General features: G+C 40.4%; 3 protein-coding genes across 8 annotated transcripts; 1 reads left to right on the forward strand and 2 right to left on the reverse strand.

Annotated features, from left to right (window-relative positions):
- The first annotated feature begins 46,779 nt into the window (after positions 1-46,779).
- CDKN3 (cyclin dependent kinase inhibitor 3) lies at positions 46,780-80,275 on the forward strand. 5 transcript variants are annotated; one of them, XM_077909343.1, is made up of 8 exons: positions 46,780-46,937; positions 49,065-49,147; positions 51,107-51,162; positions 51,681-51,725; positions 54,123-54,345; positions 57,923-57,954; positions 60,276-60,376; positions 76,127-80,275. In XM_077909343.1, the coding sequence occupies exons 1-8, from the start codon at positions 46,929-46,931 to the stop codon at positions 76,250-76,252; spliced, it is 675 nt and encodes a 224-aa protein (XP_077765469.1). In that variant the 5' UTR covers positions 46,780-46,928; the 3' UTR covers positions 76,253-80,275. The 5 variants fall into 5 exon arrangements, with proteins under 5 accessions (XP_077765469.1, XP_077765472.1, XP_077765468.1 ...); XM_077909342.1 differs by having other exon boundaries at positions 46,781-46,937; positions 60,273-60,376; XM_077909345.1 differs by lacking the exon at positions 76,127-80,275 and adding an exon at positions 62,190-62,419 and having other exon boundaries at positions 46,781-46,937.
- On the reverse strand, positions 63,473-81,171 carry CNIH1 (cornichon family member 1). 2 transcript variants are annotated; one of them, XM_077909340.1, is made up of 7 exons: positions 80,954-81,171; positions 75,696-75,764; positions 75,406-75,453; positions 71,162-71,274; positions 69,987-70,130; positions 67,721-67,773; positions 63,473-63,747 (listed from the first exon to the last, which is right to left on the reverse strand). In XM_077909340.1, exons 1-6 carry the CDS (start codon positions 81,032-81,034, stop codon positions 67,746-67,748), a joined length of 483 nt encoding a protein of 160 aa, XP_077765466.1. In that variant the 5' UTR covers positions 81,035-81,171; the 3' UTR covers positions 63,473-63,747; positions 67,721-67,745. The 2 variants fall into 2 exon arrangements, with proteins under 2 accessions (XP_077765466.1, XP_077765467.1); XM_077909341.1 differs by lacking the exons at positions 63,473-63,747; positions 75,406-75,453 and having other exon boundaries at positions 66,864-67,773; positions 80,954-81,164.
- A 14,670-nt stretch (positions 81,172-95,841) lies between these two features.
- GMFB (glia maturation factor beta) lies at positions 95,842-110,230 on the reverse strand. Its single transcript, XM_077909347.1, has 7 exons — positions 110,072-110,230; positions 105,156-105,252; positions 103,718-103,767; positions 103,041-103,090; positions 102,469-102,551; positions 101,391-101,464; positions 95,842-99,558 (listed from the first exon to the last, which is right to left on the reverse strand). Exons 1-7 carry the CDS (start codon positions 110,072-110,074, stop codon positions 99,487-99,489), a joined length of 429 nt encoding a protein of 142 aa, XP_077765473.1. The 5' UTR covers positions 110,075-110,230; the 3' UTR covers positions 95,842-99,486.
- Between the last annotated feature and the right edge of the window lie 4,202 nt (positions 110,231-114,432).

Consider the following 114,432-nt stretch of genomic DNA (forward strand, 5'->3'; position numbering starts at 1 on the left):
CCAATGAACTGAGTCCCGATTGCCCAAGGTGGCGACCAGCTCGATGATGCACCTTACCTTGGCTTCCCTCTTTCCCTGTCACTATTCCCAACCCTCCCAACTCTCTCTCTCTCTCTCTCTCTCTCTCTCTCTCTCTCTCTCTCTCTCTCTCTCCCCTATTCCCTTGAGATACTTCCTGAAATAAACTACCTCCACACAAGCCCTTCTCTCTGACTTTGCTTTATGGAGAGAACTCTAGCTAAGGTAGTGAGAACTTCGTATTGCTCCAAAACAGAAGAAAACCTCAGAAAGCAAGAAAAAAAAAACCAATGGGGAGAACATCTCCTACTTATGCCTATTCAAAACTCATCCCCTCACCCCAGCCTCAGTGACCTGGCCAGCAAACCCCAAGATCTTCAAACTTTCCCCAGCCCTATACAAATGTGTCGAGGCAGAACCACACTGCAATACCAGCTACAGGGTATCTGAGTTTTAGATGACCTGATATTTTTCATTTGTCCTACATCTGCTCTCTTTCATTGGGGGTCAGGGGATGAATAAACCAAGAGTGGACACCCTAGAAATATGATGGCAAAGTTCTTTCATCCCCCCAAAAAACTTCAGGAAATGAACAAAGCTGGATTTCTACAATTTATCTTCTCCTGTTTCATTTGCCTGATGCATAAGGAATCATTTCCTCACACTTCAAGATGATTTTAACTATCTATCCAGCCTGTTTCCAGAAAATTTTCCCAGTACAAATATTCTTATTTTTTAAAAATGCTTTGCTCAGGGCACCTGGGTGGCTTAGGGATTGAACATCTACCTTTGACTCAGGTCATGATCCCGGGTCTTGGGATCAAGTCCCACAACTAGCTCCCCAAAGACAGCCTGCTTCTCCCTCTGCCTAGGTCTCTGCCTCTCTCTGTGTCTCTCATGAATAAATAAATAAAATCTTTTTTTAAAAAAATGCTTTGCTCTTCCAGGAAATCAAGAAATGAATGTTCCAGTAGTCTTTTGAGTATGAAAGGAGATATATTGGTTTCCTATATCAGTAGTCCAGGGTGTGGGGAGGGGAGAGAACAGGTGATGGAAATAGGTGAACCTGAAGAGTGAAGAAGTTGAGAGAGAAAGCTGGAGGATGCAGTCCAGGAGTAAGCCCTAAAGACAAAGCTTCAGCACTCCAGAAGGTCTATGCCTGGAGATGTCAAATGGAATAACTTTAAGCGAGCCACATCCCATTTCTTTAAGCAGGTAAGGTTCTTTTCAGTTCATTCATCTGTAAAATGAGAAAAAATTCCACTTATCTGACACAAAGATCAATAGCAGAAGACTTCACATATGTGACTATTCTGGGGATCACAAAAGAAAAGGCTAGAACGTGTCTGATTCAATGAGCTAGCGGTGGGATGTCACCAACCTGATACCTAGCTTCAAGTTAAAATATGCCACGTGTTAGGTCGCCTTCCAAATAAACAAACCCCTTAGAGAGAGGTATGTACAGAGTTCTAATTCCTGATAGTGTTGGAAGGTCGTTTTCCATTCCTTATTGTCTGCCTTAACTTTATAAGTCAGCCCCCAGGCATGCACGCAATTCCCCCCTCTCCCTGCCTTTGTTATTTTATCCAGCAATAAAGCCCCATGCCCAGGGCCACACATGGGGCCAAGATGAACATCACAGGCCCAAACCTTGTGGAAAATAGTCTTTCAGCAGCAGCATCTGGCTTCTTGGCCTGTTCCCCCAGCTGCTGTGCTGACAGCTCCGAAGTTGCTTTTTACTTTGTCATATGGTTCGGCTGCTAATGGGCTGTCTCTTCTTGCTTGTCCTCCTCTGGGTCATTTTTCCTTTCAAACTCATGACGAGTTCCAAGAAAATTGCACACCACGACTCCTCCGCAGGAAAGCCCCCATCCCTTGTTGCCGTGGCATTCAGAAGGCTGGGCATCCCAAGTGGGAGTAAGCAATCCCAATGCTCGAAGGGGAAACATCTCATTATGCTGCCTGGTACATTTATTCTACAAGAAGTAGGCTTATGAAGGGGCAATTAGGTGACTTGACAGGCACAGGTGGTAGACTAATATAAAATGTTATTTGTCTTTGTGTTTACACAGGACCGATCACCATAGTACCCAGGGCTTAAACAAGCACATAGTTTTGACACAATAAGCCACAACTAACTTCTCATAATTGACAATCCTGTTGGATTCCAAGTATTTTCTCCTCTTGGTGCCAATCTGAATACCCAAATGTGAAATTAAGCACCTGCAAGTGGTTTCTCGGGCTCCCAGGGCTCACATCGACAGTCTGTGGAGTCTCTGCATGTGCAGTAACAGATCAGACAAGGGCTGGATGTCCAAACAGGAGCCTGCTTTCCTGAAGCCCTATGAGAAGAGACCAGCATGCGATTTGCTTCACATTCTACCCTTCTAGAGATACTACAAGGTCCTAATGAGCCCATGATGACTCACAAAATGATCAGATGTCAGCCAAACGTGCACCTGACTTTAATGAGTCCACAACCAGGGCTGCCACATACTGTTGAGCAGGCTGAGGACTGCTCAACTCCAGAGAATGCCATTCATACAGGCTGCTGTTGTTAGAGCCCTGATGTTGTACCACACAAGGTCCCTGCATTCAGCAAAGAGATGACTAGGGAATATAGGACAAGGACAAATAATCACAAAATTAAATTGCCAAAATGTAAGTGGCAGAGGCTATAAGAATATTTTTAGAATATATATAAAACACCAATCCTTGAAATAAGTATAAATGAATTTCAAAGGTGATTGGAGAGAGTTGACTTAATCCTAAAAGATGGAACAGTTTTTGGCAGAGTAAAAGAATGAAGAGAAGAAGAAGAAGAAAGACAGTGTGACATAAAAGCAGCAAGTGAAACCTGAGACAAAATATGGATTGGGCACTTGGGTGGCTCAGTTGGTTAAAGCGTCTGACTCTTGATTTCAGCTTAGGTCGTGATCTCAGGGTCATGATCTCAGGATCCTGATCTCAGTGTCACTGACTTCAGGCTCTGCCCTCAGCAGGGTGTCTGCTCAGGATTCTCTCTCTCCTCCCTAAGCTCCTCCCCCTTGCACTCACTCACTCTCTCTCTCTCTTAAATAGATAGATAGATAGATAGATAGATAGATAGATAGATAGATAAAACATGGTTGAGGTTGGAGTTACTTCTTGAGAGGAATTTGGGGGAGCATCTAAAGTATTGGTTATGTGACTAGAACCAGCAGGTCACCTCCAGCAGGGTGAGAGGGGAGTCTCAGGGAAGAAGTGGCCACTGGAACAACAATTTGAGGTGTCACATCAGCAGGTTGAGGTGACAGAGAGCACAATGCAGGCAACAGTAGCACATAAATAAGGGCACAGAGGTAAGGCATCAGGAAGAGTTGGCCTGGGATAAAAGGGTGTGAGGGGCAACAACAGATGTGAAGATAACTTCATGAGATTTAACACTGGAAAGGTGGCCTGAAGACTATCATCAAAAGTCTCAAATGATTAACTAAGGAGGTTGAACATTCTCTTGAGTCCACAGGAAGTAACCCACTGCCATTATTCATATATTAACTTTTGAGCAGAGAATAATATAATCAGAGCTGAGCTTTAGAAGAAGCTTTATCTGGCAGCAGCCTTCTTGTTAACTGGAGATGGCAGAGACTAGCAGGGTAGGACAAATTAGGAGGTGACAAGCAACAGGAATGGAGTGTGGGTCGGGCACCAACAAAACCTGGCAATCATTTGGATGTGGCAAGCAAGAAGTGGGAAGGGAGAAGAACAAGCCGAGGTTCTAAGGGAGGCCTAAGAGGAGAGAAGCAGGGATGCTCACTGGAACAGACAAAAGAGTCATGAACTTTACTTTCACACATTAAATTTGAAGTGCCGGTGGAATATCCAGCTGGAGACACTCAGTTGGAAGGTGAAAGTGTGCTGGCACCTGCGTGAAACGTTGGACTGGAAAGGATGAGTTTTGGGGTCCTGCAAGCCTAGAGTCAAGCCCTGACTCGGCCTCTAGGATGTCCTACTTACATGATTTGGGGTCAATTAGTAACCCCTCTAGGTCTCAATTACCTCATCTGTAAAATGGGGATAACAACAGTGTTACTATCCCCAGCATCCTTCTGAAGATTATCAAAGAGTACACGCTAGCATGGCGCCTATAACACAGTAAGCCTTCAATAAATACAGCTGACCGTGACCAGCACAGAGGGTTGGAGCACTGACCTCCCCATACAGTTGACAATCCATGTATAACTTTTGACTCCCCAAGAACTTAACTACCAATAGCCTACTGTTGACTGGAAGCCTTACCGATAACAAAGACAGTTATGAAACACATTCTGTGTGTACTATGTGTTAGGCACCGTATTCTCACAATAAAGCAAACCAGAGAAAAGGAATCCTATTAAGAAAGTCATAAGGAGGGCAGCCCCGGTGGCACAGTGGTTTAGTGCCACCTGCAGCCTGGGGTGTGATCCTGGAGACCGGGGATCGAGTCCCACATCAGGCTCCCTGCGTGGAGCCTGCTTCTCCCTCTGCCTGTGTCTCTGCCTCTCTCTCTGTGTGTCTCTATGAATAAATAAATAAAATCTTAAAAAAAAGAAAAGAAAGTCATAAGGAAGAGAAAAATACATGTACAGTGCTGTATTGTTAAAAATTCTCATATGATTGGACCTGTGTAGTTCAAACGTGTGTTGTTCAAGGGTCAACTGTACTGTCAGTGGAGCCATTCCCCTCATTATAGTGATCAACTCTGTTCTTAACATTGCACCACAACTGTCCTCCTGCCCCTTGCCTTTTGGGCTCCCTGCATGGGTTTGACATGGAGCCTTCCTGCCTCACTCTGTCCCCTGGGGCCTGGGCCACCCGGGTTCCTGTCTGATCCACCTGACAAATGAGCCCCTAACTCTTCCCTCCAACATGTTCAAGCTTAGATAAATGCTTCGTCCCCCAAACTCGCCTTCCATCACAGACCCTCACCCTGAATTCACAATCCGCTGCTGCCCTGGTGGGATGATTTGTTTTCTAATCTGGGGTCAACATGAGGGGAAATGGGCCCATGCCTCAGCCAGAAGGGTTTGACTCCAAGTCTTAAACAATATATTTCCTTACTATAAAAGTTGTAAAACATTGGGGTAATGTTACCATTTACTACCCCCTCCTTGGTGCTCCCATAGCGCACTGTCCATCTCTTTGTGACAGAATTTATCAGACTGGGTTATAGTTAGTTGTGTGACTGCCTCCCCTGCTGGGCCACGGGCTCCTCCACGGCAGGGACCAAACCTTATTCATCTTGTTTCCCCAGGCCTACCATAGGTGTTCAATAAATATGGAAAGAGAGTTAGCAACAGCGTACATCTGTATAGGTCCTTATGTTTTGCAAAGGTCACTGAGGGAGATGCTGGAATCTGGCTCTAGAATGCTAAGCTATAATTTTTCTCTTGTTCAATGCACCTTGAGTAAGTGTAGCCATCAAAATGAGAAGGAATAACAGGACCACATGCCAGTTTTAAAAAGCAGCAGTTCTCAGGATTTCAGATCTTACTAACCAGTTTTTAAAATAAACTTTTAATTGGAGGCAGAAACGTGGTATCCCCAACTACTTATTTTGCCAAGTAGGTGCATTAAAGAATAACAATCATTACCAACTGCCACTCTGTTCATTTCACAAAAGGAAGATTTTAAGCACTCCTTCCTCAAAAAAACAAAAACAAAAAAACAAAAAACCAAACCAAAGTTGCATAAACTAAGCCTAGAATAAATGAAAACCTTTTAAATTGATAAAATTAGTTTTATGAAACCCTAATGCAACAGCTTGTCTTTCCTGTATTTCACTGAAGACAGCGGACCAGTTCCGGTGCCCCAACTCATGTTGGGCAACCACGTTCCAGAGACTACAGAGTTCCTGGGTTACTGAACTTGCTGCAGTAGAATTTTTTATTGTGGTCAAGTATCTGTAACATAAAATGTACCACTTTAACCACGCTTAAATGCACAGTTCAGTAGCATTGAGTACATTCACATTGTTGCACAACTGTCACCACCACCCAACTTCTAGGAACTGTTTTTCATCTTCCCAAACTGAAACTCCAAACCTCCTAAATAATAAGCTCCCCATTCCCCTCCCCTCCCAGCCCCTGGCAACCATCATCCTGCTTTGTGTATCTATGAATTTGACTACTCTTGGTACTTCTCACAGCAGAATCATATCATAGCTATCTTCTTGTCACTAGCTGATTTCACTGAGTATGTCTTCAATTGTCCATGCTGTAGCATGTGTCCAAATTTCCTTCTTTTAATTTTTTTCATTTTTAAAAAAGATTTTTATTTATTCATCCATGAGAGACACAGAGAGAGAGGCAGTGACATAGGCAGAGAGCAAAGCAGGCTCCCTGAAGGGAGCCTAATGTGGGACTCGATCCCAGGACCACGGGATCACAACCTGAGCCTAAGGCAGACGCTCAACTGCTGAGCCCCCCAGGTGCCCCCAAATTTCCTTCTTTTTAAAGGCTGAATAATATTGTTGTATGTGTAGATTACATTTTGTCTATTCATTTATCTCTTGGACATGTGGGATGTTGCCATCTATCGATTATCACACTGTATTAGAATTTTTAATTTAGGGATGCCTGGGTGGTTCAGTGTTTGAGCGTCTGCCTTTGGCCCAGTGTGTGATCCCAGAATTCCAGGATTGAGTTCCACATCGGTCTCCTTGGGTAGGGTCTGCTTCTCCCTCTGCCTATGTCTCTGCCTCTCTCTCTCTGTGTCTCTCATGAATAAAAAAATAAAATCTTTAAAAAAAAAAGAATTTTTAAGGTTTTTGGTTTTTTTTTTCCACATGATAACCATGGTTAGTTACATAAGCAAATTCAGAATCATCTTGCCGGTGCCTCACAAGCGAATCCTTCCCTGAGATGACCAAGCCTGCTCCTGCCTCTCCACAGTATGTGATCCACACAGGACACTCTGATAGTATCTCACATTTTAAAACACTGAGGAGAACTTGAGCCATCACAAGGCACATAGTAATATAGACACAGAGTGCTCAAAAGGACCTTGGTTATAATAGTCTGTATTCCATTTATAATGTGCGTTAATGCATTGGTGGCCCCTGTCGTCGTATAGAATTATCTGCACCAGTTTGTTACCTGCATATATTAGCAAATAACCCCAAAAGAATATTTCTAGTCCCACTTCCAACAGTCTTTGAACCAGACACTCATTTGATGCAGATTTCAATGCATTGTGATGCTAATCTCACTTTGTAGTGCAGAAGTTATGTTCACACAATTAGCTAATGCCTCATTCTAATTGGCATTTGAAAAATTTGTTTCCAGCCAATCGTAGATTAATATGAGGTCTGACCTTCCTAAGCTTACAAATTATGCCTTGAAGTTACTAATTTTTTTTCCTACGATTCACTTGCATGTACAAAAAATCTGAGCACTAGCATCGCCGAAGTTACAAATACAAATTAACCACAGGACTGGATCTCAAGTTTGTGCTTCTACCATGAACAAGGGATTTGGACTGAGCAAAACGACACCATCCACTCTATTTGATTGATGTGGTTATTTTGAACAGTATTTGTTTTGTAGGCATCGGGAATATATGTCCAACTTGATGCACATATAGAATACAATAATAAAAAGGATGTAAGTCAACACCAGGAATGCACGAAGACATTGTTGTCCCTTTAAAGAGGTCTGTACATTTCCCAAGTTTGAGAGGCAGGAGACTCAAGCTCTATTCCTGGAATGCTCCCCTTCATGTAAGAAGCAGTGGGGCAGGTCAAACCAATTAAGTGTTCCTAAAAACAGAGCTCACCAAATACCATGGCTGCAGAATAACACCACCAAGAGCCAGCCAGCAGCTCAGAGTGGGGCACGGAGAGGAATGACCCCGGGGGACACCAAGTTAAAAGCTCGTATTTCACTTCCCTCACTTAGCACTTTCCTTTCAAGCTGCGACCTCTATCGAAGCCATTGAGAACAACATCTCTTCACTCCTCCCAGGAGGGAGCACTCTCTCCTCCAGCTTCTGGGCCAGATTGCAGCCAAATGATCCGTCAGGCACTCCCAGGGGACAGGCAGACATTTGCCCTGCGATCTATAATACAATTTGACCTTCTTTATGTTGAAGTAAACACACCACCTGTCACCTCCGAAAACTCAGCCCTGGAGTCAACCACATCTGGAATCAGCCTATAAACGTAGTCCTGAGATTAATGTTGAACAAGAAAAAAGGCTAAGGTAGCCTGCCACTGGTTTGCACTTACTGACAATTCCCACTCAGCAGCAATACTCGGCTTCCACATGTGGACACCTGAACGCCTCCCCGTCAGCAGCACTACGCTCAGAGTCTCCAAAAACAAGCTTCGGGACACCTTGAAATGCATTTTAGCCTTGTCCAAATCCCCAGCAGGTGGTTTTTCGCTTCCGTGCCCTCAGTGGGCAGAATCAGAAGTGACAAAGCGAGTCCCAAACATTCAGCCGGGCAGGGTGATGGGGCTGGCTCGCACGACTGCCTCAGGCACATCTGGGGACTCTCCAAGTTTCACCTCTCGTCATTATGGGGCCATAAGCCGGAATCCTAGAAACTCATAAACGCGCAGGACATGTTCAGCGTTGTCATCTACCCCACAAAGATGACCCTTCCAAGAAACTGAAAGGAGAAAAAGAGGCATGAAAACATCCCATCCTGGAGCTAACTGAAGTCCACCTACATTTGATGAAGGGCTAAGTAATGCCATAGAAAGTTCCCATGTCACCAAAAGTGATCTCCCCTCCAATGAGCCTTGCATGTCTTGAGCCCATGACTGGATCATCCGTAACCCCAGTGAGACCTCTAACAGGTTGGCATTGACCCGGGGCGCCCCGCTGAGAATGAGGAAGACTCCCTCACAGCAAATGGGATGGGTCTCCTTGCACACCTCTGCACACCTCTGCACACCTGGGTAGGCTCCAGAGCCACACAAGCCGGGTGCTTGGAACAGTGTCTCTTACTCACAGCTCCCGCGGTGTATGCCAGGATTTAGCGGCACAATGTGATCGTATCACAAACATCCTGGCCCTCCTCACTTTACCCCTGAAACCAATTTTGGTGACTGACGCTGCTTTCTTTGCAGCCTTATCAGCCTCTTCTCCCCTTCCGATTGTGGATCTGATCTCCAGCCCAGCATTCCTGTGTTTAGACTGTCTGGCTAAGGGCATTTCCCCTCCCTGCTTAACAAACAGGTTTCCGCAGCCTTCGGATTTGTTTTCTGTTTGTTTCCAACACAAGGCTGACTGCACCGCTTTCTGGGAAGTTCCTAGTTGTTTCAGGGAGTTCCTCATTTTTTCAGGGAGCTCGGCTTCCCGTTTTTTTGGTGTTTTTTTGTTTTGTTTTGTTTTGGTTTTTTGTTTTTTTTCTTTGAGGTGAGTGCCCTGAAGTTAGTAGGAGATCAGCTGAATCATAAAAACAATTCTGCCTCCCCTGAGAAACTGGCTTTCAAAGAAAATCATATTGTTTGCCTGCATATTTGATAAGAATGGACAGGAAAGAAAGCAGAAGTCCTCCAAATCTTCTTCAAACTGGTTTTCCCGTTCTTGCTGCAGCTTCAATCCACCAGAAGTAATGCCATTTGGTCTTCTGTTCGATGGCTCTTGCGAATGTACACTTCTCACTAACGACTCTTAGAACTTCACTCTTACCTCAGTACCTGTAACTGAATATGAGATAGTCATCAACAGTCCTTTTATTCTTTCCCTTTGGGCTTTACTCTTACACATGGAATTGAAATACATGAACACATATTCCTACACACCTCCCCAAGCCAGCTTTGCTTTATCATCTGCCTCCAAGAAGTGGAACACTGTATCCCATAAACAGGGCTGGTAAGGGCGTATCTGAGCCAACCTTTTCTTTGGCTGCCTTTCAAAAAGTTGTTTAAAACAAGATATGTTCTTGAACTGGGAAAAGGAATTACACATGATAACCTTGGAAAGCAGCGACTTGCTTTGCCCAACAAATATTATTGCCCAACACCATGACTTAGCAGGGACCGTTGTCTTCAATTACAGGCCAGAGTCATGCCACCAAAACAACTAAATCGAGATGAAATTAATTTCAATGGGACATGCCCTATTGAAATGTTATTCTGAATATGACTATAAAGTTGATATAATTAAATGCTTACCAGATACGGGATCATCATGAAAAAGATAAACCCCCAGAAAGTAACAAGTGAGTCCATTACTGGTCCTTAACCTCACCAACTGAATTCTAACAGGAGCACCTGCTCTGGGAATCACCTTTCTGGTCTTAATGAGTGAATTGTCCCAAGACATTCACACCGTTCCTCCCTCCTCAGAACAATGACCACATTTGTAAGAGGGTGGTAGCCAGTGCAATTGCAACATGTCTTTTTTACTAGGCAGAGCTAACCAGAACCATTAGCTGCTGATGCCAGAACAACCAAATTTACCTAACTAAACCAACCCAGACAGATCCTACCCGATTTCCCTCAACAAGCGGATGAAACATACTTTTCTTTCACAACTTGTTAAAACAGACACGTAAGCAAACCCACATTCAAGCCAGTGGGCAAAAATACAGTCCAGACCTCAATGGAGTGGATCCACAGATACACTGTCCAATAAAAAGCAACAACATGACCCAAAGAACTCATACTTCTTTTGTTTACTTTGCAGTTTGCTCCTTCAGTGAGAAGAAAGCCTGTGAAGAATTTTCAAACTGAGGTTTTTTTCAAGCTAACTGCAAGGCTGCCAAGTGCTGTTATTGCAGAATTCTTCTGCAGTGTGGTGTCAGTATTACCGTGGAATCTAGAAGGGATGGACTCTGTTAACTGCCCCCTCAAGTACTCCCACCATCACCAGATGTTAAGATAATGATCAGCACGTCTTGTTCTCCAAGACATGAGCCCCACCAAAATCAGCAAGGGGTTTATCCCTGTTTCAAACGTGTTCAAAGAGCATGATCAGGAGATGCCTGGGTGGCTCAGTGGTTGAGCGCCTGCCTTCGGCTCAGGTGGTGATCCCGGGGTCCTGGGATCGAATCCCATATCAGGCTCCCCGCAGGGAACCTGCTTCTACCTCTGCCTATGTCTCTGCCTCTCTCTGTGTGTCTCTCATGAATAAATAAAATCTTTAAAAAAAAAAAAAGAGTATAATTAGAAGGGGGTCCCTGATTTCCAGGGCCATTATAGACTTGTGCTTCCTCACGGTAAGAAGTAACTGTGGTCCAAGTCTATGGCAAAAACTTAACTCCAAGGAATCTCCTTGCAGAAAGTGACCTCCCCAGTACAGTTGCTTCATGCCCCACACCCCAGGTGCTTGCGGCATCTTTTCGGATTCAGCCAGCACCATGGACTCACCCTCTAACTGAAGCAAAACTCTTTGATTGCCTTGCGCCCAAGTTCCCACCCTCCCCTACAATGTGGACCAACAGTAACCTCTCCCAACTTTCAGGAATAAAACAAGAACTGCAGGCTGCCCTTTCTGTGATAGTCATTATTTCAGGAAAAAGGATTCCTCTCTTACTTTCATGTTTGTAACCCATCAAACTGAAAATGCAGAATATACTTGGGATTAGTAAATTCCCCCAACATCTTTGTGGATCCACAGTATAATTGTTCCATGTAACTGTTTGTTTATACAGAAGAGTAGTTACTTGCTCCGTGACATCCAGTGAATCTGTGGTGGGAGGAGGGGGAGATCTTAAAACACCTGTACCATTCTCTTCTGTCTTCCTTTCAAAGTGTGGAATACCCAGTGAATGGAATGAGCAAACACTTATTCCAGTGTTAGTCCTCTCCCCTATGAGTCTTCTTTAAATTTTATTATAAAGAAAGAAATTCCTGAAGCACGACTGGTACACAGTTAGAATCAAATCTCAACTCCAAAGCTGAAAATCCAATAGCCAAAAATTAAATTAATCATTTTTATTTTTTTTTAAAGACCAGGAAAATTGTTCTTCCCCTCCCCTTAACAAATTCAGTACCCAACGCTTCCCTATAAATAGTTGTCAATAAACACAACTGCTGCAAATGTATTCAGTAAATGTTAAGGTCAAAGGCCTTCACTGTTTATTGCCTTGTAAACTCAAAGACAAGTGAATTTATTGCTTGAATGAGTTTCAGGGTATTGGCCTTCATAAAAGTTCTGAATCCCAGGTACAAAATGCTCCATCAACTCACACCAAAGCTATTCTGCACAGAACTTAGAGACCGCCCACCATTGGATTCATAATTCAAACACGTCTTGGAAAGTGTATTGTTTGCCATGTTGCATAGATCCCCATGGATTAGTGCTGAACCGTGCCTGTCATTATTACAAGAACTTGCTTCAACCAAACTATAAATTGCTGCTGCTTCTAAAACAATATCACATATTAGCCTGCTACTGTAAACTCTCCAAAATAGAATAAGAAAAATGTCAAGAATGGAAGAGTTTCAAATTTTTCTCTGATCTTCACATAAGGAGGATATCTATAATGTCTTTGATATAAAATTTGCTAAAGTTAAAAGAAAAAGACAACATTCATATCAGATCATGCAGGAGTGTATTGACTACTTCAGATAATTAAATTTTTATAGAACTCAAAACCTAATTTTCCTAATTGTTCCATCATTTGGCAGCTATATATATATATATACATATGCCTAGTAGAAGTAGCAATAGGACAATTCTTAACTATTGTTGCTTTTAGAAATCCCCATAAGAGTTATGAGAGAAGTTCACATTTATTGTTTTAAAACTGAATAATTATTTGTACATTTCACTGGCCTGTGTTAATATTTTTCTTATGATATAGATATTTCACTGTTAAACTTATTTGTATAAATAAATCTAGACTCTGGGCTCCAGGACCATTGGGCCTTATCATCTTGAGTGGAGGACCAAAGCAATGTACTATATAAAGGCTATGGTGTTAATACCATAAATGCAATATTCATCACAAAATTTAAAAGAAAATATCAAACTCAAGGCATTGATGGTAAAGTAAAATTATCCTAGACTTCTGATACTCTTTCTACCATGATGGCTGTAGTCTCCAAGGAGTGTCACTGAAATCATATCTCGTATAAACCTGAATTAAAATAATGTTAAATATCTTCCAACTGTCAAAATGTAGAGTATTTTTAAATGTCACACATGCACTAATCTCACTACAAAATTCAGGTCTGGGCTTAATGTTGAATTATGTCATTTTTTTGACATTACCCAGGAAGGGTTGAATTCTTAATCTATTTTCTCTCATGTGAAATACTGGATTATATCACTTTTGTCCTTAATAAATTCCTTTTATCGTAACAAATATTAAACCACTCTCCAATGTTCTCCAAAGCATGTTCATAGTCAGGAGTTCCTTCTCTGTATAAGATCATATTAGCATAATTAGAAGATACTAAGGTAACATTCTTTTTATCAAATTAGCTATATGACACTTAAATATATGATGATGACTTACAAATTATCCTATGCAAAAAAGAAATGTATTCTTTTAGAAATACTTACTAAATATCTACCCTGGGAATATCTGTTACTGAAATGATTCAGACAGGAGCTCAGCTCTCAAGGAATTGAGAGACCACCAGGGTGGGGACTCTGGTGTGTAAACACATGATTACATGGCAACAAAGAGATACTTAAATAACTGGAGAGTTTAGAGGTGGGAAGGCAAAACAGGAAGTGATAACTCAGCCTCTACATCCTTTTTTTAAAAGTCCTTAACCTCATCTCCCCATGAAATAGCCATAGAATGAATTGAAATTCAAATTATTTTCATGCATAAAAACTCTCACCTAGAACAGTATAAAAATCGTATATATGTCTACAATATCTGTTTACAAGTCTGGAGTCACCATACAAACTAAAATGGATCATCTTTTAGGAGAATATATCTCCAAGAAAGTAGCATAAAAATTCTACTACTCCTGTTACTCTTAAAAATATTATATATGTCGGGAATTTATTCCAGAGATATGAAAATGCTCACACAAAATTCACATACAAATGTTCAAAGATGCTTTATTCATAATAATCCAAAACTGGAAACAGCAAAGATATCCTTCAACAAGTAAACAGTTAAACAAATCGTGGTTCATCAATACCATGGAATACAAATAACTTGGATGAATCTCCAGGGAATTACACCGAGAGAGAGAGAGAGAGAGAGAGAGAGAGAGAGAGAGCAGCTATAAAAGGTTACACACTGTATGATACCATGTATATAACATTTTTGAAATGACAGAATTTTAGAAATGGAGAATAGATTAGTGGTTGCCAGGGGTTAGGGAATTGGGGGGGAAGGGGGTAGTGATGGAATTATTCGTGTCTTGATTGTGGCGGTAGGTATACAAATCTATGTAAGTAATAAAACTGTATGGAACTAAACCGTGTACACACACACACACACACACACACACTTGTACAAGCAAAACTTAGAGATCTGAACAAGATCAGTGGATCGTATCAATATCAATGTCCCGGTTGTGATCTATACTAGGGTTTTACAAAATGTTACCCCTGGGGGAAGCTGGGCTAAATGTACACTGGGTCTCTCTGTTATTTCTTTCAACTGCATGTGAATCAACAATCATCTTGGTATAAAAATTTAAATTTTAAATTATAAGTTATATATTTGTGATTTATTATTTAACGGTTTGGGCGCAATGTGAGAAACTCCCCTATCATATAACGTTAACATAAAAGGAAGAGCACCAACTATGATCTCTCTAGTCTCCTCAAAAACACATCTTGCACGGAGCTAGATTATTCAAGAATACAATGATGCTACCTAGTGATACTTATAGACTGTGTCTGCATTACCACTGGTAAATCTGACCTGGATTTTTCTAAGCAGGCTCTAGGGGACTGTTCCTCATTGATGAATTTTGCTGGAGGGCAGTGAGGAAGGTGAATTTAATTTTCAATCCATTTTGATAGTCATTATAATAAAAGTATCCTCATTAACTAATTTACTGCCTAGTAGATTCTAGCTTTCAATCTTCAAAATGACACTAAACCTAAGATACTGCAGAACATAAAGTGACCAATTGAACTAAAGTGCCCTGCATCTAGAAATATATTAATTATCTGATGCTGAAAACATGGGAAGGATTAGAGGGATTTGGAGGCAGTTTGCTAAAACCTTCCTTTGCACCTGGTCTATGAGAGGACCAAGCTTCTCATCACATTCAGACACTAGTAAAACACTCTTCTCTCTTTCGATTTCTCTCTCATTCTTTCTCTCTCTCTCTCTCTCTCAATCTCTGTCTTTCTCGTCCCCTCAGGCTTTTCGGGATCTAAGGCACTTTTGATAAAGATTGTCCGTACGATCAAGGCATTGATTATACCTGTGTCTTTCAGCACAGGTAGGAATGTATTTCAGATAAGACAATTCCGCTTTTGAAAAGTGATCCATAGTCTTTCAAGTAAAAAACGTTTCTACAGAAACACTCTTCAGAATAAAGCCTCCTAAGAAGCAGAAACGCTTTTAATGGATAGAGGCCCTTATTCACCTTAAGTCCATGAAAAATCATGCTGTGCTGACCATTTATTGACATAACCAAAAAGAGGTATGTTTCTCTATGAACCAAGGGAGGAAAAATAGGACAAAAAACATCGTGGATAAAAGGCTCCAATTCCAGCCTTACTATCATGGCTTGTAAGATGAAGGAGCCTTTGTTTATATGCAGTATGGATGGGGAAGGCAAAAGCACAGTTTAGAACCAGAAGGTGCTTAAGTGGTTCTGGGACTTAATCTTGACTTACTTCCTAAGCATCAAAATGGAAATCTTGATTCCTCCTTTAACAAGTTTACCAGACTGTCCAGAGAATCCAGGGAGAAAACATATACCAATGTTTTACATTTTTAAAGCACTGAACAAAGATAAGGGATCTTTATTAATAGTCTAAAAAGGAGATGTCTACAGTTAAAAAGTCAACAGAATATTCCCTAAAGTCCTGAAGAGTGCTTCTAAACCAAAAAAAAAATACAGCAAGACTATTTAACTGTTGAACCAATTCCCTTTGAGAACTCATGGGTTGACCTAGAATTTTACAAGGTACATTAAGTGACAGAAAAAAAATTATCTAGGATAATCATGAAATAATTTGCTCTAATGAAAGTTAATAATAGTCAAAGCGAGATTTCCAAAAGGTTATCTGTGTAAGTCATTGATTAGGTTGCTTTTATCTGATGGTATGGAAATTCCACCATCTGCTTTTTTCCTTTAATGAAGCTGTGATACTGCAAGGGCTGATGATCCCCTTGTACATTTGAAAAAAGTGAAGACCAAAGGGAATCAAGTCTCATCACTTTAATCCATACAGGCTGACTTCGCATAATCAATGCCAACATACCCAATACAAGGGAACATCCAACAGGGATGGTATATTTATGGGCAGCCCAGGATCTTGGCCAGATTCAGAAAAGAAGCAGAGAGAAAAGCACTTCTTTGGGCTCATTTGGATTCTTTGCAAAATCAGGCCAAGTCTTCAGATCCACCCATTGGTTTGGCTGAACACAGTGACTAGGCAACACTGCCTTCCAGTGGCAACAATAGGTTTTAAAAATCAAAAACCACAGAGTGTACGTAAGTATTTTGACTAGGTAGTACCTGTGTGCCCTTAGGCTCAAGGAAACACCAAAAGGTTATTTTCAAAGCCTTGGTGTAGGCACTAATTAAAATTCCACTATTAGTAATACTCTTTCTTAGTACTTGTTGAAAAAATTCAAAGCACCTATCTCCCTTTTGTGGATGGGAATCCCACTCAATTATGTTGTTCAAATACTGTCACAGAAAGCTCTGAACTGACTTGAGTGTGGCAATCCTGTATCCCATCATCAAAAGTGCACTCAGTAGCCAATGATGCCAAACATAGCAAAATCAAACTAATATTTTGCAAAGTGGTTGTTCAAAGCTGCTTATGAACTTAGGAAAATTCCAATTTTTCCCTGATTAAAACCGATCCATCCGTTCTTTCTTACATTTCTCTTAAGTTCTCCAAAACACAAAGGCAGCCTGGGTGGCTCAGTGGTTTAGCACTGCCTTCAGCCCAGGGTGTGATCCTGGAGACCCGGGATCAAGTCCCATGTCAGGCTCCCTGCATGGAGCCTACTTCTCCCTCTGCCTATGTCTCTGCCTCTCTCTCTGTGTCTCTCATGAATAAATAAAATCTTTAAAAAATAAAAAGTTCTCCAAAACATCTAACATAGAATTAATGATACTCCTATCTTTGAGAAATAATTATTGCATTACACTTTTTAAGCCCACGCTAACTAGGAAACACCATTCTCACTTTGTCTTAGCCCAAAAATACCTTCTCTAATCATCCTCCATTCTGAGTCCACCATTCCCACTGGCTTGTCTGAAATCCCTTGGTGTGTTGATGAGATTTATCCTCTTTATTTTTATCTCTGGCTTAATTGTCACCTTCCCTGTCTGTCTCATGGTGGAGCTTCCATCTCTTGGAATCCACATCTCTAGTGCCAGCATTCTTTCTTCCTGAGCTGCTGTTGCCCCGTAAACATCTTGAGAATTTATGTGTCTAAGATCCTGAGCAATTACACCAAGAGAAACCAGGGCATTTCCCAAAAGGCCTGCCTGGTTGGGGGCAATTATAATAGTGATGCCAGCACTGTAAAGGCCTCATAGATTTGAAAGCACTTCTTGAAAGTTTTCTCACTGATAATATCTCAACATCCTTGAGAGCTGAGCAGCCTAACATCATACCAACTAGAGGGAGCAACCAAGACAAACAGAAGTTTCCTAAATGTCTCAGATGGGGGATTGGTCAAAGGCAGCAAATTATTCTGTGGCATACTATGCAACCATTAAAAACATGATTTGGACAAATATTTACTGAGATTGAAAGATGGCAATAACATACCACTAAGGAGACAAAAAAGCAGGTTACCAATTTAATATACATGTTTTAGTAAGTGTGTGTGTGTGTGTGTGTGCGCGCACACACACACACACACACTCACGCATACAAAGGCACCATCAATCTAAAGCTACCCCACACACACACACTTCCTGTGAGCCATCCCTAACATCAGCTGCTCTCAAATATAAAAATCTAAGTAAAATCATTTCTTGGATTTTTTAAAGACTTTTTAGACAAGTTCTCTGGTACTATGTTGGTAAATGTTTAACAATTTGTTCTCCAGGGGGAAAGATCTGATTTCTAGCAATTGCGATTGTCAATTTCCATGGTGTAAGCACTCTCAACATGATCAGCTTAGAACTACCAACTTGATGCCCCTAAATATGGTATTGGATAGAGATGCTTACAATAGGCTCAACAACTCTCACAAACCCACACAAACCAGCTCCAACACCCACCGCGCAACCCCTACCTGCAAACATACTGTAATCTGTAGACCACTCATACAGAGAATAAACAATAAAATGCATGTTTTAGGTGGCTTTTATTTTTCTTCTTGTTGATCTTTATTTTCTACTTTTTTAAAGATGCTATTATTTATTTATTTATTCATGAGACACACAGAGAAAGGCAGAGGGAGAAGCAGACTCCACGCAGGGATCCTGATGTGGGACTCAATCCCGGGACCCCAGGATCATGCCCTGAGCTGAAGGCATGCACTTATCTACTGAGCCACCCAGGCATCCCCTAATTTTTCTTTTTTTTTTTAAGATCGTATTTACTTATTCATGAGAGGCACAGAGAGAGAGGCAGAGGCAGAGGGAGAAACAGGCTCCCTGCGAGGAGCCCAATGCAGGATTCGATCCCAGCACCCTGGGATCACAACCTGAGCCAAAGGCAGATGCTCAACCACTGAGCCACCCAAGTGCCCTATTTTCTACTTTTTTTTTTAAAGATTTTATTTATTTATTCATGACAGACAGAGAAATCTGAGAGAGAGGCAGAGATACCAGCAGAGGGAGAGGGAGAGAAGCAGGCTCCATGCAGGGTGCCCTACATGGGACTCGATCCCTGGTTTCCAGAATCACACCCCGGGCCGAAGGCAGTGCCAAATTGCTGGGCCACCGTGGCTGCCCAATTTTCTACTTTTTCAACAAAAATTGACCATGTGGTTCCTATGTTGTTTCTTACTTATTTATTTTTAAAAAGAAATTATGTTTCTTTCATTGTCTTGAAGTGGAGAAGACCTTTGTAACCATAAACATATTTGATAAATTTAACAACATAAAAACAACAGCTTTTGCATGGCAAAAGACTTTCATTAGCAAAGTTTAAATACAAATTACAAACTGGTAAGAAAAAATGTGCAGTTCGTTTCTCAGAAACATCATCTACCCTAAAATATATAATTTCCCAACTGACAACCTGATAGGAAAATAAGTAACAATTTGGAAAGTTCAAAAAGAAAAGAAGACATGGCTCCTAGATAGCTTCCCCCACACACACACTCACCTACTCATAATAAGAGAAAGGCAACTTAAAATTTAACATGGTCCCAAGATCAAGCCCTGCATAGGGTTCCCTGTGCAGCAAGATGTCTGCTTATCCCTCTCCCTCTTCCCCTGCTTATGTTGTCTCTCTCTCTCAAATAAATAAAATCTTTTAAAAAGAGAGAGAAAGACAACTTATGATTTAGTACAGAGACACCAGGTATTTAACCAACCAGCTTGATCAAGTTTCAAAACATTTGAATGTGCATTGCAAGTGAGGATATGGCAGGAGTTTAAACTGGTACAAATTCTATAAGTATTGTAATCTAAATAATGACTCCACAAAGATGTCCACATGGTAACCCAGAACCTGTGACCATGTCATCTTACCCAACAAAAGGGACTTTGTCGATGTGATTAAAATTGTGGATCTTGAAATGAGGAGATTATCCTGAATTATCCAGGTGGGCCCAATACAGTCACAAGAATTATTATACAAGAGAAGCAGGAGAGTCAGAGTCAGAGAAGATGTGATGATGGAAGCAAGGATCAGAGAAAAAGATTGGAAGATGCTACCCTTCTGGCCTTAAAGACGGAGGAGAGGGGCCGCAAGCCGAGGAATGCAGGCAGCCTTTGGAAGCCAGAAAAAACAAGGAGGTGGATTATGCCATAGTACCTCCAGAAGGGACACAGCCCTGCCAGCACCTTGATCTTAAGACTTCTGACCTCTGGAACTACAGGATAATAATTTTGTGTTGTTTTAAGCCACCACATTTCTGGTAATTTGTTACAGCAGCAATAGGAAACTAGTAGAGCAATTTGGCAAATTAAAAATGCATGTACTCTTTGGCCCAATAACTCCACATCTAGAAATTTAGGCAAAGATATATTCACATACATGCAAAATGATGTATGTCTCAATTGTTGTTTCTCACGGCAAACATTTGGAACCCGTGTAAATATCATCAGAAAGAAGCTGATTAAAAAAAAAAAAAAGAAGAAGCTGATTAAATAATGTATCTACATAATGTATTATTATGCATAAAAAATAATAAGAGAGCTCTCTATATCATGATATGACTAGATCTCAAAGAGCTAGTAAAGGAAAAAAAGATGCTTTTAGTATGTTAAGTACAGTGGGTATAGTATGCTAACAATTATATAGAAATGACAAGGAGGGAAAATATGTGCTTATTTGCATATATATGCATAAATATGTCTGGAAAAATAAATTAATTAATAGTAGCTGCTGCCTACGGAGAAAGGCACTGGATGGCTGGACAATGGAAGGGAAAGGGAGACTTCTTACTATATACCCTATATATTTTGTTGAAATCAATACATGTAATATAAATAGAATACCTATTTAAGTATTCAAACAAAAACGGAAAGATTATAAATTAAACAGGAAAAATATTATGTAGCTTGACCAGGGTCACCAACCAAGTCAGTAAAGATGCCGTTACCACCAGTAGGTCTCTGCAGAACCTTCATTATTTCTGAGGTAGACAAGACCATGTCATTCTAGAACCATGGCATTCCATGTGACCTAAGGAGCAAGATGAGAGACTGATTTCTGAATTCAGGTAGAATATGAAGAGAAGTCTTCAGTGATCTAGAACAGAGCTAAGTTTACATTGTCTCCAAGTTAAGATTTAGATTTACTTTAAGTCATAGGTGAGGATTCTTTAGAAGTCCTTGCAGAAAACCTGGTCCAGTCTCAGAAACCCTAAAAGTAGGGTTGCCAAATTTAACAAATCAAACTACCTGAGAACACCCAGCTAAAACTTGAATTTTGGATAAACAATGAATAATTAAAAATTAAGAAGGTTTTTAAAATACGTTTTAATTTTTAATTATTTGCTGATATTCAAATTTAACTAGATGTCCCATGTTACTTCAAAATCCTCCTCTAAGGAACTCCCTTAGAGGCCACGTGGCAGTCACGGGCTAGTAGGTGAGGACAGATGGGCCCATGCAGATGTGGATATGGCCACCATCACTCTCCCTTTCATAGACACTGAACATGCCCTTCTGATAGAAAAGAATAGAGAGCCGAACAGGTTTGTGTGGTAAAGCATTGGTTTGCCCCAGCAGGGCAAAGACAAAGGCACAGGGCTTCAAGTTAAAGTAAGTCCCTAAGGTCACTTCTGGCCATGGAATTCCCTGAAGAGCATGTGTGGAATGCTCTAGAAGAGGTTTGGAATGGGGGCAGGGAGTTTCGGACAACATAGAGAAATATTCTCCCAGCCCAGGTAATAAACATATTCCCTTCCCCAAATACCGTTAAAGATGTTTAAAAAAAAAAAAAAAACTTAAAAAAAAAACCCTTTAAGCTGACCTCCTGCCAAAGTACACATCAATTATACAGCTTCAGTCAGGCGGATGCTCGAGGAAAGGGGGATAATGTTACACCCAGCTGGGCACTTTGTAGTTAGCACAAATGTAATATAAAGCACAGCAGAGTTCGTCAAGTGTCTGTCTGGATTTTCAGTTTTCATTAGTGCTATAATTAAAACCACATTTTCAGCTCTATTACCTGTAACAAGAAAGGAATGAGAAATGAGGTTGTCAAGGTCAGGCTTTTCCAGCTATTTATACTGAGTATCTGCAGGCCACAAGTTGTTGAATTTGGTGTAAACCAGAGAGACGGCTGAATGTCGCACAAGGACCCATCCTGTGTGGCTTGAAGGGCATGCTTATGAGGTCACTTCCTGTGGCCACGGACATTCACATCTGTGAATGGCAGAAGGACCCTGAAGATGGGCAGTCAAGACAATCCACTTTCAGCCACAGAGACCAGCCACAGAAGGGATTTCTCACCCATTAAGACCCAACTGATCACACATCCTGAAATGGCCCCAAAGGCAGTCCTCAGACACTCTTGCTGAGGACAAGAATCTTAAAAATCTAAAGGCCATCTTCTTGTGCAAAAGAGGGCTGGATGGGAATGAAATGTTAAACCTCTCTTCCAGCACTCTCCAGCCCACACACACTTCACAGAGGCCTCACTATGTGCAGCAAATTGTCGGCCTGGCCTTCAAAACACATCTAGAACCTGCCGTCTTCTCACTGCATCTGGTCCACAGCACCACCATCTCTCCCCTGAAATCTGGCCAAGCCTCCATGTGCCTGCCTCAGCCTCCCTGCTATGGTACGAATGTTTGTGTACCCCCAAATTCACATGGTGGAATGCTAACCCTCAAGGTGATGGTATTAGAAGGTGGGGCCCTGGGAAGGTAATTAGGTCATGAAAGCAGAGTCCTTACCAAAGGATTAGTGACTTTATAAAAGATGCCCCAGAGAGCTCCCTCACCCCTTCTACTATGTGAAAATACAATAAGATGTCAGCCCTTCATGAACTAAAAAGCACTTATCACCAGACACCAAATCTCGGACCTCCTAACCTCCACAACCCTGAGACATTTCTGTTGTTTATCAGCCACCCAGTCTATCGTATTTTGTTCTAGTAATGCAAATGGACTGACATGACCCCCACCCCGGCACACACACATACTCCATAAAGAGCCAGATCATATCACTCCTCCGCACAAAACCCCCTGGTGGTTTCCAGCTCTCTCAGAGTAGAACCTGCCACCCTCACGGTGGTCTTCAAGGCCCCCAACCCTCTAGCCTACTGTTACTTCTCTAACCACATCTCCCATTACTCGTCCTCTCTCGCTTCATTCCAGGCACACTACTCCTTCCTCAGGGCCTTTGCACTTGCTATCCCTTCTGCCAGGAATTCTCTTCTCCTGTGATCTGTATGATATGATCTATATATTTAATCTATTTCCTTATTAAAAAGCACCTTTTCTTCCAACAAGACCTTCCTTTACCACTCTACTTCATAATGCAAACCACCAGCACCCCACCCATTGCCAACCATAGTATTTCCTATCTCTCTTTTCATTTTTATTTTTCTCCATGGCACTTAACACCATCTGATATTTTTTACTTATTTTCTTTAAGTACCTGTCTCTCATCACTTCCCAAAATGTAAATTTCTTGAGAACAGCAATTTTTGTCTATGTTTGTTCACCACTGTATCCTCAGCATTTAAAAAGAGCCTGGCACATAATAGACAATCAACAAATGTTTGTTGAATGAATGAATGAATGAATGATCCACAGGTCACATAGACCAATGGAACAGAATAGAGAGCCCAGAAATAAAGCCATGCTCATACGGTCAATTAATCTATGACAAAGGAAACAAGAGTACACAATGAGGAAAAGACAGTCTCTTTGATAAATGGTGCCAGGAAATCTGGACAGCTACATGCAAAAGAATGAAACTGGACTCATTTCTCACACCATACACAAAAATAAATTCAAAATGGATTAAAGACCTAAATGTGAGACATGAAACCATAAAAATCCTAGAAGAAAACATTAGCAGTTACTCCTTTGCTATCAGCCATAGAAACATTTTTCCTAGATAAGTCTCCTGAGGCAAGGGAAACAAAAGCAAAATTAAACTATTGGGACTCACCAAAATAAAAAGCTTTGACAGTGAAGGAAACCATCAGTAAAATGAGAAGGCAACCTACTAAATGCAAGAAGATATTTGCAAATGATATCTCCAACAAAGGGTGAACATCCAAGCTTGCACAACTCAACACCAAAAAAAGCAGTTTAACTCAAAAATGGGCAGAAGACCTGAATAGACATTTTTCCAAAGAAGAAGTACAGATGGCCAACAGACACATGAAAAGATGCTCAACATCACTAATCAGGGAAACATAAATCAAAACCACAATGAGATAGCACCTTACACCTGTCAGAATGACTAAAATCAAAAAGACAAGAAATAACAAGTGTTGTTGAGAATGTGGAGAAAAAGAAAAGCTCCTGCACTGGTCTTGGGAACTCAAATTTTGGCAGCCACTGTGGAAAACAGTATGGAGGTTCCTCAAAACATTAAAACTAGAATTACCATAATATCCAGTAATTCTACCACCGGGTATTTACCCAAAGAAAAGGAGAACACTAACGTGAAAAGAGATATGCATCCCAGTGTTTCCTGCAGCATTATTGACAATAACTGAGATATGGAAGCAATCCAAGTGTCTACTGAAGGATGAGTGAATAAAGATGTGGTGTTAAAAAAAAAGATGCGACTAGACAGATAGGTAGATGTAAACACACGTGCGCATGCACACACACACACACACACACACACACAAGGAATATTATTGAGCCATTAAAAAGAATGAGATCTTGCCATCTGCAACAACAGTGGCTGGACCTAGAGGATATAATGTTAAGTGAAGTAAGTCAGACAAAGACAAATACCATATGATCTCACTCATATGTGAAACTTAAGAAACAAAACAAAACAAAAAAAAGGAGACAAAAGAACAGATTCAAATACAGAGAACAATCTGGTGGTTGCCAGAGGAAATGTGGGTGGGAGGATGGGTGAAATAGATAAGGGAAATTAAAAGTACACTTATCGTGATGAGCACTAAGTAATGTATAGAATTGTTGAATCATTTTATTGTCCACCTGTAACTAATATAACACTGTATGTTAATTACACTTCAATTAAAAAAAAAATGTGATCCAGAGGTAACTCAAGTCAACACCAACTAGGCTTTCTTTGGGTGAGTGATCCATAGGTCCTTGAGGCCCACCCAGCAAGAAAGTGCAGGGACCTTCTGCTCATGGACCCTCCAATCCACTGATGAGTCTCAGGCAAGTGCTTGTTCTCTGGGTAAACCTTAAAATGACTGAGACACATCCTTACCCACTGGGACCACCCTTGGAGAACCAATTGGTAGTACTTACAGTAGGGGGTAGCTGTACTCCCCTCACTATGTAGGAGGTGGAACATTCTCCAATACTGACCCCCATACATTCCAGCCCACGCCCTGGGTAGGTTGAACCCAAGCACCAGGTACCCAGCTTTGATGGTTAATTGTACGAGCCCACCTTATCTGGGCTCACATTATTCTGGATTTTCTGTGGGGGTGTTTTTGGATGAGATTAACATTTAAACTGGTGAACTTTAAAGCCGATTTCCCTCCCTAATCTGGGTAGGCATGATTCAATCAGTCAAAGGCCTGACTAGACCAGAAGACTGACCTCCCTTGAGCAAGAGAATTTTTCAACAGACAGCTTTCAAACTTGAACTCCAGCTTTCTAGCCCACCTTGCAGATTTTATTTTTAAAAAGAATAAATTTTTTCATTTATGGAGTGTGTGTGTGTCCTATTGGTCCTGTTTCTTTGGAGATCCTTGACTAATACACCACCTAAGCCATTCAGTGGCATTTCTCCTGAGGATCTATCTTCCTCAAGGAAAACACCTTCTTCTGAGTGCCAACTCCTCTGGACGCATGAGCTGCTGTCACTGACAGGAATTCTTCCTTTCATCCACACACAAATGTTGACATAGCCCCTAGATATGCCAAAGGACACTAACTGGTCACTTCCCTAGCCCAAAGGACAGCAGAGAATCCCAGGTAACAAAGACTCCTCCTCTGTTGCTATGCTAAGAACGACAAGAAAAATCTCTTTATTTGATGTCGTGGTTGTGCAGAATCTTAACAGCCAATATTGCATGCCAATATTACACCAGCACTTTGAGCAAGCAAAACCTATGATGCTGAATAGAAAGTGAAGGGGTTAAGAAAGTGGCCCTGGAAGCTGACTGCCAGGACTCAAGTACCTCCTCTGCCACAAACCAGATCAGTAAAATGTGTCCTTTCCCTAAGCCACATTGCTCCCATCTTCAAAATGGGATGATAATAGTAGTGCCTATCCCATCAGGCTGTAAGAAGACCATTGAAATAAGTGGAAAAGATGGATGTAGCACACACATCCCCATGCTTGGCACATGGCCCACGTTCCCTGAGTGTTACTATTATTATTGCCATGGCACAGTCCCAGCCCTTAAAGAGTTTTCTAGAAGCCCAACATCACACTTGGTTAAATGGGATTAAATCAGTTATGACTCTGTGGGTTGCAAGTAAGAACTGAAAATACTTGGGGAAGACCTGGAGCCCAAAAATCTGTTACTGGAAATGTAATGAATGGGAAGATGATGCACATAAATGTGGAAACTTTGAATTGGAAGAGCTCTTCGAGGTCATCCTGTCCAGCAACCCCGGAACCCCAGTGATTCACTCCCCCCTATTGAGGCTGAGCTCACGTCATTGCTAGGCAGACTGATTTGGAAAGAAACTCTACAAGTTATTCATGAGTGTGAGGATAAACAATACTCAAGTAAACAAACAAATGCACATGTGCCAGGAAGGAAACATACAGGATACTTGAATGGTTCAGAGGAAGTAAGTGTGAAATGTCCAGAATAGACAAATCCACCGAGATGGAAGGTAGATTAGAGAATGCCAGGGACTGGAAGGAATGGGGGTGCGGAATGACTTAATAATGGTATGGGGTTTCTTTTTAGGGTAATGAAAACGTTCTGAGGTTGCATCGTGGTGATGACTACACAATCTTCTGAATATACTAAAACCTACTGAAGTTTATACTTTAAAATGGTGATGTCTGTACCATGTAAAATGTCATCATGTGCATCCTAACACAATTTAAATTTTTCTAATTAAAAAACAAAAAAACTGGGCAGCCCCAGTGGCTCAGCGGTTTAGTTCCACCTTCAGCCTGGGGTGTGATCCTGGAGACCCAAGATCGAGTCCCACGTCAGGCTCCCTGCATGGAGCCTGCTTCTCCCTCTGCCTGTGTCTCTGCCTCTCTCTCTCTCTCTCTGTGTCTGTCATGAATAAATAAATAAAATCTTAAAAAAAAAAAAAAAGCTAGAGGTGGGGAGGCCTATTTTAGAGCAGGCTGACAAAGAAGAAAATCTCTCTGAGGAATCTGTGTGAAGCAAGGGACTGAGAAGTGGAAAGGACTGGCCCTGGAAGACGTGAGGACAGGCTCGCTGAGTAGATGCAGGAGCAAATGCAGAGGGTACTGAGTGTGGACCAGCTTGGCACCTTGGATAAACTGTTTCAGGTTTAGCCTGGACACAGGGAGGGAAGTGAGAGAGAAAGACAAGGCTGATGGTGGGGAGAGGCTATTCACTAAAAGCCTTGGTAGGCACAGTTAAGAAGTGGAGTTCACTCTAAATGAGATCAAAAACCACTGAAGGCTTTTATGCTGAGGGCTACCCTCTTCCAATTGCCATTTTTGAAAAACTACTGTGTCTCCCCACACACACAGCATTAGTTACTAGCGTAAGGACCTATGCAAAGTATAAAACCTAAAAGAGGTTCGTTCTCACTGGGTGGAGCTTGTGCACTTCTTTTTTTTTTTTTTTTTTAGCTTGTGCACTTCTAACAAAACCACCACCAAAGGATACAAATTAGAAGATGAGTTTATTTATAAGAAAAATATTTAAAAAGGTAATATTAAAACAATACAATTTAGTGTCTATTCCCAAATGCACCTTATCTTCTTTCCCATAAAAGCTAGTAAGAAAAGGATCTTCTCCGCCCACCACCTGGCTCCTTTTTCTAGGGCTGATGGTGGTGCTATTATTAAGACACGCGCGCCCTCTACAGCTCTGAGCCTAGATTGCTCCCTACTGCCAAATTAAGCCTGGAAACAGATATTTTTTATTAATTGTGTGACTGAAAAATTACCATCCCCAAGCTATGCCACCCACGACAAGATAGATCCTCTAACACTTTCCTGAAAACTAGAGAATATAAAAAAGAAGTAAAATCGGCAGTTTTCATGGGTAATTATAATGTAAACACAGATTCACCTGTCTACCCTTTTGGGTAATATGCTCTCCCTCCATCGGCCAAATGGAGAGAGTGTGTGTGTGGTGTGTGTGCACGTGTGTGCATGTGTATGTACACTTCTACACATATATCCTCACTCTTACAGTTTGCCTCATTATGTAATTGCAAGGATACAATATGTGTTTATTTTTATTTTTTTTTTAAGATTTTATTCATTTATTCATGAGAGACACAGTGAGAGAGAGAGGGCCAGAGACACAGGCAGAAGGAGAAGCAGGCTCCCTGCGGGGAGCCCAATGCGGGACTGGATCCGACAACCCCGAGATCACGCCCCGAGCCAAAAGCAGGTGCTCAACCACTGAGCCACCCAGGGGCCCAGAATATGTGTTTAAATGATCATCCTCTGTTCATCAAAACACTTGATTTCAAGTCAGTGAAAAATATTTGCCTTCAAACAATAGAGCAACAAGGTAAGGGACTGGCTTTCCCCGACCAGTGACAATGGCAGGAGGCCAGGGCAAAGAACTGGAATCAAGCTGCCAAACAATGGTATGGACATCCAGGACAGAGGCCTCGAGTGCAGAAGTGGAAAGATGAATGCAAGCATGAAAACCTGGTGTGAGACAATTTAAAAAAAGAATCTCCTAAGGAGGGATCAAAGAAGAATATGCAGAGAGACGCACCCAATGCAATAGCGGGAGAGGAGAGGGGGAAAGGCTGTATGTCCAGGAGATTAATGCTGTTCAACCAGAGCTGAGCAGCCTGGAAAATGAGAAAGTGCAATATGCGAAATGCATGGTCTCCTTCCCAACCCTCTTAGGCAGGTCTATTTGGGAAGGAGAGACGTACTGGGCATCTGGGCACAGCAGGTGAGTTCAGAACCCGTCTCCCTCTAAAACTTCCAGGCCACCTTAAGTTCCAAGAACAGGGACATATCCCTGAGAGCCGCAAGAGGCACAGGCCAGGGGGCAGCGAAACAGATTCCATTCCGCAATTCTGCTTTGCACTGACTAACACGGCCATTAAAAAATGAAATCTGTTCACTAGACAAAATATAGTCAAACATTCCTGCGCGCTCCATCCTTCACACAGATTTAAATATTGGCCTGTCTTCTCTGTGTTTGTTTTGGTTCCCTCGGCCCACATTGAAGTCCACGGGCTCTTTCGCTCACTCATCATCCCGCCGCCCGCTGCTTCGGCCGAGAATGAAGTAATAACTGAGCAAGCTGTTCGGGGCTTCCCAGCAGCCCGGCTGCACAGTGCGGCGCGCTCCGGCCGGGCAATCCCGTGGCCTCGAACCCCACAGCCCAGCGAGCCCCGGGAGGGCCCTGCTCACGCTGGCTCTCCTGCCTAAGGGAAGGCAGCCTGGGAACCACCCGAGGAGCAGCACTTAGCAGGCAAGGCGATTTCTCCTCACTGGTTCTCGCTTACATTTTCTCAGGAAGCTGGACTGTTTGTGGCCTACGCTCCAATCACACAGTGGTGAGGGGTCCAGAAACAGCTTAAAAGAGAAAGTGTAGAGGCACCTGGCTGGCTCAGTGGTTAAGCGTCTGCCTTTGGCTCAGGGCATGATCCCGGGGTCCTGGGATCAAGTCCCGCATACGGTCCCTGCAGGGAGCCTGCTTCTCCCTCTGCCTATGTCTCTGCCTCTCTCTCTGTGTCTCTCATGAAAAAATACATAATTTTTTAAGTACAATTACATCTCAATAAAGGTGTGGAGGTGAAGGGCAAGGCAACTCTCACGTAGAGGCTAGTTAATAGACTGTTTAAAAGTAAACTATTGATTTTCTTTCCCAGAGAGCAACCTGCTGTGGCCTTTCAAAGTCTCCTTTTGTGGCCTTGCCTTTTGCTTCTGTCTGCCCTGTAAGAGCTTGCCCGAGTCCCACTGTTTGGTTTATTATCCAGCTCATCCTTCTCCCTTGGCACCTGGTATCAATGCACACCATAGGATGTGCCTGTACTCAGAACTCTCCAGAATCAAAAGGTTTCCAAGTACTTCACTGTAATAATTTAGTCAGGAACGAATTTTTAAACATTATGAAAACGTATTTGGAAGAAAAAGCAATCTTATGCCCCCTATTAAAACAGAAAGAAGCAGCATTTGAACTCTTGATGGTACTAGTCCAAATCAATGAAATATGATCTTAATTATCAAATAAGGTTCTAATGAAAGTTCTGTGGGGCCCTCAAGCCTAGTGATTTCCTGGAGAAGACTTGATATCAAAGAAAAAGCTTTTCCCCAATGTAATGTAGATTTTCTTTTCTTTTTTTTTTTCTTTTCTTTTCTTTTTTTTTTTTTTTTTAGTGGACTTGATGTTCATTGTTTACTTAGTTATGGTGCTGTTAAATCAGACCAGCTACTCTGCTCTTTTCATGGGACTCAGTTTTGGACTTTAACATAAGGAGTACAAGAGAAGACGACCTGAAAAAGAAGAAGAAGAAGAAGAAGAAGAAGAAGAAGAAGAAGAAGAAGAGGAAGAGGAAGAGGAAGAGGAAGAGGAAGAGGAAGAGGAGGAGGAGGAGGAGGAGGAGGAGGAGGAGGAGGAGGAGGACCTGGATTGCCTGGAAATAGTGAAGAACAGAAGAGCAGGAAGTTCAGGGGAATGGCTACCACCAGTATGGAGAAGGCAGCCAGTAGCCTGAAAACCAATCCAACCATAACTGGTTGGCTGCAAGCCAATAGCACAAAATCATAACTGACATCAGTAGACACTAACCATAACTATAAAACTATGAAGTATGAAAGGAATAATATGGTTAACAATCCTAAAAATGTTAGGATGGGCAAAGTAAGAATGAGCAAGGGAGCCACAAGGAAACTTACATCATATATTTTGGCTACTGATTCTTAGCAATACCACTAATAATGATATGCTTTTATAAAATTGACACTCCTTTTAAACAAAATATTTTTACATGTAATATGTAGAGAAAAATGGAGAAGAAGAGTCATAGGAAGACTGCATACTGTGGGTAAATTGATAAAGTTAAGCTTATAAAGGCACAAACCTGAAAGATCCAAGTGACTTCCCAGATTCGAAGACCCTAGAAGTCACACCTAAAACAAGCATCCGGCCTTGTTGCTCCTGTCATCTTAATTCACTTAGCATACAGTCAATACTTACTGATAAATTCCACTTTCACAACAACAGGAAGGACTATCGGAAGTTTGGTGATGCCTTAAATTGAAAGCTCCAAAGGGCAGGAACTCTAATTTCCTGGCTCACTTGCACAACAGCACAGAACCGCGATAGGTGAGGATTTCAAGCAAGGTCTTTATTTTCCTATCACTCTGTTATCTCTATGTTTGCTTGATATAGATGTATGTATGTATTTTGCAGATAACAAGAGCTAACATTTATGGTTTGCTGTGTGCCAGGCACCCTCCTAAATGCTGTATGCAACCTCAAACTAACTTCATGAAGGAGGTGCTATGTATGATTGCCCCTCTCTTGCCAGAGGAAAAGACAAACACAGAGAGACCAGTCACTCTAATACTCACATTCACTATCTCAAGCTCCCATTCCATGTGCTGGCAGAAATTACACTCCTAATTCCAAGTACATTAAGTCACTTCAAGTTTAAAATCAGTTCTGCAGTTTTTCCTCCTCTTCCTTTTCCCTTAGTGGTTTCCAAGCTCCTTGGGCTCCGGCAGCCTTATGACACCTGGAGAAGGCATCTCGTCCCTTGTTGCCATCATCTGTCCCACACTGGCTTCTGCTGAGATGCTCAGCCCTGGCTAGCCCTTGGCTCTGATGGATGACCCTCCAGGCCAACATTTGCGGAGGGGACTGAATTCCCATCTGGTCTCCAGCCACACAATACATATATTCTCACCACGGCTGGTCTCCCTACCAAGAGACCCCTTCAGGCCCACCTGCTCTTGCTCTGCCTCTTGGCTAACTGCCAAGTCCTTCTCAATATGAAACTGTGTCTGCTCTCCCATGGCTCATTCAGCCAGGAAACCAGGCAGGCCATTGAGGCCCTCCCTGTGTTGACACATTCCACAGCCTTATCTACACTTCTTAGGGGACATCTCACCAGTGCAGTAGGGAAGCTCCAGAGTCTGCCTTGCTTTCCCAGACCCCACTCGGAACACAATCACAAGTTCCCTCTGTCCTCATATCCCCTTTCATAGCTGAACGTCCTGGTATGCTACCCCTCCCCCAACCATGCTCTCCAAGGAGGGGGTAGGGAGCAGCAGCGCTCCTTTCCCCAGGAAGGCAATAGCATCTAAAGCATCTAACCATCTCCCCCTCCCAGCTCATAGTTTTCCACTTCTGTGGCTCATGGGGGAAAAAACTGACTCCTTAACTATTCTTCACAAATCTTACTTATGCCCGTAAAATGGTTTTTGAATTTAGAGTGAAGGGTCAGACACTTGTGTTCTCTACTTTCACACCAGCCACCTTTCCTTAAAGCAACAGTGACTAATGTCACATGCCCATGCTCTGGGCTCGGCCTCCACATAAAAATGAGGAAATTCAATGAAGCATAGGGGAGGAGAGTACGTACACACAAGTTATGAACCAAAATACCATGCCTCCACATAACCTCTGGGAGAAAAGTTCAACCAGTGATAGAGACTTTTGAAGGCACCCATAACCTCTAAAAAAAAAAGATCAAAACATCTTATTGGGGCAGACCTAGTGGCTCAGCAGTTTAGTGCCGCCTTCAGTGATCCTGGAGACCCGGGATGGAGTCCCACATTGGACTCCCTGCATGGAGCCTGCTTCTCCCTCTGCCTGCATCTCTCACTCTCTCTGTGTCTCTCATGAATAAATAAATAAATAAATAAATCTTTTTAAAAAAAATCTCATTGAACTAGAAAGGCTACAGGTCATATGATTTCATTTATCTGACATCCTTGCCAAGGCAAAACTAGAGAGACCAACAGATCGTATCCATACAATGGAATATTACTCAGCCACAAAAAGGAATGAAGTATTGATGTGTGCCACAAACAGCATGAACAGCCAAAACATTACGCTGAGTGAAAGAAGCCAGACACAAAAGGTCATATGATATATGATCCCATCTATAGTAACCATTCAGAATAGATAAAGCCACAGAAATAGAATGTAGAGTGATGGGTGCCAGAGGATCAGGGTAGGAAAGAATGGGAGAGAAGACTATAAGGAGTTTTGCTTTGGAGTAACAGAAATGTTTTGGCACAAACAGAAGTGATGGCTGCACAATATTACAAGTATACTAAAATGCCACTGAATTATTCATTTTAAAATAGTTAATATGACATTATAAAATTTCACCTCAATAAATGATTTTTTTTAAATTTTTATTTATTTATGATAGGCACACAGTGAGAGAGAGAGGCAGAGACACAGGCAGAGGGAGAAGCAGGCTCCACGCACTGGGAGCCCGACGTGGGATTCGATCCCGGATCTCCAGGATCGCGCCCTGGGCCAAAGGCAGGCGCCAAACCGCTGCGCCACCCAGGGATCCCTCAATAAATGATTTTAAAAAAAATCAGTGGTTGGGGCACCTGGGTAGCTCAGTGGTTGTATGTCTGCCTTCAGCTCAGGTCATCATCCCAGGGTCCTGAGATGGAGTCCCACATCGGGCTCACCTCAGGGAACCTGCCTCTCCCTCTGCCTGTGTCTCTTCCTCTCTTTCTATGTCTCTCATGAATAAATAAAATCTTTTAAAAATAAATATTAAAAAATAAAAAGATCAGTGGTCAACTGGGAGACCTGACTATAAAGGGGCACAGGGATATTTGAGGGGGAAAATCAAATTGTTCTGTAGCTTGAGCATGGGGATGGTTACACAACTGCCTACATTTGTCAAGACTTGCAGGCCCATATACTAAAAAGGGCATGTTTCACTGTTTATAAAATAGCTTAATTTTTTATTGGGGAAAGAGAGCTCTCCAACATCTAGAAACTAAATAAATATCGTTGACTAAAATCTGCCACAGATTATTTTGCTAGAGAATGAGTGCTCCATAGAAAGGACCATAGGAAATATTTTCTGCAATTCCATGCTAATGAAATGCCCTTGCTACTATTATAGGATGGAATTTATACTGACAGCTTTTCATCATTTATACTGGCAACTTTTGGCGCTGAGAGAGACTTTGGTGGATATGAGCTTGTTAGAGAACTTAACTAAGACTTTTTTGATAAATATGTAAATGCATCAGTAATATATAATTCCGTGAAGGAAACAGCACAGAACTCCAAGGTCAATTGTAGCACAACAGGTTAAACTATTCTCAACATAGTAATTCCAAGCATATTTTATTTTTTTAAGATTGTATTTATTCATGAGAGACACAGAGAGAGAGGCAGAGACATAGGCAGAGGGAGAAACAGGCTCCCTGCAAGGAGCCCAATGCAGGACCCGATTCCAGGACCCCGGTATCGTGACCTAAGCCAAAGGCAGACACTCAACCACTGAGCCATTCAGACATCCCTCCAAGCATGTTTTATTTCCTTCCAAGTTGTTCTGGCTACCCATCACTGTGTTAACAAACCACTCCAAAATGTAATTGGCTTGAAATGTAATTTTATTATTATGACATAATCCTGTGGGTTGAATGGGCTCTGCTGGGCAGATCTCACTCTGGGGCATTATGCAGTTGGAGTGCGAAGTTGGCTACGACTTCAATATGAAGGCTCAATTGGGCTGGGTGTCCAATATGCCTACCCTCATGCTGGCAGTTGATGCTAGCTATTGTCTTGAAGCTCAACAGGAGTCTATATGTGGCCTACATGAAGGATCTCCATGCCTCTCCACGCAGCAGAGCAGCTGGGTTGCCAGAGAGATTGAAAAAGAGTAAGCACTCCAAAAAACTCAGATGGAAGCAGTAAGACCTCTTCTGACCCAGCCCCAGAAGTCATACAGTGTACCTTCCACCTTATTTTATTAGTCAAAAAGCAAGTCACATGACCAGCCCAAATTCAAGGGGAGGGAACTACACAAGGTCATGGATATTGAGAGGCATGTTCACTGGCAGCCATGTTTGGGGACTGGCTTCCAAAAGAGGCACCAATACCAGAATATCAAGTATGAGGATTTTGGAATGATATTAAGTTTTCAACTATAAAATAACATTTTGGCATTTCTTTGATAAAAATTAAAGTGAGTGTCAACTTTAGAAAGTACACATCTAGTTTTTTCAACAAAGTTCTATTAAATGCCTACTCTGACCAATCACTGTGCTAGGCCTGGAGGATGCATGGATATATCTGGCATGGAAACTGTCTCATTGCAGCTTAAGGTCTAGAGATTGCATTATGGAAACAAACAGAAAACAAAAACTAAACAAGTTCCACAGAACCTGTTGGAGGGCAAAGGAAAGTAAGTTGGTTATCCCTAAAGTGGAGTGAAGGAATAGCAAGAAATGCTTTGGAGAGAAGGGACTTAGGAGAGGAGTCTTGACAAATCAGGATAAACTCCAAACTCCTTAGCATTTATTTGGGAGAAGGGTGGGTGGGGTGGGAGGAGTATGAGGAGAAAGGAGGGCATTCCAAAAACAGCAAGCCAGCAAAGACAAAGGTGAGGAGGCATACCACATGTTTAGGGCACTGGAAGCAGTTCCATGTGGCTCAGACGCAGAATTCAGGGGGAGTTCTAGACACAGGCATCAATCTTGCACAATCTTACACAGATGTGTTTAATTTAGTCCACAGATGATGTGTTTTTCTTTTTCACTTTCATAATGAACTACCACACAATGTTTTTTAATTTTTTTAAATTAGTTTCCAACATTTAATAAACAAAGTTTAACATAAAAAGCAGCTTCTTATGAAAAAAAGCCTTTAATTTGGCTGGACTGGGCCCAAATTCCCACCCAGCAACAACAGGCTGGAGCCAAAGAATGTCCCCTTTAGATGGGTTTATGAACTCTCCAATTTGCAACACCCACATCTGGTCCCCACCATTCCCTCCACTGTGTTTGAGTCTGAACCCCTCAACTAGAAAGCTAAAATGCATAGTTTTTGCAGGGGGGAGGGCAATTAATATTTTTGCTATGCTCAAGGTTTGAACCGCATCCTCTCTAAGTGGGCAACAAGGAAAAGGTATTCAATAGGGAAGTGACATGATCCCTCAAAATGATCCCTCTGGCTTCATCAAAAGATTCATATGGAAAATGCACTGAAGAAATGTATGAGCAAAAGCCAGTAAGCAGGTGGGAAACTCTTTCAATATTCCAGGTGAGAACTGATAAAGTCTGATTGAAGCAGTGGGATAGAAAGAAGGCCCAAACAAACAGTACTAAGGATGAAAAGGCAATACCTGGTCACCAAGTGGGGGTAAGAGGAAAGAGCTAGAATGATGCTCAGGTGTGGGGCTACAGTGATACAGAGAAAGAGCAAGTTTGAGAAAGAGACCATAATTCCAGCCTTATATGTGTTGAGATTTACTGTGAGGGCCATCAAGGTGGAAGGCAGTTGTGGACATGGGTCTGGAACACAGAAGAGAGGAAAGGCCAGAGGTGGAGATTAGGAATTCAGCTTATTGGCAGTTGAACCACAGGATCAATAAGACAGCCCAGGGAGAGGACGGGGAGTTAGAAGATAGCCAAAGAAAGGACCCTGAGGAATGTTTCCAGGACAGTCAGAGAAGGAGGAATCAGAGAAGAAGAGCTAGGAGAGCCCACTTCTTGAAAACTAAGGGAAAAAGGAATTTCTTTTCTTTTTTTTTAAGATTTTTTAAATTTATTCATGAAAGACTCAGAGAGGCAGAGACACAGGCAGAGGGAGAAGCAGGCTCCCTGAACCGATACGGAACTTGATCTCAGGACCCCAGGATGATGACTGAGCCCAAGGTAAATGCTCAACCACTGCTCAACCAAGGTGCCCTGGGAAGAAGGAATTTCAAGAGTGGATCAATTATTAGAATCAAAAACCACAGAGGGATTACCTGAAGTGTTCACTATGTGTGACAGGTGGATGTCATCAGGAGGTGATCTTCACAGAGTGTACGAGAAGAACGCCAGAGATACAGGTCAGAGTCTTGAGTGTGGTTGACGTGGAAGATAATACTTAGTCAAGCAAAAGATACAGTGTTGTGTTTAGGATTCATGAATAAAAATCAGAAAGTAAAAAAAAAAAAAAAATCAAAAAGTACTATTTAAGGGATCCTACCTTTAAAGGAGAAATTAGAATTGTTCCCTTTAATCCTGGAGGAGTTTATAAGGCCTTTTTAAACCTTTTTCAAGAATGTGCCTTAAGAAAGATTAGTGAAAGTCCTACTGGTTCATTTACATCAATCATCTGGTTCACTTTAAGAAGCAACATTTAGGGCTTCCTGGTGGCTCAGTTGGTTAAGCAACTGCCTTTGGCTCAGATCCTGATCACAGGATCCTGGGATGGAGTCTCTCATCAGGATCCTTGCTCAACGGGGAGCCTGCTTCTCCCTCTTCCTGCCATTCCCCTTGCTTGTGCTCGCTTGCTCTCTCTCTCTCTCGGATAAATAAATAAATAAATAAAATCTCTAAAAAAAAAAAAAAAAACATCATTTATTTTCACCTGGTCAGTCCACCAACCTTAACTCCAATAGATGGGATCTAAATGAGTATTTTTCTTGGATAAGGAATGAGTTTTACATTAAGAGAGATTGTTCTTGTATTTTTCTTTTCTTTCTTTTAAGATTTATTTATTCATTTATGATAGACACAGAGAGAAAGAGGCAGAGACACAGGAGGAGGGAGAAGCAAGCTCCATGCAGGGAGCCCGACGTGGGACTCGATCCCGGGACTCCAGGATCGTGCCCCGGCCCAAAGGCAGGCACTAAACTGCTGAGCCACCCAGGGATCCCCGTATTTTTCTTTTATTGTCAAGAGATTTCACCAACAGAAAGTTCCATGATAACAAAATGCAATTCGATTTGGGATTTGTGCGCTTATCCTACGACATCCAGCTAGCAAGGAAGAATAAAATCTGGTTCTATTCTTAAAAGAGAGGCATTTCCTCATTTTATATTTTCCTTCTGAAAGAAATTTTTCTTGTTTAGTTTTGCAAAGTATAAGAGGATAAAAAAGAAGTGAGAAAGTAGAATCTCTTTCTATTGAATGAACAATTGGGCTGTGATGGTAAAGGTGATATGGAGTTATTTGTGAGGGGTTGGAAGTTATTACGGTGGTGGTGGTGGTGGTGGTGGTGGTGGTGGTGGTGGTGGTATGTGTGTATGTTTGTGTGTGTGTATGTTTGATATTGGAGAAACTTGAGATCTTTGTGGACTCTGAAGAAGCCAGCAATGAGAAGCAGGCAAAAGAGAGAGGAAATCAGTAATGCTGCATGATTCCACAGGGGAAGGGGATTTGTCTCATATAGAAGGATCTGCCTTGGGGATCCCTGGGTAGCTCAGTGGTTTGGGGCCTGCCTTTGGCCCAAGGCATGATCCTGGAATCCTGGAATCCTGGGATCGAGTCCCACGTCGGGCTCCCCGCAGGAACCTGCTTCTGCCTGTGTCTCTGCCTCTCTCTGTGTGTCTCTTGTGAATAAATAAATAAAATCTTTAAAAAAAAAAAAAAAAAAGAAGAAGAAGAAGAAGGATCTGCCTTGCATATATATGCCTTGTTCCAACTGGGGAAAAAGAGGTGAGCACTGTCATGGCCACATCATGTTATAGGTACAGACAAATTTCCCTTTTAAATAGGCGAGGCCATAAGCTGAGCCAGGGAAAAGGGCCCTCTTCTTGAGCAGGATGAGAAAGGGTAGGAGAGAGAGACAGACAGGAATAAGTGAAAAGTCTGGCACATGCACACAAAGCCCCATTCGAGGTGCCATATTGACTTTCAATTTGCCCCATTTAGTAGAGAAATGCCTGTTACTGCCTCCTGCCTTATTGAATATAAACAAAGCAAGAAAAGTAAGAGAATAAGAAATGGACAATATGATATTTACTGTGCAATGAAGAGGCTGGGCTTATAATTAATTATATATTAACTCATTATTTTTTCAACAGATACTGAGTGGCTCATAACAACCAGATATGAGTCTAGATACCATTAACGATCACTAACAAAAAAGATAAAAATTCTTGCCTCATAGAATGCATATTCTAGTTCTCCCATATATGTCAAGATAGTCCTTGCTCACGTTCTGGAAAAGTGTTTGATTTTTCTTCTATAGCTTCCACAGAACATGCCAGGCAACAGCCTCTCCTCCTAATAAAGGGCTGGAGTACAAAGAACTATGAATCAGGTACAACTGAGGATAGGCTGGCAAATACTCATTCAAATAAAATCGGAAGGACGTTTCAAAAAAGAATGCCATTACTTCGTTTGGAATTGGGCCAGGCCTCCAGACTTCACAGAAATAATTAGTGTTTTCTAATAATCCATCCAACACATCATGTTCCAAATGTGATTTTCTGATTAAGGCACTAGGCATGAAACTACTTCTGGATAAGCAGCAGACAGTAAAACCCATGCAAGGTCCCCCAGGTGTTTGCTGCGGAAGCTGAAAGGGGCAAAGGATGTAGCCATATCCTTTCTGGTCAAATTTCAGGATAAACAGATTTGAAGGACAGAACTGTAACCAGGATTTGGCCACCTTGGGAAGGAACGTGGTGTTTGAACAACATCCTTCCCAGACTGAAAGCCGCTCAGACATGGATCGTCATTCCAGGCATTTGGCATGCTGGTTTATACTAGCAGCCAAGTGCATAATTGCCAGGAACTGGCCAAATCCACGGAGACACCAGTCACTTCTGAATGCTGAAAAATGTTTGTAATATACCGTAATAAATGTAAGTCTGACTCATTTAATCAGATCGGAGTCCTACCCTGGGGATTTCTGTACAGGAGAGAGATCTTTACTGAAACTACTTTACTCTACTGCCACCTTCCATTCCAGGAAGAACAGAACTATTATCTGGTCAGCCTTGCCAATTTCTGTTTTATATTTTAGGTCATTAATATGGATGCTTATAACATACATGTTTCCAACTCATTCTGAATTCATTTCAGTATGAAGTGATGAAAATAACGCTTTCTCCTTATTTTAGATTGTATTGAAAATGAAAGACAGTGATTTGAGAGTATCAGACTCTTCTTCATTCCTGACCAATTTCTCAGAGTAGTTTCCCCAAAACCAATGAGCTGAGATAGGGAAAAGATTCCAGTTGCTCTTGGGACACCTGGGTGGCTCAGCCTTTGAGCATCTGCCTTCGGCTCAGGGTGTGATCCTGGAGACCTGGGATCAAGTCCCACATCAGGCTCCCTGCATGGAGCCTGCTTTTCCCTCGGCCTATATGTCTGCCTTGTTCTGTGTGTCTCTCATGAATAAATAAATAATTTTTTTAAAAAAGAGAGAGATTCCAGTTGCTCTTGCTGGTGAGAACTCGCCGTCTGGTTCAAGGCCTTTCTGCACTTGAAGCAATTTTGAGATGGATGTATAGCTCAGCTTCAGGAGCTGGCCAAACTTTCTCCTAATATGAAGATGGGAAATCAAATTAGCTGTTCCAGGTCTTTTCTCCAGCTACTTTTATATAGAGCCTTGAATCAAAATATCAGAAATCTTATTCTTCCCAAAGATTGATCCAGCCCCAAGATAACCAATTTATACCAAACAAACTCCCTGGGAAATTCTCTGAGCCCAGGGGTCAATTTTCAAGTGGCAATTTCATTTCATATGCTACCAATGAGGAGATTGTAATTCAGGTTAGATGATGGGGTAATTCATCCAAGGTCACACAGGTAACTGCAGAACTAAGACTTAAATTCAGCGCTTTTGACTTCAATGGCCTGGCCCTTTCTGCTAGAGCACCAGGCCTTCCTGGTGCGAACCTAGCAGGCAAGCGTGACAAGAGGTTACAAAGAGCAGAGTGCACTACTAGGGACAATAGGCCTGGCACAGGGTAGGACAGTGGGAAAAGCTGGCAGAGGACAGCAGGACTCGGGTGACTGAGGGTCAGGAGCCAGAGTCCAGTTCCAGAGCACTCCATGGGATGGAAGAAATGGCAAGAGATAATTAGGGCCCCTGCTCAGAGTTCAAATATGAACAAAAGAGAAATTGTCTCAAGAACACAGCAGAAGCCTGATTAGGAAATCCTGGCACATAAGGGCATGCTGGGCAGGCCTATGACCCCAAGTATTAACCTCCAACTGAGTTTCAGAGCACTCTACTCCAGCTCTGTGAAAAGAAGAAACCATCTGGGACCAGAACAGAGACCAGCCTGTAGGTGGAGCCAAGTGGCTGCCAGTGGCAGGGCAGACAGGAAGAGCCAGGGCAGTGAACCAGGCAGGTCACTGCCATGGGAACATCAGCCTTCAGGGTTCAGAATCCTCTTCTACACAGTCTATTTCTTGGCTGCTCTAAAATGTGCTGTTGATTCTGCTTTATCTTAGAAAGACTTCCTTAAAATGGCTTGAGAGAGGGTGACCACATAATTTACCATCCAAACCCAGAAACTTTTGAAAATGAATGAGGGAGTTGTTAATAACTACACCAGTACAACAGTCATAAGCCAGGGCTAACCCAGGCCGACCCAGACGTGCGGTCACCCCAGCTTGCGACCAAGCACTCAGGACTCAGACATGCCTGGGCACAGCTGGTGGCGGGTGAGATAATCTTGCCAGGACTGTTGACAGGAGAGCAGAGAACTCCTGGGACATAATTCATCCTAAAGGAAGAGAAAGTCAAAGTACACAAATTGGGCTTCATGACATCAAGACAGGGCCAGAGGGGAGGGATGATTCCCTAGTCCGGAAGTGTTGGCCACACCCAACATCCTGTGACTATGGCTTTAAAAAGCCAGTGCAATTAAAAAGAGCTGTTTTATTAAAATTTCCATAGAACAAAGATGAAAGCAAGGTTTAGTGAAATTCTGTGCCAGCAATTTCAGCAGCAGCGACAGAGAAGGGCACTGTGGGATGGGAAGGGTGGGATGGCAGTGGAAAGTCACAGCACCTTCGGTGGACGTCAGCATGGCTGCTGCTCCAGGCTTAGGCAGTGACCAGACACATTACCCCAGCAACCACGAGCAGGAGAGCCAAAGACAGTGGGTGCCTTACTCTTATATCTCAGAGCATATGGAGGGTCATCCATGAGCGCTCGCTGAACTATCATGAGGAATACAAAGGGGCTGCAGTTTCATGTAGTAGATGAAGGAAGAACCAGAGGAATATTATTTCATAACGAATGATTCCTATGACTTACTTTAGCCCCAAGCTGGCGATGCCTTGGAAACTTAATATTTCCTCCACCATCACATGAGGAGCTCATTGATGTCTAAATTTGAGAACCTTCATCATTTGGATCCACTCAATTCATATCAATAGTTTCATAGTCTAAAGTAGCCTTATACTCTCAAAATATGTATGTTGCAATGATACAAACATTTCTAAAATAATGCAGAAAATATGTGTACATAGTAATTAACACATAATACAGAAGAATTCCAAAAATTATGAACTTTTGCTACCATTTAAAGAACAGCATCTACTGATCCTATTATCCAACTGATCAGTCTTAGCCTTTCAAAGATTTGAAATTAGATACTGTTTTGAAATAAAATGGCTCATTCATCCAACTGCTAAAATGAAAAAGACGGGCAATACCAAATGTTGGCAAAGATGTCGAGCTAGAATTCTGACATGGTGCCAGTGGGAGTGTGAATAGGTACAACCTTTTTGGAAAACTGTTTGGCACTATGGACTAAGAATAAACAAACATACTTCCACTCCTAGTATATGCCCAACAGCAATGTATATATATGTTTACCAAAAAACATGGAAAGAATATTTATAGCAGCATTTTTTATCATAGCCCAGCACTGGAAACTACCCAATATCTATCAACAGTGGATAGGATAAATAAATCGTAGTATATTCATACAGTGGAATACTGCCATAAGAATGAACAAATATAACCACAGACAACAGCATGAATGAATCTCACAAACATCAAGTTGAACAAAAAAAGCGAGACACAAAATATTCCATTTGTATACAATTTACAAGCAAGTGAAATTAATCAATACTGTCACAAGTCCAAAGGAGCTGGTAATGTTCCATTTCTTGATCCGGGTGCTTTGGGAGCTTATCATTTGTCACTGTTAATCAAACTAGTCGTAAGTTCAGTCATATTTGAGGAAGAGTATTATGTTCTACCTCATGATGGAGCATGGCAAAGTCACATTGCAGAAGAGCATGTGGGCTAAGTGAAATTGTTATATCCATTCCAATTATAAAATATGGTACCTTTTAAACTTTAAACAATATGTTAAATAGTTTTTATAACCCACTCTAATTGTCTAGTGCAAATTAGAACTCAGCATCATTTTGGGGTAAAACAGAAAACTTAGGAAGGTAGAGATGAAAATAAGAGCACCACCGACTAGAGGACACAAAACGAGAAAGGATGCTCCAGTTTGCATCATGTGTCTTCCCTGACCTGATAACTGTGACCACAAGAATAGGGTACATTTATGGGGCAGTCTCAGTCACCTGCTCAACAAGATCATGTGAAATGAAAAAGGGGCAATTCTCCAATGGGAAAACCACATATGCCGACTGCCACGTCATACACTGTTTCTGACTGTCATCATCACGAGAAATTCTTAAACTTGGCATATCAAGAATGAAGAAGTATGTTCTCTGAAGTTGCATTTAACTCTAAGGTTCCAGTGTTCTCTCCCCAAACACACTTGTCAAATCCATTATCATTAATACTAAAATATCTTGGGCAGCCCCGGTGGCGCAGCGGTTTAGCGCCGCCTGCAGCCTGGGGTGTGATCCTGGGGACCCAGGATCGAGTCCCACGTTGGGCTCCCTGCATGGAGCCTGCCTCTCCCTCTGCCTCTCTGCCTGCCTCTCTCTCTCTCTGCCTCTGAATAAATTAAAAATAATAATACTAAAATATCTTTAAAATACGGATCTAGTTGTAAAGCATACACCCAAGTGGGACTACCAATAGTAACCATGTTTCACTTCTCTTTGAGTATCTTTCAAAATACTCATCTGTCTATGGACGTGTGTTAACACTTTTCCTTCTGGTAGTTTGGATAAATCTCCCACGTTGTGTTGACCACATACATTCCTGTTAACAGCTGTGAAGTCATACACTAAAAAATTAACTGAGGACTGCAGGTGTAGCAGGCTGAACTCAGGGAAGAATCTTGGGGATTAGAGAGAAAATAGGTTACTGTGATGCCATTTAGCCAGACAGCTCAGCAAAAAGCCTTGCCATTTTATGTGGGACCCTCCATAAGAAAGGTACCACACCAAGCAGAGAACATCTTTTTGCATAATAAGACTAGGACGCCTATTTTGCAAGAAGTAGACTTAAAATCATGGTATTAGAACAATATACATTTCCCTCATAGACTATATACTAGGGGTGAGCATTTTCTGTAAAGGGCCAGACAGTAAATATCTTAGGATCTGCAGGCCACACAGCACCTGGTGCAGTTACTCAGTCCGGTAGTGCAAAATTATACAGGCAATACTTACACAATTGAGTGTAGCTGTATTCCAACAAAACTTTACAAAAACAGGCCTGTGGGATTTGGTCCATTGGCCGCAGTTTGCTAACCCTGGGACTAGACAAAAACAAACAAAAAACTACATCATAGAAGTGAGATGTGTTTGTCTTTAGGCAAAGACAAAGCCTGACAGCCCTGCTGATGGAGAGAGCAGAAGCTGAAATGCTCCCAGTTTACCCTCAGTCCTCCACCCCCTTTCTACCATGAGACTACAGCTCATTGTCCCCACTCCGCAGAATCAGCAGGAGCTAGAACAGATTGATTCTGTGTTCACATCCAGCTGAGCCCAGAAGTGGCAGAAATTATAAAATACTCGAAGGAGCTGGGACTTCATTCATTCCGAGGAGGAGGGTATGTTCTGAGGAAATGGAAGAGACCCCTGATGCTGAAGTTTAAAGAGATCTGTGAAGACAATGTTGGCAAAAGGGGAAAGAAGGTGAAAGTTAAAGAATGAGAAAGAATTGAATATCTACCACAGGGGACTTACGCGGAGCCCAGGTCTCAATCTTTCTTTAAACCCTTTCTTGAATCCTTTAGAAAAGAAGCTCCTAAGCCTCCCACAAGTCCCTGCTTTACTTCCTACCACTCTCTACCTCATTCAGTTTCTCCCAAACTGGCCTCCTTGCTGTTCCTTGAACAATCTAACACATTCCTACCTCAGGGCCTTTGCACCTCTTTACATTTTAGACAGACTAATATTCAAATGGTTCACTCTCTTTTCATTTGGATGCCTCAAATGACATTTACTCAAAGGTGCCTTCCTTGACTTTTCTATCTAGAATAGTATCTTCATCAGGCTCTATTTTAATTTTTCTTCACAGCAATATTACTACCTAATTCTCTTCCCCAATAGCAAGTGAGCCCCATAAAGGTGGAGACTTTGGTTAATTCACTCGAGTTCACTCCCAGCATCTTGAATAGTACCTCAGACACAAGTGGTGCTCAATAAATATTTTCTGAATCAATCAACCAATCAATAAATCAAGTCCAACATGTCGATGCTGCCTAATTTTATATGTCAACTTAGCTGGGCTATTGCACCCAGATATTTGGTCAAACATTATTTTGGAATGTTTCTGTGAAGGTGCTTTTGGATGAGATTAATATTTAAATTGGTGGACTCTGAGTGAAGCAGACTGCCCTCTATAATATGGGTGGGCCCCATTCAATCAGTTGAAGGTTTGAATAGAACAAAGGACAAGAGAGCATTCTGCAGCAGTCTGCCTTTGGACTTCATCTGCAAAATCTGCCAGCCCCGGTTCTAAAGCAGACTGCCTTTGAACTGCAACTGCAACTCCTTCCTGAGTCTCCAGCCCCTTAGGCTCCCGGTCAGACTTTGTGGACTTGCCAGACTCACACAACTGGGAGAACCGCTTCCTTAAAATAAATCTCTTTATTTGATTGTTTCTCTGGTGAACCCTAATACAGACCCAAAGTCAAATTATGCTATCTTCTTTACTAAAGAATTTCCCCTAATAGCTCTATACCCACGGGTTTTCACAACATGAGTCAGGGAGCTGATGTTCCCACATATTCTGCAGATCTGCAGGTAATATTGCTCATGATGAGTTCCTACCCCATGGACAGCTAACTGGGGACCGGAGAATCGGGCAGAGGGTAATCAAACACAGTTTTTAAAGAATATAGCCGATTATGTAAAAACACGAGCACTTAAAACCATCTGGAGACTTCCTTTCACACAATACCATTGCATTCACATTTAGTGAACACGAAAGTGGATCTACGACCTAACCTGTCTAGATCCTCGAATGGTAAATAAAATACCAAACATACAAGCTATGCTTATATTCTGGATTTTTAGTCGCGTCCATCGTATATTTATATGACCAGATATGACCGCAGGTATAAAGTTTATGGGAGTGTGGAGCGTTTTCATGAGATGCTCCAGGACAGTGCTTCCCCCTGTGCCCTTGAAATTTCAAATTTTTAAGAAACAAAATTCCCTACCCTGGTGCCCCTCTGGAATCCTGTCACGAGAAAGTAAGGCTTTCCAGCGACCCCAAAATGTAGGGGCTGCCTTCAGATGCTTTCTGGGCTCCCGGCTTCCCGCCGGCCCGCCGCTCCCCACGGGCCGGAGGACGGCGCCCTCCCAGCCAATCAACGCTCAGCAGGACCCTCCTCCCGCGCATCTTTCAAAGGCCCCGAAAAACCAATGGGCGGTTAAAGGCGGCGCCAGGGCGCTCGGGGGCGGAGGAAGACACAGCGTCGGGGTCTGATTGGTCCCGGGAAGACGCCGCGCCCCGCCCCACGGAAGGCTGCACCAATGAGCTGAGCGAAGAGGCGGGCTGGGCGCGGGGCAGCGGCGGGGGAGCGGGGGCTGCGGGAGCCTGGCGGCCGCGGCTCACGACTTGGTGCGGCCCGCGATGAAGCCGGTGAGTCGGGCCGAGGCGTGGACGAGCGATGCCACTGAGACGCAGGCGGCCCCGAGGCCAGCTCTTGGGCCTGGGGCCAGTCCAGGCCTGGTCGTGGCCGGACTCGCGCTGTAACCGTCCTGGGTCGGGGAGGTGGCGCTTCCCCGGAGCGGGGAGAGCGATGACGGAGCAGGAGGAGGGTCGGTGGGGTCCAGGGGAGGACGGACAGCCGCCGTGCACCTGTTGCGCACAGGCCGGGGACTGCCGCCCGAGGAGTCTCCTAGGCCCCCCGGCAGCCCTGCCAGGGAGGGCTGAATCCCGTTTTACGGAAGAGACGGAGGCATGGAGAGCTCAGGTGTCTCGATGCGTCAGTCTGCCCGATACCCAGCCCCGAGGGATGCCCGAGGATGCCCCGCGGGCGAGCGGTCCTCACCGCACACGGGGAGAACTTCGCAGAAGACCATTGCCCACCCCCGATTGTGGGTGCGTCACCATCCCCCGGGGCCAACTGGCACTGCGTCCCTTCCGGGGGTTCGGAATCCCTGGGGCCGGGGGAGCGGAAACGTCTCACCGTGTTTAGGATCTGTGAGCATGGCTGGAAGAGCCTGAGTAAAGAAGCCACACTGAAAATCTTGGATCGTCAAAGCTGATTTAAAGAGAAAGGAAAAAACCAGACGCAAGATGCTGAGGCTCCCTGACTCAATCGCCTGCCGCCAGGGTTGACAACCTATTGAATATTAAAGGGCCTTCATTTGAGCTGATAATAATAATCATCCAAAGCAACTCACATCCTTAGCCTAAATGGCTCTGTAATGTGATCTTGTAGTAACAGACAAGACCATTATAGACTATAGCTTCAGAGCTAGAAAGAACATTGGCTGGTTACCCTTGCTAATCCCCACGTTTCCATGTGGAGGAGCATCAGCTGTCCTTCACTCCTGGCCTCTTTCTCCACCTGTTCCCAGAAGGGACAGAGAGATCTGATCCCCCCAGTTTGGGAGGAGCTGAATACAAGTAGCTGAACCCTTTCTTCTCTCTGCAGAGAGAGTATTCTCTGCAACACAGGAGCCCTGGGTTATCCATTGCTGCCCATGACTGGATGGATAAGTCCAATTCTGGAGTGAAGAACTGACTGGCCACTTGACCACAGCTTTAAAGCCACACCTTCCCTTTGATACTCAGCAATGAAATTAACATATTGATCTCCATTTGCCTCTCCACTGTTTTATCTCTCAGTAGGTTCCAACCAGGAAGCAAGAAGAAAGATGTATATTTTATTGGTCCTATAAAACAACTATCAGTCATGTAGAAATTACGCCTACAGGATTGAGTTCCAACTCCTTAGATCATTACACAAAGTCCATCTCAGTCTCTCTAGTCCAATGACTCACAAAGTTGAGGGCATGATCTCCTGTCTGTCCTCTCCCCATCAACCAAGCTGCTGGGCTGTTGGGCTTATTTTTTGAGAAATGGGGTAGGTAAACTACTTCTCTGGCTTCATCTCCCCTGCTCTGATATCACAGTTCCTGAAAACAAAACCTTTCTCCTTTTGCCTTTATTGCCTTAATTTCTTCCCTATCTGCCTAAAAACCTCCTGCTCATCCTTCAAAATCCAGCTAATGTCTCTCCTCTGAAGCGTTCTCCAGCTCTCTAAGCAGTCACTCCTTTCCGGCTCTAAAAATGTAGTTTATGCTTCCATTTTAGCACTTTCTTTTTTTATAACCTATGCACACATCTCTCCAACTCTACTGAAGCTATTTATTTTATGGATCTCCAGAGCTTGGCAAATGAAGGTGTTCAGGAAATGTTTGTGAATGAATGAATGAATGAATAGATCTCCTCACTTTACGGTTGTAAAAAACTGAGACCCAGAATAAACTGAAGTTGCTTGTCTGAGATTATACAGTAAATGGCAGAGCCAAGACCAGAATCCTGGTTTGTTCCCAATCCAACTCTTTCCACTGCAGAGCACTGTAATTATTAATAGGACAGTAAGAATCAATAATTTATTATTGATATTGCTGATCACTCTGATATTCCAGATTGAATAAATTGCACATATGCGTTCAGTGTGTGTTTAAGCGAGAATCAGCTTATATGTAAATATTCTTCTTTACATTTATTTAACATAACTGATTTCTTTTGAAGCCTAGTTCATTGCAAACAAGTGAGTTTGACTCATCAGACGAAGAGCCTATTGAAGATGAACAGACTCCAATTCAGATATCCTGGTAGGTTAACACTTCTGATCAATGATGACCTAATTATTTGTTGCGTACATCATAACGCATGTAGATCCATAGTCTGCGTATTGAAAATATTTATTGATTCTCTTCTGCTGATTGTGTAATTCTAATCTTTAAGGGATCCTCTAACCCTATTATTTACTATCTATGATAGAATAAGGCTCTCTTTTGGGGGGATGCAGGCAGAGAAGGAAGTCATTCTTTATGTTAGAAAACCATATAGAGACAAATAAGTAAGGAGTTGAGATAGGATCAGACTATCTCCTATTAGGACCAAAGCCTATTTATTCTTTTATGACAAAAGAATCATTTACCAAACATAGGATGAGATATTTAATTGTTTATCATTTAGTCCAATCCTAGAACTACTTGCCACAATAATGCATCTATTAGCAGACCCTGCTTAAGATAAAAGCCACATTACTATAGATATAAGAGCAAAAAGAAATGTTTCTATATACATTCAATTTCCAAATCTTGACAGTGACTTATTGTTACACCAGAATCTCTACAACAATCAATGCTTTCCCTTATCCCTGTAAATGTAATAATCTCTAAGAAAACCCCAACAATAGGAAGGGGAAAAGAGTATGTTATCCCTAAAGGTCTTTTTGTTCTGCCATCAAATAGCAATTACCTTTCCTTTCTCCTTATACCCCTCTTTAAAACTCAAAAACTCATCTAATTCCCAAAGTCATATGGTATTTATATGATGCCCTCTGTTTTCCTCTAAACTCCTCTTTGGCTTCTACCTGCTTTGTCCCTGAGTACTGCAAACTGAGAATATGATTTCTTGAAATTATTTTATCTTAACCAAAATCTATTACAACAAAGAATGACCTGTGGTTTTTATCATATGATATTATATCTGCTTAAGGAAGTCCTACAAAGAAATCTTAAAATAGTAATATAGAATGAATCCTGGGGATAAAACCATCAGAAGGTCATTTTCTGGCTTATTCCCCAAGATAACAAATACAAACCATTTCAGATAACATACCACAGGGTAACTTCAGTATGCTTTATACTAGCTGTAGGCAATCTAGGCATTATTATTTTTAGGGTAAATTTAAATTACCAGAGGTGCCTGGGTGGCTCAGTTGGTTAAGCGTCCAACTCTTGATTTCAGAGATCATGAGATGAGTTGGGCTCCACACTTAGTGGGAGTCTGCTTGTCCCTCTCCCTACCAACCCACCCCACCCCACCTCCACTCGTGTGCTCTTGCACACACACTCTCTCTCTCTCAAATAAACAAATCTTTTTTCTTTTAAGATTTTATTTATTGATTCATGAGAGACACACAGAGAGAGGCAGGGACATAGACAGAGGGAGGAAGTAGGCTCCCTGCAGGGAACCTGATGTGGAACTCCATCTCAGGACCCCTGGAGATTACCCTGAGCCCAAGGCATATGCTCAACCACTGAGCCACCGAGGCATCCCAAATGAAAGAAAAGAAAGAAAAAAGAAAAGAAAAGAAAAGAAAAGGAGAAAAAAGAAAAAAGAAAAGGAAGGAAGGAAATAAAATTGTGACATGTGACAAAGCAAATGATAAGTCCCTGTTTTAAAACTTCCAATCTGGAGATCCCTGGATGCCTCAGTGGTTTGGCGCCTGCCTTCGGCCCAGGGAGTGATCTTGGAGTCCCAGGATCGAGTCCCACATTGGGCTCCCTGCATGGAGTCTGCTTCTCCCTCTGCCTGTGTCTCTGCCTCTCTCTCTCTCTCATGAATAAATAAATAAATTCTTTAAAAATAAATAAATAAAACTTCCAATCTTTCTGGTCCTTTTTGTGAACAACATATTGCTATTTGCATATGCATTTTTGTTTTGTGACTATGATAAAACTTTAAAACACCCTTGTTCAGTGCCAAGCACAGATTTGTTAAATTGAGTTTCCATTTATAACTTAAAAACTGAACTAAACTTCAAGTTTTATTCTTTTCAGGCTACCCCTGTCACAAGTGAATTGTTCTCAGTTTCTTGGTTTATGTGCTCTTCCAGGTAGGTAAGACTACAGTTGGCTTCCTATTGATATACTTAGGATAATTTTTTTTTTGTCAGTTAATAAATCATTGTACTGAGCAATACAAGAATTTCACAGATCATCACCCTAGGGAACTCAGTAGTGGAAGCCCTTGTGTGGGCTCTAGCTAAAAGGCCACAGATCACTCTTCAGCCCATCCAAACTCATTCACAATTCTGCATTTCTGGTTTACCTACCTTAATAAAATGTAAACACTGAGATACAGGGTGAGGCTGAGGACAACTGGCAGGTACTTGTTACAGAGACGACACAGAATAAAGAATCTTTGGATTGGAAGTTCCTTAGCTGGGGTTCTAGGAATCCCTACAGTTATATTCCTAAGAATATAAGAAATTGAAATCCACATTCAAAATGAAATTGAAACATAAATGATCATATAGGTATGACTTTATAAAGTAGCTGTGTATGTGTTTAAATATATTTGTTATATGTGACCAAACACTGACTTTTTCACTTGCCTTATTACTGCTTGTAGGTTGTAAATTTAAAAATGTTAGAAGAAATATCCAAAAAGATACAGGTAGGTATAACATGAAACAACCATATTAATAGCTTTTCCTAATAACACTGAAAATCTCGTTGTCAAAAAGAACAATGTTAGTCTCTGTTCAGCATACCAAATGAATGTTATTTCATAGTTTCAAACTATAGACTTACTCTACTATGCAAAGATGTCTTTGCGAAGGGCACAGAGAACTAACTCCTTGTTTACTAAACATAGCATTGCCTTTCACTGATTGTTGTAGTTATACATAGAAATTCCATTTGAGTTTAAAATGTCTAAGTTGGAGGGTGGTAAATACATTAATAGAAAACTGCCATTTCACTGCCCAGATCTTTGAGCATACTATCCTTTCCAGACTCGATTGTGATCCTAGAAATTAAGCCTGAGCTGAGAACCCAGGAGTAGTGAAATTGAACATCCTGGGTAGAAAATTTAGAGCCAACATCTAGGTGGGAAAGATGAAGTAGGGTTTCATTTTCACAAGCTCAAGGATGCTTATACCACTGTAGCCTCAAGTCTAATAATCCCAAAATATCCTAATATCCCACCCCATTTTGAAATTTACATATTGCACGGTGCTAAAAAACTTGGATTTTCAAAACATTGTACCTTGGTTGGCCTGGAATATTTCAAAGCTAATAGTCCTACCTATGTCCTTATAATACACCAAAATAAATATAAATAAATTAATATACACATGCGCGCACACATACACACACATCTTGATTCTGACCATTATAAATTTCTTAAATCCTAAAATTTTTTCCTGCTTGTTTTGGAATATCAATTTATTAATTTGCTTTCTCTAATTTATTCCTTACCTACCAAAAAAGACTTACAGAGGCTAATAGGTTAGTTGAGTCTTACAGTATTTGTAAAGATTCTTTGATTTAGAGATACCTGCCATGATAGGAAGTTTTCATTTGGAGAACATTTAAGTCATAACCAAAATATAATGACAATCACTGGCTCAAGAACCAATCGTGTACATTTTGGAAAGCCCTATTCATTTAGTATTTTCTATAAAAAGCGTTTCCAGTATTTTGCCAAACCTTCTGTTTTCCAATGTATAAAAGACAACAATCTGATAGGAGAGACCTAGAATCTCCCTGCATCACCCCCCGTGGTTCCCTCCTCAGAGTCCTTTCTAGAAAAGTTTGAAAGCCACTGTATAATAGAAATTATCCAATGTGTGCAAGAGGCAGATAGAAAATTACTTACTCTTAAAAATGGTTAAGTATGCTGACTTCAGGTTTAATGCTCTTAGAAGTACAAAAAATAATAGTATTATCTAAAGCAGCACTGTCCAACAGAAATATGATGGGAGCCAGAAATAGAAGCCTTGTATGTAACTTTATATTTTCTAATAGCCATATTAAAAAAAGTAAAAACAGGTCAAATTAACTTGATATAGTTTATTTAACCTAATATAGCCTACATAGTATCCTTTCAATGGTCTTAATCATAAAACAAATTATTAATAAAATACAGGGGTTTTGTTCTTAATCTCTGAGAACAGATATGTATTTTACACTTACAGTACATCTCAATTTGGACTAGCCACATTTCAAGTATGTATCTGGAGGTTCATGATAAAAGGCGCTTAGTTAAATGTCCCCGGATTTAGAAGGCAGGGAGAGAGAGAGAGGAGGCTGAGATCAGCCCAAATTAGTTATTCATTTTGAACCTAATACTCTACAGTGAGTATCGCCATAAGAATGTTCCAGTGTATAGAATGGCCCATAGCACTACTGCTTGGTTCATATTCATTATACTGAAATTAGCTAAGTCACTTTATTCTAAAACAGTTAACGTTCTATTTCCTAGAGACCTTGGCCATAAAATTAAAAGCATTATGGTGTAACACAATATAAATAGAAAGGAGAACATGAGTTCAGGCACCATGGGCATACTGGAGTTTTTATATACAAGGCTTAGGATAAAACAAAACGGCAGAGTGAGGAAAGTGGCAAACATGGATTTTGTGAGAAGAAAACAGGGGGGGATAATGTGCTATTATTTCTTCACAAGGGCTTATTTTGAAATATTAGATGTTTTGAATTTTATTTTTAAAGTTGTACTGAAAATGGATTTTCTTCAAGAACAGCAATATAGTTGACTCATCTTAAAATTCAGTTAAAAGCATTTTGAATTATTAAGTCAGGCTTAATTTTAATCACCTTTTGGTTCACGTTTTTAATTTCTATTTTGTGCTTAGTAGCTTGATTTTTACCCTACTTTGAAGACAAATCAATATTGCTTTAGATTATCAATAAGTATTTCAAATTTATAGATTATCATGTGTTATCTACTTAGTTTGGCTTAAGAAATTTACCACCACATTCTCTGTCTTGATTGTATTAAATTTGTAATATTTTGTACATGTACATCTGTATCTTGGTCTATTGGCAGAAGAACTAAAAAGCTATGGTATACAAGACATATTTGTTTTCTGCACCAGAGGAGAACTGTCAAAATACAGAGTCCCAAACCTTTTGGACCTCTACCATCAGTACGGAATTATCACTCATCATCATCCAATCCCAGATGGAGGGACTCCTGACATAGCCAGCTGCTGTGAAATAATGGAGGAACTTGCAATCTGCCTTAAAAATAACCGAAAAACCTTAATACAGTACGTTTTTCTTTTCTCTGTACATGACATGAGGAGAATGGCATAGTCAGAATGATTTTTCTACCTATTCCATCCTTACTCAGTTATTGCCCACCTTATAGTTTGGTGTAAGGATTAAAAGGAGATAAGGCATGAAAAGTTCTAGCACAATGTCTGCTACAAGGCAAGCACTCAGATATTTGCTATTGTTACTTTTGATGAGTAAGGACAATAAATGAGTAGATCTGAAAAGTTATAGAACAGGCTTACAGGCTTTTTATTCTTTCCTTTTGCCTTAGACCTTTACTTATAATTTTGGGGACCCTCCTACTCCCAAAAGGTAGGGTATCATTCTTATAATAGCCTTACTCATTGGTCAGCTTTTCAGTTGCTTAGTTGCTTCTAACAGCAAAAAAAAAAAAAGTATTTTAAAAATTTGCAAAGGGATCATTCATAAGCTATGAGCAATCTTAAAAATATGAAATCTTAAATATATGAAGATTATATTTGATGATATGAATTTGCCACCAAAATGAAAAAGGAACTCTCATTGTTCGTCAATGGCTGTGCACAAGCTGCTGGTATGGAAGTTTAAAACAAAATAAAATGGGCCAAAGGGGGAAAAAAGGAGGAGAGAAGGGAAAAAAAAAAAAAAAGTAGCTTGGAGAAAGGAAAAAGGGAGTGACAATCAGCAGTAGACAGTAGCAGTACAAAGATGGGAAGTGGTGCTGTGGATAATACAGTAGATCTGCTCTGTCAGAAGTGAGACAGCAGAGGAGAGCCAGCCATAGGGAGCAAACTAGTCCTTCTCTGTGCTGCTTGTACTTTCTGTATCCTGATAAACTCCTTAATCCTTTCTGGAACAAGATAGAGTATTAAATAGTTTGATACCTCAAAAGCCCTAAAGTCATTGCTTTGAACTAGAAAGTATGCAGACTATACCAAATAACCAGTTAATCTCAGGGCACCTAGGGAAAGGGCAAGCCCAGCCAAGCTGCTCTCCTTCAACCTAGAGCTCCAGGGCCTCATGCCAACAGTTCCCATTCTGAAGGCAAACCAACTAGTACAAGGGTCTTTGGGGACACACACTGTGGCCGAACTAAACTCTAATGTACAGAGGGCTATAGCCTGGAGAATAGGGAATAAAGAACTAGAAAGCATCCTACATTCTACAGTTTCCAACCTTCCTCTAGAGAAAAGCATAATCTGTGATTGTAAGCAATTACTAATTGCTTTGCTAATTATAACAGCATAATTCTAGGATAAAGTTGTCTATACTAAATTTTCTAATAGGTCTAAGTAAAATAGCATTAAATAATTACATGTAGCTCGTGAAAAATAATTTCCAATTTTTGGACCCATCTTTCAAATCCGTTCTGATTTTTTTTTTAATAAATCTTTGAAAACAGACTTGACTGAAGTTTCCACAGCTCAAATTAGCTCAGATTAGTGAAATTTAACAAAGTCTACTGAAGCAGGTTCTAGCACACCAAAGCTGTCTGATTTTTTAACAGAATACAAACAGGATGGAAAGATGGTTGAAAAAAAAAAAGAAAAAAAAGAAAAAAGAAAGAAGGATGGTCGGGCAGCCTTGCTTACGCAGAATGCTTCTGGCTCCCATAAAATAAAGCATCTGATGACTAGAAATTTCCATCGTAGTAGAGCTTTCCACGATATCTTACAGTAACTAACATTGGGATAAAAATAATCTTCTATCCATTCTGCCATCTTTGAGTGCTCACATTGCTAGATGGCTCTAGGGTTTATCCCTCAAAAACTGAGTTTGTTGTCTACCAGCACTGTCTCGCTGATTCTCTCTCCGCATTTTTGTTCCTTTATAAAATCAGCAAACACTGCTTGCCTGCTGTACTATGCTGTTGTAAAAAGTACTACAAAGCTTAGAACAACAAAAACTTACTCTCCCCCACTTCTGAAGCTTGTTAAGTCCAAAATCAAGGTGTCAACAGGACCGTGTTCCCTCGGAGACTCTGATAGGACCCTTTCTTGCCTCTTCCTAGCTTCGGTGGTGGCTGTCACTCGTTGGCATTCCTTGGCTCACAGCTGCATCACTCCAACCTCTGCCTCTGCCTCACATGATTCTCTTTGTGTTGCTGTGTCTTCTTGGGGTATTTCCTCTTGGAAGAACACCAGTCATACTGGATCAGGGCCCACCCCAGCGACCTCATCGTCATTTGATTACATCTGCCAAGACCCTACTTCCAGATAAGGTCATATTCACAGCATGAGGGATTAGGACTTCAACATATCTTTATGGGGATATGATTCAACCCACAATACCCATTATGTACCAAACACTATGAATACAAAGTATGCACCGTGGGGCACAGTCCCCCCTTCACGGAGCCCGGGCCAACAGCCCTGCCATGTGAGTGCAGAAAGACTCGCACAGGGAGTACACAAGGCAGCACAAAGGACATGGCTTCTGTGGAGGGCACAAAGGCAGGTCAGAAAAGGCAATTGGAGCTGGGTTTTGAAGGATGAGCAGGAATCAAAGGAAGAAGCATAAAGGTATAGGTATGAAGCAGTATTCATCCTGTAGAAAACCACTGATGTGTTCTGCCTCCTACCTTTCTGGGGTAAACCCTCATCTCTGAAAACAGCCCTATATCAGGACACTTTGTAGAAAGCAACCTCATGAATATTCTGGGAGTCAGTACCTATTTGGCCCTCTGTCTCATATCCTCTCCCAAGACGCGTATCTGCTGCCTCATCTACAGGACACCGCAGCAATTCATGTTCCTGAGAAGTCATCAGCACCACGCTAGTAGGTTCAGTATACCCCCTAGGAAAGTTAGGAATCTCGTAAAACATTTTTTAAGCATCTCTGAAAGAAATTAGAATGAATGGTTTTGTGCTTTGAGGTTTCATCATGATTTTTTTTTCTGGAAAATCCAATTCTGCACAACTGCTGATTTCTTCAGAAGGCCAGACTAACATTCATTGACTTCTTACCCTGTGCTGAGCTCCATTGTAAGGCCTTTACAAACATTAGTTATCTCATTCGGTTCTAACCAGGATGCAGGTACTGTGGCTGTCACCATCTTACAGATAAAAAGGCTGAGGCCCAGAGAGGTTAAATAACTTCTTAGGTTCACACATGTCAGACTGACAGATGCACCACTCAGCCCCAGGCAGCGGGGCTCCAGAACCCAGGTTCTCAACCTCTGTAACACGCCACCTCTGTATTCTTTTTAGATAAATGAAGAGTTGTCATACAGACTTGTTCCATAACCACTAAGGTTTTATGGAGACAGAGGAAAATAAACTGGCAGTTGGTCAAAATAATCTAGTTTCTATTTAGTAACATGTCCCTCTTTCTCATAGGTGGATCCCGGTATTTAAAAAGGTCAAAAAAGGCCCTATCTACATTGACAGAAGTGTTCAGAGTACCAACAAATAAATAAGCATGCTTTGCTCTTGATTCATTTAAAAATATTTATTAACCTCTGCATGCCAGGCATTGTGCTAGTAGGCACTATTCGGTTTAGAAATAGAAGGCAGAAAAAGCAAGTCTTTAGTTCTAATTAGTGAGGTGGAAGGAAAATGTATAATATTCAAAACTGTGCTTCCCTTTCAGCTGTTATGGAGGACTTGGGAGATCTTGCCTTGGTAAGAAATGTATTTTCATTACTCAGTATTTTTTTTCTTTTTTTATCCTCAAAGTAGGTGAAAGTATCCTGTTTCTGGGCTGTATGCTCACCTTGTGTTAAAATGAGACAAAACACAATATAAGTCTGCTAAGACCTAAAGAATTATGTAAGGCCCTTAATTTGGTATTCTCTAGAAAGCCAGAGTGCAGAATGGGAGGTATTTTCAACATTGTTTTGAGGTTTCTGCAAAACATTATTTCTAAGTCTTAGCACCTGCATTCTTGCATTGTGTTGTGTTTTCTAATGTTTTCCCTATGCAGTTGTTATGATACTGACAGCAAATTCTAAATAATATCCATCATAAGTACGAAAACCGAAGTTAATTATAATTACTTCATGCAATTACTGTTCACTTTTTTTTTTTTAATTTTTATTTTATTTATTTATGATAGTCACAGAGAGAGAGAGAGAGAGGCAGAGACATAGGCAGAGGGAGAAACAGGCTCCATGCACCGGGAGCCTGATGTGGGATTCGATCCTGGGTCTCCAGGATCGTGCCCTGGGCCAAAGGCAGGCGCCAAACCGCTGCGCCACCCAGGGATCCCTGTTCACTTTTTTTAAAAAATGTGTTAGAAAAAAAAAAAGTAGCTAACAAACTGCCATACTGGAGAAACAGTTATTCCTTTTAATTAATGTTGAACAGTATTAAAAACTTTTATGCTTCTTTTTTTTTTTTTTTTAACTTTTTTTTTTTAACTTTTATGCTTCTAAGGACACTATCAAAATGAAGACAACTTACAGAGTGAAGAAAAATATTTGCAAACCATATATCTGATAAGGGACTTCCTAGAATATATAAGAACTCTTACAACTCAATAATAAAAAGAAAACCCAATTTAAAAATAGGCAAAGGGGATCCCTGGGTGGTGTAGCGGTTTAGCGCCTGCCTTTGGCCCAGGGCGCGATCCTGGAGACCCGGGATCGAATCCCACATCGGGCTCCCGGTGCATGGAGCCTGCTTCTCCCTCTGCCTATGTCTCTGCCTCTCTCTCTCTCTCTCTCTCTCTGTGTGTGTGACTATCATAAATAAATAAAATTTTAAAAAAATAAAAATAAAAATAGGCAAAGGATCTGAATGATATTTCTCCAAACAAAATATACTAATGACCACTAAGGACATGAAAAATGCCTAACATCATTAGTCATCAAGGAAATGCAAATCAAAACCACAATGAGATACCACTTGATATCCATTAGGATGCCCATTATCCAAAAAAATGGAAAATATGCATTGGGATGTGGAGAAATTGGGACTTTCATACACTGCTGAAGAGAATGTAAAATGGTGCAGCTGCTCTGAAAAAAATCTGGCAGTACTTCTTCAAACAGGTAAACATAGAGTCACCACAGGACTCAGCAATTCCACTGCTAGTTATATATGCCCAAAACAAATGAAAACACAAAATCTTGTACGTGGACATTTATAGCAGCATTACTCACAATAGCCCAAAAAATGGAACTAACCCAATGCCCATCAACTGACAATGGATAAACAAAATGTATATCCATATGATGGAATATTATTTCTCTATAAGAAGGAATGAAGTAGTTACATGCCATAATAGGTGAGTCTTGAACACATTATGCAAAGAAGCCAATCCCAAAAGCCCACATATGATTGCACTTATATAAAATGTCTAGGTTAGGCAAACCCATAGAAGGTAGATTAGTGGTTGCTTAGGGCAGGTAATTGGGGGCAGGGAGATGACAATAGGAGACAGGATTTCTTTTTGAGGGGATGAAAATGTTCTAAAATTGACTATAGCGATGGCTGCACCAATCTGTGAATACACTAAAATCCACTGGATTGTGCACTTTAAACGAATGAATTATATGGTATATTAAATAGAACTCAATAAAGCTGTTAAAATGAAGCCAGTTTAAACTTCAACCAACCATAATCATTTGAAATCATAATTTAACTGTCAAAAAACACCTACTAAATGTCTTTTAATTCATTTTGCACACTGACACCAAAACTCCATCTTCTGCACCAGCGGAAGTCTAATTAAATATACAATGCTGGGGCACCTGGGTGGCTCAGTGGTTGAGCATCCACCTTCGGCTCAGGACGTGATCCCAGGGTCTCAGGATCGAGTCCCGCATCAGTCTCTACCCGCAGGGAGCCTGCTTCTCCCTCTGCCTATGTCTCTGCCTCTCTCTGTGTGTGTCTCTCATGAATATAAATAAAATCTTTAAAAAATAAAAAAATAAATACACAATGCTCTACCCTATCATTATTTAATCATATACTATTTTCCTAACATGTTCTATTAGTAGCAGCTTGTCTCCTGCTCTACCTGTCGGACACAGTTTCACCACAGCAAGCTATCGACAGCCTGAGAGACCTGCGAGGGTCTGGAGCAATACAGACGATCAAGGTAAGGAGGCTGCCCGTTCCTGTGTGCTGGCGGGCTGGGGGCAGTTACACCACAGTGGAATTCATCACCCAAAGGGCAGTGAAAACCCAAAGCACTCTATTATTCATGTATCACCTGTTCAGAATTTATCTTTAAATATAAACATGTTAAATTAATATATTAATATTTATGTTAAATATAAACATACTGAAGAAATTCACAGTATTTCAAAGAAAATAATGAAAAATCTGAACTTTTCCAGTTTATTCTTGCCAGATCTACTATTGTTCAGTTTTTGCCCATTCAGTTCTTGGAATGAATTTCAAAATTTTACCAAATGAGATGATTACAATAAACTCGGTAGTTTCTTGGCCAGAAAGATCTAATAAAGATCCATCATATCACCAAAATAGTCAACGAAGACAGATGGATGACTATAATACAAAAAAAAAAAAAAAAAAAGAAAGAAAGAAAGAAAGAAAGAAAGAAAGAAAGAAAGAAAGAAAGAAAGAAAGAAAAACACCCCACAAAACAATGCTAATTACCCTTTACTGTGGATAACTCAAGTGACAGCTTACACATTTCCTCTCTGCTTAACACTTAAAAATCTCTGCAGTAGCAGTGCCCCAAGAATATTATTAGATATTAATGTTCCTGAAAGATTCTGCAGATTTCACTTTGTTTCTGGATTTGTAAACTTAATTTGTCTTCCTTTCCCAAGTGCCCTGTCTCAGCATTAGGACTCAATCACGGAATCAGGCACAAGAGTCCTGGCCTTTAGCAGCTTCCTGGACTTGAGTCCCTCTTCCCAGAGTCAGGGGTCTACCCAACAGTCATGAATGTGAATTATTATAGTAACTGACAAATTCACCAACCAGCCTGATTCTCAGGGCTTAAATAAGATCATTCAAAACAATCCATAGAGGATCCACTTCACTGTACAGGTTCTGAAAACAGAGAATTCCCCTTCTTACCTCTTAAAATCAAATGATTCTTCAAATTCAAAATGTTTTCAGGTGTCTGAAACAAAACCAAATGGTCAAACATATCCACGTTAAAAAAAAAAAAAAACCATATCCACGTGTGTGCATGTTACATCTTTTATCCTGGAGACAATGAAGCCCACATCATATGGGCTGTCAGTTGATCACCTCAGCACTCTGTAGCAAACAGGCTCTCCCATCTCCGCCATCTCCGTGCTGATACAGCTAGCAGTGCACAATGTTCACTTCCCAGTAATGATAAGAAATGAGATTATTGGCAGAATAAGAATATCCTCTGGGAAACTATTAAAACTGCAAATAAATTATTTAAGGCCTTTTTTCACTTATCTGTTAAGATTACTGATTTTTTAAACATTGACTACTATGAACATTGTTCCAGATGGATTATGTCACCCCAAGAAGCAGAAATCTAGGGCTTCCATAAATTAAGAAACAGTTTCTTGAATATACCATTGTTAATTGCTATAGAAAGTACGCTCTCCTCCCTACTTAACCCCAGAGGTAAAATACACTAGCAAAAAGAAGGCCTTCATGTAATATTCTTAATTTTAATTTGCTCCTGCCAGGAAAGTGAAAAAGGATTTTTCAGATTTTTATAAAACATTCATGTGTACTAAATGCTACCTTCTGATTTTTAAAGCAATAGTTTTTCACACTATATGCAGCTTTACTGAAAGGTAAAAATTCTCATAATGCAAACACTTCCTTACTCAAAAGTTGTAGAACTGTTCTTAGCAATTATTTTTTTATTCATAATTGCTACTGGTATTGTGACTACTCTGCTAACTAGTTTTCTACAGTATATTTCAATGTATCTTTACTTTTTTCAGCAATATAATTATCTTCATGAGTTTCGGGACAAACTAGCTGCACATCTATCATCAAGAGATCCATTATCAAGATCTGTATCTAGATAAAGAATTTCAAATAACATATATATGACCATGTCTGAAATTTAAGCGCTATTTAACATAATCTGTATTGAAATGAAACTTACTAGTGTTACCAACTTCAATGTAAATGTGTATGTGCAGATATTCCTAAAGCTTTTATTGACAAATCTGTTGTGTCTCTCATCTCTTATAGAAGATTGAAAAATTGTTATACAATTTCCTTTTTTAGAAATGCATTGGCTTCTCTGGTATATTTCACCTGGAAGTAATGCTGAAACAAGCATATGGAAAAATAGCTGACTGCCTATAGTTATTATTTACCACACTTTTACCTCATTTTACAACTTGTAACTACTGGGTGGAATATACCATAGTAGCAAATATAAAAACTGGTAGGAGTACCCAAGCTAAAATCAAATAACTTTCACCCTCTATTCCTCCCACATTTTCTCCCATGTTTTTTTCTACTTCATAGACCTACAAAAGTGTGAGAGATCCTATGAGTTGTCTTACTCCCATCCAATACTCGATCATCCCCAATAGGTGTTTATCCAGCATTTGCTACAACATTTTCAGATATGAGGAATCCACTGGGTCAGACAGCTGCTTTGTTTTTAGAGCATTCATGTTTTTGCCCTAGGAACTACACATTTAACCCCTCTTTCACATTTATGTTGGAAACACTTATCCACAAATTAAGTCTCCGATTCTCTTGCTGCTTCACTTCACCCTATGCTACTGAACATGTCTTTTTGTCTTAAAATGTAATGCTAAGCAGTCAGCACTGTAGGCAAGGATGTTTTAACAGGCATGGGGGCTTCAGCACTACATACGGTAGTCCCTTGGCTGCTGGCGATCACAAATGTGAAACAAGAGTCCTAGGCACTTCCACGCCAAAGTAAATTTCACATCAAAACTTCATTTCTGAATAATCATGTGATTGCCAGTTTTCTTTTGTCTCACACTCTTCTTGCTGCTGCTGATCTACTTTAATTTCATTGGGGAACACTTTAAACAATTACTAGTGCTATTTGGGATCTTCAGATCAGAGAGACAGTGTGTTCCATAATATAAAATCAGTATTTTAATACTTTTATATATGCACTACTTCAAGAATCTAGAATATATGAATACTAAGGAAGATGGGAGAACCACATATCCCACCAGTATCTGAATACTTAAACGAGGGGTTTCTTATCTAAGATAATAAATGCCAAAAGTTATAGCCAGAAAAAAAGTTTTTTTAATAAGTTCAGGCTGCAGTAATAAATTGACCTTCTCCATGGTTTCAGTATTACAGCCAAATACATTTAAAAATCACAATATTCAGGATCCCTGGGTGGCTCAGCGGTTTAGTGCCTGCCTTCTGCCCAGGGCATGATCCTGGAGTCCCGGGATCGAGTCCCACGTCGGGCTCCCTGCATGGAGCCTGCTTCTCCTTCTGCCTGTGTCTCTGCCTCTCTTTCTCTGTCTCTCATGAATAAATAAGTGAAATCTTTAAAAAAAAAAAATCACAATATTCTATTAAACTTTAGGACATCGTTGAAATTAACATTATCAAATCTTACATTTCTTCTTCTTAATATGAATATATAGCTTATTCATGAACACTTAAAGTGGAAGGAAAATATTGGCATGGATTAATCAAATCCTTAAATAATCAACTGAATTTTCAAAGTGCATGCTTCTCTCATTTTTACATCAAATGCTAGTTAAGCCTTCCATGTTTAAAAATACTTACTTTAATACTAAGTATTAAGGGAAAACATCAATTATTCCATAACAGAGAAACATGGAAGAGTATTACTCAAAAAAAAAAAAAAAAAAGGTAATTTTACACTGTTGGAAAGTATTTTCTCTACCTAACCGGCGGGGATAGCCCTTCCTCATCACAAGCAGAGAGACAATCTGGAGTCCTGGTCACACACAAGCCAGAGTTAGCTGCTGAAATTGAATTAAGACACAGACCCAGCCATTAACCATAAACTACACAAGGAAACATTTGAGACAGTTTTTATTTAATATACAAAAGCAAAATAAATCAAGCTCTAAGAAGGTAGATTTATGGGCATTTTCTCTGGACAGTGGTACCACACCAATCAGGTTAACTCAGATTTAATAAACCATGAGCAGATGGCTAACTATATGCCATGCTTTCTCTCAGTAGTTTTAGGGTCTACCTAGTAGTCAATCTATTACTTAGGAAATTTTTCTTCTCTAGACTATATGAACGTGGTTAGTGAAGAGATGTGTTTTAGGAAAAGCACTGTACGATAAAATGAACTTCTCCGTGTGAAGATGCGCTCTACATCTTTGTGTCCACAATGTGCATTAATAAAATTAACATAGGATGAAATCTTCACTCTGGTCCCACAGGTCAATCACTCTATACAGTTAATACTGCTTCCCAAAACTAAGTTGAACAAGCAGCAGAGTTGTTTACTTCTTTTAGATACTTAGCTTTAGGACTCTTAATTTTAATGAAAGGGAAAATTGTTCTAAGAAAGCTATTCAACATATCCAGAAACAGAGCCACAGTTTTTCTCTTGGCATCACTTCTAAAGTATTAGTTCAGAATCTTCTTCTGAGCTATAATACTGGTACCAGAGACTCATTAGCTGCCACTCTGACCATAGGTCAGTGAGTGGTTTGAACAAAAAAAGAGCTTAAATAATTTGAGACTAATAGTAGTAGTTTCCCAAAATTATGAATAGGAGTACTTTTATGAACAATGCTAGACAGGTATCAATATTTTTACCCTTCCCTTTGAATAGAGTTGTTTTAAAATATTTTTGCTGTCAAAATTTCTGATTTACAATTATACCGTACAACTGATTATTGAGAGATGCACATTTGTGAGTGCTGAATGATAAATAAATAAACTAGATAAATACTGTTAAATACAGATCACTATTTAATTGGGTGGGTGTGATATATCACACTATGATGTAGCCACACCTAAAATCAAAGCTCACACCCCTGCAGGGTAGGATACACACCAGCCATTATTTGCACCATGGCAATAATATTCCTTGAATACTGTTCATAAACATATAGTTGGAAGAAAAATATGGCAAGGAAAACATTCTTCTAGCTTTTTCTTAAGATTTTATGTATTTATTCATGAGACACACAGAGAGAGGCAGAGATATAGGCAGAGGGAGAAGCAGGCCACCCACAGTGAGGGTGAGCCTGATGCAAGACTCAATCCCCAGACCCCGGGATCATGACCTAAGCCAAAGGCAGATGCTCAACCACTGAGTGACCCAGGTTGTCTCAAAGATGGGAAGATATTGTGAGAGCTTCCAGGCACTCAATCTTTTAATTGCTCACGTGCCTAGGAGCCACCCACCTACCACTGAGATGGGTGAACCATACTGGCTGGCAATCAGTCAGTCACCTTTGAGTAATGAATCAGCTAAGGACTACATATCTAATTTTTGAAGCCTGAGAAGGTGGCTTCCACAAATTGCAGCCAGTAAGCCTTGCAGAATTTTGGAGAATATTCTGAAGTATATTATTAAAAGGAGATTTGTTAAAACTTAGAAAGTAGTGCTTGCTAAGAGACCACAAGGGCTCGTGCAAATACTTCAACAGGAATGCTAAAGTAACAGCCCCAAGAAACCTATCTGGACCTGGCAAGGTCTCACATGATCAAAAGTTACTTGTGAACCTAAAAGAAAAATGAGAAGTAGGTGCTGACATAATTAGCTGGATTAGAAGCTGAATGGTTGCTCAGACTCTAAGCACAAATTTTCAATGCCTAGAAACTGGTCAATAAATAATTTTCTGCATGAAACGACCCAAGAGGCAGATCCCTCGAGGTGTCTGTCATCCAGACCATAAAATGTAAGGTCTTTAAAGCTTCTCTCATTAGGAAATAGTTTGGCTCTCCTCTCTCTTCTGGTTCTACAACCTCTTCTTCAGCACACTCACCCTGTTATACAATCCCAAACAGTGAACAGCTATTCTCCCAAAAGGTGGGGAGGCATTTCTTCACTAGCAGAGAATTCTGCAGCATCTAATTTAAGGAGCTCTTAGAATAAGAATTCCATAAACTCATCCACAAACTACCTTGATCATTATATGGAATTTCTATGTATTGGTTTTCTTTCTTTGATCTTTTGTTTAAGAAACTTTGGAGCCACTCACACTATTTTCAATTGCCTCAACTACGGCACTCCAAATAAAGCACAATTCTTACAAAAACACGCAAGCCATAATTTACCTGCCTTACAAGCAGCAGCAAAAAACTCAAATTTAATAGGTCATTTTTCCTTAAAAACCTGCTGTTTCAAAAAAGAAAACAAAATTTAACATTTTAAGGTGCCACCATAACTTTTTAAATTGGTTAAGAAAAATGATGATGCTGTGCCATCAATGTTTATGAACCTTGTCAAGTGACAACAGAGGGTACTGTGCTTAGCCACTTAAAACTATGTTTTTTAGATCCAGGCATGGTATTTAAAACAACAACAAACACACATACACACAATGTCATACTCTACTATTAAAAAAAAAAAAAACTGACAGTAATATGTCTTTATTATGGATTAAGCAAGTGTAAGAAATAGCTATTTGTAATCTTTAAAACAATGCACTGAAAATAAGTTAATTTCAGAGTTTTATTGTATTGCACTAAGGAACAGCAGGACGGTTATACAATGTTCTCTCTCATTCAATTTTGAAAATCTAAAGTACTTGCAAATTCTTAAGAATACCTTTACCACCAAATTAGAACAGTAAGTATAATAACCAATTTCTTAATAAGTAATGTCTTACAAATTAAAACACATTTAAAATAGCTTTAAATGCATTCTTCACAAGTAATTCAGCATATATTTTATCTTGTTCACTTATGCTTAAGAATTAAAGCAAGTATATTACTCTGATGGAAATATGGGAAATCTCTCATTCATGCAATATACAGGGATAATATTCAAGTTGAAGGGGAAAAATCCCACTCTTCTTATTTTGTAAATGTGTCCATATATAATCACATACATGATAAATAAGGAAACCCATGAAGTTTCCCACAAGTCAGATATATATTTTCAGTCATCAGAAGCACCTGATATCTACAGCTAATTTATAATTAGATGGCATTTCAATAAACCAAAATGAGCCCTACAAGTTCCTATATATAACAAAAGCTTCCAATGGACTAAGGATAGTCAATAATTAATGCAATCATTCATGGGATTATGGCTGTTCCTTAAGGAGTGCAAGTTCAAACCTGTCAACACCAGAGGTAATCATTTTATATTAATTTATACGTAATTCCATTTAAATTCTTTATCCGAGTATAACATATGAAAACAGTCTTTCCACAAGCAAAAAATGTGGAAACATTTAAAAAATAAGGAGTCATTTTTTAAAGTAACTGATCAGATTCCATAGTCTACTCTTGGAAACAGGATCTTGCTGGATAGAATCCCTTCATTTGGTGGCTTTTTGCATGCACTTACTGGACCAATTCTTCTGTGTGTTGTTCTAAGAGCTCACCAAAACATAGATCATGCTGAAAAGAAGAAAAAGCCTATTAATTCAAACATTCCTAACTATAAAAACTAAAAGCACCAAAAAGTTGAGTCTGCTTTACAAAGCAAACTGGTTTATAGTATCACACCACCACAGAATATGAAAAGACTAATGACCAGTTCACAATACAATCCTAATTTGCATTTATGGACTTCTGCCTAAGGTAGGACTTGGCTCAGTGCATATGCTGTGGTTGTCCCCTATTTCTTTTCCAATTTTAGCAAGTAGAACAGCACAGCTGAAATCTTAATAGGGGATCAGAGCTTAGAGAAGCAATCCAAACAGTACACTGCTCTGGAGTTGTCTAATAATAGAGGCAAGCATCTCTAGAAGGCTCACTTCATGCCAGGCCCTCCACTAGAACTTTTATGTACATGATCTCGCTGAATCCTCTAAGCAGTCACAGGGGGTGAGTACCATGATTATCCCCATTTTACAGATGGAAGAGGAAGAGCCATTAGAGGAAGGCTCTAGGCAACAGCAACAGGGTGGGAAAAGGGTACAAACAAGCAAAATAGAAAAAAAAACATTTATTTTCTGGGCAATTCTACCAGAGTGATGTGGGAAAGGCATGGTTAAAAAGCATGGATCTCTAAATGGAAATACAAAGCAAAGAGTTGTACAAACTCGATAAACAATTTAAACAGAAATGAAATGACCTAGTGCCACCATCTCCTGGTGAACATTTTCCCAGAACTATACATCGCTGATTTTATCATCTATTCAATGATTCATTTCTTTCAACAAGTATTTTAATTATTAGGCTTCATGCCTAGCATAAAGCCCAACATGGGACTTGAACTCAGGACGCTGAGACTGAGACCTGAGCTGAGATCAAGAGTCAGACATTTGATCGACTGAGCCACCCAGGTGGCCCTTAACTAATACGTCTTAAGTGCCTACTATATGCCAGCACTGTTCCAGATATTTGTTAAAGAAATTTTTTAAAATGAAAATTAACAGGAAATGAAAATGACCCCTGGTATTTCACTTTTCAGAACTTATTCACTATTTTTGTTTCATAAATGAGCATCTGTAAATGCACTAAAGGATACTCATTTTCACAATTACAACCTCTAGAAGCATAAACATACCTTTTTCATAAATTTCAGCCTAGCATATTATTTTTCATAATGGAAACTTGTATGATATAAAGAGAAATAAGAATATAACCTACCATCTAATACTTAGCAAGCTTTCTAACAAAAAGGAGAGAATAGAAAGAAGCTTAATGATTACAATTCCATCTTATACAGCCAATTTTCTTCATATTTGGAAAATCAGGTGGAATGTCATCTCTGGTTGAATATGTCAATAAAAAATGAGAAAGTGTATTTATGTAGCTTAAAGAAATGTAATTCCACACTTGCAAGTGTCCTTTTCTTGTTTTAATGAGCAGCCATCTTATTCCATATACAGGACACTTAGGGCAGTGGTTCTCAACCAGGGCTGGTTTTTGCCCTGCAGGGGGCATTTGGCACTGTCCAGACACATTTTAGGTTTTGATGACTGGGGTAGAGGAGGTGCTACTGGCGTCTAGTGGGAAGAGGCAAGGGACACTGCTAAATATCCTACAATGCTCAGGAGAGCCCCCATAACAAAAATTTATCCAGCCTAAAATGTTAACAGTCTTGATGTTGAGAAGCCCTGATCTAGAGGAATGATACGAGTCCATCACGGTATAAAGGAAGAAGAATCGATAATTACACCATCAAATAGGATAGATCTGTTTCATTCATCTAATTCAGATCAAGGAAGCCAGAAAATAAAGGGCAGAGCATACAGTTTGTAAAGAATGATAAGAAATTAAATATCACCTCAAGATAGTGAAGCCAAGCAAATGGTTTTTTGCAAATTCACACTTTTTTGCAATCCTCTCAATGCCATCACTTTGCCATGGAAAATGAGGACTGTCCTTCACTGACGGACTGTGTCCAAAAATTTAGGAAGCAGCCCCTGACCACACCTTCTGTCTCCGACTGCACAGCAGTTGGCTGCCTGTGACAAGTACCAGTCTATTCATATTTAATGTGAGTGCGTTTGCTGATGTGCACTGTGCCATTACCAGCCACCACCATTCAAGACACTGAGTTCTTCAAGTGGATTTTAAAGTACTATATTAAGACCATAATGCCTGCAAACTTTTTTGGAAGCAAAGTGAAATCATATATTCATTTCATTTTTTAAACTTACCCGTATAGGTAGTAAAAAAATGCTAGAAGATAAAAAGCTAATTTGCACCAGCCTTCTTTCTGACAATACGCTAAAATGTCTGCATTCATGATGGTTGTAGGGTCATAGAGTCCTGGTCCACTCATCACTGGTCTACTCATATACCTGCAATAAACACAGTCTATTAGCCACCCCAAAAAAGGGAAGACAACCTTTCAGATGAGAAGGAGGGTTTTCCTTCTCAAGTAACATTTGTTGCCATGAGAGGTAGTCTACATAGGGAAGCTTACTTGTAGTTCCAGGGTGGAGTTCTTTCCTCTTATCATCTTAATTTTAAAACAAGAGCCCCTATATGAGAACAGGACAGTTAAACAAATCCTATCTGGTCTCTTCAACAATTTCATAAACACAAGGAAAAGGAAAATAACTGTAAAAAGGAACTAAGATTTTCTTCCTTTTAACTTTTTCTTTGAATATAATCTTAGGTTTACAGAAATGGTGTGAAAACACTTCACCAAGATATTCCAAATGCTCACATTAACCACACAGCTTCACTCTTCTCTTTTTTTGTTTTAGCTCCAAATATGCACACATTTTTTATAGAAGAATTTCAGACTCAATTACAGATATGATACCGCTTTATGCCTAAACACATCTTAAGTATATTTCCTAAAATCAAGAGCAATGAGATTTAACACACCTATTTAAAAAAGAAAAACCTCTAACTCTATTATATAGATCAGATATAATATACATAACTCAAGTTATAAAATATGAATATATTTTATAAACAACCAAATTTAAAATTACAAAGTAAACATGGAGAAAGAAGTTAAACACACTATATATTTTGACTTATATCAAGTTCAAAGATGGGCAAAACTAATCCAGTTGACAGAGTTCAGTGCTCTCCTTGGGAGGTGGCAAGGTAACTGACAAGGATGGGGTTTCAGACTTTTGCACATTATTGTATGTAAATTAAACCTCACTTTTTGAAAAACACCTTTAAAGAGTAACAAAGTAAACACCATAAAAGATATTAAACAATTATTTGTTCACCTACTTGATTTTATTAAAATAAATGCCAACTAATCTTCAGTTTTCATTTAGAGGACTAGCACATAAGATAACCGTATCAACCATAGTATAATTAAAATATAATTAGGAAAAGTATTAGAAATATATCTAAATATTACCTCCAAATATGATACGCCAAGAGGGGCATATTGAGACCCAGTGTAAGCCACTCTGCTGCACAAAGAAACATGACACAGAAGAAAGCATGGATGAGGTACTCGGGAAGTACAAGCTGGAAGAAAAATACAAGCCAATTATCAAAATGCCTTGGCATTAAGTCAAATGGTAATTTGGAAAGCAGGTGGCAACCAAGTTTCCATAATGAAAAAATCACTGTTTTCTTAGAATCAGGCATGAAGGATGCTGCTGAGCTCTGTTTCCATATTGAACTTTTTACTGAAAGTAGAATTCGAAGCAAAGTGACCAGATGATAAAGCTTGCACTAAAAGATTAAATAGAACTTCAAATTTAAGACTCAAATTCTTACAATAACAAGTTAAATTATACAAAGTTACCACCCAGGTGGTTCAGTTTTTTGCTGATCACTTGGAATACTTTTTCTTTCCACTGTTCAACAATGATAAAAATAGAAAAATGAGGTATCTGATCACATGCAACATGATATAAAAAAATCCACAAAAACAAAACTCCCCTTTAGGATATTTTACCCGTCAGTGTTTCAAAGCTTTTAACAGAAACCAGGAATGCTACATAAAACAATACTTAGCAAATCACATCGCATTACCACAAAAGTAATTTTTCAATGGAAAGCCAAAAGCCAATAATCTCAGCACAGTCAGAGGGAAAGAAACACTAATATACACAGATGCAAACGATGTGCATTCTGCAATGTAGGAGGGAAAAGACTGAGTTCTGAACCATAAATTGGAATTGTCCCGGTTCCTGAGCTCCGATGCTTACATGGCCTTCCTGTTTCTTTCAGCTTGTTTTCTAACCAACTACTTACAGACACAGCAGACCAGGAGGTCAGAACTCAAAAATAAAATGATTTTTTTTATTGCAGGTAGTATTAAATGAGAAAAATTAATTCAAGCAAAACGCATTTTATAAAATGACCAAGAGTTCATGCTTTATTTTTAATTATCTTTCTGATCCTAAAGATTTCAGCCTAATGACTCTGTTAAATAAAAGTCCCAAACCTTTCATTGCAAGTTTCAGCCAAATAACTTCCTACAAGTCACAGATGCAAAGCCAGTTTCTCAAATGTCTGCATCATATCAAAGTAAACTTATATGAATCCTCAACATCATCAGATCTTTCCTGAGAGGAAACCATTGTTGCAGGAATAATAACAATTGTACTATATATTCAAGCCCACTTTCTAATACTCCCAAATCACTTTTTCCACTTCAAAGCTGTAAAGCAAAGTTTTTAAATGAATAATATTTTAAATAAAATCCCAGTAAAGGGCAGCCCCGGTGGCTCAGCGGTTTAGCACCACCTTCGGCCCAGGGCGTGATCCTGGAGACCTGAGATAGAGTCCCACCTCAGGCTCCCTGCATGGAGCCTGCTTCTCCCTCTGCCTGTGTCTCTGCCTCTCTCTCTCTCTCTCTCTGTGTGTGTGTGTGTGTTTCTCATGAATAAATAAATAAAATTAAAAAAAAAAAAAAGAAAGAAAGAAATCCCAGTAAAACCAACTAATCTACATCACTAACCAGATATTTTCTAAAAACTTAAACAATATAATAAATAACAAAAGATAAACTCTGCAAATGTATATGAACCTGTAGATAACAGGAACCAGTAAGCCACCATTTAATTAAGATCAAAATTAAACATCTGCAAGAAAACAAGAAAATGTCCACAGGAAATCTTTGAAACACAAAGACTGCAACCAGGACAAACCAAGAAAAATATACATTGTACTAGGAGTTCCACTAAAACGGTTTATCATACTAGTATAAATTATAGAATTTTTCTTTACAATATATAATGTCTATTTTAGCTCTCTAAAGCCAAGTGATATCTAACAAAACAAATCATTATCCAGCTTTTCATCCTATACTTCCAGAGTAAGATATGGGAGATAATGATTTTGAAAGCACAATCTTAACTGCTCTTAAACAATACACTTTTTAGTAAGAGTGAAAATACAGATAATCTGCCACTCTTCCAGTTCTAATATGAAACACATGCCACACTCCCTTCTCCTCAGAAAAGTCCAGAATCTTTTAATTGTGCATCTCATAAAAACCAGTCCACTCCAATCGTTCTTTAATGGTGAAATTTCCTCATAAGTTGCACAAAAATTATTCCATTTAGGAACAAATGTTTACACAAAAACTAGTATCCAAAAAAATTCCTCATAAAAATATGGCTGAAATGATAATTAACATGCAAATCGTAGTATACTCTAGTTAAGGTTCACATTTAAAAAATAATATTTGTCTTCCCCCATACTTTGGCAGAATTGTCAAAACAAATTTTAAATAGGGAAAACTGTCAGATGCACTGCTAGTAAGCCAATTTTCGGCACCCTATCCAAATGCAACTTGTGTTGATCTAAAAACTTCCTCCCAATCTACACAGCATTAGGATGTCGAAGCACATGTCTTTTTTAAGTGAGAATTTCCTTCCATGAAGAAGAGTCAGAAATCACACATTATATGTAAAAATGAAATTAGTCCCTCTTAAGTTAATGGTAAATTAGGGAACTACCAAAGCTTGAGCATAAAAATCCAGCTGTCTGGGTTCAAATGCTGGTTCTACCTTAGCTGTGTGACCTTGTTGGTAAAGTGCTTCAAACTCGCTAAGCCTCAGCCTATCCTATCCTCCTACTCATGAGAATAACATACCTACCCTTTAAGTCAGTCACCAGCACTGAATGACAAAGCCCAAGAAAAGATGCTTAGCACAGAGCCTGGTGCCCAGGAAACCCCTCATTTGATTTCAGCTCTTATCATCCTCATCATCATTTGGTTATTTGAAGTAATGAAAAGCCAAAGAGAATACTATTAATGAACAACTGTCAAAAAAAGAAATTTCGATTTCTTCATCTCTTGGTAACAGTTTCAATGGTAGGTTATGATATTTTACAATCAACATTATTACTTTCCAATGAGAAAGCAAATTCATCACCTATTTTGTTTCTTAAGAGCAGAGAAACAGCTAGTAAGTTAATACTTTTAATTGTACCTACATCAAGAATTACTGTAGCAGTTTTTTAAAGACAAACTAGAAATTTATCCCATCACTCATTTTTATGAAGGAAACAATGAGAAAGTAGCAAACTAACTTTATAGACCCATAAAATCCCTCTTGTATGCTAGTGCCTTATAGTTTTACACAGTTAAAGTCTACACAAGTTCTCATCTTGAGTAATTTTTTTAAGATGATTTATTGTATTCTATTTCTTGGAGACCTATCCACTGCTTTCTTACAAATAGCCTTTCAGCTTCTAGCCAATTAGGCAAAATCAAACCTACAGGCTAAAGGAGAATCCTCCTAAATGAGTAAACTGAATGAAGTAAAAAATATATATATAAACCAGGGATCCCTGGATGGCTCAGTGGTTTAGTGCCTGCCTTTGGCCCAGGGCCTGGTCCTGGAGTCCCAGGATTGAGTCCCACATCAGGCTCCCTGCATGGAGCCTGCTTCTCCCTATGCTTGTGTCTCTGCCTCTCTCTCTCTCTCTCTCTCTGTGTGTGTGTGTCTCTCATGAATAAATAAAATCTTTAGAAAAAATAAAAAATAAAACCCTAAGCACAATGGAGCCACATTATAACAATCCATCAGAGCTCAGAACTTAGTGTAAGTCTATTTTAGAAATTTAGAGTGGATATATATTAGAAAAAAACTGTAGACTTCTGTATAGAAATTGTTATCCACAAAATCCTGGCAGCATGAATCCAAAGGACGGCACTAGTGCAAGACTCCAGAGCCGAAGGAAAGATTTATCCACCTAAAAGGTTCTGAATAAACATCAGCTGAAAGGGTGAATAATTAATTCTAGAATAGACATAACCAAAGATTAAAGTAGACATGGTACTGAAGACTACACTTCCAGACTACCTCCAAATAAATCACAGTAGAAGAATCATCTCACCATCTATTAAAGTCATTTTATGTTAACCAACTTTCAAACACTGCATCAAATAATGTAATATAGAAGTGCCTATGGCTATAACATTTTTAAAAAATGCATAAGCATTTAACAGCTTTCCCTACTTGACTGGGCCAGCAAGCAAACATTTGCATAAAATATGAAATTTCATGAAATCATAAACCTCAACAGGCATATGAACAAGCACACCGAACAGAACATTTTACAAATACAAATGCCCTAACCCTCCCCATGAAATGAATGTAGCATTAAAACATTAAACTAAAAAGCAGTACACACCTTTAATGCAATTTTGACTCTTTTAATCTTTTTGACCTTTTCAACTGTCTTTGGCCGACAATGTAAAAAGCAGATTGGAAGAATGTTAGTATGACAGCTGACAAGATCACCAACAGATTAATAATAGTCAGAATAGTCGAGCAGGAAAAAGAATATTTTTGTAAATTCTGCCTACTTCAAAAAGTACAAATATATTATGCTACTGAGAATATTGGCCATTTTCAAATTATATTAAATTAAAAGCAAAAACAGTTTAAAAATCTAAAGAAAAATCCTATATTATAACTTACAGGATTCAGGGTATTACACTGGTCTATAGGATTCTTGTAATCAGTCTTCAGTTCATCAAATGCAATAATCTAAAATAAAATTAAAATAGTTAGGACCTTTAATAAAAAGCAGCAACAAATGATAATTGAATGAAGTTAATAAAACAAAAGCAAAAGTATACCAAGACTACATGTACCAATTCACAGTAAATTCACTATGTACTGATAAAGACCTAGAATCATATTTAAAGAAGTGAAAACATGTTTAGACTAATAGCATTTAAATGACCTGGTATCACTGTGATAAATGTCTTCAATTTTCAATTTTTCAAAGCCTCTGTACAAGTTATTTTCTCTTCTTGAAATGATCTTTTCCCTCACCCATAACTATTGATCAAAACTCTTTTTTTGTTTTAGAGATTTTTTTTAAGATTTTATTTATTTATTCATAGAGACAGAGAGAGAGAGAGAGGCGCAGAGACACAGGCAGAGGCAGAAGCAGGCTCCATGCAGGGAGCCCGACGTGGGACTCGATCCAGGGTCTCCAGGATCACGCCCTGGGCTGCAGGCGGTGCTAAACCGCTGCGCCACTGGGGCTGCCCTTGATCAAAACTCTTCATCCTAAAAACCCTCTTGCTATGTCAACCCCTCTCCGTAGGTTTCCCTGACTCCCTTGGGCAGAAATAATTTCATGTGTCTAATATCCACATAACACAGAGCTTTACAGTGCTACCAGTATGGTATTTCTCACACTGCAGTATTTGTGTACACGTCTGTGTACCCCTCGGGGTGAGGCATTTTTAATCATTTGGGCGTGCCCTGCCCCCATCACGGAATTCAGTGAGACACCAGAGATGGACTCATATGCTTCAGTTTGTTCCCACTGTTCTCAAACGCATATATTTCAAAGTCCTGCTTCAATTTGGAAATACAAGAAATGGCCTCAGAATAGGGAAACACAAAATGATTATTAAACTTCATGGCCAGGACCGCCACATATGGTAGTGCAATATCTGCTGAGGTGGAAGCTCAAAGCCAGCCCATGCTCCTGCGGCCAAGCATCCTGGTTTAGCTCTACACCAGGCTCTGCCCTAAGGGGCTGTGGAGGGAGGGATTTTACTAATTCTTTTACCCCAAGAGGCATCTTGTTCTAATGCACCTAAAGGCATCATATAAGCAAGAGTAGCCCTGTTCAAGGTCATGATAAAAGTGATCAGTCTAACTTTTGTGTCCTCTGCATATTCCTATCACTTGTGGATGTTTTCACTAGGTCACCAAACTAAAGACTGAGGAAGGGTAACCCAGGTAAGACCAACTTCTAAGGGTGTAAGGAGTCAGTTATAAATGTGATAAGGGGAGAAAGATCTTATCCACTTATGAAATATATGGCAAAAATGTTTCTGACTACACTCTGGAGAGATGTGGCTGTTAGCATTTAGGGTCACTTAACACACAACTTCTAAGTTCAAAATGTACTAAAAATCAAAATAAGGGCACCACACCACTCTGTGTTATCAGGTCCGATGTTAAAATGAGAAGCCAAAGGCACCAAGTTTATGGGGGAGCTATTTTAGTTGCTGTCTCTAGTCATCCAGGGGACAGAGAATCCTATCTGCCTTTCCTCTGGTGGGTTAGGAATAGTATCTTCATATGTGAGGCAGTGTTACTCAATATTACCAGTAATCAGTATAGTTCTATATTTCTAGCTTTTACTATGCTGGTTTATTTCCCTAGTTAAAGTTCTTCGCTTCATGAGGCATTTGGGTGGTTCAGTGTTTGAGCATCTGCCTTCAGCTCAGGTCGTGATCCCAAGGTCCTGGGACAGAGTCCTGCATCAGACTCCCCATGGGAGCCTTCTCCCTCTGCCTATGTCTCTGTGTACTAATGAATAAATAGAATCTTTAAAAATATATTTTTTTTCACTTCATAAAAAGATAGTGGTCTTTTTTTAATTCTAGAATTTTATAAAATTCACCAAACTGACTAAATAAAAATTCTAACTAAAATAGGAATGGAAGGGCAGCCCAGGTGGCTCAGCGGTTTAGCACCACCTTCAGCCCAGGGCGTGATCCTGGAGACCGGGGGTCAAGTCCCACATCGGCCTCCCTGCATGGAGCCTGCTTCTCCCTCTGCCTGTGTCTCTGCCTCTCGCTCTCTCTCTGTGTCTCTCATGAATAAAGAAATAAAAATCTTTTAAAAAAATAAAATAAAATAAATAAAATAAAAATAAAATAGGAATGGAAGAAAAATAAACATTAAGATGTTAACTCCATGACAGCAAAGGTTTTTTCTGTGTTCACTGCTACCTCTCCGGGCCTGGCACATAAACTTCTTAAGTGTTCAATCAATATTTATTGATGAAAAGGGGAGGAGGGGACTAGCTTAAAACAATACAGAACTCAAAAAAAAAAAAAAATACAGAACTCACCAAAAGGCATTTATTTGCCTTTGCTAATGAAACCTAACACATATAAATGTTAAGAATATAAACGTACAACTAGAAGATACTAATTTCTGATTATTTATGGACATTATTAGTCAAATACCTATCATTTGCTGTGATAAATCCCCAATGCACCTCAGTAATAAAGTCCAAAATAAGGACTGTCATTGCAAATAAAATTACCTGCCTATAACAAGATCCAATTTAACAGCAGAGTATAAAACTTATGTAAAACTAATGTCTGACCAGCATCTTCTTCAGGTGATTTCAGGGATCTCTGAACGAGTGTGTTAATGCATGAGCTTCTGTTTGAGCGCTATAAGCTGGAGTTTTCAAAACTCTTCTGAAAGGATTCTTAACCTAGTGGTTTTCACATCTTTTATGACTATGCATCTAGACAAAGATGTTCACAAAACGTCCCACGGAAGTGCAGAAACAAAATCGATATATCCCTAAAGATATCAAACTATACAATCCAGGGTAACTTCAAATTTGATCCATGTCTTTAGGGAATGCCTTCTCTTCAGGCAATTCTATGCTCCCACCTCTATCCTCCAGAGCATCAATCACATGAATTAGGACTCAACTGACAGATGTAACCACCAGCACAAAAAAGATCCTCCAAACGATTAATGCAAACAAGATTCTTTGAATTTCTACTTGAAATTTCCAAAGAAGCTTTCTGGTACTTAAACTACCTGAAGGTTATGTTGACAGAAAAATTGATAGAAAGTTGATAGAAAAATTGAAATTATATATTTTAGAATTGTCAATTTGTTTCCAAAGGATACATAATCCTCTGAATTACAAAGAAATCCCTACAGAGAAAAGCTCTCCACTTATCTATGGAATACAAATTAATTTTTTTAATTCCATAATAGGACTTAAAATTTACCTACTTTACCCGGATACATATTCATTTCAACGCTGAAACTAAATTACTCATTTTTTTTTAAACGCAGTTCAGATTTTCCTTAAGCCAAACAACCTGGTTCAAAATGTAAACAAGGCCATCACAGCTCGCTCAGAATGTTCATCATCTCAAAAAACAAAGCATACCCATCAAGCAGGAAATGACTTAAATCCACATTCACAAATGGAAGGGAGCCACACATTTCAACTTCCACCAGAGGCTTACTAAAGTGGAGCTGGTTTGCATCCCAAATTATCTTTATTTGTTATTCTTCCACCAAAGAGCATAAACTGCTCTGAATGTATTGGTTCCTACTGAAAAGCATTTGAGGGAGCAGTTACTGAACAGCCTACCTAAGCATTTCCCACTATACAGCAATTAGGTTCTAAATTAATTATGAACATAACCACACTCTCTATCAAAAGAGAATAATCTGTGGTATCATTCTACTTTTTGTTTTTCATTCTACTTTTGAGATTTTTTTTTAAGATTTTTAATTTATTTATTCATGAGAAACACACAGAGAGAGAGGGGCAAAGACACAGGCAGAGGGAGAAGCAGACTCTACGCAGGGAGCCTGACGTGGGACTCGATCCCGGGACCCCAGGATCACGTCCCGGGCTGAAGGTGGCACTAAACCACTGAGCCACCCGGGCTGCCCTGAGATTTTTTTTTTTTTATCCCAGACACTGCTACCATTTAAATCACTCTGCCACTCTACGTACATTAAGAAATCCTTGCTATCTGCATGATGAAACCTGACTTAAAATTTACATGAATGAACCCGTCCAATCAGTCAACTGACGGCTAATATTCCAGAAGGCACTAAAAGAACAGGAGGAGGGCAGAAGTAAATATAAGATATATTTTTAATAAATGCTGATTTCCAGAAGGCTGGTTCTAATTTTGTGCTAGAGAAACAAGAATCCTTAAAAAATCTGTCGTAGAGGGCCATCTGAGTGGCTCAGTGGCTCTTGAGTGTCCTGGCCTTCGGTTCAGGGCGTGATCCCGTGATCCCGGGGTCCTGGGATGGAGTCCTGCATCAGGCTCCCCGCAAGGAGCCCGCTTCTCCCTCTGCCTATGTCTCTGCCTGTGTGTCTTTCCTGAGTAAATAAATATATGTTTGTTTTTTTTTTAATCTAGTATAGAACTGTCACGAGGAGCTTACTTGTTCCTTACAGGAACCAGTAAGGATGTGCTTCTATCCTGCAGCAAGATGTGAGTAAAAGGCGAGAAAAAAAAAAAACTTCCCTAGGGAATAACATTTGTGACCATTTTCAAAATCAAATTGAAACTACCTCTACTAAATCCAGCTACCCTGAATACAGATGGCTGGGAAGAGTGTCTCTTGAGAAACTCCAGCAGTTTGGGGGAAAAGTTCGGAGATGCGGCCAACAAAGTGATCAATCTGCATCAAAGTTCACAAGGAAACAGAATGGGGGGGGGGGGGCGGGGGGAGGCATTCTACTCGAACAGCACCCAACAAGTGCTGAAAACGGAGTTGGAAATTCCTCTAAAGTAGGCTATATATACTATCTCATTTGGGCCAGACTCCGGGGGAAACTCGAAAAGAAAAAACGATGTGATCGAATACTAGTAACCGGCAAACTTCACTCCCGTAAGCGCGCAGCGCGCCTCGGTGCGCCCCTGACATCCTCGCGGGGGCCCGGGGTCGCGCCGGCGAAGCGCGGTCCCGCAGGGCCCCCAGGACCGGGGCGCCCCACCCATCCAGGCCGGGGCAGCGGCGCGCGCATCCCCCGGGCCACCGCAGCCCGGCCCCGCAGGCGGAGGGCGCACAGAGCCGCGGCGGCGCGGCCTGCCCCGCTGCGGCCCCATCCCCCGGCGCCGCCCCGGCCGCCGCCCCGGGGCAGGAAGAGGCTGCGCCGCCTCCTCGCCCTCCTTCCCGCGGCCCCGGCTACTCACGTGCCAGATGGCGAAGAAGATGAGCGCGGCGGTGAGCAGCAGCGCCAGCATGTAGCAGAAGGCCGCGAACGTGAACGCCATGGCCGGCAGAGAGGAGCAGGGAGCGGCACCGCTGCCAGCGGAGAAAGGCGGCGCAGGGCCCTCTGGGTAAAACCATTCACTTCCCCCGGCCGCAGCCACGACCGCCGCCGCCGCCGCCGCCACCGCCGCCGCGGCGCCCGCCCCCCCGCCGCGCGCCTGCGTACTAGCGCGAGGCGCGCCGGCGCCCTCTGACGGCGGAAGCGTGCGGTGCATCTACGTCGTCCGCGCCGCTGATGGATTTTCCTTGCCTTCCCTGGTCTATTCTTCGAACAAGTGTTTACTGAAGGAGCGCCTGCTAGGTCTCAGGCACTGTGCTTCTCCTTTGAGATGCGAAGAGGAGAAACGTAGTACGGGCGCCGAAAGAACTTAGTGGAGTGCCGGAAACGAACGCCTAAATAAATCATGACGGTATTAGAGCCCTGTTGAACGGAAGTCTGCGGCTTGGGATGGAAGGTCAGAGAAGGGCATCCCTCCCGTGGAGCAGCGTTCAGAGCCGGAGCCCCGGGGTTTCCTAAGCGGAGGCTCCTGTGATGAGAAGTCCAGGCAAAGAGAAGATGGAACCAGCACTCCAAAGAGAGGGTTCAGCTTGACAAAAGGCACAGAGATGAAAAAGGGAAATAAAACCTCAGTGTCTCAGGAGAAACCACCGGCAATTCTAAATTAGTGGAACTCAGGGCAAAACAGTGTTGAGAGTTAGGAAGGGCTTAGCGAGGGCTCAGATCACAGAGGGCCTCATAAGCCTGGTTTTGTTCTTGCCCTGGTTGTGACCCACAAAATTGATTCACCACCTGCTAAAATGATCGCTGCTGATGGGAGTGGAAATCACTGAAGGCTTTTAAGCACAAGAAGGATATCTCTGGGGGACGCCCGGGTGGCTCCATGGTTTGGCGCCTGCCTTCAGCCCAGGGCGGGATCCTGGAGACCCTGGATCGAGTCCCACGTCCGGCTCCCTGCATGGAGCCTGCTGCCCCCTCTGCCTGTGTCTCTGCCTCCCTCTCTCTCTCTGTCTCTCATGAATGAATAAATAAATAAAATCTTTAAAAAAAAAAAAAAAGAAGGATATATTTGGATTTGCGTTACAGATCATTTGCACTAGCCAATTGTATAGAGACATGTTTAGAAGCAGTCTGTCCAGTGCTGTCCAGCAAAACTTGGGGCAAGACTGGAAATTGTCTTTCTCTGCACTGTTTCATAAAATATGGCTATTGAGCACTTGCAATGTGGCTAGTATGATTACGGAATTGAACTTTAAATTTTACTTATTTTAATTAAAATGTAAGTAGCCACATGTAGCTAGTGGCTACTGTCTTAAATGGTACAGGTCTATACAATCAAGATTATATGGCACCTTTGTGCAAATCCCAAAGGTATTCTCTCCAGATAAACAGAGGTCCACACTAGGGCACAGGAATGCAGGCTGTGTGTGCAGTGTACAAACTGCCCAACTGTGCACCATGATCCTGATTAGAGGAGTGTGAGACCAGCACTAAGGAGCCCACAGCCTCCAAGAAGAAGCTACTGTGGCTCCGACTAAGGCAGTGGAAGCCAGAAGAGAAAGGAATGAACAGATTCGGAGGTATTTGAGAGATAAGCCCAGCAGGACTTGATTGATTGGGTGCAGGGGTAAGAGAAAGGAAGCCTCAGTGAAGATGTTTGGTACCACAGGCCACAGAAGCTTGGCAAAATACAACAGTAGACAATATTTATCCAAGAGAATTCATAATCTAGTGAGGGGTAGATGTCGTTTCCTGGTTTCAGGGAAAATGTTTGGCAACAAGCCATTCTCCAGATTCACTTGAAATGTACCTTTCCCTTGCTTGGTAACTATGTCCAGCACCTTACTACACAAAATGGAACTGTATCCCAAGAACCCATCCTTGGTTCTAGAGGGGTGTCCCACATTTCACCTGAGAAGGTAGAGAGAGTTGGCAAGAGAAATTTTGCCTGCCCCAACCCCCATAACTGTTGTTACATAAAACCCAAGCCCCTCTACTTCATTCAAGGGTAGCATTTTAAGATATTTCAACAAGGGTTTATTGAACACCCATTCTATGTCACGTAGAATGCCAATTCACCCAGAAGCTGGAGCAATATGAAGCCCTTTCACATTTTACCAGAACACACAGGTAAATTGTAAACCTTCATTGTCTAGTACAGGAACCATTTAATCACATGTGGCTATTTAAACTTAAATCGGATAAAATTAAAACTAAAAATTCAGTTCCTCAGCTATACTGGTCATATTTCAAGTGCTCAATAGCCTCATGCAGCTGGTGGAGACTGTATTGGACAATGTATTTCCACCATTGTAGAAAGTGCTGTTTGCACTGCTTTAGACAATATTACACAGCTATAATCAGTCAGAGAATACACCCATTTTAATGAGGACAAAGGGCTGATTAGATTGACCAACTAGACAAGGCAGTTGGTGAGGAAGATAATGGGTTCACTTGATGTTTTGGAGAAGCATTACAAGTGGTGAGTAATCAATGCTATCCTCATTCGATCAATTCTCAGTATCCTTTGGAAGTTGCATTACCCTTATACCTCATGGAAGTAATTTTGAAGTACATACTGAATTAAGTCCCTGCTTCTACCTGTATACATGGCTGGGGATGTATGATATTGCAAAGAAATATTAATCTTACATACGTGCTCGCTCTCTCCTGCACCACTCCTCTTCTCCCACTCAGGCTTCCTTTGTTCCACTTGACTTTCCAGTGGTTTGCTCCCACTCCATCCACTGCCCATGCTCCTAACCCAAACAGCACAGCTAGGCACAAGTCAGCCACCAGAGAACTAGAAAAAAAAATCCATAAATACAAAGCATGTGATCTAAGAATAGGACTAAAAAAGTTCAGACACACACCTGAAAGTACTTTCTAGCCTCCTAGACTAGATATAGAAAGCCAGTGGTGGGAAGGGGGAATGAGAGGTGCCCAGCAGTTAAGAGAATGTGAGCTCAAGATATATGCAAGCCCCCAAAGGAGCAAACTCAGTCTTGCCAATCTCCAGGGAGTAGCTTGTCTTTCCCACCACCAGCCCCCGACATTCAAGCTCAGCTTTCTTTTTCACTGGTGTCTGTTGGGAACTGCCAGGCAGCAGCAGGCCATCTTCACACATCCATCATCCAAGTGGTAGTGATGTTTGCCACTCTGTTCAGCACCCCATCCAGCCCATGCCAGGGGGACAGTCCTCTTTCTGTGGCCAAGGAAGCTCATAAACTGCACACCCCCTCCATGGGGAGCAGTATGTAGGATACTTAAAGGCATGGTGGTAGCATAAAAGGGAAAGCTCCTGGAACTATTGTGAATTTACACTCAACCAATTTGAGTGCTCTCACAAATATGGAGTAACAGGTGAATATCTAGTCCTAGTTACATATATCATATGGTACCCATGACACTTTGAGAGGATCTGGGCCCTTGCCTTGGGTAACAAGGCACTTCCAAAATGAAAGTACCCTGAGCATAGATAATTGAGCCAGCAGTTCTCAATCTTCCAGAAAAGGTTTGCATATTTGAAGGAAAAGCTACTGCATTTAGTGGTTGTGGGTGGCGCATGGATTTGGAAATCGACGTAGGACTTGGAAAGAAGAGGTATGGAGCTGGGAAAAATGGGAAGTTTAGCGGGGAAATATTAGTTGCCCCCAAAGCCACTCCCACTTCTTTCCTGTTGCCAGAGCTCAGGGTCTGTTGGGGGCTCATGGCCCCCATGCCCATGTGCTCAGAGGACAAGCCCTTCCCAGCCCACGGTTTTGGGAAGAGGAAGCCCCTGTCCTTCAGGGTGATGTCTGACTCCCAGGTGCTTTCGCTATAGAGCAGAGCTTGTGACTATTGGTGTTAGTTTTTGTTCACTGTACACACTTCTAAAACACTGGGTTACAGCTCTATGAAGATAGAAAGCATTAGACTGTCCAGAAAGATGTGGCTTCTCAGTATCAGGTGTCATCCACCTTGCCCTTTGCTCTGGAAGTACCTGTCATACAACCATTACAAGAAGAATCAATGTACAGAAATGACTCACTCAACAATTTCTTGTGTACAAACTATACCTTTATTGTTATTGTTATTGACTTATGTATCTTTTTTCATAAAGTCACATAAAGGTAACATTTTTTTAAAGATTTTATTTATTTATTCATGAGAGACACAGAGAAAGGCAGAGACATAGGCAGAGGGAGAAGCAGCCTCCCTGCAGGGAGCCCAATGTGGGACTCGATCCCAGGACCCTGGGATCACGCTCTGAGCTGAAGGCAGACGCTCAATCAATCACTAAGCCACCTAGGAGTCCCACATAAAGGTAAAATTTAAAGATGGTCAAAAACACAGCGTTTAAGAGTATAAGGACTTTCAATACATGCACAAGTCCATGTAATAAGAGAACATTAAGGTAACAATAAGATAGAGAACATTGCCACCACCCTGTGTAATTCCCTCATGACCCACCACCATAGGCAACAACTGCTCTGCTTTCCAGTACCATAGATTAGTTTTACCTGTTCTTGAATTTCAGTAACTAGAATCATATGCTTTCTTTCGTGTCTGCTTTTTTGGCTCAGCATAATGTTTCGGGGCTTTTCTCTTTGAGACTCTTCCCCATTGCTGCATGCATCAATAGCTTTATGATTTACAAAAAATAAAATGTACCCATTTTAACTGCACAATGACCTTAGACAAAGTTATATGCTCAGGTAACCACCTATAATCAGTATGTTCAACATTTATAGCATCCCCAAAAAGTTTCATTGTACCTCTTCCCAACCCCCAGCTCAAAGCCATCACTGAGGCACTACCAATTAGATTTGTCTTTTTCAGAGTATCATATCACTGAAATTATACAGTATGTGTTCTCATGTCTGGATTCTTTCAACATATCTCTGAGATTTGCTTGTGTTGTTGTTGTTGTAGTAGACGTTAATTCCTGGGGTGCCTGGGTGGCTCAGTTGGTTAAGCATCTGCCTTCGGCTCAGGTCCTGATCCTAGGGTGCTGGGATCAAGCCCCGCATAGGGCTCCTTGTCTGCTTCTCCCTCTCCCTCTACTTCTATGCTCTCTGTATTTTGCACATTTGATTACTTAAAGTTGTCATCTGAACATTCTCTGTACTTTATTCCCTCTATGGAACATACTCTTCTCAAATTTCCTTTATTGGACATTCTGCCAATTTGATCCATGTTATTCAGGCTTACTGGGGTGACAAGGAACAGAGTCGTGCTCAAGTGGCATGGGTGTGTGGAATTTTATCCTAAGAACAGACTGGAAAGAATAGGAGCTAGGTATGGAGGAGACAGCCCCCAGGGCAATGTTGTATGTAGCTCACCAGGGTGATATCCCCAAATTGACCACACAGATCCCTTGTCTCGCTGGGATTTTGAACATGAGATATATTCAGATACTCGGCAACAGTGGGCAAGGCCACAAGTGGAAAGACACTAAAGAGAAAGCAGTGAACAGGACCCAGCATTATGTGGAATCTCAGAGTAAGACAAAACCATGAATAACACAAGTTAAGCGTAGATCAAAACCATGTCTAAGCAAAACCAAAGTAACTGCTTCACCACTCCACAGGCACTGCTTATTTTCCTAAACAAGAATGGGAAAGTACGGGACACGTGCGTGGCTCAGTGGTTGAGTGTCTGCCTTTGGCTCAGGTCGTGATCCGGGGGTCCTCGGTTTGAGTCCTGCATAGGGCTCCCTGCATGGAGCCTGCTGCTCCCTCTGCCTATGCCTCTGCCTCTCGCTCTGTGTCTCTCATGAATAAATAAATAAATTCTTAAAAAAAAAAAAAAGAATGGGAAAGTATTCAAACTCTATAACAGGCAGTAGTCCAAAGATCCACTCCTAGGTTGCTACCTGAATCTACTCATGTTTTCCTAGGCCAACCTCATTAGCCCTGAGACATCACAGAACCTGACCCTGGGAGTCTAGCAATGCCACTGGCTTGGAAAACATGAAAAAAAAAAAAAAAAAAGAGCCAACCTTTGCAGACATAATACACCAAATCCTCTTGTATGGAGGTGCTACCCAGTGAGCACCAAGCACCAGTCTAAAGGTTTCTTCTACATGTTGTAGTTGGGCCAGATAATGAGTATGTTTTTTTTCATGTGTTAGTCTTTGAATCTTACGTTCGTTTGTGGTTCACCTTAAAATTGTACACTTTAAAAATATTTATACATTTTTGTATTAGAAACATTTTATAATTTTTTTAGAGTAAAAAGTTCACTTTTTAGAACCACTTCCCTACAGTTCTTTTGGAAGAGCTCCATTTCTCTTCCTCAGAGAAGAGGCCACAAGCTAGGAGAACAGTAATGAGGTTCCACCTCTCACCTCCAACATTACAACGATTCTCACCTTTGAAGATTTATTTTTTCTTGACAGAGAGAGAGCATGCACACACAAGCAGGGGAAGCGGCAGGCAGAGGGAGAAGGAGAAGCAGACTCCCCCACTGAGCAAGGAGTCCAACGCAAGGCTGATCCCAGGAGGACCCGGGGATTGTGATCCGAGCCGAAGGCAGACAGAAGGCAGACGCTCAACGACTGAACCACCCAGGTGCCCAGATTCTCACCTTCAGAAACTGGGCTCCATCCTATCCACGCCAGGCCTGAGGTGGGTGCAGTGTCCTGGCCTGTTTGCACTGGTGTGGGCAGGCTGAAGGAAACTAACCGGGAAAGGTGTGGGACACTGGGGCAGGAAGTAGCTGCCACAAGCCACTACCACCCCCAGGGCTACAGGATGTAAAGGGAACCGAATCTGTGAGAGAGGCTGGGAGGCAGGAAGGGCTAACATGGCCATGGGTAAAGGAAACTCAGGTTGGTTTTGAGCAAGCCAAAGAAGTGAAATTGAGAAGACATTAGCAAAATACATGACCAGGTGGTTCAACTGCAGGAGGTGCTTTATTATCCTAAGTGCAGATGATCAACAAACTTCTGCATTTGAGGTGAAAACCAGAAAACTCAGTCTGTGTAGCTGGAGAGAGGTGCTTCCAGTTCCCGGGCCATATTCCAACTTCAGTGAGGCTCAGCTCTACAGCTATTCCTGGGTCAGGCTCTTCATTATCATCCGTAATCTCACAATCCTCCCAGGACTAGAGATGGATTAAAATGAGTCCCCAGAAATTTCAACAACAAGAATGCCAATATGGAAAAAATTATACCACCTAACTGAGAAATACAAAAGAGGTAACTAAAACATTTTCCTTGATTGAAGTTTTAAGGGGATCCCTGGGTGGCTCAGTGGTTTAGTGCCTGCCTTCGGCCCAGGGTGTGGTCCTGGAGTCCCAGGATCCAGTCCCGCATCGGGCTCCCTGTGTGGAGCCTGCTTTTCTCTCTGCCTGTGTCTCTGCCTCTCTCTCTGTCTCTCATGAATAAATAAATAAAATCTTTTTTTTTAAAAGACATTTTTCCCAAATTAATTTATATAACCACGATTGTAATCAACATCTCAATGCAATTTTAAACTAAATGATATTAAAGTTCCCCTTAAAGAATAAATATATGAAAATACCAAATAAATATTTGAAAATAAAGGTGAAAAGAAATTAGCCTTATTGAGATTTGAAAACATCTTATAAACCTACAATAATACTGATTGAGTCACAAAACTCAACAAGCATTAACAATATATTAGAATAATTGTTTCAGAGCAGCCCAGGTGGCTCAGCGGTTTAGTGCTGCCTTCAGCCCAGGGCATGATCCTGGAGGCCCAGGATCGAGTCCCACGTCAGGCTCACTGCATGGAGCCTGCTTCTCCCTCTGCCTGTGTCTCTCTCTGTGTCTCTCATGAATAAATAAAATCTTAAAAAAAAAAAAAAGACTTAAAAAAAAAGAATAATTGTTTCAGAAAAAGACCACGTTCCATATAAGAATTGAACATTTTCTGGGATGCCTGGGTGACTCAGTTGGTTGAGTATCTGCCTTTGGCTCAGGTCATGATCCCAGGGTCCTGGAATCAAGCCCCAACTCAGGTTCCTTGCTCAGCAGGAAGCCTGCTTCTCCCTCTTCCTCTGCTGCTCCTTCTGCTTTTGCTCTCTCTCTCTCTCTGTCAAAAAATAAAATATAAAATAAAATAAAATAAAATAAAATAAAATAAAATAAAATAAAATAAAATAAAATAAAATAACACTTTCTAAAGGAAACATCTCAAATTATTGGGAAAAATATTTTTAGATATGTTAAAAATATCTAACATATTTGTTAGGTATGTTTAATAATTTAAATTCTCTCTTCATATTTTATAACTAGGTCAATCCAAAGCTTACCATAAAATGATAAAAGTACATGTAGGGTTGTCAAATCTCTGGGCATAGGTATCTTTTTAAACTAAACTTTTTAAACTAAAAAGCAGTGAGTTACATCACACACACACATACACACACACACACACAAAATCGCACCCAATCAACAGATTCAACAATGCAAATAAATAAATAAATAAATACAAATTTTAAAACTATAAAATAAATAAAAAGAGGAAACAAATATTCCCAGAAAAAAAAAAGACAAAGGATTAAGGATTTTGAAAACTCACTAAAATCAATTCTAAAAAACCATCTAGAAAAGGACAAAAGATAGGATCACACAATATACGGTTGTAGTTGGTTAACAAAGTATATGAGAAAATATTCAGGTAACTCTAGTAATCAAAGAAAAGCAAATTTAAAAATAAAGATAACCATTTTGTAAATCAAATTAAACAGTATTTAAAATAAATAAAAGTATTCAATGTTGGCAAGGTTCCCTTGTCCATACTTGCTGTTCAGTATAATAAGTCCAGTTCAGTATAATAAGCCCCTTAAAAATAATCCAAAGCATGGAAAAATTCTTTTGCACAAAAATATCTATAGCAGTAATTTCAAAACAACCAAAATATCCAACAACAAGGGAATTATTGAGTAAAGCATGATATATGTACTCAGAAAAATATTATGAAACTACCTTTATGAATAGTTTTTTAAAATAAAGAATGTATATAATAAATTAATAAAATTTATTAAAATTTCATTACTCATGAAATTGAATAATATCATTTGCAATATGATACATATACAATTATATGTGGGAATAGATTGAAAAGACACTAATATATATTAAGATTTTTTTCCAGTTTTAGTGAGATATGATTGATACATAACATGTAAGATTAAGGTATACAACGTGATGATTTGATATGCAAATATAGAGTTGACCCTTGAGGGCACTTGGATGGTTGAGCACCTGCCTTTGGCTCAGGTTGTGATCCCAGGGTCTTAGGATCAAGTTCTACATTGGGCCCCTTGCAGGGAGCCTGCTTCTCCCTCTGCCTATGTCTCTGCCTCTCTCTCTCTATGTGTCTCTCATGAATAAATAAATAAAATCTTAAAAAAAAAAAAAAGAGTTGACCCTTGAACAACATGGAGGTTATTCCTGCATAGTCGAAAATCCATGAATAACTTTTGATTCCCCAAAAACTTGGCTACTGATTCACTACTGTCCACTGGAAGCCTTATGAATAATATAAACAGTTGATTGATACATTTTGTAGATGTATTATATACCGTATTCTTACAATAAACTAGAGAAAATAAAATATTAAGAAAATCATAACAGAAAATACATTTATAGTACTGTACTGTATCAAAAAAAAAATCCATGTATAAATGGACCCATACATTTCAAACCTGTATTGTTGGGTCAGCTGTAGTACCTTTTTTTTAAACCATGCACAGTTATTTCACTTCTATTTTTTAATCTATTTTTCCTTTTTTTTTTTGTTTTTTTGAGAGAGTGAGGGAGGGGCAGCCGAAGAAGGAGGGAGAGAGAGAATCTCAAGCATGCTCCACTCCCAGAGCAGAGTCCAAGGTGGGGCTATATCGCACAACCCTGAGATCATGACCTGAGCCAAAATCAAGAGTCCAAGGCTTAATTGCCTGAGCCACCCAGGAGCCCCTGTAGTTTCTTTTTAAATGTATTCATAAAATATTTAATTGTAGAAATGCTGTTAGCTGCCGGTTCCCAGGTAAGTCCTTTGTTGAGATATAAAGTGTTTCTAAAATATTTTATAGACTATGAAGAAATTTTGTTTTCCTTGCTTAACTGTTCAATCTTACTAATAATACTTGTCTGACTCTTAGGGGTGCCTGGGTAGCTCAGTCAGTTAAGCATCTGCCTTTGGCTCAGGTCATGATCTCAGGGTCCTGGGATCAAGCCTTGTGTCTGGCTCCCTGCTCAGTGCTTCTCTCTCTCCCTCTGGCCTTCCACATGCTCCCCTACCACTGCTTGTGCTCTCTCTCTCTCTTCAATAAATAAAATATTTTTAAAAATGTATTGCTTTTAAATATATAACTCAAATCTTATTTTTAAATTTTTTTAAAGATTTTTATTTATTTATTTATGAGAGACACAGAAAGACATAGGCAGAGGGAGAAGCAGGCTCTCTGTGGGGAGCCGGATGTGGGACTCCATCCCAGGACCCCAGGATCACACCCTGAGCCAAAGGCAGATGCTCAACCACTGAACTAACTACCCAGGTGCCCCTATAACTGAAATTTTAAAATCAATAAGTAGGTTAGAAGACAAAGTTGAGGTAAATCTCTCAGAATAAGAACAAAAAAGATAAAAAGATAAACAATAGAAAAGATAAGAAAATTAAAGATTCAGAGCAAGCAGTCCAACATCCAAGCCAGTAAGAGACCTAGAGAGGAAAAATGTGGAGATTACCAGATAAATCATAGGAAAACATTTTTCCTTGAACTACAATTTACTTAAATGTACATAGTCTCCTTTCTTATTTGAAATCTTTTGGAACTGACAGAATTTTCTATTTGTTGAAGCATTTGGAAGAATTGGCTAGGCATTTGAGTCATCTGCTGGAGGTATTTAGGGAAAAAATAATAACTACATTGAAAAATAAGAAAATGGGGACAAAAGATCATGGTTAATTCAAGTAAAACAAAAGTCATAGAAAGGGTAACCAAGAAGAAGCCCTAAAAAGTCATCCAAAGATGCAAAAGATGACTTCCAGGAAGGAATCAGCATTTGAAGGCGGCTTGCCCTACTCTGGGAACTCATGGCCAGTCAGTGATAAATAGAGAAGCTAATGACATCCAAAAGAATAGCAATCCACTTACCAGCAGCACGTGCAAGTGAAAAAAAAACCAGATCCAGGAGGTTAGAATCCACTGGTCCAAGCAGGCATAGAAGTTAATGTCTTTTCTTTCAACCTCCCCTCCCCAACACCATGGGGGAAAGCGCCAGTGGCAATACAAGAGAGCTGGACCTGAGGACAAGTGCTCTGTCCTACCCCACCCCAAGTGTAGTATGTGTTGAAGGAGAGATGAAATTTGAATCAAATATGAGATTGAATTTTTAAAACAAACAGAACTGAATCTTAGTAACAGAAAAAGAAACTTGTAACAAATATTATGGAAATAGATCATCAAGGAAGTTTTTTTTGCCAGAGGAAAAAAGAGAGATTTGATGGGGAACGGAGAGGTAGCAATTTTTGAAAAACAGCCCCAAAATTGTTTTTACATGATTACCTTTGAGAGTCCTTCTTCAGATCAGTTACATAAATTAGAAAACTATCAGATGGTAGTAAGTGCTAGGCAGAGAATTAAAACAGATGTGATATGATGGTGGAGGTGTTGCTACCTCAGGATGAATGATCAGGGAAAGCCTTTGTGAGAGGCAACATTTAAGCTCAGTTCAGAATAAAGGAGCCAGCCAAATGAATATTGGGGAGGTGGGTGGGTGCAGAAGAAGGAGAGTGGCCAATCTTCCCAGGAAGAAGCTGCAGCTAGTGAAAATGCCTGAGCTTGATGTATTTAAAGAACAAAAATAAGGGACGCCTGGGTGGCTCAGTGGTTGAGCACCTGCCTTGTGCTCGGAGCATAATCCTGGGGTCCTGGGATCAAGTCCTGCATCCAGCTCCCCATAAGGAGTCTGCTTCTCCTCTGCCTGTGTCTCTGCCTTTCATGAATAAATAAATAAAATCTTAAAAAAAAAAAAAAAAAGGAACAAAAATAAGCCCTGCATGGCTTCGGTGTAGTGGGCTAGAATAGGCCACAATGAGATCAGAGAAGTATGCAGGGGTAGGATCTGAGAGCTGACCCCGATGGCGAAGGAAGCAAACTGTACCCTCCCTGATGGCAACGAGACCAAGATGCATGCTTCTTGTGGGCCAGCATGAACCCTGAGGAAGGGAGCTGGACAAGATGCCAGTCTGGAGAAGTAAGGTGCTGCCTACCAGAAGCTGAGTTTGTAAAGCCACTAGCCATAGACGACATGACCCATGTCAAGGGGACTTTCAGCCAAAATCCCCAGTGGGAATTGGCAAGGAACTCTCGGAAGCATTCAATGAGGGAAAAGAGTTGGTACTTGACAGTAGCCACACCCCAGAGAGCTCTGACTCCAGATTACATTTGTACCAGGTGAATGAGTCTTTTTCTGCTCCCTTATGTTGCCTCCCCCTACCAATCCCAGAGGGTCCAGAGACAACTAGTTAATGGGGGAGCGAGGCAGGGAGGCAGTAATGAGGGACAGACTACATCCCATCCCCATGGGGGGTTCCCAGGCTTGATGGAAGTGGAGTGGAGGGAAGAGAGAAGTGAGGGAGGGAGCTTGCTTTAAAGGAAGTAAGATATTGAAGTTTTGACGTTGGACTAGGTTGGGATTTTTATTACCTGAAAAAATGAGTGTAATTCTATAAATTTTTAGGGTGTCTAAAAAAGAGGATTCCTCCAGACGGGAAAGAGGTAACAAAAAAAGGTCACAGTGGATTTCTTGGGGCAGTAGACATTTTCTTCTTTTTGCTTGCATTTTCTGATTTTTCTCTAATGATACTGGTTTAATAAAAGTTTTGTGTTTTCCTACATTAGTTACTGTATTTAGTTCAACCAACAATAGATTTCATGGTATACCAATCTCATGGCATTGGAGATAATTACTGAAGATTGTTGATTTTCACAGGCAGCAAGCAGCAGCCTGGGGAGGGTGTCCCTGTTGGTAGGGGATGAGGCCCAGAGCATGTTTGCATGAAAGAAGGGTATTCAACTAGGCTGGAGTGTAAATGTAGGGAATAGTGGCAGGTGAAACCAGTAGTAGTATCAGAATTAGCTTCTTTTGCATGCAAGTAAACAGACATGTCCACAATAACTTAATTTCTGGTAGGGACAGACTTGCAGAGGAATCCAGAAAGAGCTAACCAACCAAGTCTCAGAGGGAACTCTGCGGAGTGGCCCTGGGTCAAAAGAGGCCCTAGGAACCTCAAAGATGAGAATGTGACTCTTCAGTGTGGGGCTTCTCCTTCAACATGCTTCAGCTACTCTGCATGCCTGCTTCCTTCTATACTGCCCCACCTGGCATCTTCTCTCCCTCTTCTCCATCTAATGGCATGCTTCCAAGCTCAGTTCCCATTTCAAGAGAATGAGGTCATCTTTCCAGCATCAGGAATTGAACTGTAAAGTACCTCTTGGTATCTGACACTGGGAGATTGGCCCAGCTCATTGTTTGGTACCAGTCAAGTGGCATCTCAGAGGCTAGGCTCTAGAGTTCAACCAGGGGGTTGGAAATGAGAGATCCTGTGTATCTGAAGGATGGGCAGGGGCTGAGGACGAGGGGTACAGACATGTGAGGCAAATCATGGATACTTGAAGGCTTCAGCAAGGAGCAATGACTGGGGCATTTCTACCTAATGGAGGGCTGCAGCACATTTGGGCATGGCTGTCTACCACAGGAAAGGAGTGGGCCAAAACACTGAAAGCCTGAAATTCTAGGAAGAGAATCCGTGCTTAATCCTGTGATAGTAACAAGGTGTGTCCTGCTCATTCATGCACACTCACACACACACACACACATACAGTCTGGAGACTACAGCATTGCTTTTGGATACAACCTAGGCATTCATTTTTCCTTTCCTATAACTAGAAAAGGGGGTTACCTTGGCAGGATGCTTTCATGTCATGTGGGGACAGACCTCAAGTAAAGAGATGGTGTAAAAATTCCCTGATGCTCAGCAGTAAGATCTTTATATCTACTTGGCTCCCCAACATAACCAAAAATATACTGTAAAGGATCCAATATCCACTCAGGGTGTGCCCTCATACAAATGAAAGTGGGCTCACCCTGGGACTTAAAGTGGTCAAAAAAGCTTTTTGCTGAAAAGTAAAAGGTCAGGAAAAAAAATGAAGGTGAAAAAATTTAGGAGCTGGCTGTTTGAATAGGTAAATGGACAAATTTGAGAAATAAGACATGTTTCCAAGCTCTGGCCAATTCTCCTTGTGAGATTTTTGAAGACAGGAAGGCATAAACTAATCCTTTCACAAACAAACAAATCCTGACTTCTATCACATATTCAACCACAAGAGGTGTATGGTAGACTAAAGGCTAGGTAAGTAGTGGTGACTTGTACTCATTCAATAGATAGCTATGAAACACAAACCACGCAGAAAGGTAGGATGGATCTTCAATGGATGTTTAATAAATAGTGATATACTATATTCAATAAAAGATCCTTCAACTTGACTTCTTAGGAAGTATACAGCCCCTTTAACATATAGTTTTCCAAGAGCAAGGGTTCATCATGATATAATGCCTTCCCACCACTACAAACAAATCATTTTAGCCTCAGGACAAGTTTTAGAAATTTTTATAATCTTGTTATCTTATAATCCCATCTTTGCCAAGAGATTCCTGTTTATTTTGCCTCTCAGTTTTCCCAGAGAATGGAAAGTGAATATGTGTGGCTCACGCAAAAGCCACACAACTTGAGCCAAGCAGGTAATAGTAACTTCAAAAGGCAGAGGGGGTGAGAAAAAAATGAAAGCCAAAAGTCCTTTCATGTTAACATTTTATTTAAACCAGTACAAGCACCATGCTTAACAGAAGACTGTCCAAAATAAACATGCAATATGAACTAGCAGAGACTGAAATCACAGCTTAAAAAGTTGTGCCAGTTGTTGAGTTTGTTAAATGATGACAGGGAACTGTTAAAATTCACAAGACCAAACCATTAATGTTTCAAGCCTCCTCGATGAGATTATATTGGACCATCTAGATCAGTGGGAACTGCCCTGGCAAGTTAGTGATCTCAAACAATATTCAAGTAATATATGTGTATGAACTATATTCCAAAAAGCAATAAAACACAGTTTCTATCACAACCTTAACATAGTTGTTTTGAATATTACATGAACATGGTCACTGATTTGAAATGTCAAATGGCATAACAAGAAACAGATTTCTCAAGAATATTCAACTTGGGACCATTGGTGTTAAGTGGCCTAAGAAGATTTACATTCTTCCAGAAATACAAAATAAGATTTGTCCAGAAATGTTTGAGACACTTCTTCACATAAGTTGTAAAGGCTCAAATTCTGTAGATTCCAGTATTATCAGTCTAGTGAACAAATAGAGAAAGCAACTGTACTAAGAATACTTGAATTGATAGAATACAAGTTACTCTCTACTTCCACCAAATATCAGCATTTAAACTCTTATGAAAATATCTATTCATCACTAGTCCACATTATGGATTAATGACATTGCTCAGGTTTCAAAGTAGTCCAAACATTTTTTTAAGTATACCTTCCTTACTATCTACATATAGGTGGGAATAAAGACAGCCAAATTTAATTTGGCAATAAACTCCTCTAACTGGAAATTTTTAAAGTGTCAAACCAGATACAGTTTATGGCTACATTTGACTCCTGAAAATAGGAGATAAAAGGGGAGAGAAAAGTGCTGACAGACATTCTGCTACAAAGATTATTTAGTAATGGTAATAAAAAATTTAGCAACACCCTCTTAAACAAGAGTATGTTTAACTGCACTAGGCATTTGGTAAACTTTTTAGAAATAGACAAATTTGAACATTTATTTTAGAAGTCAATTAAACAAAAACAATCTAACAATCTTTTTCCTAACATGATTGCTTCAATACCAAAACAAAGTGAAGACTATTCAAAACTCTGAAATTTTGGAATTTCAGCATAGTAACCTGAGAACAGATTTCTTCATTTGTCATTTATGTTGCCACAAAAACCATACTAAAAATATGCTAGGATTACTAGTTGGCTCTATTGTGACAACATCAGATGCTATGCAGAACTTATGAAAGGCCAAGAATTTTAAAACTAATGCTGACTTAGAAGACCATGAAGGAGGTTCCCAGGAAAAAAGCTGATGCCAAAAGGGAAAGATTAAGATATGAATGGGAATGGCTGCACTGGAAAGCTATGGAATGTAACAACTGGAATTATCCAATCTGGAGTTACTATTTGAGAGAAGGCAGAAAAAGAGAGCAAACTGAAAATATTCTTGAAAAGAACAATGCAAAATTTGATTACATGGAAGGGAAATTTATATAAAAAGTATGAGAACAACTCTAGAGCATAGGATTTGTAAGTCTCCCTACAGGACAGAGGGAGTAAAAACATGTTCTACTGATTTCCCCAATCAATCTACTGTCTTGCAAAATACATGTTATTGATAAGAAGTCAAACAAATTCAAAAAAACATGATTTATCACAGTTCTCTGTCCCTGTTAGAGAACAGGGGAACTAAGTTCTGTTTATGTAAGTCAGTCTCATCTGACATTATGAAGGATTTTCAAATTTGAAAACAAAATAACTAAAACATGCAAGACAAAGTAAGGAACCTCATTAAAAAATACATTCTTGCAGCACTAGTTTCTCTTATTGCTGCAAACCAGGTGAAACGAAATCTCATTTCCTTCATTTAAGAACATTAAAAACCCTCTCCATTCATTTGGGTTTTATTTGCATTTCCGCAGAATTATAAGTATTATTCTCCAATATCAAAATAGTTGTTTAAAGAACTCGTAAACTTCCTGGGTGAAGTTCTCTCTCTCTCTCTCTCTCTCTCTCTCTCTCTCTGGAAATTGGAATAAAGAATCCTTCCCATTCACTATCCAAAACAAATGCCCACTCTAGCACTTCCTCATCTCCAACTAACTTCCTATTGCTTCCTATTTTTGAGATTAGTGAAGCCAAACAGTGTTGGCAACAGAAGATTCAATATTGTGAAAATTCCAACTATCTTTACCTCTTCATTAAATTTGGCACAGAAACCTCAAAAAAATGCAAAGAATATAGAAATGAAAAATACACCAACATAAAATAATGCCTTTCCAGTTTTGAAATGATTGAGATATTCTTAATATAAGAATTTGTTCACCAAATTCAGTTAGTCTTTAGTCTCAAGACCTTTTATCAAATCAATGTTAAACAGTTAATTATATGTTCTTAAAGTACACTATATATTAGAATCCTTGCTTTATGCCAAGAATGCCAATAAAACAGATATCCAGTTTAGAATATCTTCTGACATTTAGGACATAAGATGCAATTTCTACTGATGTGTTAATGTTATTAACTCTAGCCAAGGTTTTAAGATAAGTAATTTTTCCTATGGCACAAAAGTCATCATAAATGTACCCCAAATTATAACTCTCAACTGCCATATATTCACCAATGCAAGCAGATAGTTGGAATTTTAAAAATATGAGGTTGATTTTATTACAAATTTCAGATACACACGTTAGAAAATTGTTTTACTTGGACCCTTTACAAAAGTATTAATTTCACCAAATCCGGAATACTGGCAGTGTAAAAGTTTTAAACTAACTTTAAAGCTAACAAATCAAAGGCACAGTATTAACACATTTAAAATAACTTGTGTTCACAGGACATTAAGAGGTGCTTTATAAATAAAGTGTTATTAACCTAGATCCAAAACTATCTAGCTATGACACAACCAGGAATGAAGCCCTTGATTAGTTCCAACCTATCAATTTCCAAGACTAACATGCTATTTTCTATAAGAAGAAAACAGAATAGTCATAACTACTATAAAATCTAACTCTCAGACCTTAAGAATGAATGATTGATGAACAAAGTTTCTGGACTTGATTAAAAAGATATAGGAAACCAAAGAAGGCATGGAATTGATGACAAGTGTATCTGTAATGCAGCATACACTACAGTAAATTATTTTTCATGGCTCTAAATTGGGTCATTCAAGTCTTTTACCCCAACTTAATTTTAAAGATTTGACAAGTGATAATATGCTATTTTCATATATAAACTGCTAATATCCAGTATTTGTCAAAAGGAGGCAACTGTTGTCTATCACAATCTAATACCCACTTTCCAATGGTGTCTGTAAATAGTAACAAATTCTGAACCATAAGTTATAGAAATTAGTCACAAGAGTGCAAAAAATCCCTGGAGAGAAGTAGTCCACCTAACAATTACAAATATAAGGAAACACTTTACAAAGTTTCATTACTATGAAGATGATTTCCCCTTTGTTCAAACTTTGAACAAATGAAGGATTTTTCTTTACTGCAGGAAACAAACTGTAAGTAACAGTGCATTTTTAGGCATAAGTATTTATGTCTGGTTCCAGTATGGTCAGGTTAATACATAAATACTTTAGAAACACAGAAGTTCACATTAGTGGAAAAATCCAAGTTTCTCACGTAACCATTCTTCGGTTAGGTCTTCGGTATTTCTTATTTCGAATACCTTAAGAAAAGAACCTTAGGTCATACTTTGGCACTCAAAAAATAAATAAATACACACACTATATATGTGAGTATTAAAAAATTCTCCTTCTTTCATTCATGTCGGTCATGACTTCTCTTTGTAAATTAGATATACCTTTACTTTTTGAAATGCTAAGTAATGTATTACCAAAGTTTAGCAATCAAGACGGCATAAAACCAAAACTCTTATCTTAAAAGTACAAATCTATGAATATTCTAAAAGAACTGTCCTGTACATCTTACCCACTAGGAGAGATACCACGAGTACACACAACTAAAATCAATCTAGCTAGTTAGTAAGTGGAAGAATATATGCTGGTCTTCCATAGTTGGAGGAAACACAAGCTGTAGATTGTTTTAAAAGGATGGACTACAGGTCCACAGCACAAAACTCTGCAAGAATCTGTATACACACACAGGCCCAGGAAGTATAATGGCTGTAAAGAAGCGATGTAATAGAGCAGAAAAGATGGGATCGAAGCCAATGTGGGTTTGAATCCTAGGTCTGTCATTTACTATCATGGACAACTCTTGGACAACAGTTTCATCGTCTAAATCTCAGTTCTTCCATCTACAGAATAGGAATATCACCATCAAACTCACATGATTGTGTTGAACACTCAATGTAATTATTTGTAAAAGTAACTTATAAATTCTAATGCCTTAGTTCCAGCACTTGATGGTGTGCGTGGGATTAGAACAGAAATGAGGTTGTTAATACGGCTCCCTCCTAACAAACTAACCCCCTTAGAGCAACTCCAGGGTGTTCCTATGGTACAAATGAGAAAAAGTAGTGTTGATAAGTTGGTGGTGTCAATGACAATCACATAAGATAAAGGGAAAAGGCCAAGGGCACTTAAACGACATCTCCTGGGTTGATAATTAAACACTTAGGGGGAAAACACTGACACTGCCCTTAAAATAAAACCTAAAAGGAAATTTTATTTAATATTGTTTCAGTGATATACTATTCCATTTCAAAACCTTAAAAGTATATACTGTGTCAACTCAAACTAATGCATGGAAGTTATATAAAGTATGAGAACAAGTACCCTTCTTACTGTTAAACTTCAACAATGCCATAAAACAATGGGGGAATGTTAAATCTTAAGCAAGGTGTCTCATATAAAACAGAATGGTCTAGCATAGTAAAGCTCATAAGTATTCTTACCAATTAATTTTAGACTTTGGTACTATATACAGTTAACTGCGTTAATAGGGAATTTCTGCACAGAATTTGGTTCATTTAGCCTATGGTAAAGGGCTCTCAGAAGCTTCAATGCTTACTTTTATCTACTAGAGATGACATTATGGAAGATGAAAAAACTCTCAATAGACTGAATTAGTGGCAGTAGCTTTTCTAAAGCTGCCTATATTTTAAATGTGATTTCTTCTAATCAACTTATAATTTCTTTTCAAAAAACACATTTTGATTAAAGACTTCTATCATTCTGGGTAGCCTGGGTGGCTCAGTGGTTTAGCGCCACCTTCAGTCCAGGGTGTGATCCTGGAGACCCAGGATTGAGTCCGACGTCAGGCTTCCTGCATGGAGCCTGTTTCTCCCTCTGCCTGTGTCTCTGCCTCTCTTTCTCTCTCCCCCTCTCTCATGAATAAATAAATAAAATCTTAAAAAAAAAAAAAAAGACTTCTATCATTCTATTTTCAAACAGTAAAACTTTCTATATTTACTGTTCTGTTCTAAATAACTTTCACCTGCATAAAAAATACTTAACTCTTCAGATTACTTTAGCTATTGCTCTAATAGTGAGAGAAAAATATTGTCTCTACAACCAAGTAAAATATAAATACCACCTTGGTTAGTTCAGCTGTTTGGACTAGCTTATTCTTACTCCCAGCATACATCATCTGTTGTTCAGGCTTACACCCTGGAAAAGAGATTAGTATAGAAATGAGACTTAGCTTTTGAAAAAGTGATGGGCTTTCATTTTTTACTTCTAAAATGGCATATTTAGGATTTTCTTTGCTATCAGGCTTACAAAAAACTTCAGTCTAAATGTGTATGGTGTATTTCAAGAGTCTTAAACTGCATACTGCCTGCATGGAGCCATTGCTAAATGACAAGTCCATAGGTTGATAAAAATAAATGTGGCTAGGTCTCTGCAGATCTTTTAGAACCTTGTAAATACTTAAGAAGCTTTCAGAATAACCTAATTTTGACATTAAATATCAAGATCAATTTTATGGATGCCAAACATATACAGGTTTAGGGATGGTGATGGATCATTGTGGGGAGACCTGTCCTGAAAAAGTTACATTGTGGGGAGACCTGTCTTTAACTTACATATTAAGTTAAAAAGGTACTGCAGTATATTTTAAGTGCTAAATAAACGATACAGGTAGTAAAGTTTAGAGAAAAGTTCAGAAAGTTTATTGTGGGCTTTAAATGGTGGTTACTGGGAGTTCTGGTGATAATGGATATATCTTAAGTAACAATAAGCCACTTTAATATCCAATGTAAGCTACTCTGGGACTTTTCTCAAGGTTCTAGGCATATCATCAGTAAGTACTATTTTAAAGATAAACACAAATATATATCATGATTATACATTAAGTTCATGTACTTATACACAAAACTTAAAAAGAAAATATATGTTGGTATTTTAAAATGTCACATTTCAAATTCCTTAAAATGTATGTATGATTTGACTAAACAATTACACTTCTAGAAATTTATCCTAAGAAAACAAGCAAGTTCTCAAGAATGGATATGTTATAGTAACTTTGTTCTAGGGCTGAATTCATGTGCATACATACCTTTTAGGCTATTCAACACTTCACATCTTTAAAACAAGCATAACATTTGTCTCCTATAAAAATGGTTTAATTAGATCAGATCCAAATAATGCACTATTTAAAGAAATTCACTCACCAACAGGACTGGAGAAAATAAAGCACAGAGGATATGAAACTCTTCCATCATCATGTTGGTATTTATAACTATACACAATGAAGGTTTTTCTCAAGTTAAAGAAACTAAAATTACTGTTCTATTTGATACAAGTACTTACCAACAAAGTTCTGAAAGAAAACACATATTTAGGGTGCTAATGAATGGTAAATTTCTGTCCTATCCATTTGAGCCATATCTTTATCTTATCATTATCTTTCCACAAAAGCATACATGAGCCCCGAAATTACAGAAACATATAATCTCTCAAAAATAAATTATAAAAGTATGGATTTAGGGTGGATTTTTTTCTATTTACTGTAAACACATAATAACAGAAGGAATTTTTTAAAAAGGAAATAATTCATCCCACTAAAATGTCAACTTCCCATTTTTCTTAGTCCAGTATGTGAGTACCTACTTTAATTGTGATCATGTTGTAGAAGAAGATTTTGTAAAATATAGGGCTTTTAAAAATTGAACAAACCAACTTCATAATAAAATTCTGACCACTAAAGAAAACAAATCTATTAAAAGCACTAAGAAAAGGATATCGAGGTTGTCGTTCAGGCAGTTCATCTTTAAGTTCATCTGGTGAAATGCCCTGGCACCATAAAGAAAAACAACTTTTAAACATTTTTCTAACCCATAAATACTTAAGAGATATGCCAAACAACCATTCTACTAATAGATATAAATTCATAACCATATACCACAATGCAAAATCTTATGTTACTAAATTGTATATAAACTGAGATTACTAAACCCTCAATCCACTGAAAGCCCACTCAGTTTAGTTCTGTTTATTAACATGCTCATGTTCCAGTTGTCAGGAAATAATAAGATTAATAAGCTACCTTTCAAAGGAAACATCAATGTCTGATTTAAGGGGGAAAAAGTTAATTTCTTTTTAGTCTAAATTAGTTACTTAATTTGACAAACTAAATGCTTAGGTTATAAGCATTTTAGTTTTTAATTACTGGTCAAGCAATTTAGAAGTTATACTGGACATGTAGCTCTAACTTCTACCACTTACTACCCTGAATTTCAGTAATGTTTTAAAGGTGATTCAATTAACAAGACAATGTGCTACAAAATAATTAGCACATGGTTTTCATGCATAATGAGCATGTATTTAGACTCATTATAAAAGTACATGTAACTAACATAGCATCTTTTAGGCAATAGTAAGTGCTTAACTATAAAAATGTACTTAGCAGGTCAAACAAACCTCAAGCTCTTCATCCAGTACCACCAGGCGTTTATCCTTATCAATCTTCACTAAAATAAAAATATAGTATAAGTAAACTGTGATTCTAATGTGACCTTGATCTACCCAACCCACGGATTCTCAGCCCTTTCTCTGGCATCTAAAATTAAAACATTAAGAAACACAAACATAAAACTCATTTGCAGTTTAGTTTATGGTCTATTAGCTAGCTGTGCTTTTCAAGCAGTCAGCATTTAAAGGCTTTTACCCATAATTCGCATCACCTAATTTGCTTATTTAGAGTTTTATGTCAGCTCCTTATATTTCCTGTGTATCTGAAGAATTCTGTAACTCAAATGCAACTTCCTACATAAGGTCCGAAAGGGTGACTGCAAACATGATTGGTCTATATAACGTGGTTAGAACTGCCGGAAAAAGCAGACCAGAAATTAAGACAGAACCACCACAAATTCCCTGCTTCTCCGGAGTCAAGATTTCATAGTGCAGTATGATTATTATGAGATATAAGATTATCAAATAGCAGTTATATCTATATTCAAATATATGTAACAATCCAAAGCCAAATGAAGTATATTTAGATAACCTATGCCTTTATTCTTTTCTATTACTGTGAAAAGCCGGCCATTTTTGGTTTTGCACTGATTTCATAGTAAATTCTTATAGAAAGATCTCAAATATCTTTACCTTTTGCAGCAAAATGGCACTGACATGAATTTTCACTTTTAAGAACTGTATGTCTCTGTTGTAGGATTTATTTGTAATAGAGCCAAAACTCATGACAAGTTGTCACTACCTCACTTCACATCTGCCAGATCCCTCTCTCTTAAGCATAGTCTATAGAGTTCTGCACTGTTACCCCCTTGACTTTCCCCTTCAGCTTTCTAAATCACTACTCCCATACCAAATATAACTTAAGAACATAAAAGAAATCTGCATAACATCAGATACAGTTCACAGTGGGAGAGGCAATATGCAAATAATTCTTTCCATTGTCAGAAGTCAGTGACACTTAAAAGTATGCTCTATAAAACTGGGGCTCAAGTCTAGAATTGAAATAAGGCCTCAAATCACTTTGAAGACAAAGCTGAACACTTAACCATTTCAGGTGCAGGTAAAGGTTTCTGGTTGAGATTGAATGACTGGGCAATTTTTAGTCTCCTGAGAAGTTAAAGGATGGAGTCGGATGGGTCACTACAATGACCAAGTGACTAAGATCATTTTCTCCAGAGCTGTGTAGGCAGCTGAGGAAGAAGGTAAGCACTCCACCTCTGTTCTGTGTTAACAGCTGTTACTTATTTTTTAAAGTGATCTAAAAGAAAGGGAGAGGATTAAAACAGAAGGAGGCAAATTATTTCCTAAAAGCTCAATTTATTCAATGTAGCTTGTAAGATAAAAATCAACTAAGACCATGTAACTGAGGCGATCACGTTTAGCTTACTTATAATGGCAGCATTGTTTGTTTCTTTGCGAAAACGAAACTTTCTCAGCTTTTCCACTAAATCTTCAGCAACATCACAAACCACCAAAGACTCACTCTAGAAAAGAAAAAAAAAAGATGCATAAAATGCCATGACTTCAATACAATTAACCAAGGTCATGTTAAAGTTATAAAAGCTAATACCTTTCTTTAAAAACATACACTGACATCTACATATGTCACAACTATGTGAGTTAACATGAAACACACAATTTTTTTTTTTTAAGATTTTATTTATTCATGAGAGACACACACAGAAAAAGGCAGAGACACAGGCAGAGGGAGACGCAGGTTCCATGCAGGGAGCCCGACGTGGGACTCAACCCCGGGTCTCCAGGATCATGCCCTGGGCTTAAGGTGCTAAACCGCTGAACCACTCGAGCTGCCCTTAAACACACAAATAATTAAAGAGCTCTTAAATCTACCAACCTTTGTATCTACATTAATTAAACACACTTGTTCATCTTATATGTATGTTATACTTTAACTTTTTCTTTGGCTAATCTAGTTCTCAAAGAACTAGATGCAATAATGTGCAACTTCATCAGAACCAGAGAGGAAGAGAAGAATATAGGAAATACAAGGATCACTGTCTGCTGTTAGAAAGTATATTTTTTGGGACACCTGGGTGGCTCAGTGGTTGAGTGTCTGTTTGGCCCAGGACATGATCCTGGTATCCCAGGATCCGAGTCCCACTTTGGGCTCCCTGCATGGAGCCTGCTTCTCCTCCCTCTGCCTATGTCTCTCTCTCTCTCTCTCTCTCTCTCTCTCTGTGTCTCTCATGAATAAATAAAATCTTAAAAAAAAAAAAAAAAAGAATTATGAAAGGGAGATGCCTGGCTGGCTCAGTCTGTAGAGAGTGCAACTCTTGACCTCGGGGTCATGAGTTCAAGTCCCACACTGGGTGTAGAGATTACTTAAAAAAAGGAACTATGAAAGCAAAACCAGATGAAACAAATATAAAAACTAAAAGAACCCTTTAAAAATTATGAAAAAATGTTAGAGATTCTTCTCCAGAAATGCAGTAAGGAAATTACTAAAAGCACTCTTTTAGTAATGCAGATGTATTACTGATTCCAAGGAAGAGCATGGAAAGCGTCTTTCCTCCTTTCATTAATGTGTAAAACTTCAAACACATACAAAAGGAGAGAGTAGTATGGTGGAACCCTATGCACCTATAATTCAGCTTCAAACATTATCAACACACAGCCAATCTTACTTCATCAATACTCTCAATACTGCCCGATGGTCTGCCACACAGCAAAAGGCCTGAAGTCATTTCAACTGTAAAAATTTTTGTATGTATCACAAAAATGACAGCATGTGCCATTACAATATAAGGACAACAAGATTATCACACCTAAAAAAAAACAAACAATAATTCTAGCCTCAAATAATCAAACAGAATTCAAATTCCCCTTACTGTTTGTTTTGTTTTCCTCCAACAGCTGGTTTGAGTCAGGTACCAAATAAGGTCCACATTCTTTGATCTTTTCATGCATAAGTCATCCCCCCCACCTTAAGAGAGTTAGAACAGTTCTGAGACCAATGCTAAATAACCCAAGATTAAGGTCTCCAATTTTAAGTTAAAATACAAATTTAATAAAAGCCTGCTTTTTTTTTTAAGATTTTATTTATTTATTCATGATAGACACAGAGAGAGAGAGAGAGAGAGAGAGGCAGAGAGAGAAGCAGGCTCCATGCAGAGAGCTCGACGAGGGACTGGAGCCCGACACGGTACTCGATCCCGGGACTCCAGGATCACGCCCTGGGTCGAAGGCAAAAGCCTGCTTTTTTGACCCCATGTTGGGTAAATGAGAGCATAAGTTAAAGCAGGAAATAGCTATCAATTTTAAATTGTCCTTTAAATTCAGAACACTGGTAATTGTAAGGTATGATACCATAGGATATGCTATTTACAATTAGAAAGGACATCCCACCAACAAGTATTAGCCAATGAATAAGGCTCCTGTGTGACTCAATATGCACATCCTATTAGTTTTCCTTAGAGAAAGAGATGCTAAGTCATATGGAGCTTCCTGAAAGTAGTATTCAACCCTAGTCTATCTTTTCTATCTTTTAAGAAAGATACAGAAATTAAAAAACTAAAATTTCCATTCTCTCTTCAACCAAAAGTACAACTATGAGTGAAACTAATAAATATTTTAGATTCCTCTTTAGGCAAAGACCAATTAATCACAAAAGTATTATCTTCCAGCTTTGATACTCAGAACTGCTTGTGCAATCCTGACATTCTAAGGACCAGGAACCCAGTGAAAAACATGCTGTGATTTAATTTATATAGCTCTTTTGGGGGGTATCTTCACCCCTCTCAATACATAATAAGGCCAAAAATTCCTTCCTACAAAAAAAAGGACCCAGGCTCAGTCAGTTCTAATTGCTTACAGTTAGTAGAAGCATTTAAGAATGAGTATAACACCCTGCAAACAACTCTATATGGCAAGTATTAACACACAGTTAAGAGGAGTGTTGAGCTCAAGTGTTCACTTATCGGTTTAACCAGATAAGGAACATTTAGTGAGTGTAAGCACTGAGCTAAGTGCTAGGGATACAATCCTATAAAATAAATAAATAATATGGGTCTGTCCTCAGGGAGCTTCTGATATAGTGTAGTAGAGAACATACCTATAGAGAACAGACCTACATCAAAAGGATCAGGAAAACATACACTTGTTTGCACCTGTGATAAGAACTAGGCAGGAGAGACATGGACTGCTACACGAACTTGAGACTAGGGAAGAATAGCATGGGCATAAAAGGTCTGCCTTAAAAGGTAACTGAACAAAAAAAAAAAACAAAAAAAACGGTATCTGAAGGACAAAAACTGGCTAGGCAAAGACCTTTGATTAAAGCAATCATGGCATATCTAAGATAATGAAAGGCCAGCGTGACTCAAGCATAGAGAATGAGCAGGTATACATGGTATAAGAGCAGGTATACATGGTATAAGAGGAGGTTGGGTTGGGGCTGGACCACATAGGGCCCAGTGGGTCATATTTTGGTCTTTATCCTATGAGCAAAGGGAAGCCAGTGAAATGTTTTAAGCAAAGTGGTGATGTTTGAAACATGATCAGATTTGCATGCAGGAAACAGGCAGAGTGCCAAGATGAATAGAGCAAGACTAGTTACTTGGCAAACCTAGTCCCAAGTGAGAGACGAAAAGTAGCTTGGGTTGATGAAGATCGAGAGAAATAGGGAAATACTGCTAATGAACAGTTAATATCTATTAAACACAATGAGAGAAACACAGTGCTGTCTTTTACATGCATCATACTCAAAACAAGCCTTTAAGATGGTTTTATTATCCCCACTTTGCAAGAAACTAAGGCTTAGAGAGTTATTTCTCCCCCAAAGTTACACAGCCAGTGAAGCCTGATCTTTTAGCCTGATCTCTAGCCACTCTTTTAACCTCTATAAAGGCACTAGTGACAGACTGGACATTGGTGGGGTGAGTTAGGAAAAAAGGGCCACCAAGATGACTGAAGCATCTCACTTGTGTCACAGACTAAATGGCACCTTTCATTGAGTTAAAAACAATGAGGAACAGCAGTTTTGCAGAGAAAGAGCATGAGTTCTATTTTGGACAAAGTAAGGTCCCGAGGGCGGGTTGGGGGAGGTTTCCTACAGGATAACTGAATAGTGGGATATATAGATCTGAACTGGATCTCAGAAGCAAGTGTAATACAAATTCACAAGTCATCTGCTTATATAGGTAGGAGACAAATGAAGCTGTAAGTGTAAGAAAGGATGGACAAAGAATACAGGGTGGAAAACAAAGCATTAGACTGGAGCTTAGAACTCCTACACGTGATATTCAGGTAAGCAGAACAGTCTGCATGGGACACAAATGGACACCAACAGGAAAAGTAGGAGGAATAAAACAGAAGCCAGGGGAAAGGCGGGGTGGGGGGGGGTGGGGATGCTTCAAAAAGGAGAGAGTAGTCAATTGCCTGGAATGTAGATGAAAAGTCAGGAAAGATGAGAATGAAGACAGTCCCTTGGGTTTGGTGACCATGACACGACCTATACGAAGGAGGTGGGCTGAGAAATGAGTGGGAGGTCAGAGACAGAGGACAGTGGGGGGATTGTGTTTTGTTTCTAATGAAAGTAGTGAGCACATTTAAACACCTGATAGGAAAAATCCAGAAAATCCTTGTTAGGCAATTTACTTGATTCTCCACGTTATTTTTGAGCGAGGGGTTCAACCTATCCGAGAATGGAAAGCCAAAGCCCCGAGGAGAAGCAAACTAAAGCTTCGGACGGTCACTTTAAGGCTAAGCACCAAAGCCTTGGGTCAAAAGGTTTCCAACTGCCCCCTACCTGAAGAAAGCAAGGATATGGAAAAATCCTTTAGGGACAGGCCTGGGAAGGAGGAGACTCAAGCTAAGGCCAGGCGGAGAGAATGGAATCCGAAATTTTCAAGCCCTTCCTGCAAAGGCCGCCAGGCGGAAAATGCTCAGCGCCTCTATGCCCCTCAGGCCTGGCCCGCGTCCCGGCAGAGACCCGAGTGGGGGTGGGGGGAGCCTTCGCTAGGCCAGACCCCCGGCCCTGCAGTTCAGGCGCTGCAAGCCTCCGTCCTCCAAGACCCGGCGAGGAGCCCTACTGGCCGCACCCCAGTCCCAGGATCGGCGGGGCGCGTCGACCCAGGCCTGGCTGGAGGATGCTGCCCTTAGGCGGGGTGGCAGCGGCGGCGGGGGGAGGCCAGGTCGCTGCTGTGGGCACGCGCCAGCGGCGGGCGGAAGCGGCCGCCGACCCACCCCGGGCGCTGCCCGCCGAGTCCGGCTCCGGCAAACAGCAGAGCCTGGCTGGCTGGCTGGCCCGGCCCTCCGGCCCCCGCCCTCCCGGCGGCAACTCACCATTTTCCTTCCGGCCGTCAGCAGCTCCTCGCCTTCCCTCGGGCCCCTTTAAGAATGGCACGGCGACCGCCTCCCTTCCTGCCCCGGCGCCTGGCAGAGTCGCCCCCACCCAGCAACGCGACTGGGGCGGGCCGGCACGTGACGGCGGACGGCGGGAGGCGCGGCTCAAACTTCGCCGCAACGCGAGCGCCCTCGTGCTCCGGCTCGCGCTGCTGCTAGGAGAGGAGGTTCTGTCCGTTGGAGAGTGGGGCGGCCGCGCCGAGATGCACTCGTAACATCCAAGCCCGTTCTCGCTTCCTTTTACCTTTACTCAAACTGAGAGCCGTTTCATGGTGGCACGATTAGGTCAATCATGTCAATGGCAAATAATGCACTGTTGGCCGCAGCCTACCTTCCAAACTTAACTGTCCGCTTTATTTTTTGAGCATGGAGTTCAGTCCGTTCAAGAACAGAAGCCGAAGTCCTCAAGTCCCTCAAAGGTCCCTCAAACCTAGGCACGCCTGTCTTTCCTCCCGTCCTCTCCAGAACCTCCCCACCACCTTCCAGGACTTGGGGATCCATTCCTGTTCTCAGTGGTGTTCATTTATTGAAGTATGATTGAATGAGGATGTCTATACGGGTGTTAATGAAACACTACCTGATGACACTTAAAGAAGTTTCTGTAGGAGGTGCGCACTTACTGGAGCAAGCTAATTTTTGAATGGAGTGAAGTTTGGAAGAGGAAAACTCTGAACTCCAGAATTCATACGGTTACCTCCAATAAAGAAGCTTCCTGGGGCAGGATAGTCGGTGTTTACGGGATGAGCTAGCATCATCCCTGGGGCCTGGGGCCTAACAGGTGCTCAATTAATACTTGCTGAATAAGTGAAAGAAAAAGAAAATTCCAGAACATGCTCCCGCTGTCATCCTTCTTCATTTGTACTGAACTGAATCATTAGAATTTTTATTTTTTAGGTTTTTATTTATTTGAGAGAGAGAGCTCGAGTGGGTGAAGGTAGAAGAGGGAGAGACAGAGGAAGAGGAAAAGGGATGAACAGACTGCCCTCTAAGACCAGGCACTGGATCTCAGGACGCTGAGATCAGACCTAAGCTGAAATCAAGAGTCAGTTGCTCAATGACTGAGCCACCCAGGTGCCCCTGAATTATTAGAATTTTTTTGAGTTTGTATTTAATGTTTAAATTTAATGAACTGTTAACATGTCAATAAATAACAATAAAGCAGGGTTCAACATATATAAACTAATTTGATACAATATCTACATTTTCTCATAAATTAGGAAAATGGAAGTATTAGCTATAAGAAATTCCACAGCTTAACTACTTTCTCATAGTGATCTGCTCCCAAAATACTTTTTACTATGAGAAGGGGACTGCTAAGTACGACACACAGTACCATGTAACAAATGATGGAAGAGAAAATGATGTTACTGGTCCATGAGCTTACATTTGACTTTAACATAGATTCTCCCCCCAACCCCCACCTTTTCCCAATCTCCTCTCTCCATCTATGGGAGGAATCAGAGAAAAAAGTGAAAAAATTAGTATTAAGCTACATGACATTACACCTGATAAATAACAAATCCATTGTTTTCTTTCCCTTACATTCTGTTTTTTTAATGTTTCCGAAGTGTTATTGGCTATGAAATGGGCTGATCTTATATTTCACGGAAAAGATGTTGGACTGGGTGTACTGACAAGAACAGCCATGAAAATGTGACTTATTTTATTTTATGGGAGGTATAAAATGAATATAGACTATAGAAACTTGAAACTCAGTCTACAGAACATGTTTTAATCAGAAAATATATTACAGCTATTTTATTTTTTAAAGATTTTATTTATTCATGAGAGAGAGAGAGAGGCAGAGACATAGGCAGAGGGAGCAGCAGGTTCCTCATAGGGAGCCCATTGTGGGCCTCTACCCAGGACCCCGGGATGACAACCTGAGCCAAAGGCAGATCTCAACCACTGAGCCACCCAGGTGCCACCCAAGTGCTATTTTAAATGAGGTTTGGAAATGCCATCTGGCTTAGGTTATTCACGGGGGGGTTGGGTTCCAGAACATTTTCCAAAACTTTTCTGCCTGGCTAACCTGTATAAAAAAGTCAAGAACAGGAGCAGCCCTGGAGGCACAGCGGTTTAGCGCCGCCTGAAGCCCAGGGTGTGATCCTGGAGATCGGGGATCGGGTCCCACGTAGGGCTTCCTGCATGGAGCCTGCTTCTCCCTCTGCCTGTGTCTCTGCCTCTCTCTCGCTCTCTCTGAATAAATAAATAAATAAATCTTTAAAAAAAAAAAAAGGTCAAGAACCTATCAATACTAGGATATGCTGAAATTACTGAAATGTGTTTCCTCCCCCAGAAGCATTTGACATGAAGACAAGATCAGGCTCGATAGTAAAGGAGTATTCTTTTTTTTTTTTTTTTTAAGATTTTATTTATTCATTCCAGAGAGAGAGAGAGAGAGAGAGAGGCAGAGACATAGGCAGAGGGAGAATCAGGCTCCATGCAGGGAGCCTGATGTGGGACTCAATCCCGGGACTCCAGGGTCACACCCTGGGCCAAAGGCAGGTGCCAAACCACTGAGCCACCCGGGCTGCCCCACAAAGGAGTATTCTAAGTAAAAACTGATGGAAGATCAGAACTAGAATAATCTTTTCTGGCCTGAAATTTTTCTTTTTTTTTTTTCTTTTTCTTTTTAAATTTTTTTTAAATTTTTATTTATTTATGATAGTCACACACACACACAGAGAGGCAGAGACATAGGCAGAGGGAGAAGCAGGCTCCATGCACCGGGAGCCCGACGTGGGATTCGATTCCGGGTCTCCAGGATCGCGCCCTGGGCCAAAGGCAGGCGCTAAACCGCTGCGCCACCCAGGGATCCCTAGCCTGAAATTTTTCTAAGTCCTTTATTCTCTGTAACAGCACCCTTGCTAAAGTATATTTGTATTATTTATATATTCCCACCCATTTACTCCATCAATAAAGAGTTACTGAGGACCCATTATATAATCGGCTCTGTCCTGGGCACCTTGAACCAAAACTGATTCAACATCCATACTGTCCTGGAACTAACATTCTAATGGAAAGGAGGAAGTAACAGACAATAAGAATAATAAATTAGTAAACAATATTGTATGGTAGAAGGTGATTAGTGCATATGGCGGGGGAGGAGGTGGAATAGGAAAAAAGAGATTGGGAGTGCGCACAATTAGGGATTTATGATTTTAAATACAGTAGTAGTCCTAGTCCTCACTAGGAAGGTCATGTCTGAACAAAGATTTGAAGCTGTGGAGATTAGCCATATGGATATCTGCAGGAACATTCCATACAGAGGGAAACAACACTGCAAGGGCCCGGAGGCAGAAGCATAGGTGTTGTTATAGGGGACAAAAAAAAAAAAGCAACCAAATGACTGGAGTGGATGAGCTGGGGTGAGTTATAGATGAGGTCATAGAGGGATTGGAGGGCTGGATCCTACAGCCTCGTAAATGATTGTAAGGACTCTGGCTTTTACACAGTCAAGATGGAGTGCTACTGGAGGGATTGAGCAGGGGACTGATGCGGTCTGTTGCGCATTTTAGCAGCATCATTCTGACTTCGGTGTCCTTTTAAGAAGATCCTTCTGCTGTTGTGTTAGACTGTTGGGACAAAGCGACTTCCAGAGCCAGCCACGAGGGAGTAACCAAGCTGCAGGGTCTCTTTCTCACTGATTACAGCTAGAAGCTCTTGACAGAACATGAAAACAACTACCTGAGGACTCTAAAGAGTAAGTAATAACAAAATAGCCAGTGAATTGAAGAAGGAAATGTTTTGGTGGCCTCCTCTTTATCCTGTTTGTGAAGGAGGGATTCCTGCCCTAGGGTTATGGGGATAGCCAAATGCATAACACTCAACACTAGACAAATGAGACTGGTAATAGTTTCTTAGTCATATATACTCATAGTCTGGGGAAAAAGGACCCCAAAAGCCATGCAGGACCCATGAACACAGTGAACAACTAGACATTGTGCAAGGCAGGCTTTGTATTCTCAAAGAGGGAGTTCGTGCTCAGGCTGGCTAGGAACTGAAACCTACCACTGAAGGATACCAAGCATTATGCCTGGTCCCCATGATAAGGGATGCCTGGTTAGAGGACCTTACCTATGTGAGCAGAGTCAGGAGCGGAGCTTGCAGTTAGGTCATGCCCAATTTCACCAAATGTCATGGCAGCATATAACATAAGACCTTGATTTTAGGCCTTCCACCACAAGTAGCTAGAACCTGAAGAATGGCCAGTATGGTGCCAGTGACTTTTCTTGTTCTTTTTTTCCTCCTCTACTGCCTGACATGAGAGCAGACTAGATCATGGACAAGTGTAGAAC

Source organism: Canis aureus, chromosome 9 (genome assembly GCF_053574225.1).
Source record: "Canis aureus isolate CA01 chromosome 9, VMU_Caureus_v.1.0, whole genome shotgun sequence".
Classification (NCBI taxonomy): Eukaryota; Metazoa; Chordata; class Mammalia; order Carnivora; family Canidae; genus Canis; species Canis aureus.

Coding starts and splice junctions, on each gene's coding strand:
- CDKN3 (XM_077909342.1), top strand. Junction 49,148..51,106: donor ACTCCAATTCAGATATCCTG/GTAGGTTAACAC, acceptor TATTCTTTTCAG/GCTACCCCTGTCACAAGTGA. Junction 60,377..76,126: donor GAGCAATACAGACGATCAAG/GTAAGGAGGCTG, acceptor ATTTATTCATAG/AGACAGAGAGAGAGAGAGAG.
- CNIH1 (XM_077909340.1), bottom strand. CDS start 81,034: ATGGCGTTCACGTTCGCGGCCTTCTGCTACATGCTGGCGCTGCTGCTC. Junction 75,454..75,695: donor AGTGTAATACCCTGAATCCT/GTAAGTTATAAT, acceptor TGTCGGCCAAAG/ACAGTTGAAAAGGTCAAAAA. Junction 71,275..75,405: donor GAGTCAAAATTGCATTAAAG/GTGTGTACTGCT, acceptor TTTTTCTTCCAG/CTTGTACTTCCCGAGTACCT.
- GMFB (XM_077909347.1), bottom strand. Junction 103,091..103,717: donor TACTGGATGAAGAGCTTGAG/GTTTGTTTGACC, acceptor TTATGGTGCCAG/GGCATTTCACCAGATGAACT. Junction 101,465..102,468: donor TATTTTCTCCAGTCCTGTTG/GTGAGTGAATTT, acceptor TCTCTTTTCCAG/GGTGTAAGCCTGAACAACAG.